The 144,179-nt window shown below is 34.9% G+C and overlaps 1 protein-coding gene across 6 annotated transcripts; it reads left to right on the forward strand.

Moving 5' to 3' along the window:
- Positions 1-34,282: 34,282 nt before the first annotated feature.
- LOC142981199 (neural cell adhesion molecule 1-like) lies at positions 34,283-112,072 on the forward strand. Of its 6 annotated transcripts, XM_076126916.1 has the most exons (19): positions 34,283-34,379; positions 34,570-34,612; positions 52,185-52,503; positions 58,023-58,164; positions 72,254-72,462; positions 82,650-82,760; positions 89,659-89,865; positions 91,355-91,500; positions 92,016-92,166; positions 96,175-96,305; positions 100,675-100,834; positions 103,244-103,405; positions 104,670-104,804; positions 106,372-106,557; positions 106,780-106,941; positions 108,864-109,121; positions 110,111-110,182; positions 110,243-110,331; positions 110,391-112,072. In XM_076126916.1, exons 3-19 carry the CDS (start codon positions 52,413-52,415, stop codon positions 110,724-110,726), a joined length of 2,748 nt encoding a protein of 915 aa, XP_075983031.1. In that variant the 5' UTR covers positions 34,283-34,379; positions 34,570-34,612; positions 52,185-52,412; the 3' UTR covers positions 110,727-112,072. The 6 variants fall into 6 exon arrangements, with proteins under 6 accessions (XP_075983031.1, XP_075983032.1, XP_075983030.1 ...); XM_076126917.1 differs by lacking the exon at positions 34,570-34,612 and having other exon boundaries at positions 34,286-34,379; XM_076126915.1 differs by having other exon boundaries at positions 34,291-34,612.
- Positions 112,073-144,179: the final 32,107 nt, after the last annotated feature.

A 144,179-nucleotide genomic window follows, 5' to 3' on the forward strand; every position in this document is an offset into this window, starting at 1 on the left:
GAAACGTTTTAACTTAACAACAATGCGAGTTTAATACGATCGCGGTTGCAGCTGCATTTTAATAATAGATTAACCTTCGTGCAAACATGGACCGCGCATGTAATCTTCAGTGTACATACAAATTTAATTAATTCTGATATGACATGAACACATAAAGTGAAGCTTCGATACACCGTGTTGCGATTAGCTAGCTATTTAAAATCGTTTGTGATATCCGTTGATAGGTTTAGCGGTTTAATGGGTCGATGGTTTTATATAGTTGTAGAGATAGCGTGGGTTTAGTGTGTCATTTTTATTTTAGTGGGGTTTAAACTTTTGGTTAACGGTTTTCGTCGCATAATTATTAATCACACATTTCTTGAGTACCTATGTAAAGTCTCCGACCCAATAGATTATTACTTGCAGCATAATTATTTATCACATTTCTTGAGTAGGTATCTGAAGTCCCCGACCCGCATTAGGTCAGCGTGTTGGACTCAAGGTCTACCCCTCTCTTGTTCGGGAGAAGACCCTTAACCAGCAGTGGGACAGTAGCGGATTAAATAAATGTGGTACAGTGGTCAAGGTGTTTTCCACCCCTCTATTATTTTTCCGGAAGGCTGTGGGTCAGTGACATCGACAAATTGTCGTTTTGGGTTTGGTTATGGATACTTAGATCCTTAGGAAAAAGGAAATGACAAATAAACTTAATCAAGCTTATCGTGATTCATGTCCAAAAACATATAGGAAATTACTTTATTACAGTAAAATTTTGTTACCACCTATTTATTCCAAACTAAATAGGTATTTAGGAATTTTACTGGCTCATCTCGAAATTCCAAATAACAACACTCAAACAGGCCACGAAACAACACAACTAGTTTACTTAATAGAAACTTTACCGTACCGATAGTTCAGACTTTATTTTTGCTTTTCAAATCTATATTTTCAAGTGTTATGCAAAAATATGCAAATATATTCCGCGGCTCAATGTTTCGTAAGCGGTCGTTTAAAAAATGTATAGGAAACTCTTGGCTAGACCTATTCAATGGTACTTGATCGCGGACGGGGATTTTATATCCGTGCCTACGTGTTATACTTGAAAGATAGTTTTTAATATAGATTGAACTATGAAAGAGTAGTAAAATTTAAGTTTGATGAATGTTTAAATGAATGGTCTTTTTTTAAGTTATCACCGTATGTTACTTTTGATTTGCATAGACTTTTACAAAGATATAAACAACAGACACACATCAAAAAACTGGGACAGCTATTTTATCATACAAATATTCGCTCTACAGAAATCAAATCCAATAACTCCGCATTCTGGGTGACGCCATAGCGGCTTAACAGAATAGACAACGGACAATGATGACTAGTTACATACTTATGAAAATGAGAGAATTCACGAAAAACTTTGACTCGCATTGACAAAAATATCTTTAGAAGTTGAAGTAAATGGAAAAGCCAGTAGCGGACGCCCTAGAAAGATATACACAGATCTTATCTGTGATGTTCTTCAAAATGGACATATGCGTAGTACAGCTACTGGCAGCCAGGGGGCATTAGACGGGGTGTATGGATGTAAGTCTTTCAGCCTACTCATACAAGATAAGTAATAATATAATGCACTACGCAGCGACCTCTATTCCCGTAGCTAAGTCATCGTGACCATAGATTAGGCCTTCAACTTTTTATTACTTTGAAATTAAAAATTTATTTATTCACGGCGATAAACCCGTAATTAAAACTAATGTAGAAAGCTATTTGTCCTAGCTATTACATAGATAAGAGCACAAATATTTCAGACCTCTATTATCACTAAGGCAAACACGCTTTTGTGTAAAGATTAATTTAATATTTACTTATATTAAAATTAATAGGACTAATGACTGAAAATATAACCTAAAAATAATACGGTTTATGTTAATTATTATCTTGCAAACGTCACGCATGATGAACGAGGTTAAATAAAATTAATTTTCTTCTCTCCTTTGACTGTACCAACAAAAATTAAAGTTCATTTAGTTTTATAATTAAGTTAATTGTAATTTAAACTAGCAATTATACGTATGTCGCGCCTTGCTTCGCTCGTATTCCGCCCGTAAATTATGGTGGCCTAAATAAACAAAAATATTAATTGTGTATTATACAGTGTTATCTTTGTACATAGATATAAATCAGATGGAAGAGTGTAAAGTTTGGTCTGATATTGAACTTGCTCCATGAACTTTAATCATAAACCTTAGTTTATTAGGTTTATTACCACGAGATTACTTTAGTCTTAAGGTTGTATATTTAAACAAACGCTGGGGGCCTAATGAATAGCTCGCTCGCCTAAACTTCAACTCAAACATATTTTTATAACTCCGAGTAAAATATTGAAACTTGCGCTTTAAAAATTTATGTAGATTACTCAAAAGTCGGTTTAACAAGCCAATTACTATTTTCAGACCTAGTTTGATGAGTGAGCTAATTAATTTCATATTTTATTTTTATTGCAGCATCAAATATTTACACTACCTTATTTAACACTTTTAAAATGAATGAAATATAAAACGAAATAGTAAGGTAGCTCTTCGATGCACAATTACATTGCCGGCTGGCAATTAGCTCATTACGAAGTCTAGAAATATTCTAACATATTTCTATGGTACTTTACCTAAGAAAATTTACAACCAAAATATTCACAACTCATCTAGAGTAAACATTACATCTGCGAGGCACCGTCGTCGTTGGTAAAGTGTGGCAAGTGTGGGCAAGCACACAAAAGAGCTAATTGTTTGCGTCGAGACGGGCATCAGCAAACAGATACAGAACAAACCGTGTGTTTGTTTTTTATTAACCGAATTCATCCTTATCCGCAAACACGTCGTGTAAGGTGACACTTTCTACCGACGCCGCCGCACTCTCACGCCTATGGGAAATACATAAATATACCGTTATCGATGGCGAAAATGTCAACGGTCGCTTTTATTTTTCATGGAAAATTGCTTTTATGTTCTGGAAAATTATTTGTAAATTTCGCTTATATTACCAACCTTTTATACGATATTCAGTGATAACAAAAGTATTATAAAGTAGGATTATGTTATATTTCTATGCCCTCACGATTGTTCGGACAATTGAAACTTTTTAAGATATTTTTTTTTTTCATTTCACCCCGCACCTGGACACAAAGGGCCCAGATGAATTCACACGATAAATATCATTTGACACGCCATTGAATACCTAAGCAAATTTTCAAAAAACAATTTCCAACATGAAATTTCTCCCACAGGGCTATTGTTATTTCAAACTTCAAAGCCATGTTTCACAAAACCTGTTCAGAGGTTCGGATAAAAAAGTTTTATGTGTTAAAAATATAAATATTTTCATGTTAGGGGTTTCTTAATTAAAACATCAAACGCACACTGTTTTTATAATACTTTGATTTTACTTTTTCACCTCTTTCCAGTGGGGTTTAATTTATCCTGAGACTTTTTGGTACATATGTACTTTTTGTATCTGAACGTCTTATACGTTGATTGAGTTTGTGCCCATTGAGTGCGAGATATGTCAAAGACAGTGTTTCTATTAATGTTGTCTATTACAAGAGCTATAAATAACATGAAAAGCAGGTGTATTTGTATCCAGTGTTTCATTTAAAGGAACTAAATCATAAATTTGGGGAGTCGCCACGTATACAAGTTCGGTCCAGTGCCTGCAATAAATTTTCATCACATAATTAGGGTAAAGAAAGACAAATGACTCTCTTGGTTGGGATCGTTGTTCTGCGTTGATAGCAGTGTCGAGACGGCGGCGATGAAATCTATAAGTATAAGTAGATAAAGTTTAAGTTATAAGGATGGATGGATAGTGGATACTTACTTTGCATTCTTTTGAGCGAATGGGTACCTACAACACATATCATGATGTTTAACCAGTATTAGGTAGTATCCTTTTCTAAGAAAAAGGCAGTACTAAATACTGCATACTTTAGGGTCAATAAAAGCGAGAAAAAATATAATTGTGAAATGAAGTCATAATTTAGTAGTATCATTGGAATTTATTCTAACTTCTTATACCACGCAAAATTAAACCTTATATCCTTTGCTTATAGATTGAAATACCTACTTTAAAACTGTAAACAAGATATTTTTGTCGTTTTTCCGGCTGTATATTTGGAAAGTGCAAGGAGAGTAACACTGGGCCTGATGTAGGTCGTCATTACCTGTAGTAATGTTTGAAGCGTGAAAGTGTTGCCGTTTCACTAGTCCCGTTTATCGTAAATGTTATGGTACAAGTTGAATGAAGTTTGCGCTGGGTGCTTTGTGTGAGTGTAGAAAAGCATAGAAGTTTGTAATAAGTCGTGATTTTTTCGTACTTTGTTAAGATTATTCGATGGGTTTGTAGGAAGAATTTTATTCTACATTTTTTTACCTTGCAGAGTATAAGTATGTTTAGGGATAAAAGTCGTGATAACTCATGATTCCTTTTAAGCATTTTGTTAACATTTTCAACTGGTTTTCGCTCGGAACTATGCTCTTCAGGTTTAAAATACATATTGATTATTAAAAATAACCTGCTGTAATTCTTATTGATTTCAAAATTTGAACCAGTTTATTGATGTCCAACTATTTACAATAGACATCACCTTATGATATAAACTAAGACAAAAATTCATCGTTCGAAATAATACTTCATGAACCTTAATGTGAGAAATGTATGAGTCCCAGAGGAATATAATAGATATTTCTAGTATTTAACAATGGTCAATACTTAGAAGGTTTTTTCCAAATGATCTATAGATAATATATTATAATGTAGTATTAAACAAACATATTAACAAAACCACAAGTGTACCCTTACCTGATTAAAATCCGATTGATGTATTATTTGATTATCGAAAACCGCACACATGTTTGAAACAATTAAAATATGCATTAATCATTGAGCCAATAAGCTTGCTATTAATTTTACTATCAGTGATTTTATCAAAATATTTTGATTTTATTTTTGTTATATTGTATTGAACTAGTTTATGTATCATAGGTACATACTCGTATATGCTCGTCTTGGAGATTATAATCTATCCCACTGCAAAATTGAATAGAAATTGGTTCAATTGTTTTAATGTCAAAGTGTGGCAAACCTACACACTTTAAATATATTACTCCTAGATTTAAAATAACAATTTTTTTTTTATCCATTTAACATTAATTTATATTTTGAGATCAATATTTATAAATTATTAATATTAAAGAAAATATTTACAATTACATTTTAAATTAACAACAATAAACTTACTATATATACAAATAGATAAAAAATAAATAAAAGAAAAAAGAAAAAAAAAAAAAACATGGGAAGCGCACTACGCGTCGTAGTACTCTTCCACATCGCTGTCAATCGGGAACGAATAAAATAACAATGATTCTAATAATAGAATTTGAAGCTGCACGCATGCAAAAATTTAAATTGTGACTATTTTCGTGAAATGATATTTACTAGAAAAAGTAATAAAATATTGTAAATAGGTACACTTTGAAAAGTTTCCTGTGAATTTTCGTCGATACTATTGCCATCTAGTTACAAAGATAGAACTTTTTTTTTTTTTTTTTTTAAAGACAACTCCCGCACTAAGAATTGCTCTTGTGTCGCGGGGACTTTTACAAACATACAAACAACGGACACAAAGCACAACCAGACCCGAAACAATTATTACTTAAATTGTTATATCAAAAAAAATTAACGTTCAGCCTTAGTTTCACTTTTGCATAATGATAATGAAATTTGTAGTGTTATTTTTGAACGTTTCTTAATTTCACTATAACTATTGAAAAAGTACCGTATTTTAATACTTATTTATATGCAGTGAAACTGATGATTAACGTCATATAACCAAATTTGTTCGAAATTAAACACGTGGTTAGTCAATCAGATAGTATGAAATCAATTGATAGTCACCAAATCAGTGAACAATCTTAATAAATCTTATTAATTATAATTTGTAGTAGTAAGCCAGGATCAATAGGAATATCTGTAATTAGGTATTAGACGATATCTGCATAATCTTAGATAATTAATTTCTCGGTACAGTTTGTAATTGATATTGCTTATTCCTAGATTATGTTATAGTTAATGAAACCTGATAACATTTATGTTATAATTAGTTGCGGTGGAATGCAAGGAAATATGCTTCTCTCTTAAACATAATAAGTATGTATTAAATGTTTTATACTTTGTTTATTTTAGTTACAGGGTAGACTTAAAATCAGAATAAAAGAAATCAAATTCTCAGTAGACTTATTGATTTACAAAGACGACTTTCTTTATCATCTTTTTTTAAGGGACGTAATATATGACGAATTACGTCACAGTAAAAAATGAATGGGAAAATCAAGCAATTTGAATCAGATGCTCGAAATTTTATTTTCTATCAATCTTTCACCGTAGCTAATATTTACTACATAGTTTTAGTAAAATACTTAATACAAAATCGTAGCGAATCCGTGCAAAAAAAAATAAGCATCCATTAAACTGCACATGTCGTAGCATCTAGTTATGCAGTCACAACGATACTCCAACCTATATAGTCAATAACTGGAATAATTCCTATTATGCCAGTAATTGAGTACTTAACTGAATAGACAAGAGCCATTTGACGTATATAGAGTTGTTGTCAATCGAGGCAGACAAGTAGACAGTATTGCAGCTGTGCAGTACATTGCTGTTTAGAGTACATTTCAGACATTATGCAGTAATCTAGAGGTCGCAGTGTATATGCAATACCTGTGTCTATTCGACCGAGTAAGCTTTGTTGACAAGTACAGTGGAGCGCGACCGACTAAAACGTGATTGATTAAAATTATTTACACCGTTATTGTGCAAAATAAATACGAATATTCATACGTACAAAAATGTACAATATAATACCAGGAATGTGTGGTAGTGATAGAATAAAAACTTTATATAAATAAAGCTTTACCTATTGCCGGCTATGAAGAGATATGATACGTACTGTACACGAGTAACAAATACTAACTTTTCAACTTAGTGTACTTTGGGTCCCTTGTTTGTATGTTTGTAGTCATAGCGACACAAAAGCAATTCTAGTGTGGGGTTTAAATTGAAAAAATAAAAATACTAATTTCTTAAATAATTAGGCGTAGGTACACTAACAGGAATTCAATACTAAATCTAGAAATAAACATTCGTAGCCACTAACAATATGAGTAATGCAACTGGCATCTCCACTTACGAAAAAGACTACGTCTGCAATTCTAGCACTTTATAGCACGCCTACATCTTAGTATTTTAACTCTTCATATTTCATAACGTACTTCATAATCCTACACACTCCATCGTACTTTTGCTCTCCTAGTACTTTTATCATCTTGCATTCGTAGATTTTCAATTTATATTTCGTTAATTATTTTTTTTACTAAATTAAATATTGAGATTTTTATAACATATTGCAGTAGTTCATTACCTTATTTTTTACTGCATTCATAAATGAAGCATGCACTGTAAATAGTAAAACTTCCTTTGGTTATTTTTGTTAGTGTATTTGTAGATATTTCAACAAATTGTTCAAATATTTTGTCATCGAATTAAGTATAGGACAAAATGATAAACGACACTTGGTACGATCCTTAGACATTTATCTTCCTTCATTCATATGCATACAATTATCTTCAAACAAATATTAATCGCCTTCAGAAAAAAAAATCGTGGCCATACTTGGTGCCAGTTTCAGTGTTAAAAAAATCGAGGAAATCTTCCAAAACAAATATAAACAAAAGTGATTTTCCAAAAATCCGCATACGGTTTTTTTAAGGAACTTATACGGCTTTCAGTCAAAGCCACATCGTTGCAACAAACCGCTTTCTTTGTGTGAGAATCGTAAAAGCCGCCTGAAGAATAGTGTTACGGTTATCCAACATAATACCAAGGTTTCCTTCGATCGATATCAGACTTTTACATCATCACTGTGGAATTTGTAAACCTAGAGTCTGACAAAAAATATATAAAATTAAACATAGCTCATCTACGCTAAGTGTCAAATTTATAGTAAGATGTAAGCACTTCATTGATCAGTAATTATTAATTCAATAAAATGAAATATCTTAAATCATCATATTACTCAATGTTATGCTACAATACCATCCCTATTTTTTTAACAAAACCCTTTCTTTTTGTAAACACGTTCTTCTTTACTCATAGTTCTAAAACTCCATCAATAACAATGCGGTTTCGTTCAAAATAAATCCAATATTGATCGAACACACAATTTCCGCGACAGTACCGTTTAATACACGAACATAAACGCTCCAATAGTTCGGAACACCTTCGTTCTAGAACTACGTCCATTCTGAGCGTGTAACAAAAACTTGCTCCTTTTGTATTCATAGCACAACGTTACGTGGCTTCGGCTAAACCGATCTCAGCTATAACCTAACAGCTCAGCTATATAAATTAAGTATATTGCTTTGGCAAACCTTTATGACAGAAGAATTTTCTAGAAGGTAAAAACATAAGGTCTTGGTAACAAGTTTGGCGTGTATGGCGAAATCTCACCGCTCTTTGTATTCATAGCACATCGCGCCGAACAAGCGGGATCGGGATAAGCCGATCTAAATGGTAACGTGGTGTACACTGCTAATGTTTTCTAGCCAATGTACTTTTTTTGTTAATTAACGGATCACTGATTAGTTTTGCAAGTTGATCGAGTGACATGTAATGTTTTGAAAATAGATGTTTCTGTTTTTACTTTGGTACTGTTACGTCTGTAGCAATTGTATACAAACAAAATGTTTTACTTCTTAAAATATTAATTAAAATGCACTAATATTTAATAATTATTCAGTAGTACTTAGGAGTTGACTTAATTTTCTGCCCTGTCTAAATTGCAAGTACCTACAATAGAAAAATTTTATAGATATCCAAATCTAATTTCCAGAAAATCTTCAAAAAGGGTCATAACCAATTTTTTTCAAGTTCCAAAACCTTGTAAAATGTTCGTCATCGATGCCGTGGCATTCATAAATATTCCATGTGTACGTGAACGCAATATCAGTGCGGGCAGGAGATTCCCAGTGGGACCCTGGGATGCCGTGAGTAGCGTGACATGTTGTACGCAACCCGAGATTCCAGCGATCGAACCCATCCAAGTCCGGCCCTGTCTTTATCGACAGGGTCGGAGTTAACCCGATGTCTTCATTTGTTAAAAGCTTCGACGGTAGTGAGTTTATTTGCGTTGTTCTAGTTTATGTTTACGAAGGGTTAACTGTGATTTCTAGTGTGCTGGGGTGAAAAATTGTTGTGAAGTACCCAAATAAAACGTAAGGTTAATAGTTTTATGGGTTTTCTTATAGCGCCCATGCTGATATTATACTTACACTATTAAAATGTTCGTATTTTGATTATTATCTGGGGGCACGGAAGTGCCCCCGCAAGTCGAGCAAAAAAAAGCGGCACGGCCGTACCATCCTTTTCTCGAAGCAATTCGGGCTATTTTCGACCCCCTATAATGTCGTTGTGGATAAAACAAGAAGCCTGAATTTTCAGCTACTAATTATTAATTGTATAAACACGGTATATTTAAAATTTCAGTCAATTTGAACCAGTAGTTTAAAAATTACAACTTGTTAAAATTTTGAATTTTGTCACTCACTGATTCACTGACTCACTGACTCACCGATCATCAAAAGTATAAGGTACTTCTAGCAGACTTAGAAGCTTAAAATTTAGAATACAAATAGGGTTAAGTGTCTTAATCATGGGAAAAATTCAATATTTTCTAATTTCGGTCCAGTTTTCTAAATACACTAACTGCAACATTAACTTTGTAATCCCATATAAATGTATAAGATTACAAGATTACATTTGCAGTTAAGAATCATTATTACTGTAGAAAATAATAAATAATAGGTGTAGATAGGTACATACTATATGAGGCATAACGGGAGGGGATATAAGGTGGGTAAGGGTGCTTAGCCCATGAAACTGAAAAACATTCTCATAGGAAAATATGTTGAATTATAAGAAAAAACGTCTTTCCATACAAATTGGACTTATGTTCGTTCTACAAAAAGAAGTGAGATGCCACCAAAAACATTCTGTAAAAACCTCAAGTCTCGCAGCTCAGTCTTTCTGGCGTAAAAAGTGGTGAGATCTATATAATACCAAGTCGATTAATCTATTTCGTCTTTACTTAAAGGACCTTCTGTCTTAAGTTATTACATAAGTTATTATCATGCCAATATTAAAAATATTTTACGTTTAATACAAATAGATCGACTTGGTCATCGCATGAAAACACAAATTCGCCATTAAAATTTCAGGAGCATTAACTTCTCGTCGTGCTGTGTAGTGTAATACATACAAATCATGCGATGGCCAGGTCGGTCTATTTGTTTTAAACGTAAAATATTTTTAATATTGGCATGATAATAACTTAAGACAGAAGGTCCTTTAAGTAAAGACGAAATAGATTAATCGACTTGGTATTATATAGATCTCACCACTTTTTACGCCAGAAAGACTGAGCTGCGAGACTTGAGGTTTTTACAGAATGTTTTTGGTGGCATAAAACCCTTTACATGTTTAAACTATTTAGAACTTCCTAACTACTATTTATTTTCCTAAACCTAATTATAAGTACCTATATAATTGTAATTATTTGTCCATACAATATCTACAATAAATACCAACAAACGAAGTTTCGCTAACAATTTAAAATATTCAAATGACACAATTGGATCGAGCTTACATTTTTGACGTTTCACTTATTAAAACTTCAACAACAAACAACGGTAACTCCACAAAGTGTACAGCGACACCCCTAAAAGTTTTAATTCTTCTAAAAGTATGAAAAACGTAATCCTATAGGGTTGTCAGCGGGTCGTTTCTTTCAACTCTGTGTAACAGGTAACATGATGCCGTAAGAACATAAACTCGTTAACTCATACATTAACTTTGACAAACTTCTCTCAGATAAGTCTTTATACGGATTATGCACAGATTGCTCTTGCTTGTCATGTTACCTTAATAGATGTTAAGTTTACTTGCGTCCAAAATTGACAGGGTTAATGACCTCGCTATTTGCCTTATGGTATATTGTCTAAAGGTTTGGTATCTAGCGTTACATTTAATCAGTATACTGTACGGATATTTTCTACCACTATCGATTATTGACCAATTTTGCAGAACTGTTTAAATGTCAAACTCTCGACACTCAACAATCTCATGAAATACTCACACGGTGAGTAGTTTTTTTTTTGTAAACAGTAAATACGCGTTAAGTACCTATGTTTTAAGACTAGTACTTCATTATTATTTATAATATTGTTACAAAAAGAACTAATCCGTAATGTACGGAACATTTAAAACAAGCAATCATCTGAACCTCAAGATTTAAAGATCAAGGATTTTAGATTTATAGTAAAGCTTTACTCCGAAACCTTGTCATGCCGGGAGCCTCCTCCCAAGGGCAATTATTACAAGTTTATTATGATACCTGATACCTCTAATTAGAGTATAATCGCGCCCAAAGGTTAAAATATCCAATATCACAACAAATTCAGTAAATTAAATAATTGATATTACCAAGAAATATTAAAATAATTGACTTGTTTGATAAACTACGGGATTTCCATTTAACGCGATTCCGATTTGGTTTTAACACCAGCGAGCTTATAACGTATATCAGTTGGTCACTATTCAGCACATTGCTGCTTGGACGTAACGTGTTAATCACTATCATTTTAGGGAGAAAGCAATGTACAGTACAGTGGCTTTCAAATAGTTAAAAACTAAGATACGTGATAGCATCCCCGAAGGTACAATAATATAAACAAGAGTTTTATGTCATTCACTGACACTCGCTTGTAATATTTTACTTTTCCGTTTGAATGATGAGCATGAAAAGGTCCTTAGATAACACCATTAAAACACAGCGCTAAACAATACGAAAAATAAAAAGTAACTAATGATCATTCACATGTTTGTAACAGAACACAATAACACTATAACAACTATAAAAACAACAAAATGAAATAATGAGTGCAATATGTGTGTGGACTCAATAGCGAACAGAGTGGTGACTGCAATAAAACTAACCTTATAGGTCCCAACTATTTTCTATCATCAGACGCAGCTATTGGAAAACTTTTTCGATCTACTGAATAGTGCGCGGTACGTGGGGCATAAGCGGTACAGATGAGCTCCCTTTTATTATTCCGCACACAATGCTTAGACAAGCTCGACTGTTTTATTGTATCGCTTTGATACATTTAAATTGATTACTATTGTTCCTGATACCGTTAATGCCACTTTTTATAGCTCCCGGATCGAGTAACACATAAAGTAGACGTAAACCTCTAAAATATACTAGTTTTACCAACTTAGATTCACGAATAACAACTTTTTACGTTCAGCTAATATATTCCAAGCGATGTTGTGCAAAAATAATGTATTCCATACAATATGGAAGCGTTTTGTGTGCTATTTATAGACGCTGAAGCTGAATGACTTAACCTTTATGAAAGCCGACACTGTGAGTAATATAGTAAGGTTTCATGTCAATCACATAAGCTGTTTTGGTTAAAATATTATTGCAAACAACCAACACTTGGTATAAGTGTACACATAATGTAGGGATAAGCTGAGGACGTTGTCATGTAGACGGTCGTTGTCAGCGTGTTGCGTAAGCGTACTCGGCCGCAGCACGTCAGGTGGCTCGTCACGTGCATGTCATTAGCCCCCGCTTCATTTGTGTCGATGCGCCTTCAATTGCATGCGGACATCGGTGTAATGACTCATTTACATTATGCGCTTAAACGGTCGTTACGTCGCTCGCGATTACACCTCCGAATTCTACGAAATCACTCATGTAAACGACCAATTATTTCAACGATCCGAACGGCTTCCCTCTGTCTCCATTCCCTGTATCGTTTCAATAGTCGTCCCTCAATACACGATACCGAGAATTTTAGTTTATAGTTGCTTTGCGGTAAACCTATAACACTAAAATATCGCTGCAGTTGTCCGAATATAGCAAGCAATTCCCCGCTCGTGAAAGTCGTTAACGAAATCTAACACATGCGGGACGACGGGACGACGTGTAATGTAAATGAGCCATTATGTAACTCGCCTTGGGATACTAAGCGATGCTATCAGAACTTACGTACGTGGATTAGTCGAATCGATCCGTAACTACTCTTAATATTATGGTCGCAAGGCGTTTCAGGACGTTTGAAAAGTAGCAAATCTTTTCACAATATGGTATAGTATTACGGGTCGTAAAGTAAGATGTTTCATTCTGAAACCTTACCTTTAGGGAGCCCTGTGTTCTTGGGAATGCCAAGTTAGTGGATGCCGTCGTTTTCAAACCCACTGGCGCAAATAACATTAGCATAGTTATCGAACGCGCCGGGATGAGACCTCCGTAAAGGTCCCGTTGGGGCTGGGACGGCTCTTAAACCCGCTTTTCCGATAATGACTATCGATGATTCTACCCCGAATGCGGGCCCGAGCACAATATTATTACGTAGTTTGGCCGTTGTGGGGAATTGCGAAATATAACATGCCCCCGGTATTCAGTTATTTGAGCTGAGGAATTCCTCCCGTGTGTCACACGAACGAGTGCCCTGACATGTTTATGTCATAGTGTGCGCTTTTTATTCGATGTCCCATATTGGGAATCCATTTCATATTGACCACTCAATTAGAGTAAAAATTTTTAAAACACTGTTACGTTTAAAAACCGATTGTTTTAAATGATATATTTTGTATTTATCACTCAAAAGTACAGATCGACCATGACATAAGTGATTACTTTTTAGAAAAATCTAAAAGATATTGAGTAAAATAAAGTCAACCGTTTTAAAAAATAATTATAATCAAAACAACACGATTGCGTTATAAAATTTAAACTATAATTTGATAAAGTTGTGGGGAGTAATCTCTCAGGATTGGGATGTCAACATCAGTGGATCCAAATGTTCATAACTCTTTGGAAAATAGGGCCGCTGTCAAAATAACTCGTTAATCTAAATTATCGTGTTTGATTTTATGTGTTTGTAACTGAATAGGGCCCTTGGGCAGTCCGCTTTGTTTACCAATTTATATCACTCGTGACGCCATATTGGTCCACAATAATATACGTGGAGTGACTTCAATGAGTCTGGAGTTCAGTATATTGTTAGATCATTTTAGTTTAATATAACTAATGGTATTGGTTTGATAAGCTTTTAAGCCAGCAATGTTGGTTATATTTTTATTTTCTTTTCGATGAAATTATTATGACATGTGTTGTACAACCTACCTAATTGTGCATTGCTAAGCTGTTGTTAAATGACAATTAAACATTCTCGTTGTAAATGGTCACTTTTCAATAAAAAATGACGGTTTTTTATGACCTCTTATCGTATTAGATATTAGATATCAGGATTTTTCAAGATTTATTATGATCTAAGATACTCCAATCTATGCGAATAATGTGTTGTTGTGTAAATGAAACATTGGTAGAAGGTAAACAATCACATAAATTCCATCAAGCGGCTTTAGTCTCGCACGTCAATCACGAGGTGAAATTATTAAACAAAACAAACGATTTAGATTTCAGCAAAGCCTTGCCTTTGACAAATCTAAACAGATGCTCCTAAACACTTCTACTAAGATGGAAAATTTTCGATTAATAACCTTTTCTTCGCATTAAAGGGAGGCGATGAAATAAAGGATTGAGCCGGCGTGAGATTCAATTTGTTACAATCTTCAGGAAACGCTTTCAAATGAAACATTTTGTGTTCAGGAGGAAGTTAAATTGTATTTCTTACAAGAAGCTCGTTGGTTGGACTTGTTTGTATCGGCGGAACTTAACGTAAGCCCCTTTAATACTGAATAAATACTTTGAATATTTTTCGTAGTCGATTTAGAAAATTTTGTTTGATGTTTTTTACACAGATTTTTGTGTTATCTACCTAAGGTATTCTATTTATTTTGTGTACAGAATGTTGTACGTGTGTTATGTTTGTGTATTTAACTTATAAATTCTATCAATAATATAAAATCAGGATTAATAAAAAAAATCAAAGATAATATCGCAATACTCACGTCTAGGCAATAATAATAAAATCTTAAAATATCCGTTCCTTCAAAGAACAACGCCTTACACAAACCAAACAATGAAATATTGTAAAATATTTAAATATAATAAGACAAAATCTCGGAGCATTGGTTGTTTGATTAAAATGCGAACACATTTGCCATTCAAATCGCTCTTTTTACTGATCATAAAGTATTCAAATGCTCAAGTTAATATTTCCGACACGTCGACGATGTGGCGCGGTGGCGTTTTTTTTATATTTTTTTGTTCTTACAACGTCCCACCAGGCGCGTGATTTATTCTCGTGTACGCTTCATTCTGTACTACATAGTGACATTGATATTAACGCTTGTTTAATTGGAGATAATGTATGGGTTTGTTTCGGGAGAAAAATGGCTTTATTGCTTGATGTAGTATCTTTGTCGATAGAAATTGTGGTGATTCTTCTCTTATTATAAGATTGTTGGAGTTTTCCAATGTTGGGTGAAGGTTAACAAGCTTTACGAAATTTTAATCGTTTATTTCTGTTTGTTAGCTATGGAGCAATCTGTTGGGTTCATCCTACTCTCCCTCTCTCTCTCTGCTAGCTCATCTTCTGATGTTAAATAGCTATTGTAGGGTTACATAAGTTTTAATGACTAGTTAACAGTATCATAGCTACATTGCCACCACGCCTATTAAGCAGTAATTACCTTTGGTTATTAGCGTATGTAGTACCTACATATGTTAAAATCAATGTAATGAAGACAAGATGCAACCGCAGTAGCAATAAAAAGTGTACGTAATAAGTAAACATTAATTAGCCATCTATTAGTAAAGTCGATTACATTCAGAATCAAATTTACTTTTAAATACTTTTTAAATGACCAGCCACAAAGCCGTAAACATTCGCAAATAGTCCCTCGGAGTGTAATTGTTACTACTGATTTCTGAAATCCAATTCTGAAAATAAATATGAACCTTTTGAATAAGAAACGAGTGTTTTAATCTTATTTATAGTATACGGATGCTGTCGTATAACCCTTGTATAGGAGCAACAAATGCAATACCTCTCAAGTAAGCACGCACTCAAGGGTTATTGCCGCCCCCTCCCCGCCGTCCGTGGCCCCGCCCCCTTCCCTCGCCTTGTTCTATCGGATGAATATGGCCCGAAGGAAATGATGAGAGTGCCGGCCTGCTATCAGCGAGCCTGTCGCGAGGTAATGCCATCCAAACATCAATGTAACTGTCGGGCAAGGGAATACGCGAAAATATCTGGAAAAAGTCCTACTAATGTGAAAGCTTGTCAATGTATGTATGAATCACGTAAAAACTACTGAACAGATTCGAATAAAAATCAGTACACAGGCCAATAACCTGGATTCATATCTACGATACTCATTTCTCCAGAATGTATTTTCAAGCTGATAAAGTTGTAGACAGAAGCTAGAACTTCGCAAGTTAGAACAATAAAACTATAATTTGATTGCAGGTATAATAACGTTACTAATAAATGATGGTCTCGAATATAGTTTATGCTAATATCTAATTGGAAACAGACAGCAGATGTTGAAATTATCAGACACAGAATGATTGCTTTAGTTAAACCAATAATGTCCTTAACTAAGTATCGTCGAAGACTTAACATGATAGTTAAAGAAGTGATATACTGAAAAGAACTGCAAAAATGTTTGCAGCTTCATAGATTTTAAAATAAGCATCTAAGATGATGTCTGTTATTTATTTAGCTAGAAGTCTTTACCTACCTTTATATATTTAGTTGCTGCTATAATAGGGCTACCTGTCAAACATGACATACGATAAAAAAAGGTTGTAAAACTATATGACTGATCATTTAACCGTCAAATCATTTAGTTTCAGCTAAATACTATTACCAGTAAAACCAACCTAGAAAACATAATTTTACAAAAGCATGCATTTTTAAGCGTACATCCTAGAATACAACGAAACGAAATTATTATAATGCATTTTAATTGTAGTTTTTCTTCGCGTTTTCTATGGCCTCATCATTCACAACGCTGTCACGGTGTTTTTGTATGAACGTGCGTTATTTATAAGCGTTCACTCGTTCATTCGTTCACTCGTTCACTCGTTATTTGTACCATTCTCTTGTTCATGGATAGTTTGCATGTCATATAATTGTCTTAAGAGTTGCTTTACGAGGTTTACATTGAATATGTCACAATCATGTGGGACTTGTTACTTGTTTTACGACTTTAAGTGTACCCTCATTATGAAGACTTTGTTTACAATTAGACAGCTACATTGAAACCTTGACGACCGCTAGATGGGTGACGATGAACGGTTTTTATTAATGACTTAATTTCTTAATGTTCTATGTTTCTTATCAATACCCGTTACGTAGTCATTCTTAATGCAGAACAACATTTATATTGAATTTTAGGTTTAAAAGAAATAAAATTTCACATTTGTAACCTTATTTCCCGGTATAAAATAAACTATTAGAAAACATCAAAAGTTATTTAGACTAAAAACAATATTAAAAATATTTCATATCCATTTCCACTCAGCTTTTATTACAGTACATTTCTCCAGAGATATGATCAATACATCAAAATATATTATTATAGTTATTCGGTTCAGAAATGCGAAACCGAAGTGCAACAGCAATATTGAAATTCATCAAGTAATACCGGCTAGAGTATAACTGCTACGAACCCGCTACGATAGTGCTACAAATTCCGTAGCTCTTGCTACGACGGATTCTATTACAGTTTTGCATTAGCAAAACCACATAGCATGTACTCCCAAGATTAAGAAATTCTATATGTCTTAAACTTACACATTTTGGAAATATTTTCATACAATATTTATATACCTCTTGGAGATATCGTATGTAGCTCCAAGTGCATGCATACACCATTTATGCATCAATGATTATTTTAGTGCAATCAAAATCTAATATTTTTTCAATCCAAATTTTAAAAGCATATTTCAAAGTTTTCCTTTATTTCTAAACAACACATACGCATATTATTATTTGGTATTTATGTCCTACATCCCACGAAATTAATCATGTGATAAAACATAAACATTTCTCCACAAAATACTGCAAACTCATCTCAATAACCATCTCCCTAAACGCTAACACGTCAAACCGGCTTTAATACGAACACAAGTCAACTTGAACGTTAATCTCCACTCTAGCAAGCACAATATAGAGATGCCTCTTAGTATCAAATTAGCAAAGTCTTGCAGCAATAATTAAACGTTGCCAGCTGAAGGAAACTGCGTTTGACTAGTTCAAGTTAAACTAAGTTATAGGGAACGAATTAACTTGTACAAATTATCTGGCTTACCTTTGACAAGTATTAAACCTCCTTGGTGCCTACTCAACGTACTACTAATTGACTTAGGCATTAAGTTTTGACACTTAAGACTTTCGCGGGTAAAATTTTAGCTTGTCGCGTTTTGAGTTTGAAAGTGTAGTTGTTATATGAGATGACAGAATGAAGAACAATTACGAGTATGTGACTGTAATTGACTTTACAATGTTTTGAATAAAAACTTCAGCTGTTGTACGGCTTTATAGAAGCTATAAGTTCTTTCATAGCTTCTTCTTTCTTTATTAATATTGAGTCTATAAAAAAAAACACACACACACAGTGCCTGAAAAGAACGTCATCAGAGCAAGCATAATAAACGCTTACCGGTTTAATGACCCATAAATAAACAGCATGATTTATATGAATTGTATGTATGAGACAAGTGAAAATAACGGGTAAGGGTACACCTACTAATTTTCTTACACCGTTCCTAAAAATATCAAAACAAAATCCTATTATTTGTTCTCCATCCTAACATAAAGCTACAAAGGTCCACAAAACAAACTAGAAATCCATAATAACGTATCTACGAGTAAAGTAAAAGGTCACGATGTAACTATTTACTTTGGCTTACCAGTAAATACCTTCTATATATAGTAGCAAACATTCAGATCTCGTTTTCTTCTATTAACCGAGTATTTTTCCGGCCCTATCTGCTCACCCATCATACCCACATTATCAGAATTGGATCTAATTTCGGACCAACTCTTTTGTATAATTTTTACATTTATTTTTCCGAAAATAATGTAGTTTTGCTAGTTATTTAAATTGAGGAAATTAGCTTCATAATACTATATGTAATACTGTTTTCACAAACTTATTTTACTGTAACCATATTGCGTGGGCAATAGAAAAATTATCCTTTATCACCTAAGCTTTGGCTACTCTGTCATTCCCTGATTTTTAATAGGCAGTATTCATCAGCATGGTTACCACAATACAAGCAGCTTATTTTTAAATTTGTTATTTTATTAATGATAGTACAAGAACGAAATTTAATTTTTTGAGAAGTGTAAATGTTAGCTATACACTTCTCAAAAAATTAAATTTCATTATTACAGTAAACTAACAGACATCAAAAGCACAACAATTTTATTAATCTTAAATATTCACGTGAAGTATTCATTTACGCATTTCCTAATATTTGGAAGAGTAAATAACAAAAACCTCTATAATTTAATTCCGCAAGTTTCGCTGATTCAATTCGATTATACAATTTTATAAGTTACTAATTACACTCGACACCATCTCGAATCTAAATTGGGAGATTATGTTCTCTCAAATTTTGGTGTAACGGCAAAATAATGGAGATCGTCTTCCCGAATTGATTTTAATTTTAATGTTTATTATAAAGTATTTGTTTAATCTCATAAATACACGCTACAGACAGTTTTGGAGCTATCTAAATATATGTTACAATAAAATTAAAGAATGCGATACAATGACAAAGTAATACATTATTTCTTATAGAATAATAATCTTAAAATAATTATCTTTTTCCAGTTATTTCGCACAAATAACAATTTTTTGAGTTGCAAAAGTACATTAATTATTTATATACCATAAATAATTCAACAAAACTAAGAACCTGTTTTATCAACGGTAATGAGATTAAAAATGAAAAAGACGTGAGTATGCTGCTACAGTGAATACCGTAGGGCGACAGGCAGGCGAAGACTTTTAACCAGAGTTCAGTCACAGCCCGCGGGCAAGAACCTACGCTGAAACAAAGGCTCTTTGTACTTCATTCATGTCTAAGTAGCTATCCACAGGACATACTACAATGTGATAAGTAATTTCTAAACTAAAGTACCTACTCTCTCAAGATAATGGAAGCAGAAATATATCATCACAAAGAATTATAAATGTAATATTCTTTGTTGAAATATATTATTAAATTAATCTTTTACAAGTACTAAAATATTTTTTTAAAAACAATATTTAAATACAATAATATGTGGCTTATTCGGTTGTTGCGCATGTTTAAATAATTACAAAATGGTGCGATAGTGAGATTAAACATGAATAAATAAATATTTTGCAATTTTAATATCTGATATTTTTCGATGTTTCTGTTCCCTATTTTTAGTAAAAAGTATAACACGCACTGAAATGCACTCCAAGTCCATTACATGAATACAATAGCATCGAATACCTAACATATTATCTTTTCCAAACATAATTAGATATATCTAAAATCGTACGCAACCGAATAATTCCTCACATTTTCTATGAACCCTTTGTCATATGAACTCCGGTGTACGACTGTTCGATTATGACGAACAATAGTTATTATTTGATACAAATTGGCCTAATGAACCCGTATCGATAGGAATCATTGCCCTTACTTCGGGCTTTGTTAAGTGATATACAGAACCACAATTGCTCACTAATGGAATGTTCAAAGTCGTCATTGACTGATGAACTTTGATACGGTATCAATCAATTTAATTATTTGTCAACTGAAATACAAGTAATACTTTGTAAACCGATCAGTTTGCTTTGAATAAATTGTCTGTGTTAAAGGTTAATGACAAAATAGGCTCGTCTATTAATATCTCTTCTTTTCGACCTATAAATAGATATAAGTATTGATGAACGATGAATGAGAAAACGTTTCGTTTGGCACAATCTTATAGCAGGTTAACGACAATAAAACCATTTATGTTACGGAAAATCTAGTGAATACTTAAGGTAAACGAGTACCTAACTGACCTTATAATAAATAACAATTGATCATAAATTTATTCTTAAACCATTTTGTTGGTTTTGCGATTAGTGCGATTTAATGAGTTCGAAGACATGAATCTCGAATTAGTTTCACTCATCACCATAGAACAAGTGGTAGGGGCAATGATCATTGAGCCTACATCGTACAAATAACAAGGTCACTGTAAAAGTCAACGGAGTGGAACAGTTTAGGAAGTTCTCATCAAATCTCGGGCGGAGCCAGGCGGTTGACCTAGTCAAAGAGACGCTTTGATAACATTTGCTGTCGACGAACCGTGAGCTTAATTTGAATAAATCAAATTTGGTGTAATTTAAACTATATCCAGAGAATGTACACCTAGAGGGCGGTTATATTGAAGTTTACATCTACCTGGTAACTAAAAAGCGAGCTTAAATGAACAGAGTTACTTGAGTTTAATATTGCGTCGCATAGTCCTCATATCTGTATATTAATAACGTATTTTAGATTGACGTCAAAGTTGGAATCTGTTCGGCTTTAATAAAGCCAACAACGTGTGCTTTTTGTGTACCTGCCTACAATTCAGTTTGTGAGCGGAGAATTTCATTTGATGTTGCACACACGCGTGAATTAATAATATGTAACGAGGTATATTAACTTAAACTGCCTTATTCTTGACAGCCTTTTAATTATTCATATCAAATATGAATTTTGATTGTGTAAAGCATTCGGTACGTTTGTAATTTCGAACACGGGATAGTTTTGTTCTCATAAGCAAACTTACGCCGTTTTCAAGAAATTTATATGCATATCCTTAGATTACGGTGAAACCACTTTCAGTAAATGACTACTGGTTATATTCGACCGACCCAAAATACATAATTGTAAGTTCCTTCATTTCAGTAACTATCATATATTATGCACCCTTTTTCGTGGGCCGATTTTGTTCATTTCCGAATCTATATATATATTTTTTATATGAAATACCGGAAAAGATTAATTCAAACGGAAAAGCAAATACTTTTTTCCTAGTATGTACCCCACATTTTGTTACTTGACAATTGTATCTGAACTGAAACACTACTATCTATATTATTCAAAAGAACGTTGTTAATTGTAAGTTGAATGCAAGAAATAATTGAAACCGTTTTATACAGCAAGTCGTCATAATTGTCTCAGCAATGTCCTCAAAAAACGCTGCAAGATAGCAGTGTTACGTTACAGTAAAATGGAATCACGTAAAATATGATTTTGTCGAACGTGTTCCAGCGCGGAATACACTGAACACCTGCAGGTGAGGCGCCAGCCACAAACCACGTCTGTACAATCGACATCGCGATAACGATTACACCCAAATGTAAGAAACTCTCGTATAGAAATGATCTTGGCATTTAATCAGTTCGTTAACTGGCTTATTGAAACTTGTTATGAAATAATGGTCTATTCAGTTGAATTTGATTAAAAGTATCGATTATGAGTAAAGGATGTCAGGATGAAGATCACTTGCGATTTTATTGTCAAATTGATGTTAAAAAGCAGAACTCGGATTGTGTATTTTTTAAGAATCAAGAAATTAACTAATTTTATCTTTCAAATAACCCGATACTACTGAATCATAAATCCGTGAGTACGCCGCAGTACAAAAACTAAAAGAAGAATCTTAAAAATAGTGTCTAATCGGATCCACATTGTAACGTCTTGGCCTCTTCAAAACTACAAATTCTGAGAAGAATAGTAGACACAATAAAGCTACAATAAAAGCCCTGTTTAGCGCTAATTTCAAAGAACCTAGCATAGCGATATCAGACATCTAGCGAATCGGCTTACCCCGCATAGTTGTAGAACCAGCACAGCATGCAGATCGCGACAGGACGCCCTGCTCATGAATAAGGGCTCTCTTGGGCCCGAAACTAGCCGGGCCATCCCGAAATATGTACATGCGCCACTACAGTCGTATAATTAATTAAATAATATGAATACCCGCAATAACTCCATATGTATATTCGAAATCATATTTCTGTTATATGATTTTGAATGTGATATAATATTAATATTTGTGCGTTATAATGCCGCTGTTACAATCTGAATACATTCATAAATTATTTGGAATGTTCCAATCGTGTACATCTCATTATAGTCTGACTTCTACTTATTTTAGCACGATTTCTCACACTGCCTACTTTCGTATCGACAGCATTATTTTACGCAAAAAAACATTCAGAATAAAAGACGCTGATCACTTTTTCAGTAAAAAAATCGATATCACCTCGATGATCGAAAACCCTTAGACGGAAAAAGACTTTAAATTGATATCCGTATGTCAAATTACCGAGATTGTGCCATAGGAAAATCATACAACCATTTTATGCAATAGTTAAGCTTTTGTTTTTTAATACAAGTAATAAAGCAGCCGTCTTTCACATGAGCTAAACAAGCTTGTTTACAATTACCTTTTCTCAACTAATTAATTATATTATTCATTAAAAATATAATAACGGGAGCCTAGATTTTCCCTACTTTATTCTACCTTTGACTTCTTAGATACAATTTATTTTACAGTTAATGAAAAATTGCTGTTCTATTATTGCCACAATCGACAGCGCTACTGCGAATAGTAACTGCATATAAAATCAATAATATGGCCGTGAGCGATAGCTTCGCCTTCCCTTTGTCTTGTTAAGTAACAATTCCTCACATATTGAAACCACTGCTTTATAAAGGCACTGATATCGAATACCTATGAAATTTCATAGAAACCCATCTCATAACAGACTGGGATAATTAAATACTTACAGTGTACAGAAAACATAATTAATTGCAATAGAATCTAATTGCTTTGATGTGAGGTTAAGATAAATGCAGCACCTTTATGCAAAGAGCTTGCTACTTCTCATTGAACAACTATCATAAATTTTTATATGATTGTATCTTCATTCTTAAAAAGAATAACGTATTACGATGGCATCTTTATATTTGTTTTTAAAGGGAAAATTAAAATATCTGATTGCTAATGACAATTTAATAAGCAAATGATATGACTTAGCTATCGCCATCATATAGGTAGCTCAATATCTTGTACAAGATTAGTATTGATTTGAAAAACAATGAAAAAGACATCTCGGTAAAGGCTTTTCGCCTTTACTGAAATGTCCTTTTCATTGTTTAAAATTGGTCGCCAAATTACACCGATAAAATCTACATAAAACCATACAAACTCGTGGAAAGCAATTCGATATTCACAAAAATACACATTAAGCACGAAAACTAAATTTTCGCCACGGCCTTAATGGCTTCGGTTGGAGTCAACAAGTGTTAAGGCTATTGACAACATTAACTAACTTAGGACTCGCAAAGAAAAATACTTGGAAGATAAAAAAACAGAAGACTCCACACTGATTGAATTGTACAGCTGTTGGAAGTCCTTGACGAAATTATTTCTATTGGAACATTTTGTTCGGCGACAAAGTTAAATTGGATTTCTTATGGTGGAAGTGTCTCGTGAAAGTGGCAACCGAGCGGTTGGTTTTATTCAGCTCGAGCTGTTTTACGTGTATTATGACAATAGGCACTTTTTACCGCCGGCCCGACACTCAAACTTTGACTTATATTATTTTGTAAGGTATTCTCGGCCAAATTCTTATAACATTTAATTTTTTTTCGTATAAAATCTTTGATTTATTAATAAAATTAGCTAAAAGTTAATAGGGTTTCTTCTGAATTTTTCTCCTTTGTTGGACAATTTATGCTTTTTACTTTACTTGAAAAACTAGTTTAGATTCTTGTGATATTAGTTTTGCGGTGCAATTAGATTTAATTAAATATCTTTGTCTAAAATGCTTTTAAAATCAATATAAAAATCAAAAGCTTTTTTTGTCATGACGTAGAAACTTTATTCTTTAAACTCGTTCTACTAAAATCGTACGAAATGATATAAATCGGATTCCTTAACACAGTTTTCAAAACATACAATATATTTATCACTAGAATGACACTTAAACTGTAACGAAATAAAGTAACAACAATAACGTCAACATATAATTCAGTTTGAAATAACACGAGAATTTATTTGAAACTGGTAACAGAGAGCAAGAAAACATTACCAAGCGTCCACAAATTTCACAAATGACAGTGCAGTTTCTTTGTCGGAACTTAATAAGGACATAGCCGGACATAACGCTGCAGTACCTCTTTTCATTTAACAGACGCGTGGCTATGTAATTGTATAATGGCGGGACGTTCTTAGGTCTTGTTCTCATTGGATTCTTGATTGTCTTAGCCTTAGTGAGTGGTTTTGTTGGCTTAGGAATATACTGGCTTCTGATGTGTCAAGTGTCGCTGTTAATGGTCGACTCATAGTATTACTTTCGTAATCGTAAAACGTTTCTATTTCAGACGATAAACTTAGACAGACGAACTTTTTATTTCAAGTCATATAGTGAACTTCAGTCATTTTGGATTTCATTTGTATTTTTGGCTATCCACGTTGTGTTTTACATGGCACATAACATAAGATGCATTATTGTCAATATTTTTCAAGAACTAGATTGTTATTGGCAAAAAAAAAATTTATTTGTTAAAAAATTTGTTAAAAAAAAAAAAAAAAAAAAAAAATAAGCATTTACCACTTAGAAATAAGCATTCGATAACTTATCTGAAAGATGTGAAAAGAAACGAATATTAAAAAACCACTACCAAGTTACATTGTTTATACACAAACGTGCATCTGTGTGGACGATGCTCAGCGAGTAATTTTTCTTGTGCTGCGGGGCTCTTAGCTCAGGAATCACGTAAAGTATGAATTCACTGAGGCACGCGCCGACTCCTGGACTATTCACTATTTTTACGACTTCGCTTCACGTGCACGACGCTTATTCTATCGTCCGTTATACATTTAGATACTTCTCAACAATATAGCGAAACTTTCTTTTTATTTTGCAGCGACTTTGGTATTCAAGGTCTGTATTAGGTTTTTTGTTTCGTCTGTCTACGAGTCTTTTGTATTAAGAAATTGCGCAGTATAATGTGTAAATTGTAGATTCAAGGTTCTGGAAAATACAGATTCCACAATAACTTCAATAATTCATAGCAACATACATTTTATAATTAAAACTATTCACGCAACTCGACATCGTCTGTCGTTCAACATCAAGGGTAATGAAACAATGTGACATAAATGAAATTTAAAATGAGAAGGTACGACCAAATTTAATCAAAAATTTTAAAATTAAGCCCCAGTAAAACGACCCGAAATAGACGGAGAAGTAATTAAAAGTTGAAGCATTTCGCTGACGTTTATTTAATTCTCCTCAATAGTCGAACAAATAATAAAGTACAGGGTCAGCGCATATGTAAAGCGAACACAGCGAACCGTTCGATAAATTGTTTTAGACAAACTTCCCATAAAGCAGCTAAATTCAGACATTTCGTTGCTTGCTTTACATAACAAGTAAATACATCAGAAACAAAAGTCATTCGTGAAATTCCATTTGAGAAATTCTAATTAAATTACGAGCTCACAGGGCTGATACAGCTAACTACAGCCGCCCTTTATCTAAAGTTGCAGAGTTATTTCGACAAATCTGAAGTATTTGTTGGAAAGTCAACCGGATTGTATTAATGCCGGGACATGCGCCCAATTTATACGGATTATATTGTACATATTTTGGTCTAAAGCTGCGACAAAGGTTTGCGTGATATTTTGTAATTTACATACCGGGTATTAAATTAAACCAATAAGCCGAATAAATTGTGAAATAAATATGAATGTAAAATTCTGCGTTATTATATCGGAGGCCACACACGCGTATCATCGCGTCGACACGCGGCACTTAACCCTAGCAATAACCACGGACAATACAAATTCCTTATAGACACTCGGCGTTCGCTAAGCACATATTGGCACATCACAACAATCGTTAACACGCCCCATTGTAGTTGATTCCGCACAATCGTGGCGGGCCCTTAGTCACTCGTCCAGACTGGATGTGGTAGGCACTCGAACCGGGTCAGATGGCGGAGCGATACGGCACGACTCTGGCCGCGCCTGCACTATGACACTCCGTTAAGGAAGATGGATGTTTCTGACGAATATCACTGCACTTACTATTATATTCTATACGTGGCTTGCAATTAAAATGAACGCGACCTTTATTACAGGTAATTATAAAATAATGTTGACTTTAAGGTGTTTCAAAGTTAAGAATCTATTTTGTGTAAATTCGACTCGTCACAAGCGAAAGCGTTGATTAATATAACAAAGAGACATTGTTACGCACTAGGCAACAGCCAACTCGTTTTACATAAACATTGCGAACCCCTGATCAAATTGCGTTTCAAAGTGAGGTACAAGTTTCACTTGGAGGTAATTTTCCTCTTATTACCTGCCTTGTTCTTTAATTATCCGTAGGACATCCGTATTAAAAATTCAAAATGAAAAGTCCCTCCAGTTTCTTGTCTGTATTTAGTCCATTCTGAAGTCAAACTCGTGAAACTTTCACTAATTGGCAACATAACAAATTGGCAGTATAAGTTAAACATTGCTCTGCATCTTAGCTGAGTTTCCTTGATACGGCACAGGATTATAATTTATCGTTCTTAAAGATGTTTTTCCGAATATTTGAGTTTAGCTCTCGAGTCAGTGGCGACAAAGCGACGCCGCTAAAGGGTTAAATCTCGGAGACCGAAATCTGTTAACAATTATACATTTTATGACGAGATTTTGCGAATGCCTCTGCAAATTGTGTCAAATAATTACATAATCGTTTTAGATTGTATTGAATAATATAAGAGATTGCAATCCGCGCTGGTGAAATAGCTGAAATATTTAAACATATTTGTTATCTGTCGACACGTTGAACATTGGAATTTCAGTTCAGAGATAAATGCTTGTGAAATTATTTTCTGAGACAGTGCTTAGGAAAATGGGGAATGTTTGTTTATATTTATATCAATAAAGGCTTGACTTGACGTTTCAATTATATAGTCAAACTGAAAAATCCGTAAAAATTCTGAAATTACCAAATAAATACAAAAAACATTTAAGGTATGTAATACAGGAAAATTATTAGTGGTAAGCGTGTTCTCAAAAAAAAACAGAAATATGTACTACCGGCCATTACAGATGACCTTTTAAGAAAGAAATCTGAAATGTAAAACCTTTTTTGAGCACAATTCAGAAAAGAGATTAAAAATACATAGTCGAGCAAGCACTAAAATAGAATCTAACATTCGATTCGAAAGATAATTCATTCCCCTTTCGACAATTAAAAGGAACGGACGTCTCTTTAAAACCGTTGTAAAATTAAAAATTCGCGCTGTGTCCAGACTTGCTTAACCAGCAGGAATGCAACCTCCGGCGGCTAGCACCGAACAAAAATGGTCAAGTGTGAAAACGCCGTATAATTACCAGTCTAATGAACTAGACGGAAGAATTCCATTATAAGATTTTTTTCAAGTGAAGTCTACGAGATACGAAGCTAATAAAATTTATACCGAGTAATTAAATGTTGAGTGGAAGAAGGAAATACTTGATCTTTGACATTCTCATTTAAGTCGCGGACTTAATTATAAATTATGAGTTTTTATACGACACAAACACACGTCGAAACATATTGTAAACCACGAAAAATCATTGATTTATTGCTTTGCATGGGATACATTCCATTTTAAAGTATGTAAACTACACATAAACAAATGTATGAATCAATCTATACATTTGGCTCAACAACTTTGAAATTAATCATAGATTAAATATGTCCCAAATCTTATTCTGTGATCAAAAAAGCCAATGAAAATGTTTATCTACTTAAGTAGGTCTTCAATTGTCAAGTATAAGATAAACTCGCTCATTTCTTCGTTGATCAACATGTCACAATATTATAATCAAACTAATATTATCATCGTATTATCTTTATAACTTTAATTTAGAGAGCTTTATTTTGGAGTCAACCAATTTAATAAAATGTCTTCACAAAAAATATTTTAAAATAAATCTTGAATATTACTGAAAGCTTTTTTTGATAATTTAATCGTCTAAGACATCGGACGGGAGATAAAAGAATTTTAGTGTCCCTTTAAAATATTGAATGGAGCAAGTTTTATTATTCACAATAGTCGTCGATGTAAATTGATGCTTTGTCTGTCCACAATAAAATAGCGTCGAGGCATAATAGCCGTCGGACTAGTTGATCTTTCCGGCGATGGCTAACGATGTGCATATTGACGAGTTTCTTTATAACTTCGCGCTAGTTTAATTACTTGTGGTTATGGGCTGAAGGCGTGATTTTATGTATGTATCTATGAATGTATTTACTGTCTTTAGGATCATACCTCTCGCAATATTTCAACCAGCTTTATTTTGCAAACACTATTGATTGGAAACTAGTTATTTATAAAACTTATGTCAGAGGGTCGCCAAAATTATCCTCTTTGTCACCAAATAGTGATCCCAATAACACCGTGCAGTTTGGAGTACAGCTAAACGACTGTAATATAAGTAATTTATTGATATAATATAAAAATAAACATACAAGTCATGAATTAAGGAAATATAGTACATCACTTAATCAAGGTTCGTAAGATATCGTATCTGATCACAATTCTGAATAAAAATCACTTGCCCTCATTTACTCGTCCTTGAGGGCTCAGTCTACAAAAAATGGAACCGTGAAAATACTAAAGCTTTTATTTAATAAAGACACGAACAGTTTTGCCTAAAAAATATCCACATTTCACTTAAATGAAACACCTCTCTAAACCACACTGTTATCCTTACGATCACTGACGTTCATTACCCATAAATCATTTCAATTGACTTAAACTCGCGATAACAAACTCATTTTACGAGACTGAACGACAAAATCCCCCAAAAAACCCAACCTTTGATCCATCAACACAATACATAACGTAATTACGTGCATAGGACAGTGTTATCTATACCTAACAGCTGTCTCGGTCCCCTTATCTCGAACTGTAAGATATACGTGCCTATCCCGGGAGAAAAATCGCTGGCCCTGTCACACGGGCGCGGGGGGACCATTTCTCAACGCGACTCCACTGCCACAGAGGGAATATTAGACATGTGTAGACGCGGCTTAACTTGCGATCTTCATTATACTCGTTAACTATAATTCTGTTCATCTATTTCGGGTAATTAGGTTTCTGGACGTAACTGGAACTTGCTAATGTTTATAGGCTTGTTAGTATGAAAATACATTATAAATATCTACAGAAATTTCGTTGCGTAATCTCTTTTTGACAACGTGAATTGTTCATATATTTTACTTTTATTTTATTCTGTTGGATTATAGAATAATCCGTGGATTGTTAGAGGTTTAAAAGAGTTGACAACACGTACGAGTTTTTCCAAACTAGAAGCAATTAGCTGAGTTTTTCAACAATTGGTTTTATGCAGTAAAACATTTTAGTAACGAAATTGCTGAAAAACAATTTCTCATAAAGGATTTAACGCAGATAAAGCTAACAATATGTAGCATTACATTTACATTCGTAGTATTTGTTTCAAGGTACATGTCATATTGTGAAATAGCTGCTAATAAAGAACCTTAATATTCTTTATCTTACTTAAGAGGCTTTAAAATAGGTAATATCCAGAATCGTAAGTTTATGAATTTACCAATCTTGGTACAAATAAGCGTTTGGACAATCCTACTTCAATACAATAGCAGTTTACTGTACAAATAAAGTTCCAATAAAGTGACAACAGGGACTAGTTGTGTTGCCCTAAACAACCCACCGCCCAATACGAGTTGACAACTAAATTTTAATACAAGCACTAGGCATACAAGCCAAATGAGAAGGGCCTTAAATTACCAGACGACGTACGAGTTATATCATAAGTTACGACATATTACATTCCTTGAGAACTGTTGAATAATACGACGGTAGTTTCTCCACACACTAGATTAACTTATAATTTCACTGAAGGTTGTAGTTCGAAGGTTGAATATCTCGCGAACAACGCCCGCGATCGTGCCTTATCTTACCGACAAAACTGCTATTTCGCTTACTATTATATCTACTAGGTAATTTATTACAGCTATTATGATTTTGTTAAATATTCTACTATAAAACATCCAGGTACAAATTCACGTAACCAACGAAAGGTATAATGAAGGACTTGAAAAGCTTTGATTGTGTTGTTTTGCTAAAGAAAATTACAGATATGGTTGGATAAATCTAAGTGCTGATAAATTGTAAACAGTTTATAGTCCTGTAAGTTAATTATTAGAGACTCGTTTTATGAACTTAAGCGATATAGAGACAAAAAGAAATTGCATATGATAAACCTTAGTCACTATTACTACAAACTTTTTATAAAAACGTATTCACTTTAACTTTATACGAGCGTAAAGTTTTAATTAGAAACATTTTAATTATTGAGTAGGTAAGATTGCAATTCTTACTCATTAATAGGCAGAAATAAACACATTGCTGTGAAAATATTATTCATATCTTTTACTTTTTATAAAATGAGAATTCTCGTTACTTGCAATTGTTTCTAAACTATGTAGTTATATGCCTAGTTGTTTCTCATAGCATACCACGGACGAAACGTGAGGCAACAGTTGAATATAACTAGCGCTGTTAAATACAGGAACTGAATATTTAATTATCCTTGCCAGCGCCCACCCGTTCATTTCTAATCTAAACAAAACTCCACAGGTATTTCAAAAACGAATTCGTACAAACAAATTGGGTAAATAATATTTTGTTTAATTTAGTTAGTCGTATTTTGTCTAACGAACATGTTTACATAAAATTAAACAAGCAAACCAAAAATACACATAAGTCAAAAAGGTTTTTTCTGTGTAGCCAAGCGGGTTTGAACACATTTTGATTAAAATTTCATCAAACTTCGTCCTGTAATATTTTCTGTATACAGGGCGTGCAAAAATCACAAACCCGTCGGTAAGCCGGTAGCGGCGCGGGCGGCGGGCGGTGGCGGCGTGTGCGCGCAAACAAACAAATTTAATTACACGTGACGTAACTCCCTTGTATTGAAATTCGTATCAAACAATATTGTGACCCGCATCACGGTAATAACGTTTCAATTTGCAATTATGTGCCGTACATTACCTGTCCAACTACCATGAATTTGGATGACAGCGTTGCTAATTGTTACGCGAAAAACTACCAGTTCAACACGTACAATATACGTGTACGTGTATTAACTCCAGAGTAACAAAAACTAGTTATAACTTGATTTAGTAGTAAATACTAATTCAATTAGTGTCTCAGATTAATTTAACTTAATATTACTCACGTCAAAAAAATGTTTGTAAAGCAAACAAATACAAAACGAAACTAAAATATTATGATATGCATGTTAATGTGATTAAAATTTAATGAGGGGAGCATTGATATTATAATCCGTAGTATGCCATGTACGGCCTGATAGAAATTCTAGGAATTACGAAGCCGTACTTTGAACTATTCAAAATATTAATTTTAATGCAATTTTATGAATATTATAGGGATACAGTCATATTAAATATAGGTACTATTTGTTTGAAATATATTTAGATACGATTTATTTACGTATCGTCTTACGACGCGGGATTTTTTACAAATAACATACAAAGAACTGGACATTGTGATTAGCATTTGTTTATATAATAATTAAAATTAAAAAAAAAATAAACAAATGTTAATCAGGAATAAGTTACGAACAAAAATATGTAAATACTGTCACATTTTTAATCGCTCTTTTTTGTATGAATATATGCACAATCATCCTTAAACTATTTTTAGGTGAAAATCAGAAGTCATTTTAGAATTTTCATTTATTCAGACTATTGAGGACGTTGCAGCCAGGGGATATTTTTGCTTTTGACCGTACAGCCGATGTGATAGACTACTGTAGCCAATTTTATCATGAACAACAACTGTCTATACGTCTATAGACGCGACACGAGCCTGCAGCGTCAAAAATAGACATCATTATTAATCGCAATAGAAAGGGAATTTTAGATATAATCCATGCTTTGACAAATTGCTCATTAAATTATTTAGCGAAGTTGTCTGATGCCTTAGTGAAGCAGATTGCCGATTCCTTGTTCAGGCTCTGATAGAATATCAAATGAGTGACGCCTAATAGCAAAGGATTGTCGTCATTATTTCAAATGCCTTTTCAACATTTATGATCAGTGTCTGATCTTAATAATTTATTTAACTTTTCAATATCTGTGAAGTGGTTCAGAATGAAAAACTAAGGAATTAATACGTGGGATCGTGACTGCTACTGTCAACATGCGAACTTGATGAAAAAAAAGTCGTCGACTCAAAATTACGAAATAAGAGCGTCAATATCTGATTTCTTACTATTATTTATATTATTCTAAAATTCAATAAAATAACGATTGTAATTTTTAATCAATCAACGTAATCCATTAGCACAATGTTCTCAAATCTTATAAACTGGATGATTTTGCATCGCATCTTATTTTGAACAAAATAACATAAAATAAAAACGGGCTTTATTTCATTATATTAAGTCACTATTTGAATATAAATCAGTTCTATATTGCCTTTAAACTCATTTACTACTTAATTATTAACAACGTATATTGTAGCTAAAAACCACGTGAATAACAATACAAAGTAACATTTTTTTCAAAATAGTAACTTGTAATATAAAAAAGTAAACCTGTCCCCGGTTCATTTGTTCAAACAACAGGACGTGATCCCATAGACATGAAAGTTTTCCCACTAGATTGTCATGCAGGCTGAAACATGCAGCAACTAAGTTGCGCGGTATAACAGTTAGTTATAAACAGGAAAGTTTCCTTATTTGTTAAACAAACCTCGCAACTTGTAGTTTTTCAGTACACTATCACAACTTATATATTGCATTACTACGTGGAATATTAACATAATACATATTTAGAATAAACAATAGAATATCGCGATATAATCAATATATATATCCAATATTCAGTTACGAATTAAAAAAAAGAAGTTTAAAAATGCTTTGTCATCGAGTACAACACAATAAAAACTTTTTAACATACGGAACGCATCAATTCCAAATATGAAAATTCTTTTCACAATCGAATCGAGATTAGTTACCCGAAAGCAGCCGAGAGTGGCCGAGAGCGCACGATATCCTCACCTTTGGAAAACATCGTCCAATGCCGAATCAGTGCTCGTTCGTAGTTCGTCGCGAATGGCTGTGGGCTCAGTGGCCCGCTCCCACCTGCACGCGCTCCTACACTCAATAAAATAATCGACTATTTAAATTGTGCTCTGTGACGTAAATATTCTTCACCTGTTGATCTAGTCAATCATTTTCTTTTTAATTGTTTTTTTAAAGCAAAAAGTGTGTTCCCTGTTATTTACTAAAGTTTACGTACTGTCGTTTATTTATTTTTTGAATTATTGAATTTATTTGACAGATTTCAATGAAAATTAGTAAACTAACGGGATTGCAAGAATATTTATAGTTTATTTATTAACCATACGGATGAAACAAGCGAATAGTAATGGGTATGTAACATTATTTCTTAAGAAATATTACGACAAATTATTTTTTTTAGTTTACGACGATGGCTTCATTTTATTCTTGTTCTAATACGCTAATTACAAAGGAAATATTTTCTCTTATTTATCTAGTAAGTAAAAAAATAGAGCAGTGCTTAAATATTGCGAAATTACGAATGACTGACTGAGCAGTAGTCTTTTAAAAATTAATCGTATAAACTTATTCTTATGAGATCATTGAGGCAATCCATTAAACAATTAGACGATAAAAATTCTTTAAATTTAAATTTAGAACAAAGCACAACAGAATGAACTTCCTTGTAAGGGCCATTATTATCGCAGAAAAAGTATTTATTTCCTGAGAATCACTGGCCGCTTGTACTTTTTTTTGTCCAAGAGTTTTCCGCTCGCCGGTTTATTATTAATATTTTTTCTCTCAAGGGACAGCACGGTAAAGAAAGAATTCAGCTTCTACGAGTAAGAAATATATTCTAGCTTTAATTAGACCGGACATAGTATTCTAATAAGAAATAGTATATACTAACAGAATCTTTTCTGAGATAAACTACATTTGGTACGGTCATTCTGAATTATGTTCTGTCTAGTTTCTTTAGGATTAAATGAAATGAAAATAATAGATATTTCGTGTCGTTTTGAGAGCTAACCCTGGTTGGTACAAATAAGTAATTATTTTTTCTTGATTTTGAATTAGGAATAGATTTTTGTTATTTCTTACATAGATATAGCTGAAACTGATGAAAAAGTAGTGGATAAACGCTACACAGCTGATTGTCACGTATTAGCTAATAGAGTTGCCAAAAATGTACAAACTACAATGAAGTTTATTTATTTAAGACGCTCATAGCCGGTTGCACTTTCTAAACGATAAGAGGTTAAGCAATTTCCTGTGCAGTCAGTCTATTTATAACTGAACGATTAGTGGCTTAACTTGAACATCACCGCGCTTTGAATGCCATTTTGTTTGGCGCGATTGTTTTGCCAAAACGCCGGTACTAGTGAAGTATAATTTGAGATAAAGAATATTTTAGATCTTGTTGTCAATTAAGATATAACCAATAAAAGGTTTCAAATACTTTAAAACACTCAATTAGGAAAACTTTTTTGAAGATAAAGATAAACTATGATTTTAGATTAGAGATTTAGAGATACTATGTCTATATTAATCCATTAGGTAATTACTCTGCTATAACAAAATTAAAATCACAAAAATTATACAAATGATCCGCTGAAATCCTAATAATTCTAACAGTAACATAAATTCTATATAAAGAAAAAAAGCTTTCATAAAACTAACAAAATATAGCTGTTTCATTTTGCTATAAAATGTACATTAACCGAGTGAACATCTGTACAAAGAGCCCTTTAATTTCATAAAAGAACGAGTAAATATCTAATTACGTTTATTTCTTGTCTATATTAGATCTCGCTTTACATCGTACCTCGCTCATAATTATCAGGCCAAAAACGTATCAGACACATTTTGATAATAATCGTATTATAGCTACTAAATTATAACAATTAAGGCCAGGTATCGCTGGAAAAAGTAGGCTCATTAATGAGAACTTCTAAAAAGTAATATTAATTAATATTACTTTTTCCCTGGCTGCCAAAATTTTGCGAACTTTAAAAGGCGGTTTCTACTAAGCGAAGTATATCATAACAACGGTTGTCTGTGAGAAAGGATCGCGATTGAGGGGGGGATTACCCAATACAATTTTGTTCTTCCACATTTGGTAAGTACAAGACATAATAGGATCTCTTGACAGTGTTCATCCAATATCGCCGAGGGTAGTTTCTTGGACGCTTAAAAGAAAACTTATTAGTTATTGTCTCCGTTCTCCAGTAATTCTGTTGAGCTGCTATCGGGAAAGTATTAAAAATAAACCAATAGACTTCGTCGAACACCATCAGCTTGAACGTTTTTATTGAAATATTTCGCTTTAAGTGACGGCACTATTCATAAAATATTGTAAGCGTTATATTAACTTGCAAGTAGCTTGGGACTCGATTCAAATCGATTGATATTTTTTTCAAGACAAGATGAGAAGTGACAAAGAAATCTGTGTATAATATTATTATAACGTTTAAAATTGATGCTTAAACATAATTTCTGTATCTCATATAGTTTAACACTTCTGTACACCATCTCTATTAAAGTTCTCAATATGCTTTACAGGATTTTTCATAAATGAATGAAGAAAGAACATATTAATGTTTCTACATATTTATAGTTTAGTTTTATTCCGGTTTGATAAAATATTATATTTTTCAAATAATGTTTGTATTAGAATAACAGTAAACAAAAAATAACTCGCTGCTAAAACCAACAGTCAGTGTTTTTGGGCTTGTAATTTCCTAGTATTTTGGTCACATGGAACTGGAACTTTTTCACATATTCGAAATATTTTTAGTTTTAAATAAATTTTGTCGAAGCTTAAATCAAAATGAACGGAATTTAGGTTTGGGATATCAAATATGAAAGAGTTTTATAGTTGTTTTTGCCAGACACCGGAGTAGAAAAGGATTAAAAAGATTTTAACGAACAACATGAGAAAAAACTAAGTAATTAAGTGCCATAGTGTTTTCCTAGTCTGAGAATCCCTAAATTTACTGTATATATATTTTCTACAAAGCCCGCTAGAGATGCTGATCAGATTTTCTTAAAAACATTACTCAATAACTAGACGATTGTTGATAGTCGATAGATAGTTTGATAGTAGGTACAAATAACTTTTTCAGAAGAATGACTTGAAAGTAACTTCTTAAATAAACTAATCTGGCTGGAGACCGATCTGTTCCTAAGCATCATGGGATAAACTTTAAAATTTATTAATATTTAACTTTTCTAATGTAAGGATTTGACGTTTTACCGCATAAGGTTCCATGTTCCCGATTTTTACTCAGGATTTCTAAGGTTTCTGTGCGTAACGACAGCCAGAGATTTTGGGACCGACGGCGTACGTGTTTTTCAAGCACGAAGGAGTTTCAATATGTAAACAAGGAGCACCTATTGAATATCTGATCCCGACAACTTTGCTTAACCGATGGGGTTAATGGCCTATACTTTTCGTATGCATATTTCTTCAAGACATTTTTATATTCTATACACTTTCTACGACGAAATTTGTCTTTAAGTTTATACACGAGTGTTTTATACCGATCTTTTCAGAAGTTATGTCAAACTATGACTGATGTAGATATCAACTGTCGAGAGTTCAACTCCCATACGCAACAAATATTAGTTTGATTCACAGGTTCTCGTTTCGTTTTCTATAAATTGCATCACTGCATCCCCTTACAAACATATCTTTTATGGAATTCAAATTGTATATAAAAAAATCAATATACTAGAAGTACATATTAGTATCTATATTGTTATAACGCACATACATACTCATGTTAAAGTTTATCATTACAATAAATACCAATGGAAATGTATTTTTATAGTTAAAAAACAATAATGTTGTTTGATCGCGTGTGGAAGTCCGACACAAACCAATTAATCATTATAAACGAACAAATATTTTGTAGTGTCAAGATAATCGTTCCGTTTATCTGATCGCCTTAAAGTTTGTAGACAGGCTAAGTATTCAAAAAAAATTTAATCCAACGACATTCTTATATGACAAGGAAGGTTAAAAGGAAGAAAAGAACATTTGAAAATCATGATTACATTTTTTTTTCAAAGCTACCAGGAAAGCCATTAAGAAGAAAAAAAGAACTTTCATTTTTATTTTTATTTTTCGTTTGTTTATTAGATAGTTTTAAAATGCAGTCCATCAATCTAAGAATACAGGTGATAAAAGGAGCACAAAATTAAGACATTCTCAGATTATTAGTTATTAACTATAATTAAAACATTGTTAAACATACATTACGTTGACATCTTGTTACAATATCACAAATATGTTTACTGTAATTTTATAAAAAGGTAACCGTAACCTAAATGTAACTTTTCACTTTTGAAATCAAATTCACTTTAGTTCTTTATCCCTTTTAAAACATTGAAAACATCCCTCAATCTACTAAACTTACTTCACACAAAGTGTATTTTCCTAAAATCGACACATTTCCGATGTTGAAAGCCGATTCATCCCATTTTACCCGAATCAATACACGAGATTTACCTATTAGGGGCTTAATAATTGTATCCCAAAATTTACCCCAATATAACTTATCTTCCATTAAATATTATGTTTCATTCGGGCTCTTAAAATTTGTCTTTATTATACGATCATAACACTATGTTATCATCAGTGTAATTACTTTGTAAAATAAGGTTTTTAGTAAAGTAAAATGTTTGAGCGGAAACAATATTTAAAAATAAATCGTGAAGTTAGGATGATTAGCCTATCTTCTTGCTTATGATAAAAGATTTTCTTGAACAAACAGTATTTTTTATAAGTTCAGATATAAATGAACTAACACTTCTGGTAGCTAATTATTTACATGACAGTCAAATCTTTACTTCCGGCCCTACGATTGAAAAAGGAGGGCCCATCGACTTAGAGGGCCCAGCGTGTTTAGTATTTCTTATCAAAGAGTAACGAATTCCACACATTTATTCATAAACACATAAAATCAGGCCTCGTACACATCCAAGTAGTTAGAGCCCGAAGAACAAACCCATACAGTCGTTTTCACAAATATTCACATTCTAACCATATTACTGATTTAGTTATAGTTCTAATTTTGGTGGTAAAAATATAGAGTCATAGGTAGTATGGGGCAAAGTATTCTACCACTTCACTGTACTTAGAATTCAATTTAATTACAATGCAAAGGTTGTCTTAGAAGGCTCTAGTTGCGCAATATATCTCAGTCAATACTGTAACAGTGAGCAGACATTTTACACTTTGAAGTCCTACAAATCACATTCAGGAGAGCACGGGAACTTCTCAGTATTTCATACCGGTTTATATGAACCTGTATTATTTCTTGTTACTAATATGACGGTTTGCCTCGTTTAAATAGAACAATCGCTATACATTTATAATATAGTATGATTGTTCATGTTTTATAAGACGTTTAGTATTTTACGCAGTTGTATCATTGTTTTATACATGATAACTTAAAAATGTAATACAAGATTATTCAAAAATCATTTCACAAAAAAATCTCTCTTTTTTATTCCCAAAAATGAGATATAAAGTTCACATTTTGATTTAAACGTCAGTTCGTTCCTGGAACAGCTACCGAGAATTACTTTACAAAGGAATGTTTTCGTATAGCTAGTTTAAGGTTCCTGTATAAACGAAAGGGAAGAATAAAACTACTAAATTGACAAACGGTTGCGTTCTTATGACACAGTTTCCATAAAATAGTACAACCATTTTCTTTGAAGCAATTAAAAACTAGGCAATGACTATTTCATTCTCGCCAGTACTCGTTAGCAGTTTGCGCAGTTACATACATACATACATACATACATACATACATACATACATACATACATACATAATATCACGCCTGTTATACCCGTAGGTGTAGACTGAGGTGTAAAAATACACCCGCGTTGAGCCTTTAAGAAAGTTGGTCAAATATTTGTACCAAATGTGACTGCTAATTAAAAAGCAATAACCCCCGGTTTCTGAGTACATTTAGCGGGAGTTTATCTATTCATTAGCGTTTTTTTTGTATGAGTTTTAACGCTATTAAATAGATAAACTACCGCTAAATATACCTCAAAAACCGCGGGTAAGTAATGTAGTATGCTCTCTAAAAAATACGATTCCATCGTCGATATTATAAGCTTACATTGTTTAAAATTGATTACTGCCCTGATTGATTCATGTCCTTCTCATAAGCTTCAGTTGCGAGTAGGATAGCGATAGCTGATATTCATAGTAGATTAGTAGCCGCTTCTTCAATGAACGTCAATAACATTGTGCGCTTGATGAAACAACTAATTACTATCGTTAAATAAAACCAGCAGTGTATTTAAATTGAGCATATTTACGTTTGTATGTCGTTGTAGGAATACAAATCGATTACGTGTTGATTATAACGATTTAAAATAAATGATAATTAAATATATCGGCACGTGCATATACGGGTTATCAGGATTACCTACAGAAAATCATTGTAATTAACCTATTTACGTTTGACTATTCATAAATTCCACGTAATCCGTAAATATTAATTTTATCATACAGTTATTTACTTCGAACTAAAACTACATTCATTCCAATTCACTTGTTGCGTGAAAATGATAATTGTGCCAAATGATTGTTCCTGGCCTCTGTTGAATAAAATCTTTTTGGAATTTGTATGTTAATCTACATTGTAAGCTAGGCTACATGAAAATTCATTCAGCCATTTAGAGAGGCCAACAAAAACCAGACACGATTTTGCATTTATTATATTAACACGAATAAATATTGGTGCTCCGCTACGAACAGGCTACGAATATGCTACGATATTTCGTAGATATTTGGCTACGAAGTGCTACGGCAGATTACGTAATTATACAGACATTTGGTGCGCTAAATACTGATACAGCTAATGTGTTTGTTGAAACTCGCGGCAAATAACTATTTTAGTAGTGATGTAGTTTCAAACCCGGGATTTTGGTTTACAATTACGTTAATTAGGCTCTACTATGTAATGCTAACACGCAAATAAAACATGTAACAGTTACATTTGCCACTAAATTCCTTAAGGATTTGTTAAACACTGTTAATAGTTTTTACTTCTTACTTAAAACCCGAGTTCCTTCAATAGGTAATGAGTACATTGGTATCGTCCCGATATTTAGTATCAGAAAATCTCCTGCCAATTAATTGCCCGGGACACTAAAGTATTGTAAACATCATTATGAGTTCTGTTTTCCCCCTGACTTTCAACGGTAGTATTATATAATTATAAAAATAATTAGCATATCTAAACTGAATCCCATCTAACACAGCAACTAATCGATTTGCGCATATTAGTGTCACGAGCGATTACCAAACGGTTGATAATTATTAAAGGCACCATCAAACTAAATGGCTTACCACGCAGATACATGTAGGTATTTCATATTAATAATTATTACAGATAATGGTATCGAGGCCGCACTACGTGAATATTATATTATTACTTGAGTATATGCTGTTACAGTTTTATAAGAGCATAATCTTATCTATATTTAGTAAATAATTTACGCAAAAGATGAAGTAAATATTTTATTGTAAATTATGTTAATCATCCCGTAAACTTTGAGAATATTGGTTTGAAACACTTAATTTCGATAATGTCGAACTCTTTGTCTAAATGTCGAACATTTATTTGATTCTTCCATATTAAGTCTTGGTGTAAACATATTTATGAGGAAGTGTGTACCTAATTTCGATAAAATCGAACTTATTTTATTTAAATGTCAACTATTTGCTTGTTGGACATTTAAAGTCATTTATTAAGTGGCGATTAAAACTACCAATTGCGTAACAAACTAGTTTTATTTGGAAAGTATATCGCTCATAGTATTCAAATAAACTACTTTTGCATAGACATTACATACAAAAACCATACGATAATGTCAAGAGTAATCGCTACTATCGATTTGTCATATAAGTAGTAGGAACAGACGTAAAGATGAGGAAGAAGTTCTATCCATAGATCAGAGTACCAAGTATTTTTAGATCGATCCCTTGGCGCGTATTAGTTAAACAAACATACAAATCACGAGCACAAACACCATGACCCCTTGTACAAATGTTTGCTCACTTAAGATCTCTTGGTCCCAAAAGCGCAGTGGCTTAAGTAACTCACTATGATGGTGTCACAGCGCTAGGATATTTGGAAATGCATATTATTACGTAAAATTTAACAGTTCTTTCTCTATAATAACGTTGCGTCAACTGAATTGACATTCAATTATTTCTTCCCATAAAAATAAATATCATTTATGGATTCTTCTTGGAAGTAATTAAAAGTATCACTATTATATTCCCACATGGGTGCATTGCACGCAGACGACATTTTACTTTTATAACAGACTAACCTGCGTTCATACTTGACCTTTAGATAAACTACTGAGCTAGCAAAAGTCTCAAGACACTTTTTTTTTAATTATTCTTGGTAGGTATCGAACTCACCATCACCACCATCCCCACTCAACCACATCCAGGTGGTAGAGTGATGACCATCTTAAGTGCTATAGGTCCCTTACACACGCCGCACATTAGCAAAACGATACGCTCATTAGGCGTTGCCGTGCCTAGCTCTTCGGCGCTCACGTCGCTTACTCGCTAGAAGAACGCGCTATGAAGTAAGTCAGGCCAAAACTCCTACAACCGTAACCGAAAGCAATAATTGAATCAATGATTTAATTTGACAATAATAGTCCTTCCTTCCCCCACTCATCTTTATGAAGGAAAATAGAAAATAAAAGGTATAAGGTACTTTCCTTCCCACGCACGTTCTAAGGGTCATTTACTTCCTATCTACGTCATCTGAAGGCAATAAAGTGTTTTTATATAATATATTGACCTTCACTGACCTTAGTTTGTTACTATGTACCTTTAACCCTATTAGTTGTTATTGTACTCGTTAAAACAAAAACATATAAGTAGGACGTTCGTGTATCTATTTTTTTAAACAATATATTTTTTGTACTCTATAGATATACCCGTTTGTTACAGTCATCTAATAACGTTGCCATAAAAAAGTAATTTCTACGTATTAAAAATACAGTATGTTTAACCTGTACAGATACTATGTACCACTATTCGAAGATAGGTTATTGAGACCCACAGATTGACATTTCAGCTAAAATGTCATTAGATGTTAACGACCTCCTTTCAATTTAGATCAATTCAATATTATAGAATTCTTGAATAATTATAAATAGAAGCTAAAAATAAAGTTGTCTTGTGACTTTAATGATATTCCAACAAGGGACATTAACCAGATATCGAGATACATTAACGATATCGGAGGGAAAGTTTTCTTAATTTTAATAATTAATCTTTAAGCCGGAATTATTAAGCCATTAGATTAGAACCATCTGACACTGTCTCTGTAAAGTTTTTAAACTTATTTATTATGAATTGACTAAATTAAGGTTTAGGTATATTGTTAAAGGTCGATTTTTCTTTTTACAGATAACTTTATCTCAGGAATATTTTTTATATATTTGGCATTATATGTATAATGCATGGCATATCCATCAAACTCATAGTAAATGTTTCTTACATAATATTATTTGTAGCACAATTCACTATCCATATCAAGCATCCACAACCGGCAAGCTTTTGAGAAATTCTGTATGAAAATAATTGTCGGAACTATTTTTGCAGCACATTTGAAACGTCAAATTCTTGATACTCTATAGTACCGACGTTAGAGAAATTCGCTCTAGTTATTACTGCTTTTGTAGGTATGAATATTATTGCTCTTATTTTTTCCTATATTCAATATAAACATTTGTAATAGTTTTCTTCGTAACAGAATATAAAACTTTATTTTATTTAACTTAGATACATTTTTTATACTACTCCAGTATTTACACTTACATTTTTCATGTAAGAGATTACTTACAGTTAACACGTAATGTTAAGAAGCTCGAACTAAAATACCAACATGAAAGATATTGTAAATACTCATAAATATTATTTAAGTATATCAAAGACGAAAGGAAAACCAAAGCTAAAATATTTGGGCTCTTTTCATTACAGTCCTTTGAAGCTTTTCTCAAGTAAATGGACTATACATTAAGTATCTTACAGTAAAATTGTTTTACACTTTGTTTGATAAAGTGTACACAAATATAACTGTTTATTTCCAAGTTTAGTCGAATATATATCTACATACTCAGTATGATTTAGACAGGCTTAGAATATGACGTAGCAGTTCATAATCTTTTTGTACCTCTATATTGCTTCTATTTTGTTTTTGGAATTGTTAGTAGTATAGTATATTACATTATTATCATACATGAAATAGTTATGCTAGTATAATACTAGCATAACTATTTAATACCAAGTAAATCTTTCTTCACTTCAGCTTAACCGGTTTTTGTTAGAAGTGTTACGGGTATGAATGAGATTCGAATCTGTGACATATTAGTAAGTTTGATATATTAACCATTCTCAAACCTATTGTCATATGTACTCTTCAATCATTTGTTTTGAAAAAAGGATATTTAGTGACTTTTATATCCAAGTTTATGAAGGCAATCACTTTCATTATAAAATTCCTCAATAATTACTCAATAACTCGTTAGTAGCAGGAAATCATTCATGAGTAGTTTGAGTAAATTTGACATTTAGCATGTACTGCCAAAATAATTCCTACGACACCCGTAAGGGGCACTGATAAAAATTTCATACAAAATTTCTCGATGACAAGCCGATTGTCAATAGTCGATAGTAGTAGAGAATCGGGCTACTGTATATTGTACAGAGCGTGTACATAATATTATACTATTACATTGTTTGTCACCGATGTCGATGACAGGAGTATCGCGAAGCCTATCATCACGGTAACTACCTATTTGCAAAGCACCCTATAGGGAAATTATAAGGAACGAGGGGAGAGGAGACACACCTGGCAATCAGCCTGTCACCTGAACAACGATCCGTGACACTGTAGTTTGCATTTTAACTATGTTTACTTAACATCGATACTTATCAAGGAACGGCTTTTGTACTCATTCATAGATAAAACGCATTGGAAACTAAAATTAGGTAAACCTTTGGTATTTCAGCAAAAATATCGGAAAGAACATGTTTTTAACATAACTCGGGATAGCTACTGTGTTGTCTACAGCCATTTAAAACAAAAATAACTAATTGAACGATTTCAAATTTTATCAGAGAAGGACGGAACATTGTATTGGAATCAATTTAACCAGAATATAATAACTTCGTAAATAAAAAACGACACAGAAAATTGGCTATATTTTTTTACGACGTGGACAATTTTGTTACTCCAATTATATCCGTGTCGCATATAAATAAATTTCATAAACTGCATTTGGTCTCGCGAATAAGCTGGCTTTGAACATTTTTGTTAGCTAAACGAATTTTGTCGACAAAAAGCTTTCATTGAAACTGTATGAGTTTTAGCCAGAAATGAAATACATGCAAGCTGTTAAAAACTCTTTGCTTGCTATAAAACGTTGTTTCGTCCGGTGAAAAAGCTTACCTTTTTTGCTTTCCAGCCTCGTGTTTTGGGTTCGATCCCGATTGGAACATTTTTTTATTTTATTTTTATAAGTAAAAAAATTCTATGTTGTTAAAACGTTAGCTCCTGAACGTAAACCCAACGGCATTGATATGAATTCCCTAATTTCCCATTTATTTCTCAGCCTAATAGTTACTTCTTCATATTATTACTAAACATCAATTAATAAAATATTTTTAAAAAATCTCATATTATAAAGTCAAACAGCTAATAACAATCAGTACATTAACTTGATAGAAACAAGTCTTTGTAAACAACGTTTAGCAAGCAAATAAATAAAATTATCCCGTACCACCGGATCTCGCTGGCATCTCACATAAAACTCACTCGATACAAAAGTTTGAGTGAACGGTATAGTTTTATGACGGCGGAAGCACAGAATGATTCTCGTCATGCGACGTGCCCATGGTATTTTCAACAATTTGTATGCATGCGTATGTTAAAATTGTATGAATGAAATTCGTGAAATGTTCAGTCAAGTGAACTTTGAGTCCAACACGCTAACTATAAAAACTTTTGCCGTGAATCACATCAGAATTTTTGATACAGAACGGAATGTTTTTGAGAGTTTGAATCTATTTATGAATGGATATATTTTGTCATAAATAAAAAATCATTATAGGAATTATGTATTCTATCGGCTTGCGACAGTGGGCTACAAAACACTATGTGTACTGGCAAGTATACTTCCAAGTAATAATTATAAAATTAACACAAACTGACTCATTTATATTTACATTCACATGCCGATGTTTGGTACTGAAATACCAAAGGTTAATAAATAAGTATGACTGAGATTTTAAATGAGGAAAACCAAAAATAGAATTGTGGTAAAATTAAAACGTCTCGAGTAAATGCACTTAGCTATATAAACTTCGTTTTTTGAAGAAAAACTTTTTGAAATTATAAATTCTCAAACGGCTTACAGTCGCTTCTTTGGTTCGCCTTTAGCGGTATTATCCGTAAGCTTAACAAACTCGACGCCTCTAAAAATAGCCTAATATTGTTATAAAAACTTTCGCCCATACTGTTTCTCACCTTTCAATTAAAAATAAATTGTAATACACTTCGAAATATCGCCTAAAATTATGACGTAATATACATAGTATGGCTTAAAAATAATAATTATCCGCGAATGTTGGTTCAAAAGCATCCCAGTCTTACATAATTTTACAAGTTGATCTTCTTACTAAGACACAAATATGAAGATTGATATTTTAAAAACCGTAGACTAAAACGTCACGTGAATAACCGTTTTATTCGCTTGACCTGTTTAATTGTTAAACCTCTTTACTTTTTCATTTTCTAAAACCTTTCGCTATAAAAAAGTAATGTCTGCTGAAAGAAATTTTTACCAGACATTTCCCACAAAAAAAATGAAACTTTAAGAATGACGTACCTCTTCAAAACCCTTTTGTAATGTTTTCAAGAAACAAGCGAATCGTTGAGATGTCGTGCTAGTCAAACATAACATCTGTCATTCACGTTTGAAGTTGTTCGAGTTGTAAACAAATGTTCGTGGTAGAAGATGAAGACAATTACACGTCGGTCTGGGGACGGCACGCCACTGTTTGTTCGTGCCGGAGCGCTACACGCGCGCTCCTACACCGAATTTCTTTCAATCCCAATTTCCCGATACAGGGTTCGTGACTCCCTCGGCGACCGTGTTGACTTATTACAGCTTTGTACCACTCTAACGATAATGCCCACCTAACTGCCCCTCTAAGATTCAATTTAAAATCCGAATGATAAAAGATCTCTGGACTTAATGACTCGTTGGCCCCAATATACAAAGATAAGGAAAATTAGTTGTCTCAAGCTTAATTAAACCGATAATTCAAATTTTATTAAAGTAAAATCGTCACCAAAACCATCTTAATAAGCCAAGGTTTAAAACAAATCCAGGGAGTTTTTCGTAAAATGAAATTAGCCGAAAAAGGCGGCGCCATTAAAATTACATTAGCATAAATAAGAGGAATGCTAATCTAAGGAAAATAAATCTTGGGCAAGAAATAAAAATAATCCTCGTGGCCAGCCGTTTAATGACGTCATGACAGATTTGCTTAGCGGCTTATTTTACGACTGTCGAATTTCCCTTCAGCAGAAAATAAAATTGTCCATTTCGGAACGTCGTGTCGAACAATCTCTCCACTGGAATATTTTATCGGACCTCTGCAAACTATAAGCCTGCAGTTTCCAAGTTATTTTCAACATAATTGGTTAAATTTAGTAAGTGACGTTTTGAGTTTTATTTAGGTTATAAAAACTTTCAATGGCAGTTGAAATTAGTTATTTCGTGAGTTATTTTAGAAATAGCCAACTTACTTGTTTCATGTATAATTTAATACTTTACGATTCAACACTAGTAGAATAAACTTGCAATGCCGTGAGAACTTATAATAATGACGACATGAGTTCAAAGGTTTCCAGAGATACTTCAAACTGCTTTGTTAACTAGGCACTAATTAATTCGTGGGCATTTAATTAAAAGGATAGCGGGTGTCGATAAGTTCATGTTGACATTAGTGCAGTGAATCACATTACAAAGAATAAAATATTCATGTCACCACAGTGGTACCCGGAAAGGCACTCTCTAGGGAACTGAGTGTAGCAAAAGCGTTGCCCAAAAGCGTCCATCAGTTAGAGCAAGTTTAACACTCTTTTATTCTAATTAGTCCTTAGGGGAAAATCTCAGAGGGTCTCAACGAGGCACGGGATAGGAAACGTTAGCTTTGTACCCCGTCGAGACAGTTGTTTAATTTTAAATGTTATAATATCTCCGTTAGCCTTCCGGTCACTTTAAGCACAGCTCAGATAATGCCATATCAACTACTACGCTCAGGTCAACAAAAACAAAACATTTGCAGCCAGTTTTAAAACTCACTATTTTATTTTCCACTGCGCTATCACACTTTTTTCGATGAATAAAACTTAGTTTTGCCCTGTCAAAGTGAACAAACTAATAAAACCGTGCACCGCATCACACGATACAATAAAAACCTGGTCATAAAGTGTTATTCAATCGAGCCATCTATTATAAATAAAGCGATGACAGTGTGTGTGTAGGTACGTATATTTGCCGATTCTAGCAATTTTCCTATACGGTGCCTACACGTATTCAGCCGAATTCAATTCTGGCCTCTCAGATATTCCACGTGCACAAAAATAGTCGATTCGGCTCCCGGCCGGGATCGATGGAACTACGCCCTGGAAAAGATGGCGTAATATCACAACAGATGTCGACGACGGTTATGTCAACTGGCCGTCCATTCACGAAACTAATAAAAGATTCAGCATTGTCGTTTGCCCGAAAGAGGGTCCTTCCAAAGCATTGACGCCCATTCCGAGCGGTGTGCGTACGGCTCATACCGGACCTTAGCCGCCATTATCGCTGGATATGGTTTAGAATGAACACCGCCTGTAATCTCTCGCGTTATTCCCTTTTTTTAGAGCGCCCCTTTTGTATTGGTGGTTTTTGTCATATTGGGTGGGAATGAGAATTGCTCTGTATATTGCCTTGTATCTACAACCTGCGAACAGGTATCCGAAGTTGTTTTGCGACGCAGTTAACATATTCTTACCTTTGTAATGTAATTAAAGCGGAGATTACGCGCATGTTTCCACTGAATTTGTACAAAGATACGGGTTATTGTTGTAATTGTTGCCTTTTACAATGGTTTTTACACAAACACCGTTACGGAAATACACATTTGAAATAATACAATCTTCTTTCGATTTTGCTCTCAAAAGAACATTTTTAATTTTTAAACATTTTTTGTTTTATTTTTAATTTTGTTTTCTACTGTATAGACTGGCTTTCAAATATTGTTATCAATAACAGATAAAACTGTCAAAACCGTTTGAAAAAGCACAAACGAATTTTTAATAAAACTGTATGAATAATTTTTCGAATTCCCTCGCACTTTGCTATGGAACAATTCAATAAATCTATTGTAAAACAAAATGCAATCATGTAAACACAGCGAAAAAATAGCAAGAAATATGAGATCGAAAAGTTACAGCATAAAGTATATATCAAATAGCAATTGGCAATTCGGGATAGGAAAGGTTCGCCCTATAAAGTACGTGAGGCGGTCAAAAACAAACTTGTGCAATAAATAACCCGATCGGATAAGAGAGGTACGCACTCAGCCATTTTATATTCAATAAAAAATGAGATAAACTAAATTGTCTTGCGATACAGTCGGTTACAAGATTTATGACGCAACAACAATATTCATGTTTATTAAAAAGTTATCAAAGTAGGGATGTCCCTTTTTAGTAGCCGCGGTATGATCGCCGAAACACTTGTGGAACATACTTTGAGGGCTCGCTATCATGTTTTTATATCGAATGATAATTTCGTTAAAAACTTCCAACATTTTTGGTTTATATTAAGAAGTTTAAGAGTGTTATATTTCAGCGTTTATACCCATATTAAAAATAAAGATGACCTTTAAAGAACCTAGAAAAATCTCTTTAGAAACTAGTGATCTAAAAGGTTTTACCAGAATAATAGTAAAGAACAGCTGTCACGCGTGCTTAAGAAACATTTTATCAAAATAAAACTTAATAAAATATACTCGAAACACGCTTACAAACGACGAGATAGAAACGCTATTGTAAATGTACCTGACTGTTATAATAATTCATACTCCACCTTATCATTCACGAGCCGCCCTTTAGCCCTTTCCATTTGACCGAGTATTATACAACATAATCGAAAAATAAATTTTACGTTCCTGTTTCTAACCTCTCTGGAAAGTTTTTATTCCCCAGGACAAGGGTCAGACGCTTCTGTAGAGATTAAAAGACATTATTTACCCGTGTATATGCGTAACCAAGCGTCAAAGTTTTATATTTCTGACAGGGGACTGAAAGCCGACCCTTTGTACATGTGTTCTACTAGACGTTTCAATGTGTTTATGACCGAAACGATTTCCTTTGAGGCTAGCCGATGTACTCTAATTAATTAAAGACACGCACATTTCCCAAAACATTAATTTACTCCATCATTCAAGTCTATGTAGGCCAGTTGAATCACAGTCTCAATTGTTTAATATTCATAACACAGACATTACATTTACTATTTATTAATTAGCATGTCTACAGAACATGTTAATGAATGGGTCAATATTATAAAAGTAATAAATATTTTCATATTATAGCACTTTTATGGTTTATAAATAATTAAAATGTAAGACAAATTTTATTCACAATATAAGCTAACATCACACAGGTTGTACTACTCTGTAATCATGCGAATTCAAATAACAGATTAAATAAGTAATAACAGTTAAAAAGAGAAAAATAGGTTTGTTTTACCTAGTATCGTAAATAAAACTAAAATAAAACGAAATATTTAAACTCTGTCAAAACAAACAACACAACTGCGCAAACTGCATGAAGAATTGTTTTCAAAGTTACGACTGTCCTACAATATTACGATCTCATTTCCCATTGTTTCCGAGAATAATATTCTATATAATGTTTCGAAACAACAGTCAATATTTAAACAATCTGTTTTGCTGTTTATTCTATGATCTGACGACATATTTTAGGAAATTCCAGTAACTGTCCGAGTGTATTTATTTAGTACGGAAAAGTCATGAAAACATTAAACGATTTTCTTTGAACTTGAGTATTAAATCACAAGTAATTCGTACCTGTATGAAATAAGATATCTTCGTACAATTTCCGTGAACATCGCTATTCAAACTTTTCAAAATAAAAGATTTACAAACTCGGCGTGTACGAGAAAGTTTTGAGAACACCAAAAATCCAATGAAAGTCAATTTCCTGTTGGGAATGATGTCCGACGTCTTGTTCCGCGCCTTATTAGAGCACGAATGACAGCTGAATTGGGCTGAGACAGGCCGCCAGCTCCTCACCGCCGCCGAGCGAACGTGCAAGGGCTGCAATGTGGTTTTGCCAAAGATTTACTTCCCAAAATACCCGGTTAAAATCAATAGTAGTTACTGCATTTAGTAGTCGGAGCATGCTCTACAGAATCGTAATAAATAATTCAAGAATACAGTTATCAACTGTATGTTTACTATACGTGAGGCCAGTCTATTACTTTTATATTAGCACGCCACAATATAACACTGAGGTTATATTAGCTAATAAATTATTATGAATGAACTTTAACATTTTAAAATTTCACCGAATCCATATTCGATATCCATTAAAGAATAACATAAATGTCAATTTTGCAATCAATTCCAGTATATTCGTGTCTACGTCAGTAGCTCTAACTGCCTCGCAGGGCCTACGGGAGAGCTCATAATCTATTAACGATACAATTTCCTCGCATTACTGTCGTTCGCGATTGATTTTTAATGGACATCTTCATAATTACGATCATTACAACTGTCGAATTTTACAGGATATATTGACACGATGACAGGATTGAAATAATAAATACAGAGTGAAATCATAAAACTGTATTGCTGATTGTGTTCTCGAAAATGGTGACTCATAAAATGACGATATTAAAATTAATAAAAGACAGAAAGCTGGCCGTAAGCCAGAGGTTGTGTGTGAGTGTGAAAAAATAACAGTTTTATGTGGTGTAGTGCCGTGTATGATGCAATGTGAAGGAGTTTGGTGAACGATGTGCTCAGTCATGTGGTTGCGGCTCCTGGTGATGCTGGCCGCCTGCTGGGCCCAGGAGGGGGAGTGGAGTGAAGACGCCGAAGACTTGGGTAAGAATTCATGCAATTTTTTTTTGGACGTTCTTCAAATATTTCGATATTTTTAAAACTTTTGTTTGATACTGGATTTGACAGTGTGGTCTCGATCCCTATATTAGACAGATACTTGCAATCTCTCACGAACAAGACAAATGTATGTTTTAAATCGTAAATAATCGTGTAAACGTTTCACTTTTACAAAATTGTTCCAGCTATTTTTGTTGAAAAGACTGTAGGTATCTGGATACAAGGGAAAATTCCCGGTATAGTGGTACGCTTGCAAAAACTCCGCGCCACTTGCCTCGATACACATGTTAGCTTGTTTACCTAAGGCCACTGGAACATTTCCACTACATGTATGCTTTTTACTCTAGCGTTCAAAAACCGGAGCTGGCCCAAGTCTTGTAATATTTTTATATAAGTTTCTTTGCGTTATTCATATGTCAGTCGATCATTTTTCGTATAAATTCTATGTAATGCTATTTTCTTGGAAACAATTGTTTTTTCTTGGCAATCTTTGCGAGGCAAGGGGCGTATACTGCCGTCAATCGGAACATACACGATACACAATAATACAGTTACAATTCAAACAACAACAAAAGCTTTATCAAAACAGCCATAACTCTACAAAGGTACCTTGAGTCACGGAAAAGTTCTGTTCATGTAAATTAACGAATAATAAAATGACTATTTTTATCGCCACTCGCTGCCACACCTCACAGTGAATCGCTGAAGCGATCAAATGAAACAAAATCGAACAAACTCAAGTGGGAATCGCGCTCAACCCATTAAACGCGATTGCTTGTCGAAAATGAAAATGGGGAAATATATTTTCGTTTGTTCGACGGATCGTTGTTCCATGTTTTTTGTCTGATTTTTATGCAATCCGTCGGGAGCTGCGTTTACACGCAACAAATTGCTCACTTTGATTGAGAGCGCCAAACGCACCGGCACAGTGTTTCAAGCGTAGCCAACCCTTCAAAAAGTTACTTCTCAATAACTTTGTTCAAGCGATCATTCCTTAATGAAAAACAAAGTAAACTTTTCAAATACATAGTTTTGAAACCACAACTTCGACTTTGCTGATTCTTCGATAACGACGGGGGCAGATCTTAAACAAGTTTTTGTGAGTCGGTTGTTGGGTGTATCGAGTATAATAATAATGATATCTTAGTGGTGATAAGATAGGTTTAAATGTATACCGGAGTCTTACTCAAGTTCGATTTCTCGTTTGGATGCCTGCGAAAGGAGCAAAAAGAGCGACCCAATTAAAAAGTGTTCATGCATGGGTGGCTCTATTCGGCTCCAATTTTATTGGAACGATTAATTTTATTGCGAAAATTTCTGGACAGCGGAACGAATGGAAAACGAGAGTCGGCCGAGGTGGCTTCACCGACCTTTTTGTGGTTGCGCGATGGATGGGTTTGTTCAGTACTGAATCTAATCAAAGGGCACACAGCCAAAAAAAGTGCTCGCCGCCCGCTCATTGTGAACGTGATGAATGAATTGAAATTTTAATGTAATTGGATATCGGCGATGATCGAGCGCCGCCACCGCCGCCGGTGGCTCCACGTACGCCAACAATAAATATCCACCGCTGGATATATTGCCTAGCCTCAGGCTGTTTATTACATTTTCGTTTTAGTTTTATTATGGACCCGAATGTATGAAACCTTAATTATGATTACATTCGGTAAATAACTGAATCGTTAGTAAGCAAAACAGATTTGTTACATTCGCATTCGTTATAGGTAGATAGATTAGCGCGGTTACACGACTACCAACCATAACTTGTAAACTGAGGTAATTTGTACGGGTACAAAACCTTATTAGGTAATAAATCATTACTACACTCGAGTTGAAGTACAAGAAAACACAGCACATGCTCGTTAATGAAAGTGCAAATTATTTGTTCGCGTCATGCTCCGAGCTCACACAGTACAGTCGCGTACAGATTTACTACTGTCATTATTTCAGATGCGCCTGTTACTTACCGCGCAACGACTGCCACACACTGCCACTAAACTTTTAAAAGCCACTAACGAGTGATTCCATGAACCTATAATGTTCGCACTGGCCTTTATTTACCCCTTGACTAATGTTAAACAGAGGTCGGTTTCCACGAACATGTGGTGATTCAGAATTGAAATTTGACACATTTGCTACTAAAATGTATTATGTGAATAGCTAATTTCGTAACACATTGTGCAAGAATTTGGTACGAATTTTAACGATATTCAACTAAAGGTCACAATCAGTATAAATTGTTTATTCATGTGTCGGGACAGTGCTACTGACAAATAGGACACAAAAACTAAATTAATGCTTTCAATTACTAAGCGAAAAGCATTAAAATTTACTACGAAGAACTTTGAAACTGTAATCAACTTTTATAACAATAAATTTTACTAAATAATACGCTGTAAAATAGTACTTAGTTCTCGAATTGAACGGGCAGTGAATGTAAACAATGAGTGTCGTAGCCGCAGTAGTTACACGAGTAGAGTAGCAGAGTGGGTCCGCAATATAGTGCACATGTGAGCGCGGTACACTTCGGTACAGTCGACAACAGCGAGTAGTTGCGAGTCGAGTAGGTCAGGCCCGAGGCTCGCGACGTGTCTCCACAATAATTTTATTAATATTACCCCCGGAAGCCTGTCACGCGCGAAACCGCCGCTCGTATATCTTCAGAGTCTGCGAAAAAATATGATATATTGAGAGAACGAGAGACGTAAGAGCTTTTCTTAGCTTCCTTTTACGGAGTTTAGCGTCGTTTTAGTGTACTCGAGAACGCTGTAAGGTTTTACTACACCTCAAAACTGAGAAGTTAGTATCCCGATATAAAATTAATAGGTTTTCTATCTCCGTAGCCGCGATTTTGTTGAACAAATCTCTTAAATAATGTAGCCTGAAGCAGAGTATCTGTGTAATCTGTTTTATTTACAAATACAAAAGTACAAAAGAAACCATTGTCACAAATACTAAAACAAGTTTCCGAAGAAGTCTCGCATATTTCGACGTCAGTTGTTTCTTTATGTGTACGGGCACGACAAAAATTGATCAAAGGCCCAATATCGCTATATATGAAACGTACTCGCAGGAAGCTTATAGCCGACACGGACGACTCCATGGCATATTTCAGTTCCTTGACACGTGATATGAGCGAACATCGACAGCAATACATTCTTCTAGGTATAATATGAACCAATTTTGTCAGAATTGGGAATATGCAAGTTTGTATATGTGCCGTGTTTCGGATTTTATTAATAAGAAATCATTGTCAATTGTTGGTAAGATATTATAATATGATATAATTTAAGTAAGTATGATGTATGTAGACGGCGCGGAGGCACACGTGCGCGTCGCGTGCCGTGACATGCCGCCACCACTCATCTGGCCACATTCGGCACCGCAATAATGAGTGGCGCAATTCTTTAGTGCCCTCCAACACGACACAATCTTTGCGGGCGCGTTATAGCCGACCATTACACGAGCAAACCCCCAATCTAATATAATTTATATTTCCGATACATTATGCGTGACATTCAACGTCGAAACTTGAGGCTTTGTCAGAACAGCTTTATTGTGAAATTATTCTAACTCAAACGCGGCGGTGACATCGAAATAAAGGGGCGGGACCGATTTGGAATTTCATTTCTCCGCTCTTATCTTAATGCGGGTAGGCGTCGTGTCTCCTCCTGCTACGTACGGCTTTTTGTTTTCTTTCGTTTTGTTTCGAACAAAACTTTTGACATGTTTCTTTAGCACATTTAGATAAAAAGTTTAGATTCATATCTCACTCACACTACCTTCTATGTTCCGACGTCCGCTACGATCGTGACAATATGTCTCACTTTTTTCTTTAAACGCTTTTGTTTATATCATGCGTAGCGGCACTTGAAACTTGGTTAGCAACAGTAAAATTAATAGGAAACTACGAAAATTCTCGTTTTATAGACCATTTTACCAAGAAATTCACTTAGTCGACGATAAACTAAAATATAGCGAGCATGCTGTAAAGATTATTTGATAAGGGGCATATTACGGTTTTGGCACAGACGGTTTTATAAATAGCGACCAGAGTCTAAGGTTGGTTTCTTGAACGATGCTATCGTACAAATGATTTATCTAGAACGAAAAAGTGACACAAAATAATATCAAACGCGCAATACCTCTAGGGTCTTCAAGCAAATTGATACCCAACTGGTACCGCGAGACCAAGTAATCCGTCTTTATTAGGGCAGTCTTCACACTGGGTAAATTGAAAATTCCTCCTAAGTATGACTGATGGTGTACATTACTTGCCCCCAACACGGTGACAGTTTTTCCTTAAAGAAAAGAAGATTATTTCATGCGGTGTGGAAACGGAGCGTTTTAATATTGCGTCTATTTATATTCATGGCCTCTTTATCGCCTCGAGAAAGGGAAGCTAGGAATCGTAACGATGTAAGTACAGAATAACAGTGATATTCACTTAGGAATTCTTTCTGTTCGGGTTGTGCGAAGCGACGCTTGTTACCCGACACTCAGAGCAGAGCATGAATGTTTTGTGTCGACGATTTGGGGTACTGAAATTAGCTTTCATCTGCTGTGCTCTACAGAAGTATGCATGCATTTTAATCTAACGAGTAACGTGGTTGGATAGCGGCGAACATGCATGAGCACAATTTCGTGGATATTACCCAACAAACGATGTGTATTCCCCCTCCCTTCTTGTCACGATGAACAAAACAAAAATGTGAATAAAATTATGTTTTTCATAAAAAGGATTTTCGTTGTAAGTTCCCGTCAACGTGCACGATATAGGAGGGAGCGTAAATTGTATGAAATTAACCAAACGGAAGACGAACTATGTACTATGAGAAAATTCCTGTTGTAATTTACAACGCTTATAGTATAATTATGGCAGAGAAAGGCCGACTAGTGAGGGGTGTGGAGAGGCTTAAGACTGTATTATATAGTGTAATAACGTGCGCACTATGTGCGACGGTGTGGCTAACGGTACAGAGGGTATGAAGGGCGCCGGGATAATGAAAGAAATAATGAGGAGCAGAACCTAAAAGGAGTAATATGCGTCCCTCTATAATAGGCAGACTTAAATTAATTAAAGTTTAAGTGAGAACACTACGGCGCGGACGAAGCCAATGAGCTGTGATTGGTCGTTGCGAAGCGTCCTTGAGACAATAAAGATATTCTCCCGACTCGGAACAGAAGGAACTTAGTGGCGTGAGCATCCTTTAATTACTCAGTTTTGTAATAACAATAAAAGTCAATCAACGAAATGAACTAATACAGTGAAAAAATAAAATAAAACCAAACGTACAGATCTCAACATAGCAAAAAGGGTACAAGAGATAATGACAGATGTCAGCTGAACAAACGGACTGGAAAGTTTATAACAGTCACTAACAATTTGTCTGCAGAACTCTAAAATCCAGCATTTTATTTCGTAGATAGGTCAGTTGGGTGTTGTAGCCAGAATCGAGCAATTTTAGAACGAATGAATGGAGTCTTTTTTCCTATTGTTACAGTGTCGACGGTGGACGTGGACGCGGTGCTGGGGCGCACGGCGTCGCTGCCCTGTGACGTCACACCTGACACCAACGAGGACAGGGTCTATATGGTGCTCTGGTTCCGAGCGGGAAAAGCGACCGGCGGCAAACCTATATACAGGTACTATTTGAGATTATTTTATTTGGTTGGACTACAACCGTACCTTGCTTGCCATGCACTTGTATGACATAGTTCGAGTTATTATTTCTCCATATTTATAACCGCATTTTTTCTCCATTCTGTAAAACTGCACAATACGATAAATCAATGATTGACATTGCACAATCAATGATTAGACGCATAGTATCAAATTTACCATTGATCCTAATTTCCATAATCAAATTCATCCATGTGTTACATCAATCCCCATCAAGGAAATAAAACAAATAAGTCCTTTATTTGTTTAGATAATAAATATAATATCGGAGTCACAAAAGGGTTTTTATATTAATATTGAGATATAAAAACTGCTTTGAATATATTTTAATGTACGAATAACGGTGCCACAGTTTTAGCTCAAATTAAAGTCTACGTTTTGCATAATCAAATCTTTTTGTGCTATCTGACTAATTTCGTAGAGCCGCGTAGAGCAAGCTATGCCGTAGATGTTCGTAGCTTCGTGCTACGGGAGTATCCTGTTTGATATTGATTAATTATAATTGTTGAACTAATCACATTATGCAAATACGATATTTGCTATGGTATTAGCAATTAATATAACATTGTGATTATGTGGTTGGAAATAAAACAAAGGAATTATTGAAGCGGTTAAGTAAATGTTATGTTGCTACAAGAAGTAATTAATTAACTTTGCAGGCAACTCTCACGCTAACAACGGTTCTAGCGTTCCAGATCCACATATTAAACAATATTTACTGGCACAAATATAATATATTTTGTTCGTATGATATACCAAACCAGCCACTTTGACAGGAGTAGCGTACGGCCGCTGGAACGATATACCTATGTCTTTATTTTTAACACAAAGTTCAAAAGTCGAAAAAGAACTCAGCTGATCAAGAAATGGGTTGACAGACTACTCAGACCATAGGGAATTAAATACGAACAAGTTTCACGTCCGCAGGTTGCCTAACGGACTCTCTATTACAGATTTATAGGACTTATATGTAATATGAAACTTTTAGGAATATTGAGTCGGGACAAATATTTATTGAAGACAAAACAAATATTGCTTTTCATCAATACGTTCTAAAATGGCATTTAGTACTAAAAACCTAATTCACAAACGATATCAAGTTATTACGTAGCTTTTTTTCCTTGTTATATACCAAGTCTTAGCTTATTAAAACCAGATCAGCGCCCCGAGCAAGTACCGCACGAACTAATTGTTTAGTACATTTTAAGTGTAAATTCTCAATTGTCTTTAGTAGACAATCGCGCTACGAATTGCGCGTTGTATACGTCGTTTATATAATAAAAATCACTCCGAAACAATACTACTCCTTATGAGAATTAACAATTTATATCAACGAAACCAAAATAGTTTGTAACAGAATATGTATATCATTCTTCTACAGTTAGTATAGGGTCAATTAATAGGTGGCCAGTGTACATCCGGACGTAGCCTGCGGCAGGAGATAAGGCTCAGCGGCCGAAGACATCAATCACGCGATGACAAATTTATGTGATTCCGACACCAGATCTTGTACATGAACAGGAATGTCACTACATTTATACGCTGGACTGGCTGACAAAGGAATTATTGTACTAAATTATTGTAAATGTATACGTAAATTAAATGCAAATGTATCGAGTAGCAATCGAGAAATTTCGTATGAAAAAACTGGAGCACCCCAGAGTATTCTCCTGTTTTTTTTAACATATCAACATTGTGATCGATAGCGTCTTTAGCAAGAATAAAATATGCAATAAGGAATTGGTATACAGTCTGAAATATGATTTGAGTTTACTTTTAAAAGACCGACACAATATTTCAATTAGAAATGAGTATATAAGGAAAAAAAAGCATTTATATTTAAAATGGTTTTAAAATGTTAAATGGGTTACGTACAAATAAAAATCACGTTCTGCTAATTTTCTAATTGTAGAAGTTACTAGTTACATCGAATTTTAACAAAGAGCTACCATGAAAACTAGTTTTCCTTGTAACCACTTTGTCACGAAATCAGAATGTACACGGAATTTAATATTTTTATTTTTCAAAAAACCCTAGCTTTATAAAATTCCCTTCAAAAGAAAACCTATTAACCATTAAGCTAATGAAAAGAATCAGTATTGTAGAACAAACACATTTCAATACATCTTTAAATACACAAAAAAACTGTTATTTAAAAACAAGACCAGGTTTTCCTTACATGGTTTTGAAACTCCATTATCGTGATACACAACAACCTACAACTGAACAAAATCTAACCTCGGGCAAACAACAAAAATAATGAAAATAATGAAACAAAGAGCAGCACTACAATAATTCAAACCATCTAGTAACGACGGCAAAAAAAACAATCCACCGCAAACGATTCACTCATGAATAAATAAAGGAAAAGAATACCATGCACGAGAAACAAAGGGTTTGATGGAGAAGATATTTCTCCAGATTGCGTTACATTCTCCCTTACAAATATACATTTACACTAATGTCGAGGTAAATATGAAATATGAGATGGTAGACAAAAATTGTGGATTGATTTACCGAGCCGTCGGTAGCCGGATCTCCGGGAGATAGGGACTTCCGTACTATGGATATGTTACACGCCAGGGCTGCTGCGTGCTTCTTTATTCATGGGCATTTTAATAGAGTTTTTGATAGAAGGTTTTGTTGCAATAGTAGTTGGTATTATGTTTTTATTTGACATATTATTTTGTATTAGGAACTATTAGTATTTTTATTCTTGACAATATTACTTAAATATGTACCTATTGACACACGATTACTTAAACAAAGTTTTGACAAATGATTGTAATTTTTTATCGTTTTATTTTGTTTTTAAGAAATTGTAGCCCTACGCAGATAGAATATACGGAAACCAAGATGTTTAATAAATGATCTTAATAATAAGAAATCATAAACTAAGTCTCACGTATTTTTTTCTTCACGTATCTATTATAGTTATTCACTATCCAAACATTATTATTTACTAACAGAACACAAAGTTTATATAAATCTAAAAGCCATATTTGTCAAAACAACAAATAAACTAACTTTCCTCTCACAATATCAAACATGAAACCTTCTCTAAACAACATAAAACAATTTATTCACGAACGAATTGATTTTGTTTGCAACTTTAAAGGGACATCCCTACTACTTACACGAATGACCGACTGATACGATTGGTATTTGAATCAATCCAATTCCGTCCATATTTTATTTGGACTTGAGTTCATTATCCTACGTGCACTGTCCAAGTGGATTGAAATATCGGATACGGATCACATCGTAAACGGACCAGGTAGTTTTTCATATTTTATGAACTTATATTTCATGTACCTACTACAGAAATGTCAACTTTTATTATTCTGTAAGACTTTCAGACGGTACTCATTATTCTGAAAGGTATTCCTACTGTAATAAGTAAGTTATGTAATATATGAGTGTATATTATATAAAAAGGCAACACGGTAATGATTAGATACATATTTTGGGGACTCGGAAATGGATTCGGTAAATTATGTTTATTTTTAGACGTTGTTTTAAGTAATGGACTATGCTTTTTATTCCTTTTGTTTGTCCGTTTCCTCTCGTTTTGAATACTGTATTTAGACCATTGTACTTATTTGGTTTATCTTTCAATGCGACAGCGTAATTAAAAAGCATTTTCCTTACTTATATCTTTTTTGAGTTGTATTTTTCTTTTCTAAGCAACTTAATAAATAAACATACGAAACTATGCTTTTCGTGTTTATGAAACAGTTTCAAACGTATACTATGTAATTACGTTTTGAGTGAGTGCATTGTAAATATTATATCCAATTAGTACAAACTCCGTATCAAAGCTCAATTTCAAATCGTTTAGTTGTACTCGTCGAGTATGGTTACAATGGAATTCGCAAATTTATTTAGTTAAATTCATATATTACAAACTATGCGCCGTATTTTATAAAGCCACTAAAATCCTTTGTAACCCGCTTGTGTGGGATTTAAATGAAAATCTGGGAGCGGTGCAATAAGCAGAAAATAAAATATTGTTGCAAATCGAATAAAATGTTATAACATTTTTAATTGGATGTAAGCCAGGCAAAGGCAGTGCTTACAGTCATTTGCCACGAGGGCCTGAATGTAAATAAATAGGCATGTTGCGACGTTGGTGCGGCTTCCGAATCACGCACGGTGTTAACCGAGTTGCCGAGATCTGATAGTACACAGGTAAAACCGTGATTAAATATTAATAGAAATACCTAAAGGGCTTACCACACTCATCTATCATTCAACAAAATAACCGCTGGTTTAATTTTCCTGATTTGTTAGCTGACAGTAACGAGCCAATGCATTTGAACAAATAAAAGTATATCGTATTCATTGTGTAGTATTTGTATTGTGTGTGCAGATATTTGTTGTCATGTAATCAGTGTTTATACAGTTGATTCGATTAATTCTCGTAATTTGATTTAACCTTTTCTGACTTGTTATTTTTATTTTATCGGATTATTCTTAGCTTTTACAATACGAAGTAGGTGAAACTCACTTGTGAAATGTTGTAGTGAAAGGACTACGCTAATAAATAAGTAAAAATGTTTGGTTTTGTTGATCTTCTTTTGTTTAATTGTAACTAAAAATATGAACTTTTATGATATAAATGTTGTGTCCCTGAACTCTAACCCAAAGACCAGAGTCATGTTGTTCTCATGTCTACTCGTGTCAGTTTGTATTCCTATATTAATTTAATAATAATATACAAATAGTGGAAGGTTGCTGTCATGTTTTCTTCAAACGAATAGCCGCCGGCGTATCATCCATTTCCGAGAATGGTACCCTTTGAGAGCTTACAAGAAAACCTACACGTATATTATGAGTTAGCTGCAAACAATTATTTACTAATTTCTACTTCGAAAACATACTCGTATATCAGTTTTTAAAGATTCCTACCATCTTAAATAAGTGTTATTTAAACTATTTTAAAGCTACTTTAAGGCTCGTATTGTGGTTGGCATGCATACCTATTTATTTTCATAAGTAGTCCCTCCACTTAAATTTTAATTCAAAGTTTAAAGCTAATATTAATCTATACTAATATTATAAAGCTCAAGAGTTTGTTTGTTTGTTTGTTTGTTTGTTTGTTTGAACGCGCTAATCTCAGGAACTACGGGTCCGATTTGAAAAATTCTTTCGGTGTTAGATAGTCCATTTATCGAGGAAGGTTATAGGCTATATATCATCACGCTACGACCAATAGGAGTAGAGTAGCAATAAAAAATGTTACAAAAACGGGGAAAAATTTGACCCATTCTCTCTTATGTGACGCAAGCGAAGTTGCGCGGGTCAGCTAGTTCAACATAAACTTGACAATACATTACCCCATTCTATACCATAAAAATGCCAACAAAAGATATATTTTCGAACACAAACACGTTAAACTTACGTCCTTTCATCACGGGCAGAAGTTTGTCCTCTACATAAATACACAACAATAGCGTAGCTACACAAACTGAGTCCCATCATACACAGTAGTTCAGAGTTAGCAATTACCGCCCAGTAGTTTCGTAAGCATTCAGCGCGCTACACACGAGACGAACTAAAGTTACCCGCACACTTATACCCAATGCATAACACAGTGTGTGCTTACATTAGGTGTAAAACACTTATTAGTATCGCTATGAGACGTTTATATCTCTGGAGGTAATTGTATTGTGACCTGTTTGTTTACTGTTTCATGTTACATAGGAAGCTTTTGTTGTGCGAATTTATTTGTTATCGGCGCTGTTATTTTCACTATTCAGTTGTCTTTATGTGATGTATGGAGCTTATTCAATGGTCGTTACTATTAATGATTTGATGGCTTTTAAGATACATTTTATATACTTCTGTAAAGTAAAACACTTAGCAAATATTAGACTTTTATTCTATTGAAGCAAATAAAAAGATAAATCGAAATGGTAACAAACAAGATTTTCAACAGCCTCCAAAAATACTAAAATTGGCTTATTTAATAATATATGAGCTGTAACTTTACAATCTATTGGCCTTTTTTGCACTAATATGAGGCTTTGTTCTGACAATTTATAAAACATCGTTACACGGCCAACCGCAATCTAACCCTTCGTGCACGCGCCTCTAACTTAGCTTCAAGCCCATCTCGCCCATTAATCACTTGGCCTATTATTAACAACCGTTGAAGGCTTTTAAATATCCACCCCTTAAACCATCGGTGTCAAGGCGATAACTAGTCGTTGATTGAAACGTTCGTAGTAGTCTATCAAATTGGATGAACTAATTCTTTATTGTTTGACCAAAAGATACCTACTGCGGTAATTTTGTATTGATTTGATTCAACGATAAGTTGGCCTGTGTCGTGTTTAGTTTTAGTGCTTTACTCGTAGGTTAAGTAGCTCCAAATTTATGTATACTGGTATAAAATTGTTCATGTTTATTTAATGAAAGCAGATAGATAAATTAGATAATATGTCTGCTTCTTTCATGTTTATGATTTTATGTTCTACTTTCGCTTGACTTTGTTTATACAAGGCCAAACCTTGAATAAATAAAAACACACGAACGATTAAATAAAAACACAAAGATTCTCAAACGTAGTACAAGCTGTAAGATAGTTAGCTTATCTTTAACCTGTTACCTGTAGGTCTCCAACAAAAAGTGAACATTGTAAGTTTTCAAACTTTAAGGGCATAGCTCATCATACTCATATTCATAGCAGCAGAAGCTTGACTATTAGTTATCAGGAAAAAAATATTGGGATTGGATGGCATGCACTGTTTCTAACCACTACAAATGATCATGCGTGATAGAAGTCCGGCAGTATAGGTAGAACTCAATATTTTTGTTGCTAACGATACTCTCGAACAGTAGCGCGGTTCTTTACATTCGATACAATCGAGTATAGAAAATTATATATTTAAAATGTACTGCCACAATAGTTCCTACGACGCGCGTTAGAGACGCTGATTAGATTTTCACATAAAATTTCTCGATAGCTAGCCGGTTGTCCGTAGTCGATAGTGGTAGAGAATCGAGCTACAGAAGATACAGATTTGGAATGTCGAAATTTGTCTGTTTGCAGCGAGATACAATCGCAACATGTGTTATCACCGAGCCTCGAAAGCAAACAAGGTTCGCACGCCGAGTCATTATTCGAGTTTCCGATATCAACCGACATTCCCGGCGTGGCAAATTCACCTCGTACCGTGGACAACCCTATCTGTTACGGGAACATTGGGTCCCGGGCTTTCCTCGTCAGATCTAACTTTGATGTTAATTAATGTGAACGCAAACTTGCCTATTGCCATTCTGTTGTAAGTTATTAATTACATTCCACTTATAATTGACCTACTATTGCCAATGAGCCTGCCGCCAGGAAGTTGAAAACTTATCCTCAATTTCACTTGCTCATAACGCATAATATTGTTAGAACCGAAACTAAAAAGTCTTTAAAATTTAGTTTTAACCAAATGTCGCTGTCAACAAAACAACGGTTGCCTAGCTACCAAATGACCCCTTAGGTGAAACAGAAACTGTTACCAATTTTAGCCCTGCTTATGTCGTAAAATTGGTTTAGGCCAAAGTTATAACGAGAAGTTATTTGAAACCTAGTGTTGTTCAAAAAAATATTTTGAAATTATGGTTAGTTACCACATTTATAAAGTCCCAAGCACTGGAATCAGAATTGAAGTACCTAGATGTTTTAATGGTTTTACCACTATCTTACAAATGATTCAAATCATGTTCTATATCAATTATTTTGATCACTTTAGATGTAAATAGATAATCATTATCTTTGAACAGACTATTAGCACAACGACCCTACAGTTTCAAGAAGCGAAATTGTTCTCGAAAATTCTAAGTAAAATCTATTGATTATGGAATTTGTTCAATGTGATGAACAGTCGAATTTATATTATGTTGGTTTAGCTAACAAGAACAGAGGGATATTAAATTATTTTATACAATATTTTACTAAATATACGGAATTATTTCGAAAGGTCAAGGAATAAATAGAACTAAATGGAGTTCATTGAACTTACTTTATTACATGGAAAGATGAATCACACGTCAGGGGCGGTATCTACAAAGGAACTAAATAAATCGTAGACACGTTTCGGTGGTTTCCGCGACAAGCTTGCGATGCCATAAAATGCAAGTTAACATCATTGTTGAAAATACCGACTACGTTAAAAGCCGTATTAGTAACATAGTTGAACAGTTACGACATACATTTTGTTATAAATGGTCAATTACTGTCTTATATTCTACACTAGCTGACCCGCGCAACTTCGCTTGCGTAACATAAGAGAGAATAATTTTCCCGGTTTTTGTAACATTTCTCGTTGCTACTCTGCTCTTATTGGTCGTAGCGTGATGATATATAGCCTATAACCTTCCTCGATAAATGGGCTATCTAACACTGAAATAATTTTTCAAATCGGACCAGAAGTTCCTGAGATTAGCGCGTTCAAACAAACAAACTCTTCAGCTTTATAATATTAGTATAGATATATTTTTTTTGTTAATTCAGATACTAACTTACAGAAAGCTTTAGCCGTTGAAATTATTTGAAGATTCTATCTACTGACAACAATTCAGTGATACAAGCTTAAATCTAAAACAGATGTTATTACTTTAAAATCATTTAAGTATCCATAAATTAAACCTTCACTTTTACTTGTTTAATCTTTTATGCCCGATTTCTGTATACGTTTAGCAGTAATTAATCTATTCAATAGCGTTCTTTTATTCAAAAATTTTCAATTTATTAAAAATCTACAGCTTCATCAACGCGGAATAAGACCATTTAATACTATTGATCAGTGTCAGTTCGACGAAAATTCGTAAAAAAGACCATTTAAAGCTATTGATATTTGGTCAGAGTCAATTTGACGGAGCATAAAAAATTCGTAAAACATCCTAGCAGTTGAAATTTTAAAATAAGGCTGTATCGATTAGACTCAGTCATTGATGTTAACGTGTAAATATTAGTAGGGCCCGTCCGTTTTGCCTCAAAGGACTGTTAACCTTGAAGCCGCTATGGCGGGTCAAGGAGGCCGAGGCCTTTCAACAAGATGCCACGATCGAAGTGTTAAGCAACATTTCAGCTTTGTATATTATTTTGCTTCAAAATATCTTGATAAACGTTTATCTTTATAATTCATTTTAATTGTTGTTTTTATACATTTGACTGCCTCCATGGCGCAGTGGTTTAGGTTGCCACGCCGCTACCATCCGCAAATAATTGTTTCGGGTCTGGTTGTACTTTGTGTCCGTTGTTTGTATGGATGTAAAAGTCCCCGCGACATAAGAGCAATTCTTAGTGCGGGAATTGTCTTTTAGTAACTAAAACATACCTACAATAATGATCATAATTACATACAGGTAGGTATAAAAAAACAATGTGCTATGATCTTTACAAACTTCTTTTTCTGCAGCCACATTCAAACATCTTGCCAAACAGAAACGCTGGTAATGAGTATCTTGTTATTTAATTTAGTTATCTTTATTCGTAATTAGCTTTCTTAATTGATTGTAAAAATAACACTTTCGGAATGAACTACCATTATTACTAATTACCTTTGAATAATACATACATATAGTAAAAGGTATTTAGTCATACAGTATACAAGTAACAAACGGTACAAACTCACTGTATATTACAGTAGATAGTTTATAAAACAATGCAAATAAAACGCCAACTAGTTTACACGTGGACGCGAGATAAGCTCGCGTGTTACCACCGTTTACTTATAGATACCCAACACATAGCATTTACTTTACTAGTTTCTTAGACAAATAATAGGTTTTTATGTGATTAAGAAGATGATGATAATCTTATTTATGTGGGCAGAGAGTAAAATAGAATTTTTTTGACAATAATTTGAATCTATTAGGATATATTTGCATACGTTTGATTGGAGCGTTTATCGTTATATTCACGCATTGAATGCCATAATCTGTTTTTGACTATATTGACTTTGTATTTGATAAAACACATGTCAATAATAATACTACAATGATATCAGTCATTCATGTACACATACATATATAGGTTAACATTTTAACTAAAACGTTCACAAACGGCACACAAGTTTAACCAAATATTTCGGGCGCATAATAAAGCACACGCGCCATTACGCCTAAGAACAACCAACCACATGAAATCAAGACAGCGTTTACTTATTTACAACCGCGGCTACTCCCAGTAAGGGCTGTAGCCCTACCATGAGTTGGCGTAGTTAAAAACTAGAGTAGTTAACGTGAGAACGCAACTACAACAGTGGGCTCAAATAGGGAAAGAATGAACGACAAAGCCAATCTACATTCACTGTTGTTTAATTTAACTACACGTTATTAAATATGGCGACCCATGGTAGCAATTTTGGTACCTTAACTATCCGCTAGAGGCGCTGTTCGAGTTTTACGAGAACTACAGTGTCTCCGGGAGACTATAGTTGCCAACTCATGGTAGCGCTACTGATCCTAACCTTTCAACTTAACGACGGTAGTGGTATGCGGATAAATCGCGACTATTGTGGAGTTAAGTAACATCCTTATGCCCGTTTACGAGAAACTCCACTGTAGTTATCTGCATAACGACAGGTGATTGGCATAATCACCCGGACCATTTGGGCAAAGCTTCCGTGCCAGCGAGCCAGATTCCAATCGATATATTTTCATTATTGCGTCACAAGTAGTTTGGAAGGACTCGAGAATTAAAAAGTTTTTAAACTGCTAAAAATAAAGCAACGAGAAGCATTATTGCGAAAAATCGGACACTTATATGGTAGGTTTTGGGAAACAGATCTATGTGAATGGAAAGTAAAAACTTGATTTAAAAAAGTACGCATTACATTTTACATTACCATATTTTCATTACTTCATTGCTTGCAAGTAAAATAAATCATATTTTTTAAACAATTTTTTATTGCACCAAAGTTAAAAATTTAGAGTCTCGTAAAACAAGCTATAGGATCTTTTTTATAAAACATAGTCCAACCAAAACTCCATATTACTTATAGCGTAAAAAAAACAGAAGGCAATCGCATGCACTGAAGCTCGTTAATTTTTAGTATCAATTTAGAATTGAGTACACTTTTCGAAAGCAAAATCACTTACAGAATGATAACTAAAAACGTTTAATTATTAAATTCTAGGTATATGTTGATTATAATTATTTGTAATTTCGTGATCTTAATTAATACAAAGGTCGGCGAACAAGCTCGATATCTTTGACATATTAATTCAATGACATACGAAAGTTAGCGCGCTAACTTACTTACACGTAACAAGTTTAGAAACAGAGTAACTTGCTTAAGTGTATGTTCAAATCAACTACATTATTACTAAGTATAGATTATATATTTCTATAAAAGTGATTTATTAAAGAAGAAAGTTTGCTCGATACAAATAGTTGAACAACTTAAAGTTTTGATGTATGAGATTATGATTGCCCATTGCCCAGTTTATCGAGAACGTCTGGCGAGTTTTTATTCGGGCTATTGCCCTCACGACATTAAGTATCCCATCCCCTACCCTCCAAATCTGTTTATTATTCCGGGATAAAAGTCACAACACAATTCTTTAAGGGTCATTGACGCAATTATTGTCAATTCGATATCGATGAAGCAATTGACGATCGTTATTATGTTTCTTAGAAACGCACGTAATAATATTGATATTACGTTTTTAACAGCGTCTGATCGTTATTCTCTTTGAGATTAACATTGCTACAGAAACAGCTTCTTTCATCACATTTTTAAATTAATGTTGTACATTTGAGTAACAAGATAAAATACAGATTAATGTATAATGAAGATTAATTACAACAGAGTAATACACATAAATAGATTAAACAGCGCTGCGTTTATTTTGAAATAGTTCTGCTGCTGATAAATAGCGTTGCTAGATAAACTAGCTGTAAATTCGTTTAGTCAAATCCAAAGGCAAGCGTAACACAGCACGACTTGAAGACACTGAGCTCTGTCTGTGCACAGATACAGCAGTAATTAATTTTGTGAGGGTAGTTCGCAACTTGGACTATGACTTTGGACGTTACCAGTTTACCACTCCTGGCTACCACTTTGACCCGACTATTTGAAATGTTGCACGTGAAGAGCGGTCTGCATGTTTTTAATTAAACTGTTTGAATGTTGTTACTTATAAGAGTGATAGTTTGTTAGGTAATTAGACGTTTAAAAACCATCTCAAAATCGTCATTTTAGGCGATTAGTTTGACTAAAGAAACATGTTGTGCCTTTAGAACATAGGAGTATATCGATTCAGTATAAAGGTATAATTGTACGAATTATGCCGCATATTTAACTTATACTGCTAAAAAGACTCCTATAACAACAGTGCTTGCAAGCAATCAAGCATAAAGCGATTAAAACCTCTAAAGTGTTGATACTTTATGAGACTGCATATTGCTCTTTAATGATACCTAAGCGTACACAAGGAAATAAAAACAGAAAAAAAAACAATTATTTTAATAAGTGGAGCCATTATGGTGTATAATCCATCTTCCGGCAGGTAATGAGAAACTATAAAATAGCAATTAGCAGAGCAATTTCATAGAGTATATGGTGCGGCATGTAATTCCACGTGGAATATTATTTACCTGTGGGAAATATCGCCTCTGGCAACACAGATGATGACGTTCGGAAGATGTGAAAACTCCGCATGTTTTTCTTTTATCCAAAAGCTTATACTTAGCTTAGTTTATACATACAGATAATGAAAGATTACTTAGTTGTTTTTGTTTTGAATAATACTGGCTCTACAAAATTTAATTTAGCTGTTTCACGGCTTATTTTATTTCGGAACAACACCGATTCCTACTCAGTAATTGTTTCTTGTGCTAATATTTTTATTTGTCGTGATTACTCCATTGTTGTAAACAATTCTGTTCATTTGCTTTAACGCCAATATAATTTAACAAAACAATTTCAATTAGAGACAGTCTAAATTGTTTTGTATTCCAATGAACTTTACTAAGAAGTGCTCGTCTTCTAACCTAATATCAGCCAGCAACGTCTCACTATTGATCGGGAAACTTTTCAATCTCAAGTACATATTATATCGAGAAGTTCTGCATTCCACGAAATTTCCGAAACAAAGCACGGTTACCGGGAAAATGCGTAATCAGGTATTCAAATATTGAGCAATATTGGGTCCCGTATCTATACAATAACAATACTCCTTGATCGGATAAACGTATACACTACTCACTGGGTAAATAAAGAATAATCTCGAGGCCACGTGTACAAACTCCAAATAGATAAAATGTTTTTCTAAGAACAGGAAAACTAAATAACAACTTAGTTCAATTTATTTAGATAAACCAATTCCGTTTTATATTTTTCGTCCATTTTTTGTTTGTTTTTTATCAAAAGATGTTTGAGATTAATTTGATATACTTAATTTCGTAATTAATTTACATTAAACCATAATGAGTACGACGTATCCTTGTGGATAAAAGTCCCTAAATTTTACAAAAATGTTTGCTTAGGAACGTTGAAACGCCGCTCTTGGTTAGACGACTCTGAGGTTTTTCATAATAGACGTAAAATTCTCTAAAATTCAACCACGACGTATCATTAAGAATATTACCTGTGTTAGAAGGTTAAGAAAAAAATACATAAAATTGTATTTTTTAGAAGATATATTGCACAATCGTGTCATGTAGCTTCTGGCTTAACCAGATTATAAAAACTACTAAACTGCAGGTGAGGCCTAGTGGTTAACGTGGTCACCTCGCTGCAATAACGGTAGCGCCCTGTTTAGTGGATTCGAATCCCACCCGGGACAAATATTTGTGTGATGTCCACAATAATTTGTTCTGAGTCTGGTTGTTAATATACCTATATGCGTATGTATTATAAAGTATAATATATAAGTATGTTTATAAGTCATTTGGTTACCATAATATAAGCTCTGCTTAGTTTGGAATCACATAGTATGAGTTGTCCAATGATATAAATATAGACATGTTACCAGTTACCCACGTAGCTATCCAAATCATACAAAAAACACAAGAAACAAGTTTTACTACTAGTACTTCCATTACAGTTTCGACGTCCGGGGCCGTTCGTTCAACAAAGCACTGCAGTGGTCGGACCCTAATGCCTTCGGACCCCGTGCCTACTTCGCCACTGTGGCTCGACCAGCAGCATTGACCCTCGACACCGTTCAACTGGATGATGAGGGCATCTACAGATGTCGGGTGGACTTTAAGAATTCTCCGACACGAAACTTTCAAATACGACTTTCTGTTATAGGTGAGTGTATATGTTTTGTCTCTTTCATGCTAGTCATACTGTAGCCGTAGTTTTATGCACAACTAGCTTTTGCCGTCCGCGTGATTTGTGACTTGGGACAGATTTTTTATACAAATTTTATCGCCTATTTTATCGCCTTGGAGGTATAATTGATCAAAATCTTAACTGCGGCTGCCTACGTCAGAACATCTACCTGCATGCTAAATTTCAACCCGATCCGTCCAGTGCAGCAGTGGTTTGTAGACAGATGCGTTGCGCGTGTGCGTTAATAGATCCCTATGTCAGTCAGTGAGCTATGGCCGCAAATATAAAGCTGTGGATTTTGTTTCTTCAGAGAAAGGAATTCAGACTCAAAAACTTCAATACTCACCATTGACAACAAGTTTAGTGCTTTTTATAACTTACCAAACGGAAAATCCTTACATTCGTTCCGCATTTCAACTTCACGTTTGATGGTATAAAATCTTTCACGTGCACGTTGAGCTCACGGAATTCCGCATTTTGCCGATCAGTAAACCTTACGTATGCAGCCATCTTGAACTTTTTCTGTAATCAATTATTTAAAAAAATACATTAATATGATTACGTCTTTATTTTTATGAATGCCGTACTGCCCATTATTCATGCCACGAAAGATCACTGCGGAAGAGGAGTAAATAACACAGATTATATTACATAACAGCATGATACTGACTGGACTTGGCAGACTCAACATACCCAATTACCTAAAAAGCGAAATAAAAACTCTTCTGCAATATCATTTTAATTTTAGTATTACAAAGATGGATCATTTTATTTGACTTTTCATATGTAGGTTCATTTGTCATCAAGAGTTGTTTATTAGGATTAATTTTATCTTGTAATTAATTTGCTCTGAACCGCAATGAAGCCAATATATGTATGAATAAATATTTTTGGTTTATTTTAGGCTTTGTTTCTGTATATTGTAAAGCTATATTTCATTATGCTACCGATAACTAAAACAAAGATAAACTATAACTAATATATAATTATCCAGTCACTGATATTATTTAAAAACTGTAATCTGAACCGTGAAACACTAATATAGAAATATTTGTTTTCTGCCACCACCCGAACACTGAACAGTCATAGTTATGTTAATTTTAGTTTAACAAAATATTGCCATAGTTGTTAGTACATAAAAGTTCTCATTGCTCTCGTTGACTCCTTATTAAATTACGACTATTTCAAACAGCTCTCAAAAGACGTGGCTTTTAAAATTAAAGTCTTTTATGAGCTGTCTGCAACTGACGAAAAATAAATTAAGTACTTATGAATATAAATAAAGTTCTCAGAAACAGACGTTTTTGAAATAACTGCACCAAACATTTCACTAAAAGTACTTGAAGCATTCAACAAATTTAGTTTAAAATTAAATCTAAAACTTGTTGAGTACTGCGAGCAAAACTAAAATTTCCTGTGTTAAAAACTACTTAAGCTGGCAAGGTACAACTAACGTTTTCAATTACCGTCAGAATATAATTGCCCCCTAACGAGTGGAACGGTTTCACAAATAACTGGGCCGCAAAACGTCGACCCTCCAAACTAGAATGGGAATCGCAGCAGATGTTCGCATTCCCACACTGAAAAACTTTAGCGCAAAATGTCTGCTCTATGCTGAAAATTTATAAGAGAACCTTATCTAAAAAGCCAGCCTTTCAGCGGCTTTCGTCGAGCGAGCGATGCAAAACAAAGCTTTGTTAGAGCTCCTTTGAATTTCGGTAAGGAAAATGAGAGGTTACACACGACCCCTCCTCCGTCAAAGAAGCCTCCGAGTGCTGTTATTACAATAATGTACTGCGATATCACGTTCCAAGTGGTGCCGCTTTCATCCGACCCCCGTCGACAACTCACTGCCCGCTTCACGGCTGACTACTGCAATAAACATGTGCGATACCTGCTGTAACCTCCTTGACATAAACCTTACGACTAGATACCACTAGATTAAATCACCACGCTAACCAAGTGCTAGTTGACAGGCAATTAGAATAATTCTTGTTCTTTCTTTAACTGCGCTACAGTAAAGTTCTACGGTATATTATTATTTGACAAATCTTAAATTCAGAGTCTTTGCTGTGGCTTGGCATAATAGTTTATTTTATTGTTGAAAATGAATTTTCTCTTCGCAATATAAGCATTATATTTTACTATAAATCAATCTTGATTTTCCATTTTTGAGCGCTTTTATTCAATATACGTTGTTATTTCACACATTGTTAAATCCGTGCAAAAAGTAAAGTGATTAACTGGTTGTGTGTATGAGTGTATGGGTGTATCGTCCATAGGCGCGCAAAACGCGGAATTGACTAACAAAGTGATTTTATTAACTCCAGTACCCTAGTACGTCGACCGGCGCTGCCCGACCCGAGAATTTATTATACCTCCCTTATCTACATATGTTTATCGCAGAATTTTAAATTGTAAACGAGCTCCACTTGAAAATACCAGTTCAGTTTCCGCATGAATTTACGCTACATTTTGTTTGGCGCACCGTATATTTTGCATCAAATTATAACGGTCACGATTCATTCGATTATACCATTAAAATATCAAGGGTCCAATAGCCACAAATTATTACACACTTATTGGATGTTGTAAATTTTGGTCAATCAAATAACGTACATAATAAAATTTGTCATGAAGCGCTCGTTGATCTATGCGTGCTGTGTCGGGGATACGCCCGGTCATAATCTGTTCGTGTTCGTACCGTGTAGGTCATGAGAGCAATTCATTGGTATGCAGGTCCACTTTATTAGTGGGCGTTTAGCAAGTAGCGCAATTTATAAGGTGGACGTTGTAATGTGTCTGTGTAGCGTACGTCCGCGGCCCGCGGTTCACTTCCGAACGTAATTCTTTCCCAGACCGGGTTTTGAGTTAAGTGAAGCAATATGTAACAGTTAAGTGGGGGTTGCAGCGGTGCTGTAATCGTAAGTCATCGCCTCTACGACCGCCGTGCCACGCCAACCTATTGCACAGCAAACCAATATTTCACACTGTTTAAACAAAGGCTCTTTACAAGTTCAGCTAGTTACGAGAGAGCACATGCATATCTACGTGATTATACACTGAGGGTGAACGTTTTGTTCTCGCGCCAACCTTGCTGAAACCTCACCATACAAAATTCTATTTTGCTTTTGGGAATTCAGTTTGATATATTATGACAATTTTATCATCTTACCGAGGAGTTTTACTGACTTGATTGCAGTATCCTCGGGTTAAAAATGAGCAAAGTTAGCTACAGTAACGCGTTTTATAATACCGAAAAGAGAGGAGACAGAAAAGTTACTAACATTCTTACGGGAACTGAAAATAAATTCGTTCACAGAACACGGCCTAATGGAAGTAGAAATGTGCCTAATATTGTTCCAAACTTTCGGCTTCTAGATCAAAGTTCTCAGCTAAAGGACTTTTGAAGGTTATTTGAATGCGTGCAAAGAAAAGCGACGACGTTTTGAAGATGATTTCTATGCAATGTAAATGTGAAAACTGGGTATAAGTCGGCATATCACAAAATATTGTTGTTGCTTACTTTTGCAATGAGAAAATGTTGTTCGAAAGACTTTCACTTTGAAGTAATAAACATAGGTCAGTTCAGAACAAACCATATTCATCCACAAACGATACAAGAGGTTAGTTACAAATAGATCATGTATATCAAATATTCAGTGGTATAGAATTGTATTTACCAATATGCTTCCCGGAGTCGAGTAATGGTTAAGCTCTATTTTCTGCTGTATAATAAGCAATGTATACTCAAACACCGAACACATTTGTTATTTTGGTATTTATCTTGTCAATAGACTCGTTGGAACTCATTAGGAGTCGAGTGAAACGCTTTATTGTTACGTAGGCATTATTACGAGAACGCTAATGAGCATCCACTTAAAAGGAATCTCCCAAAAATTTGTTTGCGACTGAAGTATCTGTATCCATCATATTTTGTGAGAGTTCCTCGGCGCTCCTACAGAAACACGCCCAACTTTCAACTTCGAGAAATGTGATTATGTAGCGAACTTTAAGTGAATTGCTTTACATGAACTCGTGAAACTTAATTGTTCTAATATAAACGGCTTAGCTGTTAACTTTGCTCTCATACAATCTGACTGTGATACTGACAACCCGCTTGTTTAATATTACATTTGAAAGAAAAGCACTCTACAAGCCATTAATATGAGCTGCAGTAACACTCTCTTTGTCAACAATAGACGGTAATGAAGTCTGATATTGTAATACAATTAAAGCCACATTGTACAAAAGTTTGGCTTAACGAAAGCGAAATAGAACAGAACTTGGCAATTATCGCGATACGGTATAACGGAACCCTTTCGGAGAGCCTTCGAATTTCTCTAAAACTTCCTCCGGTCGATGTGGAGACGACAAGAATATAAAAAGCAGCCGCCTAGTCGCGTCTCGACGTGCGCGGAAAACGCTCGCCTGAATTAATAAGTACAACACGAAATTTGAATTTAATGAAACAAGTTAGCAGCAAGCAGCTGAGCGTGTATCGATCTCGCCTATAAGAAATACATCGACGAATAATTCGCACGCCGTCTACCGAGTACGAGGTGTCGTTCAAAATTATGCTAATGTGAAAATGGATACCTTTAGAAATATTCATCTTTTTTACTGCCAATCATTTTTAACTGTGTTACCGTCGATATGCCTCATCTACATATTATTATATAGTGTATCGGCAATCAATCAAACACGTTATACGCGTAATGTATCTGTGGTACACGTCGCCGGGCCAGACATTCTCTGTAATATAATATAATCAACGTCGAATACAAATTCTTTATGGGTTGTATTCACTTGCGGCGTACGTCGTTTATGTGCCACTAAATATACATCAGCACTTATGTTAAACAATGTAAATGTACGCCGGATGAATTAACGTAGGACTCACATTACTAATTTAAATTACCTAGATTTTATTTTACCCTTCTATGTACTAGCACTTAATGTCCCGCAGTGCCAAGCGATAAAAGAACTGCTTTAAAATGGAATAATAGTTAGTTACTGTGCGGTGTTAAGCTAGTGGTTAATGGAACGACTAAGAAATCGATTTTCCTCATCTATTATCAGAATTGGTACTATGAACTGCTACTGCTACTTGTACCAAAATTATGTAGATCTGCTTACTGAAAAAGAAAAAAACTTCCTCGATAAAAAATTCAAAGTATATTTTGCGAAAGTTAAAACTAGCTGGACTAAAACAAACATCTAAACCAGCTAAATTGGATTAATTCGTTTAAAAAATATTACTCATAAACTTTAAAAAATACTAATAATTTTGTGAAAACTTCACGAAACGGATATTTACTGAACAGTCAACTAAAATAAGTGTATAAAATTGTGAAAATCGTCTGTCGTAAAACTAGTCTCGGTTTTGAGTTATGGCTCGTAGCGTATGGACAAATTCTCCACTCATATTAGGAGTGTCGAAAACTCGTAAACTTATAGTGTGCCGTATAATGTGAGCCGTCATAAAACAGCTGCGATACTTACCATGGATTTGTCATAGGCAAGTGAATTGCATGTTTTCTTTAACAGTTCATATTGAACTTAAATACAGCGTTTCGTTTACGTTTTTATACCTAGCTTTCAAAATGTATGACCAATTAAGTAATGTTTAATTAGCATTTTAGGTTTTTCTGATTGATGCCTTTTTTCATAAAAATACAATTTAGAATTGACTAGACGCTTTGTTTTGCGAATTTAGTCAATTATAGTTGAATTATAAAAACTCTATAATGTGAGTGTGACTTTCATTGATAAGCAAAACTGTTATTGATGTCTTCTTAAATAGAACTTTATTGCAAAAATGCACCATTTATCATTGTCACTCTGACCCAAAGCCAACTATTTTCTCTTAAAATATTTTCTAAATAAAATTCAAACGTAAACTCCAAAATCTATGACGTAAGAGCTTATCGTTTAGTCTGAGTGATATTAAGTAAGGTAACCCTCTATAAACTAGAGCTATTTGTGTACAAAATAGTGTGGGGTCTGCGGGCCTGTTCGACCCATCGACAGGCACTTTTACAACCTCTAGCGTGTTGCGGCTAATGCATAATTCAACAGCTATAATTTCAGTGTAGTCTCCGCGATGCGATTTATCTTCGCATCAAACGTTATCGCACGGGAGACCATGCGAATTGATCGTATCCAATGCTCCTTTATGATATATGAATGGATGGACCGGATACGCGCTATTGTAGAACACGTTTATAGCTTGCAGTTATAAGTCATTATTTATTGTTTGATGTGATTGCAACGGTTTTCGGTTAAAGTTACATCCAACTTTTAAAATAACATAGCTTGAAATAAACTGAAAATAAGTTTTGTATTCTCCGAGGAATTAAAAGAGTAGCAGTGATTTTCATTTATGCAAATTTATCTTTTTCTAGACTAGTAATAAATCAAATTTAACCTCCACTAAGCAGTACCATTTAACAATAACCTTGAAATTATAGTTGCTAATAATAATATTCAAAGCTATAAAGCCTTGTAGCCCCAACATGATGTCTATCTGTTATGATCTGTTGATTAAGTAATATTGTCATATTAACCAACAAACATCCATCGCCTGAAATATTCCAGCAAATAAAAAGTAATTACCTAATTGGGAGTACAACTGAATCAAACACAAATTGGCTAGTCGTAGTTAGCGGTTCAAAACAAACGTCATATCGACGCGGAGAGTTGTGTTTAATTGACGTTGTCGACTATGAAATTCCATTTAAATTGGATGTTGTTCCGATGGCCAGCGATTCCGCTATCGGCGACCAACTTGCCGAATGGCTGCCTCTGTAATGACTACTAACAAGCCTGGACAGTAGCGTCCCCTTTTCGGCACTATTCGGTAGCATCGGAGGCATTCGGTGGCAAAGGCATCGGAGGGTTTACTTTCGTTACCAATAGTGGAAAGGGCCGAAACGAGTAATTCGGTTTTGTGGTCGCCCCTCTTAGTACGTGCTCCCGAACTATTGTTTTGTTTATACAACCGTAATTAGTGCCGTTTGTCATGTTGCGTTAGCGGTTTTTGAAGTGTTTATTTAGACACTGTCCAAGTGTCCGCTATTAATGTTGTTTTAGTCGTGATAAAACGGGGACGTATTTTATTGGGTTTATTTAGACATGTATAAGTTATAAGCGTTTAACGCCCTCAATGTTTAAATAGGACGCCATGTAATATTCATCACTCTAACTTATGGTCAGTTTATAAACCTTTAACGCAACAAATGAAAGTTACGATAAGGGGAGTTATTGTTTAAGCATCAGTGTGTTTTTCCGAACAATTATTCAACATTTTATTATGATATTGTATGTGTCCTTGGTTGCAATAACATTTTTTTATATAGTTTACTTTTTCTGGGTCAAAGTTTTTCATTTATGATTTCGCTTATTCAAAGTTTTGCATTTCACTTTCAAATCTTATAGCACATCTTACACCTATGACAGAAACACTCCAAATATCACGATAATCATCTTAATAATCGAAGAACAAGCACATCCACTTGTATCCTCGTCAATAGTCCGTAGTCTGGCGGCCATGTTTTTCACAATGCTGTGAACCCTGCTCAAAGGCTGTAATACCCGAGCCTTTGTATTGTGTTGACAACTAACGCTGCATTATTCAATTGCTTTACGATACGATATATTACGAGGGTACCGTGGTATGTGTAATACAAAGCGTTTACAAGTGATATGGGGTGCGGTGTGAACGCGCTCTGTCGCTCTGAGTGGGGAAGGGTATCGGCCTATTAGGCGTTAAGGTTACGAACTGATGTTATGATATCAAAAGACAAATTAAGCATGTGATGGGAGATAAAAATATTGTTTAAATAATCTTTGAAGTAACGTTTCGTATGTTTGTTAATGTCAACACCATGGTGCTATAATTGCTTGAGATAGAGATGGCAAACGAACCAAGAATTTGTATGTTCCACAAAATAATAGTTATTATGGATTGGAACAAATAAATACAAACAAAAGACACAAAGTGTGCTCTTTGTGTCTGTTTGTATTTCCGTATATCCGTAGCACAAGATTAGATTTTCCTTTTGGTAATTTTCCCTATCAAAATCTCTTTTCATTGTTACCTTCACAGTAGTTAAATAGTAGTAACAACATTCGAAAGTATACTTACTAATATAACTTGAAATTAAAGTCCTACTTACGGGCCTTCTTAGTACCATTCTAAGGAGATAAACTTCATTTTAATATCACTAAAACTGCTGCTCGAAACGAATTTAGTTCACAGTCACACCATTTTACAGTAATAAACATACCTAATCACATTATCGTATGTAACTTGCCTTAGAATTTGCAATTTCATCACCATTAACTTGCTTTCAGTCGCAATATTGCAGCTCAGTTTATAGCCATTTAGTTCAAGCAAATTAGTCGAATATCAAAATTATATTTCTGTATCATAAAATGGAGTATGAGACTTGAATCAGAGCAATACCTACAAATAAACTTATAAGTATAATTATCTTTAGTATTTTACAAATGTAAGATTGAGTATTTATTATCAATTTTCTCCATGCAAAGTGGAAATAAAAAAGCCTTTAGGTATTTTTCGTTTAAATCTGTTTCAGTCATCGTTATACCAAAACAAAGTCTGCTAATTTTTGGACCATAAAGTCATTCAAAAAAAGATAGCGTGTATTGAATTCCATAAGTTACGTACCAAAATAAGCAGAATAAACAGTGCAATAAGAGACAGCTTACTGACAAAATTTTATTGATACCGTAAAGAATTACCAATCAAGCCTTTGACCTGTTGAACTAATTCTACAGACATCATAAGGAAAGTTGACTAATAATCATAAAAGAAATAAAGCCACACATTCGATATTATTTTTATCTGTATCGTGGCAGCTGCTCAAGACGACACATAACGTCTCGTCGCCAGTCCATTTCGTCCCCGCCCCTCCGCACTCGCTCCATCGAACCAATGTTCTATTGACATCTGCATAATGAGTATTGTCCTTTATTGTCTATCGGTTCGTTACTTTCAGTGTCTTGTTCACGATCCTACGTTTATGGTACTTGTATTGCTCGCTTTTATATTATTGCAAGTACACTTGACACGCAGTCTTCGCTATATGTGAATAGTTATTATGTTAGATGTGATTTGAATAGATTTGTTTTTTTACTTGAAATGTTAAAGTCGGTACACGATTTTGAAAGTGATATTGTCTTACTAAATAATCTTACTGGTTATCTGGAAGTCCCTTAGATTATCTCAAGTTCGTAAAAATACAAACGATCTAACATCCATATTCTTACGTACCCTTTAATAAAATACAAACTACAAACACACATCGATACTAAAACTGTCTTGTACACAGCCTTTTGCAACTTAGAAGTGAAAGTTGAAAAATAAAACAATAAAAAATGCAATGGCTGTTGTCCCCATGAGAAACATGGGGTTTGAACCACGTCATATGCTGTAGTTCCCAACAAAACACCCTGTTTTCCCGCCCTAAGACTCCCTTGATTATAAAGTAAACATACAAAGTTGATACTAGGAATTAATTCGAGTATTCCCTCTCATAATATTAATGGATTCTTTCAATTTTAAATCAAACTTCAGTCAATTTTCCTCTTTTTTATACTCTCACCATCGATCTTTCTGTTAAATATGGACGCAAATAATTGCCTCTTTGTACTTAAGGAAATCATCAATAAGTTTGTTTTTTACTGCAGATATTTATACATACATGCCTAATATTACTATTACGTCAGTCTTTAGGATTTTGTCGATGACTTTTGATTTAATGCTAGAAGCGTTCATTTGTAAAGTAAAAATACTAGATACCTAATATTTTTGAATACAATATTATTTTTGAAATGTCACATTTGAAAAAAATAAAATGGTGGTTTTAATAAGATACATATTATATTCGTTTTTCTATAGAAATTTTGTGTATTTTTATCAATCTAATAAAAACTTTTGCATTATTTTTTAAGGATTTTTTTTAAAAGTAATACTGGCTGTAAAGTGAAGTTTTCACTTTCTTTTGTTTTTATTATCTAAATTTTGCAAACTCAACTAAATAATGTATTTTTTTAGTAAAATACCAAATCTGCCTGCCTAATTATTAATGCCTAATCGATAGTTGTATAGTATTTTCATATTATGTTTGTTGCAGTGCCCCCTCATCAGCTGATCCTGTACGACAAGTCCGGGAGGGACGTGTCCGGAGTGGTCGGTCCTCTGGAGGAGGGCAACGAACTCGTCCTCGTGTGTGAAGTTAGAGGAGGTAACTAGACAACATATTTAACTAATTGACAGACTCGGCTTACAAAGATACCGGGAAAATAGTATATTTAATAGTATATTTTTGGAAATTAATCTTTAACTGACTTATATTATGACTGGGCTCTATTACTTTTCACATTTCCAATGTTTTTCGAGTATACCTAAAGTAGAGAAAATATTTTTAATAGACATAGTCGCCATTTTTTTGATAATAATATTGTTTTGGATTATCAACCCAGGTTTTTGATTTGATGAATGAACTTAAATAATTGCTATAAAAGTTAACAAAAAATCGATATTTCAAAATAGCCTTTGAACTGAATTTGTATTGGCTGTGGCAACGAACAAATATCAATAGGCCAATCAAATATTTGCTTCGTGCGTGGGATAAACTGGAATAAAAATCTAAGCTCTAACATATTTTATGTATTTTATTTATATTTAAAAATAAAAGTAATATCATAGTCATGGAGGAGCTCGTGGCTTAGTTAACTACAGCCGCGCCGATCGATCTCTGAGGTTAAGCAAAGCTTGCCGAGGTTGATCTGTGGATGGGTGATCATCTTATACATATCGAGTTCCTCCGTGTTTCGGAAGGCACGTTAAAATTGTGGGTCCCGGCTGTCATTTTCGAAGATCTTTGACAGTCGTTAACTAGTCAGAAGCTTGAAAGTCTGACAACCAGTCTTACCGAAGGGTATAGTGAACAAAGGCAAAGCTTATATATAATATCATAGTTTATATTCGTTTATAATGGACTCAAGTTATGAATTAATTAACTACTTTTTACGCTCAATACTTGATAGTTTAATCTGACTAGCATACCTGTGCAAATATTGGATATCATGATAATCACAAGTAACGTTTATGTTGATTTACAACGTTCTCACAACATTGTATATAATTTTCGGCGTTAAAAGGGAAAAGAATCTTTAAAATATATCCTAGAATAGCAAAGAGGCAAAAAAAAGCAATTGCTATGTTCTCAACTGTAAAAAAAATGTTATCATCAGATACTTAACAATTTAAAATGACTAGAAGACTCTGTGTCTCAACAATTCCTTAAATACATCAAAATTCTTACATACATTTAATTTCATACAAAAAACAACACAATCAAAATGATTTCCTTTTATGCTAATATCTAATTTGAAACCAAGTAATCGTATTACGGTCGCATTATATCATGAGCATTCGCAAAAAACAGTAATATATAAAATGGCGTAATTATCCAAATTAATATAAAGTGCTATTATTTTTAAAAGGGAAAGGTAATAAAGATAAATGGGCCAGAGCCAACGCCTTAATGTTTTTCTAATTATGGTGTTAGAATCTTCTTTATGCGAATGACGATATTTTGACTTGAGAGAGTCGAATGCAAATCATATTACTACTACAATAATGAATATTTAAGTCTGTTCGACGTTAACTTGAATTATTTTTTTCATATCACATTAAATGTCTCTATTTAAAAAAAAAAATTCGACTGCCTCTGTGGCGCAGTGGTTTAGGTCGCCACGCCGATACCACTGCAACGGGAGGTCGTGGGTTCGATTCCCACACGGGACAATTATTAGTGCGATCCACAAATAATTGTTTCGGGTCTGGTTGTGCTTTGTGTCCGTTGTTTGTATGTTTGTAAAAGTCCCCGCGACACAAGAGCATTCTTAGTGCGGGAGTTGTCTTTTTAAAAAAAAATAAAAGCTTATAAAGGTAAAAAGGTGCGTTATTCTTCAAAAGAACTCTAACTCTAAAGTTAAATTACGTTATCGAGGTCAACAATCGGATGGGTAATTGCTATTTAACAGTTCACCTCTCTGAGAGCACATTAAGCCATCGATCCCTGTTATCTGCGAACATTTATAACAGTCGTTACGGCAGTCAGGAGCCTGTATCAGTTCGGTAACGGAGGAGGGCAGATGACAATCGCGTGCAAATTCACGTAAACAACCGCATTCGTTTAGGCTTCAAATACAGGTCAAAATACTGTGAACTTGTGTTTCTATATAGTTTACACAACATTTTGTAATTGACTGATCTGCGTCTAAAATTCAACCTAAAACGGTAGGTACAAGTAAAAACCACAGAGTACCACAAAAATATCCAAAATGTTCTTCTTCCATATTTCACGTAAAATCCCTTCAGTTAAAACATCGCGCCAACATAAAACTATCAAAGTAAAGACATGTTCACAAATCACGACAGTATCAGTCAAGAAATAAGCATAAGTTCTACCCCAAGTAGGAGATGAGAAATTAAAGCGATTACTTTGATATATCGCTCTTAAACTTACCGATAAGTCACTCTGTGAGAGATCGGCTCCAAATGGCACCCGCTGTAAAGTTATCCATCGCCTCAAGATACGCCCGAAGGGGGAGGGGGGCAGGCGGGGAATGGCGCCAAAACATTTTGCAAACTTTATATCAATTATCTTTGTACCAATCTATTCGTTTTATTATATTCCGCTTATTGTAACGTTTTAATTAGCGTTTGAATTGATTTAGCCATTTTACGTAATATTATTGTACAATAAAGTAAATATTATTTATTACTCTGTAAGCCAATGAATTTGTAAATGTTAGTTCTGAAACAGTTAGTAACAAATCGAATAGAAATGTAAACTATTTTACAGTTGTCGTGTTCACAGGTATTTCTGAGGTACAACTGTACGTTTCCTAACAAATTGTTAAGTGCTCGTATATTGTTTCAAACTACCCTAGCAATACCTTCGGCTGCCTAGACGCCTGTCACACAGTATAAATAATATCAGGCACGAACCGTACTGACGGTCACTAGCCCACCTGCCAATTTGTAGCGGTCTATGCCAGACTATCAATCAAAACGTTCTGTTTCAGTCCCCGGGCCGACAGCGGCCTCTCATAAGTTACGCAAAAACGCCCAACGACCATTCTACATAAAGTATGTAGCATACAAAATATAATGTGGTACGTATTACACATAAAAGTGAAGCCGAGCAAGCATCACAAAAGTAAAGGACCTCTCTGAAAAGACTAACGCGAGGCCACATCTTAGGTTCATTTTATTATTCGTAAAATAAAGAAGAAAGGAAAGGACAGAATAGTACTTGACTAAATAAATAAAGTCTAAGGCAAACAATGAGAGCTCGAGGCGAATTGAAAGTAGACGCCTTCCCTTTACATTATGTTCAGAGGCTGTGAAGACACATGTCGATCCACACTTATGCGATTGATTGATTACAGCCGGGCTTAGTTATGTATGAGGTTCTCTCGCTTAACGTTGGGCCGGTACTTACATGTGACACAGATAAAATCACCAGTATGATTTGTTACTGTAGACAGCTGCTGATACTATTGTTTACTGTGTTCTCTACCATATTTGCAACCACTCATGCATACATTAGATGAAATTACAAACTATATTGTCACCATTTTGTACAATTAGTTGATATTGCAGCTTGTATGTAAAAAATATTTAATTGAAACATTATCGTTTCCTTCTAAAGAGTTCAATAAGTTCTAAGACTGTATAAAAACTACATATATTTCAAAATAGTTTTCAACTGTCCGGCAAACGTTAACTAAAGAACAAACTAATAGAGATTCTTATATGGACTGCGGTCAATAATCGAAAGGTTTTTTGTATAACTGACAATAAAATAAAATAGTACTGACTTGTAAATTGACTTGTAGTCCTCACAGAGACTCGATCGAGACTGTTTACTGTACGACCAATGCGGGCTGTAATTATTTGTTTCAACAAAATCTTCGTCAGGTATCCAATTCTCTCAATTAAACGCTCAAATAAATTCTCAGAAGCGTTATTAAGTCGAAGCTACGCTTGTTGTCACAAGGCTTTATTATTGACCTCCCACTCATACTGTTGACCTACATACCTAATTTACTACTGCTACTTCGATTTAAAGGGAATTATTTAAAGATATTATTCTAACTAACGTTAACAGATTTGTATTCATATTTATATGAATAATTTTATGATTCGAATCTCTTTCGGCTGGAGAAAAATACGCGGTTTTCATTTGAAAAAGTATAAGCCTGTCATATGTTAACTCAATAAGAATCTACTAATCCATCAGTTACCGTTAGTATATTACTTCAGGTTGAAATACCAAATATTCTTCACTAATACAAGAGTTGTCATATGACTTTAGGCGTACATAGATATTAAATTATAACTTACAATGAACTTCGCTGTAGGTACACAAATATTGTTAATAACTGAAATTTAGTTTACAAAACTTACTCACTTTGATTATGAAAGTTTCAAATATATACGAATAACTAAAGGCAATATTCCAACACAGCTTTGATAATAGTTGTATCAACATTCAGTCGGCAACTTGTAGTACGATTTGGAGTGGAAAACCTTCTTATATAAATCGCGGCTAATCCTCCATAGCGCTTAATGTTTCGAGACGGAATTATGCATAGCCCAAGGGATTAGCGGGTTGTCATCCCTGTCGCCCGAGAACGACTCGGTTAGATCATTTTCATGGTCGAATGTGCGGACAAATAGTTAGATACGTACCCAAAGGAAATAGCTCTTGTCCTAATGGCCTTTTGTTAATATTACTTTGCGCTTTGAGCGCTTCGGCTCGTGTGGGTGTAGTGTTATTTTCGGTTCTTTTGTGAATTTGTTTTTGAGTAAATCGGTAACGTCGTTTTACTAACGCTGGAAAATTTTGCGTATTTTTGGATTGTGTAGTAAACAAAACAAGCGACGTGCATGACTTTACTTTTACCTTGATAGGATAAGGTTTCCAATAATGTATTATATATATCTCAACGTAAACATTGAACTCGGAGAAATAGGGTAAGACACATCTCACAGAACAGAAATAAACAAGGAAATATTTATATTAACTTTGTTATGTCGTATTACTATCGACGTTACATGGAGGTGTTGGTACGCCGCGAACATCTCAATGCGCCTTTGGCGTAGGGCAGAAGTTGGTAGGAACAAGTAAGTTTGTTGGAATAAGTGACGTGGAATGATCAATAGGGCGGGGGCCGAACTCGGCCGCCACGATAACGTAATTACCGGCAAAGCCTCGCCCAACGAGCGACCTGAGCCGCCTTTACATTGTTTCTTGCCCATAATCTATTGGGTTATTTTATGTATCATGATTTTCCATTACGGCGGGAAATTTGAGGGCTACCGAAATGGGATGCGTTACCGCAAGTTATATAGTCGTTCTAAGGATGTATTATGTGACGATTTTTGGTCTGTTGTTTGTTGTTTATGTTATCTTAGATGGTGTAAATTACTTTTGGTTTTAATTTAATTTTCAGCTATTTTTTTTAATTAATATGAAAGCTAATATAATAAAAAAACTGTTCTCTAGACTTCCTAGGATGAATCCAGACATATAACTTTAACACTCAGTGACACCGCACTAAAATTACATCGTACGCGTGTTTTTAGTGATAACAAATCAATCTCTTTCATAAATAAAGTACTCCATTGCCCATTGGGTGAGTAACCAACAAATTGCAAAATTTTAGTACGCTCTTGACTATTTATAGTTACATTTCAAACAAAAAATTTGAGTCATATGCAACAATTCATCCTTAACCCCTAACGAGATATTGTCAGCTCCTATTGACCTAACGAGACTATTCTTACTCGGCTTACATTATCCAGTGCACTCTGCATTTTTCCTTCACTCCCTATACAATATAGTCACATGACATTTATTTACGAGTGAAACTTGCCACAATACGGTCTACTAGTCTTAGTTATACTGTGTGAACTTTAATCCCTGTGAGCCCGATATAATATCATAACATACTGCTGCGACGTCATGATGCTTATGTACTATACTTTGTGACATTAGATATTAGAACTTGGCAGATATAGTCGAAATTACTTGGTTATGGTAATGGTTTTAAATTGAATGCCATATATATCTTCGGAGTACTATAACATATACTTAACATAAGAATATTTTCTGATAATTTTAAAGGTGAGTGTTAGGTAAATTGATTTTTTAAATGTAATTAAGACCAAACTATGTAACTCTTACGGTTTTGGGTGATATTTTCTGATATAAGCTCGGTAAAGTACTGGACAAATATACAAATACCGGTGTTAGTGTCTAAAAAATCGCTATTTGTTCCATATTGATTCTAAACCAATATTACAATAGAGCAACTGACATTTAATTACTAGCAATTGGATATAGATTTATTCACCCTTTCTTCCTTTAGGGAAACAATTTTACTAAACCAGTATAGTGTTTGCACACACACAAATGTTATCTTATTCATAATAGCACAGATCAACATTAAATTCTACATCATTATCCAATATAAGCCATAAACGTTGAAGCTATTTATGTATAAGCATGAAAAGTAATGGGACGATCAAGGAACATGTCACCATGGCCGTCTCGCCTGTGGACTGGCTCTGTTCCAAGGGACTAAATTTACCTCTACATGACTTGTCTTCATATTGTCTGAGAGTACGTAGCACGTTTATAGATGGACCTATTTTCACGCGCCGTTATTTTCTTTAATCCTATAGACCTAGTTATGAAGTTATGTTTTTGAGACTAACTCCTGAAATTTCTTCCCACTCTTTTTATATCTTTGTAGAAAGAAAGTAGACCTTAATAGGTATCAAAATATGATATCGTATGACGTACGTTTATATAAGTTATTTCAATAAAAACTAATACTTTAAAACTTCTTCACAACCCTACTTTAAGCATAGAGCTAATTAAAATAGTAACTGAAATGGGTTTTACTGTGCGTTACTAAAAAACTCCGAAACAACATGAAATTAATGATAAGCGAGTTATATTCCCCACTATAGATCCAGTAAAAAAGTTTGCTGTTACGTTTTCTAATATAATTACTTTCCGTCTGTCTTATACAACTTTTTTCTTCTTCCCTTAGGTCGTCCAGCGCCCACAGTAATGTGGCTGATAGACGGGGTGCCAGCTCCTCAATACATCGGCGAGAAGACCGACACCCACGTGGTGGTGAACCGGTTAGAACTGCCGCACGTGAGGCGCAATCATCTCAACACCACGTTCAAGTGCCGTGCCTCCAACACCAACCTCGTCAGCCCTCAGGAGAAGACCGTAAGACTTGAGATGAACTGTACGTACTATCTCATATTATCTGATTCATAAATAGATTTGCATGCCTGTGAGTCCATTAGAACAGTTCTTAAAGGTGTGTACAGTCCCCAACTCGCAGTTAAACAGCGTGGTTGACTCAAGGCCTAACCCCTTCCTCATTCCGGAAGGAGACTCTTGCCCAGCAGTAGGACATTAAAGGGTTAAATTTATTAAATTATTAGTTTTGCCGTACCACAGGAAACAAGAACTCTGGAGATTATTTAAACATAATGCAAGCTTCTGGACTCTTTACCTGTTTATCTCGTTTTTGTGTGAAAGTCTAAACAGCGCCTTTAGCGGGCGCCATAGGGACTAATTTGTCAGTAAATTTGAAATGACAAACTCACGAAACTCGATAATAATGGCCGTAGAGAATCGCGACAGAACACAATAATAACGCATTATTCTCACTAAATACTTACATGTGGACGGCCGTATGTAAAATATTACCCTCTGCTTCATGAAATAACGTTGGCGTGGAGTTACTTGCAGTCAATTTCAACGGTGACCACAATTCGCAAAGTTATGCCTGCCCGTGGTCCACATATCAACCGCTGAACGTTTTACAATTTATTACCACTATGCATTTGTTATAGTATTGCTTATTATTGATGCTTTAGCATTGAGTTATAATTGTAATTGTTTTGCCTGTGTTTTATCTATCTATACATATATAACTCAAAGGTAACTGACTGATAGACTGATATGGTGATCTATCAGCACACAACCCAAACCACTGGACGGATCGAGCTGAAATTTGACAAAGCTAAGAAAGAATTTTGATCAATTGTACCCCCAAGGAGATGAAATAGGGAATTACATTTTCTTTGAAAATTCTATCCTAAGTTACAAATCACGCGGATGCAGTCGCGGGCAAAAGATAGTATTAATATAAAACGTAGAAATTATTGACCAAGTATGGTCTAATATTAGATTTTTAAGCCTTTACTCTAAATAAACTAAATGTAGTAATAGAAATAATCTGCGTGGGTTTTAAGCCTAGCTAGATTGTGGAAAATGTCTTTTCAATCTATTATTCAAATATTAATGTTATATTCTGTTTGAATGATTTTGTAAGAGGAATAATAAATGATTATTAGCCTAGTTTTAATAAGACTCAGGCGCCCACTCACGTCCTAAATATTAAGTACCTGAAGGTTAGGCGTCAAAATTCTGTCTTAGAAATATTATATTCTTAACAGATTCTTTTAAACTAAACACTCACTTTCTGACGTCAAAACTATTTATGAACTCATCAGGGGGTTATTACGTATCTCAATTGAAAACCACTATGATGTACACTGTTTTTTTCATTTAGATAATAGCGATTAACATCTTACGTCAATGCAGCAATGTACTGAAAAGTGACGAGTGAAGTACAATAGTTGTCAACTGAAATACGTGATAAGTCTGCAGGGCTGTTAAGCTCATCACAAATTAATTTTATTAATGCAGCGTTTATTTCACAGTGAGGCCGAATATGGTGGAGATACTAAACAAGCCGGTAACTCTATCGTCGGAGAGGTTCGTCACTCTGACATGCGTATCGGAAGGCTCTCGGCCCCCGGCCCACCTCACCTGGTACAAAGACAACAGGAAATTCAAGAGAGGAAAAGTAAGTATTTTTCTTCTCATTCTTGGGATCTTTTCATGCCTAATGATGTTGATTTTCCATTATGATAGTGTAATTTGAACTGTTGCTGGGTGCTAAGAATCCAGTAGAAAAATAATTGCTATTTTTCTGAGAACCAATACGAATCAATTACCTGATGGGTCTCATCACGATTTTTGCTAAGGCTTTTGTTCATCAATACGCCTCTTTAATATAATAGAAAAAAGATTTTTGCCATATGAAATATATATTATATGTAACAGAACTCATTTTTAAAATAAAATTAGCAATACACAAACTCTAAGTTTATGCTATCGACATCGAATACTTTTTAAGCTAGCTTTTCTCTTCGTCGTAGCAAATGTTTTCAACATTCAATTAAATTAAATGCAATGCATATATCATTATCTCGCTACGACACGTCGTAACCGTTTGACTAAACCGTAGCACTTGTCGTAGCGGTGTGGGCGTGGTCTAATACAATTTGCACCAACATTGCTTGTCTCCTTTGGTTGTAGATCGATGAGGCTACGAACGAAACTTGGGTGAGCAGTCAAGTGCAGTTTATGCCTTTGCCTGAAGATGACGGTGTTCAGCTCAAGTGTCAAGCGGACAACAACGCGCTTCCTGGACAAAGCTTAGAGGATTCTTTTAAATTAGATGTTGTCTGTAAGTAGTTTCTTAATAACTATAATGTTAAGGATTTTGCTTTACACATAATAATATTACTATTGACCTACTTGTGATATATCAATGTTTGCATACAGCTGATTTTTAATTCATCAAGCGTTTATGGTCTACTCCTTCCCTTTACATAAACAATAATTATCAGAAAGCTAATATTATACTAGATGAGTGCTATAATGGCTTATAATATATTTTAAGCGCAAAAACCGGATAATTGTGTAGTTATTTCTTATGTAAAGCAATATTGTTACACAGAAATACGTTATTCTACAACGTAGTGAATTGAAAAACTCTATATACATATATTTTCTATCTGTCTGACTGTGGCCAGACTTTGTTTGACCTGAGTTTTCTGATAGTACCCTTTTGTTATTCGCGAATGTTGCGCCAAGTTTTTATTTGTTTCTAGATGCTTTTTATTTTACGTCGAACGTAACAAAGAACTTCGCATCACGAACTTTGCAAATTGTACCATGAGGGTACTAGAGAGCGTAGTCTGAGAGAGATAACACATAATGTTAATACACGAACTCATGTTTTGAGATGAAAACGAGCCGTAATTGTTTGTACAAATCAACATTTTCGTCTACATACAAAGGCCTACGATGTCGCAATTAGCGTAACTTCTTAATTCGTTAAGACCTCCCCTAAACGAATATTGCTGCAAAATAAGCAATAAAGGAGCTCGGTTTAACCAGTTTGCACATCTCTGACGTCATAAGACTTAATTATCATTGGCACTTGAGCAGCCGCTCAGCAAGCCGAACGCACGACACGCGATCATCAAAACTCATGTTGAACAAACCCCACCTGAGATAAAGATCCTTCAACTTTGATCAATGTTCATCAGTAATAATAAATCAGTTTTATCAAAGAGAAATCGTAAAAAACTTTTGAGTTATTCTATAAAGTCGATGCTCCGATGAAATTAATGAATATAGATTCTACGAATTTTATATTACTGGACTGATTCTGAATAAAGAATATTTTTAGGGTTACGCGAATCGATATGGCTTATATTAAGTAGAAGCATTTGAATTTTTACATTGTTAGAATAACGTTAAGAAAAGCTTATACTGAGATCAAATAATACACGATGGGAAACCATACCATTCACGATCAAAGTTATGAGAGATGACGCTATATAATTAGTTTCTATTATTAAGGGATTCTACGCTGCGACCCGACCCGCACTCACCAATTATTATAAATCTGTACGTATAGATAAGAACAGAGGGTACAGTCAGGTAAAATCGCTAAGAACACAGAACGCATTGTCCGTAAATTTGACACTGCAAATTATATTTATTCACATATTATATTTTGAACTGCTATTTTCATTATAAAGTTACCAATTTTAGCGCACTGCTAATTTGGAAAGTTTATTTAAATGAATTTTAAAAAATCCATGATTAAAATAGCATTATTCGCGAAGCTTTTGTACGTTGTCTTTAACGTAATGTGCTTATCTAGGTACTTATCTGACGTGTCGGTTACCGTAAGCCCCCGTGACACAACAAAGCCCGCGGCGAGGCGTCCCCCGCCCGGCGCCCTCCCCCGCGGGGCCTGTGTCCCCAGCACGGAACTTTCCTCACTGACAGTTTATCCAGTGCGACCAACTTGTTCTCAACTAATTCCGTCTAATTTAGTCTGCGGCTGGCACGGACTCGCAGACGCATGGCTTACACCGACTCCACGGTGACACCTTCCTGTCTGAAGGATTAATTTGGCTTTGTCCGCCTTCCTGTGCGCACTGTTTGACATGCTATGTTTAGCCGCTACATCGACGGACAACACGCTGCTGTACTTGCGGTGTTGCGACAAGCTCACTGCGGTACACAAAGCGAATACATCACATATACTATTGCTAAATAACTAGATAGGGAAATTACATTTCACTTGCATGCACTTGTAATTATACTATGTCACTAACAATATAGGATACAGAGAATTAATTAAAATCTGGCATAACGACATATGCTAAGCGCATTTTGAAAGCCCAATTCAGAAAGTAATCGACTCGAGTGAAAAATAAGTGTAGCCATTAGAAGAGATCTCGCCGCGTAATTTAGTCAACTCATTTAACACATAACGGGCCTCGTCACCGTCCCGAAACAAACAAGCTATCTAACAATATTAAAAGCTTGTATGCGCCAACATGAGAAACTCAGTAAAACGTAATTAAAACGTTGTTAGCGCGGCCGAGCACACACAACATCAACACTTAACATCCGCCGAGGACTCGCCAAAAACTAATTCGGACTAGTGGCAGCCCCGCCCCCTCCTGGCCCGATCTGGATCGTAAAACGCTCAAGGGATTAAGCTGGCTCAGCCTAGCCGTTGCGTTTACATTCTAATAATAGAGCATAACTCGCCAATTTATTTATGCGGATACAGGTTATCTGCGGTACAACCACGCTCGGTTCGGTTTGAGTGGTGCACTCGTATTGTAACTAATTCCGTGCTCCACAGTCCGACCGCTCAATCAAAACACTAATTCCTCAACGGGCCGGTCATTTTTGAAAAGCACCAGGAAATACGCTGACTCTATTACGACAGAGGAAATTAATTTCCAAATATAAATAAATTCTATTTACTTCTGCTCGGCGAACCGTAACGCATTTAGAGCGGGGAGAATTTCGCCGCTCACGGCGTGAATCGTTTTGGCAACAATTTAAACGGAGGAATCGTAAATGTTTATTTGGAGAACGGGCGTTTCCTCCGGCCGCGGGGCGACGTCGTTATAGGTCTTTAATGGCCAATAAAGTGTCAATGCCCGCTCCTCGCCGCAGATAAGTGTTCACCTGAAGTAAAAATGCTCCACCATTGTGGACGAAAGCTCAACATAGTAACCTCGGATCTCTGCCCTCTGCACTGGGAAAAATATAAAATATTTTACAAAACTCAAATAAATAATACCACAAAGTTGAACGTCTCAAATCTTGAACGTTTATTCTTATTATAAATAAGCTTTGGTTAGACCTTTTCTTGTTTCTGCCTTTGACTGCTTAATTGGTATCGTAAAACAACTCTCTAAGGATTCTTTAAATGAGTTTAAATACTCCACACAAAAGCAAACAGAACAATTTCATGCTTCCCCGTATAGGTAATTTAGTAATATTGATCCGCATGTTTACTTCAAACACATCCTTAAAAGTCTAGGAGTTAAACAGTTTTCAATTAAAAGTGGCAGAGCTAACCTTAATTTAAATTAATTAATTAACCTTAAAACACAATAAAGTAAAGAAAATCCAGATGTATGGGAAGGAAACTTTGTGTTTGATGTTAACTCGGATTCAAGGGCTTTGTTCGATTAAAAGTAGATAACAGATTAAAATTGTATGAAAGCCTTTTCATCTTAAACTGCTGGATATTCGAGCTATTCAACAAAAATTTTCAAGAAATGCCCAAGTTAGAACATGTCTAAAGACTCAAACTACGATATAGTACTAAAAATACATTCTTGAGGAGCTCGTGGCTAATTTATCAACCGATCGATCGATCTCTAAGGTTAAGCTACGCTTGCCGAGGTGGTTCTGTGGATGGGTGACCATATATTACATGCTAAGTTCCGCCGTGTTTCGATTTGACGTTAAAATGTGGATCTCGGCTATCACTTTATGTCACATGCTTGAAAGTCTGACAACCAGTCTTTCCGGAAGATATAGCCTTATAACCCAGGTAACTAGGTTGTAGAGGTCGGATAGGCAGTCACTCCATGTAAAATCTTGATGTCCAGCTGCGTCCGGTAAGATTGAAAGCCGGCTACAGACCCTGAAGAGAGAATAGGCTGATTTATAATTTATGGGCATGAAATATTTTTATAGTTAATTTAATGCATTTGCTACGTTCCTTTCTTCTAGAATCTAGACTAGAGATGAACAACACGATTTAATCGTCTATTTTATAATCGTCAATCATCTCGTGTTTTTTATCTTATAGCCTTTCACCTTGACTCGCCTATGTATTCACTATAATGTTTTGTTGTAGATCCGCCGGTGGTATCGCTATCTCTGGGTAGCACGTTGAACCCTCACGATATCAAGGAAGGCGATGACGTGTATTTCGAGTGCTCAGTGCGAGCCAACCCTAGAGAACACAGGATATCTTGGTATCATAATGTAAGTATACACTCATATTACCTTCCGACTGATTTCGGAGTTTATACATTAACTAGCTTTTTCCCGCGATTTCATTCGCGTAGTTTGTGACTTTAGACAGAATTTTTATAATAAACTAGCTGACCCGCGCACCTTCGCTTGCGTCACATAAGAGAATGGGTCAAAATTTTCCCCGTTTTTGTAACATTTTTTATTGCTACTCTGCTTGGTCGTACCGTGATGATATATAGCCTATAGCCTTCCTCGATAAATGGTCTATCTAACACTGAAAGAATTTTTCAAATCGGACTAGTAGTGCCTGAGATTAGCGCATTCAAACAAACAAACAAACAAACTCTTCAGCTTGATAATATTAAGTATAGATTCATCCCCTTGGGGGTAAAATTGATTAAAATCCTTTCTTAGCAGATGCCTACGTTATAACATCTACCTGTATGCCGATTTTTAGCCCGATCCGTTCAGTGGCTTGAGTTGTGCATTGTTAGATATGTTAGTCTGTCAGCTTTGAGTTATATTTATTTAGATAATTGAAAACAATACACATTAAATTAAACATTTAAGTAGTAAATAAACCTGTTAAAGTATAACCGGTAGCTATGGAATAAAGAGCAAAACAAAAATTATTCAAAATTTCCCTTCCAGATAAAAATCCGTTTGAAATGATTTGGCAAAGCTAATAAGCTCAACTCAATCTGTTATCGGTAAATTTTGACTTCGATTAAAACGATTTGATTTTACGTTTTGCGTTTGATGAATTTTCTTCGTTTGTGACCTTTACCTAAATTGTTTGGCGTCATTTACAAAAGCTATTTTTGTACTATAACAGTCAGATATGTAATAATTTATCTTCGATCAGTTATCGCTTTGGTTTATCCTAAAATAATATTACAAAATCGTCATTATCAGCGTTACCAATTTTGCTAACAACCTCCGTCGGGTGCGAATATCTCACAATAAGGCGGATCATCCTTTAATAAATTTACAAAATCACGACAAAATAGCTGCTCATCATAACGGAAACGAAGTTCCGATTGATAATAAATAAGGATAAGATGAATTAGATTACCTTGGAGAAGACTTGATGAATCGCCGGCCAAAGTTGAACGTACCTGTTCATTATTGGACCCAAATAGATTATGTCGCCGTCTCATCGATATTGATGTGATGTTTCCCCTCTGGACGGATTATGATTAATGATTTATGGATATTGAATTACAATATTCACTCCTTCAAACTAGTATTACACAAACATATGAGGTAGTATTTAATACCTACTCCAATTATTATCAGTATATTACATAATACATGTTTTTTTTTTTCTAACGTAAATAACATTTTTGTAGATACTAACTTACACATTTCTTTTCCACTCATTCCAAAATTGTTCAAGCCACCCGAAGGCCTTTGACATAGCATAACAACTGTTATCTATTTGAAAATAACCAGAACCGACTTATTACGTACTCTCCGAAGCTCATAACTAGTTGCGCTCATCGGTCGGTGAAGCAACTTTGGCGCATCACATGCTATTGATGAGTGATCGCGCAGTGGTATTTGACACATTTCTTGTGGTGTCTGACTAAACTAAACTGTTAAAACACAGATAAATATTTACCCCGATTCTATTTTCAGTTTATCTATCAATAAAATCTTAGGCACAAGTACTAACATTAATTTGACCTATGGAACACACGCAACTGTACAAAAAACATTAAAGCAGAACACTGATTAAGGATACACTAAAACAAAATGTCCACCGTCATCATACAATCTAAATTACATTTGAATAACTCTGTGGCAATCAAAGCTAAGTGCGTGACCTTTTGTAACTGTAAAGGACCTTACTCACTGACTGTTACGACTTAGCATTTCGTCATAAATTAGTCCACACGTTGGTTATAGTTGGGCGATAAATGCAAGTATAGTCTAATTATAAAAAGTTCTTTGAGAAGAAATAAGAAATATAGACGTACTTTTTATCGTGGTGACTCGATTTGACTTTTAGAAGCACATCTAAAACTATGCTCTATTCGTTAATTTTTATACACTCCAATCATATAATTACCTTAATTATTGAAGTAAAATATCATCGTAGTCAGTAGCATTCAATTGAGTGTCATAATATGAGTTCACGTTTAAAATGTTCTCTAAATAATTTTCGTGTTTTTCTGAAATTACATTTAGAGAGGAACGTGTTACACATAATTACAATGACATAGTTATTACACCGTATTAAATTCCAAGCCTAAAAGCCTACGCAACTACTAATCAATATAATGTCCTCTAGCCAGTGGACACGGTACTTTTCATTTAGTTCCAAGTTACGACCCACGCGGACGTCGTTAACCGATGAATATTTCATACTAAATAACTGCCTATATTTGTAACTTTATTTCAACTAAAATTATTGAAAATCTTTCGCCCGAAAATAGAAATCAAGAAACTGATTTCTCAAGAACAGAGCTAAATATAGAACATAAAATATTTAACGACGATAAATCGTAACTGGCCTGGATTTCAGTAATTCATTGGCTATTTATTGATTTTAATAACTATGTATTTATCGTTATGGTTTGAAAAAAGATGTAGTTGACATTTAAAAAGAGCAAGCCGTGAGTTTATTGCCGTTTCTTCTCACGAGCAACAGCTTTTCCAAAACGGTGGTAGATAAAAAATATTTTGACGATTTCAAATACTTGTTAAAGTTTATGAAATAAAGAATATTTGACATTTGACTTTGACTTAGAGACAAGGATTGATATCAGATGGTTCAATCATGTACAGAGAATTAATGAAGGGGCGTCCTAGAAAGACATACACAGATCATATCGGTGATATCTTGCAAAAACCTACCCCTATTGGAAAAGGTAGTGATTTTATGTATGTATGTATTTATGATATCATCGTTATGTCAAAGTTTGTCAGAAATAAGTTTTAATTTCGATTGTTTAATCATAACTTATTCTCCGTTAAGAATTATATTTGACCTTTTAGTAGTTTGTTAACAAATGTAATATTAAACTTCACTTACAAAGTTAACTAAATAATAATACATAAACTGAGGCCAGCTCGACTTCAAATCATTTAATTTTATAACTAGTGTAATTAAATGTAGCACTTAAACAACAATTTATTAAAAGTTATCAATATTTTTATAACTAAGCGCTACTCATGTTTAGTTAAAAGGGCTTGTCACGGCATCCGCTACATTACGGAATATCGAACCACATCCTATTGAAACACTTTGTTTAATAAGCCTCTGTCACGATACTTATTACGGCAACGCATTTTATGTCGAAAGAAATCGATTTTATCTATTTCGAACCTTAAACTAAATCTCTGTTCTATCACGCCTTACTACGAGATGTAGGATCATAATCGCTGCAATAATGGTTTAAAATAATATAGCCATATATGCTTAGCCTTTTTCCAAAGGGACCGGGACCCACAATTTAACATTCCTTCCGAAACATGGAGTAACTCGGTATGTTGATGATGGTCACTCATTTACAGAACAACCTTGGCAAGCGTGGCTTTACCTCAGAGATCGATCCGCGCGGCTGTTGTTAACTAAGCCACGAGCTCCTCGGTTTCAAATAATAATAACAATATTTAATACACTTTTTTATTTCCCAAGGTCAATGAAAATAAATATGTATTTCATCAATAAGGTTAAATCAAAGTAAAGCCCCATAGATTTACGTTTTTAATTTGAGTTCAAAGTACGTCTCAATCCCAACTTCGCCCACATTCGACTCCATTACAAGAAGTTTTTTCTTCGACCATAGTAATACTGCTTATGGCCAAGGCAATGACTTCCACCCACGTTTTTTCTTTGAAATGTTTTCGTTGTAGCTTGTTATTGGAATTTATGGCGATTTCTAACGAAACCACCTTCGACTTTCGCCCTAGTTCGTTTTCATTACAAAAATGTATTTTTAAATAACCGGATTTATTTTTGTTTAACGTGAAGCTTGTACCGATAAATTGAATCAATACATGATTGAATCTGCTTCAAATAACTGAAGAGTATTCCGAGTAATAGGGCCGCATAAAAAATATATTCACCACAATACTGCTTTAATCATCAAATTCATAATAATAGTATTAAGTTCATACATACATAAAATCAAGCCTTCTTTCCATAGGAGTGGGCAGTACGTTACCGCATAGTGGTATTTGAGCTGGGCGTCTTCGTGCTTCGGAGGGCACGTAAAAAGTCAGTCCCGGCTGTTGTCTACTAAGATAATAGTCGTTAAGCAATGTCAAAGGCCTCTCGGGCGGCTTGAACAACTTTGACACTTGGTTGACCACTAACCATACGACAGACAGACAGTCATTTATTGAATGTGTTCTTTGTTTTATACAGGAGAAGCCGGTCCTCCACAATGTAGTATCGGGTATAATCGTGAGCACCAAGTCACTAGTACTACAGAAAGTGACTCGGGACCACGGGGGAGACTACTCGTGCCGTGCCACCAACGCTCTAGGAGAGACAGCCAGCCAATCTACGCACCTTAGTATACAGTGTAAGTATTATTCTACTTGTACTTTTGTTTTCAGAATATCTGTGGCCCTCGGCTCACAAGGCTATGCAACTTTTCGTTACTCAACAATTGTGGTCTTCATGCGACTAGCGTCATACAAATCATGTCGCGGGACGAATGTCGGCGACGCGACTCGTGCACGAATCTCAATAAATTTGTAAGTAGTCGCTTGACGACCAAAATCGTTAAGTATCGGAGATTTTTGTAGCTTAGTATACGAAGGGTCTTACACTAAGGTATCTAAGATATTATGTCGACACCCATCTGGTTTTTCTTATAATATAAGATAAGCAATACTTTGATTTTTAATGAGATAAATTTATCTCAAAGATTTATTAGCTATATTTTTGTTGATTACTAAATAAACGAACATATGTAGTTCCTTAATGTTTTACGTAACATATTTACCATTTTGCATCAGTGTTTATTAATCAAAGCACAATATTTTGATATGTAGGTACCTTTTTATTTTATAGTATTAAAACACATGCCATAAATAATACGTCTCTCCTACATATTGACCGGCATCAGCAAGTAAAGCAAGTCATCAATTTCACTCTAAAAAATACGGCTACAAACGAGAAAAAATGGTCGCGCCTAAAAAATAAAGCACACCAATAAGTAAATTGTTACGTAGATAAGTTCCCGGGACGAATTGACGAGTCTTTTGTTCCCTATTATAAACAGAGTGCTAATAAATTACATTTCATTTCGCTAGAGGCTTTTCGTCGTCTGCTGACTGCAGTATCAATCATTCTCACAAAGATCTTAACAAAGATTTGTTACAGTCGACGAAGTGCCGCGACTGAATGTATTGAATATAGAATAATTCCATTTACTGATAAACATGAGCAATAAATTACAATAAAGACGCTAAGCAACGCTACATCTGTCTTGCGGGCCGGTGTGATGTATGTAATGTACTCGCGTGTCAGAATAATGCCTGGATAATGAGTTCTTATATTCGTACAATATGGGTAATTTTTGTACGAACAAACCAGCGTATCAAGTAAAATAAAATTGTGTAATATTCATGAACAGGCGCTAATTACATTATGAAACCCACGAGCTATATTCACAAGCGCTCATGATCGCAAATTACCGACATTCAGACGACTGTATTTACGCAGACGAGCTTATTTTTATTCATACGCCTATGTAAATAGGGGACGTTTAATTTTGTCATTTACTTTGCTTGTGATGCCACTGACGAACAGTTAACGACAACAAACATGATAACAGCAAAGTGTCTAATTTGCGATCAAAGTGTCTAAAGCACATACGCGCTCAATCGATCAACATCCAAGTGCAAACTATTATTATCCGCGGGGATTAATTTGGCAGTGCCAACAACACTGATCAATGCGTCAACAAACACCACAAGTAGTATTAGTGAACATCGGTGAGTGTATTCGACGCGGTCCTGAGAGTCACCGGGCGAGCATCAATCATCAGAAGCTGCTGGAAGATTGAGGTGGCTCCGACAGTGCGGCGCGCGGCGGCCGATCCGCGACAAATGTACCCAACCCTCCCCTGCTATTTGTTACCGCACCGCTGTTTTACTTTTGTACCGCTCGCTGCCGACACTTTGTTTCCATTTTATTGATCCTTACCGTCACAAATCTAAGGCGAAGAAAATGTACGTTGTTATTCGCACGCGGTACACGATCGCTGGCGCCGGTGTTACATTAATCCACATACATATTTTCATATTCCCGCTACAGTAATCCTCCCGAGGTAGGGCTGCTTAACGCGAGCAAATATTTGAGAGTTTAATGAAAATCTAAGGCAGCTCGGGAGCGCAGTTTTGCAAGTAGATATCTAAATGAATCACAGTCGCCGACTGCGCCTGCTCCAGAGGGGAACAGTTGGGCGATAAAATTTATATATCGTCTAACTTCTGTTATGATTTAACGAACTGTGTTCGGGTCTCTTTTAGCTCTTTGTTAATTATTGCATTCTTGCTTGAAAGCTTAGAGATGAGATCTTTGTTAAAATATAAGGGCTTTTGGTTTGTTCATTTAACTCCGCATACAATATGAAAGAATTTGAGTTACGTTTTCGCATGTAACGTTTGTTCCGCTAATGAGAAAATTCTTACGGAAATACTGCATTGTAAAGTGGGTACGGCACAAACGAATAGCTAATGTAAGCTGTTGTTAGCGTTGATTGCTTCGGGATAAATGTGCTCCGATACACTCAGTATTTATTGCAATGAAATGGAAACCGTTATGTTGCTGATATTTTAATTATATTTACGAAACAACATAATTACCTGTCATTTGAAAACGTCATATTACAATTTGATCTGCTGGAACAATATAATGGGTTTGTATTTATTATTTAGTTGTGTTGATGTCCATACATTATCTTTGCATGTTGTTTGCACAGATGCGCCAGTATGCGCCCACCCATCTCCCCAAGTGCTGGGCGCGCAGTTGGATGAAGCACTGCGCGTGCGCTGCTCGGTGACTGCCAACCCGCCAGACGTCACGTTCTTCTGGCAGTTCAACAACAGTGGCGAGAGTCTCGATGTATCACCGCTGAAATTCGGTAAATATATCAAAACCTAATAAACTGTGCTGTTGTTTGTTTGTTTGTTTGTTTGTTTGTCGTATGGTTAGTGGCCAACCTAGTGTCAAAGTTGTTCAAGCCGCCCGAGAGGCCTTAACTGTGCTAAAGAAACTAGAAACTCTCGTTATAAACCTCTCAATTTATGGTTTGAAAATAATATAACTTATTGTTTAATTATAGTTTTAAACTATAATACTTACTTCCGTTAAAAATTTTGAGGTAAAACGGAACAGTAAATCAAACTAAACACACAATATTTCCAGAATCAGTGATAGACGTTTTGCGTATGTATTGATTGTTACTCGCTGCGTTCCATTTACGTGTTAAAATAGCACGTTAAAGCGATATACCATTGTTGCAGCGAGTTTGTTTCTTGTGCGGGTCGGAGATTCCACGGCATTAAGCTTCCAACCAATTAAATCATAATGCATCTATGATTAAATATATAGAACAGAACTAGCTGACCCGCGCAATTTCGCTTGCGTCACATAAGAGAGAATGGGTCAAAATTTTCCCCATTTTTGTAACATTTTTCACTGGTACTCTGCTCCTACTGGTAGTAACGTGATGATATATAGCCTATAACCTTCCTCGATAAATGGACTATCTAACACTGAAAGAATTTTTCAAATCGGACCAGTAGTTCCTGATATTAGCGCGTTCAAACAAACAAACAAACAAATATTAGTATAGAAGTATAGATATGCAGTAACCCTTACACGGTACTTGCAAAGTGCATTAAAATCGCTGCTAGAAATAATATTCATCAAAGTTTATGCACGTGATTTGCTCTTCACTGAATATGAAATGCGAGAAGCTTCGTTACAAATATGACTAAACTAATAACGCTCCACGTAATAGCTTTCTATTTCTCTTTGACCGAAGCTTATCTACTTTCAGAGCTCTACCGCTACCAAATGAATGCTAACCAAACTATGTTTACTATATAAACTTATTGCAATGAATCGTGCACTAAATAGTTTTAAGTTTATGAATAACTCTACATTGAGTTATCTATATAATGTTTTTCGATGAGCACTATTTTTTTGTATTAAAGCCGGATAAAGTCGTTTTTAAACTTGTTAGTAGTCATATGCTAACGCTTAAGCACATAAAAATACATACAAACAAATTTACAAGAACACAAAATCACGGTCCAATATTTTTCGAAACCCACTTCCCCCTGAGACACAATAGTGCTGCGGCGACAGCATTCCGTCATAACCTTGTCTTTGCTCTGCAGGTACTGCGAATGGTAGCACAAGTGAACTAAGCTACAAGCCTCAGAGTGAGCGGGACTACGGCACCCTCAGCTGTCGTGGGACCAACACGGTGGGACGACAACTAGACCCGTGCGTGTTTCAGATTGTACCCGCTGGTAAGTCTTTTTAAGTATTATCTTTGTAATCTTTCTTTTTTATTCAAAAATCAATACCTGTCTGATGGTAAGACCCACAAGAAGTCACGTCTTCCCTCACTTAACTACAGTTGTTTCGTCGATTGCAGTAACATACAATAATGTGTTCGAAGAATTATTTAAAAAAAGGATTGGTAAAAAAACGTAAAAATAAAATCAACAAACTTAATTTAACTTCGAACACAACACTCAATTAAGTCGATTTTATCACGCGACCCATAGATATTTAAAATGTTTAATATAAAAAAATTCAAACATACAAAATATTCGGACAGAAACAGAACAATGCAATAACTCGAAAATGCAACAACGGAAAATGTCGGCGGTGAAATGAACACTTCAATAAAAGCATTAATAAAACCACGAGCACACAAATTGGACCAACAACGTACCGAAACTTGCTTCACGTTTTATAATTTCGGCTTTCGAAGCTGAAAGCCAGCCCTGTCCGTGTGCCAAATCTCATAACTCCTCATTGATGATGTACGAACTCTAGAAATGCCATCCGAACTGTTTTACGAAAAGTGTTAACATTTATTGTTTAAAAATTAATATTTTACTTTACGCTATTGTTAAGATGCTTGTCTTAGCTCATCATATTTTACTTTTAATAAAATTGCCTTGTAATAACAGTTATATGTCTGTATCAACCATATAGAATTGTTAAAGAGCAATAAATAATTAACGATTTTAACTAAACATAACTAGATAAAGTGGCACAGTTTAAAATGATATAAAAATTCAGCTCGAAACGTAGAGCGTGGCACATCGTGCATTATCTTTTTATTGTGAAATCTCGTTATATCATAGAACGCTTCCAACGTGCTCTTATAATTCTATGACGCGCACGACTGCAGCGGGAAATATGAGTTAGCTGTTGTGGGGTGCAGCGAAATACTCGCAGCCCGCACAGTTTAATATCCTCGCAGTTTGTTATAACATATACGCGTTAAATTGTCACCCGGCTGCCATAAGTCAAGGCGAAATTAGTGAGTTTAGCGCTCTCTGTACTTAATTTTCATTTGTACGCACGCACCGCGACGGTTATACACTTACACGTACATTCCTAGCGAGTTTCTCAGCTCGCTCGGCGCTGACATAACGCAATAATGTCGACACTCGACTACACTATTCCATGTTTTGATTTCTATTAAAGGTGTATTGAACAATATTATACGGCTAGGCTATTGTACACTTCGAAATTCATATACGTCGTTTTTTTTGCTCAACAAAAAATTTGAATATTTTGACTGTCTGTATAAGATGAAACGGTATTTACCACATTTGTTAACTCATTAGGGTTTTATAATTGAGAATGGTCTGGGTCTCATTAAATTGTATAAAACAGACTGCGATATCAAACGACCACTGACCTAATCTTAGGTTATAAAATGATCAGTGTGGTCATTGTCTTTTTTCAATGTGTTAACTATGAAAACAACATTTCAAATCATTGAAATGATTATTCAAATCGCTTAATTTTACAAAATATTACCGATAAGTATTATATAATGTTTTCTTGGTGCAGCTCGTCCCACCGCCCCTCGCAACTGTTCGCTGCAAGCAGGGAACAACTCAGTAGACGGGAGCAGCAGCTGGCTGCGCGTGCGCTGCGTGGCGGGCTACGACGGTGGCCTGCCGCAGTACTTCATGCTGGAGGCTCTTGACCCTGTCACAGGGAAGACCAGGTTCAACGGCAGCGTCAATGAGACTGGTAAATATTTTATTCTTGGTATAAATTTGTTGCTATGTTATGTACCTGAAAAAGGTGGTCTCTGACTTAGGTTTTCTTCAAGATTTTTGTACTTCCAACTGCTTTAAATCTCAGTACATCTTATTTGTTTCAAATACTGGTACCCTAAATGCTATGAGATAAGTAAGGTTCAATAAATTTATTGTTACGGTTACTCACCCAGTTTATGTTTTTCTTTCCTAGATGGTCTAGCTGTTTTCAAGCTGGACTTGTCTCAGTTATCAACAGTAGGAGAAGCAGCGGGCGCCACCTTCAACCTGCTCATCTACGCGAGGAACCTCAAGGGAGAATCTGAAAAAACACTTCTAGAGAATATTGCATTCAACGATGCTGCTAAACGAACAGGTACCGTAATTACTAAGAAACTACGCATTTCTTATTATCTTATACATTTTTTATGTATTTCCCGAATGCAGTCGAGTTAAAATATAACAATTCTGTAAAGTACATCGCTACTGACGATGCGACATATTCTCAAAATTGAGTATTGATCATTCGTTCAAAATTTATTTAAACGTATTTGCCATGCATGCTCTTCGCGATATAAAATTCATAATTTGATTGTAACTCAAATATTTAACATTTGCTGTATCCATATTGAGTTCGTTCACGCTTGGTCAAGCAGATAATTCCTCTCTGGCTCTCACGTGTTCATTGAGACGCCTTCGGTTTATAGGAAGCTTTCTTCGTCGACTTGGTTCACCCTTTCATTGAAGTTAAATCTTTAATTAATAGCGTTGTCTGTTTATAAAATCAGTGTTCATATTGTGGTTTTCTTGATCGAGATTGATGATGCTCTTAGCGTTATAAATTGGTTTGGTTGTAGGTATTTTATCGAACGGTACAAAACCGACAATTAATTAAGAAATAAATATTTAAGGCTTTATGAATGTTCCGTTATGTTTACGAAACTACTATTATTTTTGTTGATCATTTAATTTTATTCACAAATAATGGTATGTTAAGAACGGTCTTAATTTGACTTTAATCCGATATGCCACACTCCTTGTAATAAAGGAAGCCATTAAAATTAAAAGATTTTATCTTTGCGAAACAAAAGTTAGACGTAATGGAAATTGTTGGGACTCCATCATTAAAACAAAGTTAGGAATGGCCACTAGAACACAAAATATAGCCAACTAACTTCACAAAATTGCTAGGAAATAAATATAGATAAGGAGTACAAACAAGTCTAGAAAGTACGTGATGTAACGTTTATAGGTATAGTTAGAAAATTTCGGTCTAATAAATTAATCATATTAAGATTTATTCGTGTTTAAATGAACAGCAACTTGGACTTTGTTATTGTAAGGCCCTGTATAATAATGTACATTCCATAGATCATCGACTGTTATTGTAAGTCTTTTCAGAAAAACATTCTGTAACTTTAGAGATACTGATAAATCTCTGCCTGCCTTTTCAAAGATTTGCCACAATAACGTACAAAACCGGACTTACGTGTAACATTAATATTAATCCACGTCCTTGATACCCAAGGTCATGCTAAACGCCGTAGAAAACTTGTAATCCAGTAAAAGCATAAATATTTACAAGAACGTTTACTCCGTCGACCACCGTTTCATTTTCAATAGGTAAACGAAAGCTTTCACTTCACTATTACTTTCTGAAATTAAAGTGTGTTTTGACTCCAGATCAACACTTTTATCCCTTTCAGTAAAATTCAACTCTGATACACAAACATAAAGGGTGATCTCATAAAGCGCCCCTCTTTGTACGGAACTAAAAAATCATTGAAATGGTATCCTTTACGCTTTGTACACGTCGTACGTTTATTTTTACTTTACTAACGTATCAACTCCAAAAGGTCAGCTCTATTGACTTGCGCTCTCAACAAATTTCCCATTTTCTTCAGAATTGACAATTCGTTTTGAGTCACCTCATTAATAAACAAATATGCTTCAAGGCTTTTTTATTTACTGAATTGATTTGTCTGTGTACTTTGGGAATTTTTGTGCTCCGATTTTGATGGAGTATTATTGATAAATTATGTTTCTTATTGTTTGTTTTTCAAATTATATTATCTATTTCTTTTGCTTCTTTGATACAATTATAGATAAACTTATTCTTTACCAATAACTAAATTGAGATTGAGTATGTATCTCGTTATTTAATACACCTATTCGGCAACATGTTTTTATTCTATATGCTCAGTATTTTCGTGGAATTTGAATGATTGCTCGTATCATTTTTATTTAGTACCCAAAAAGCTTTTAGAGAAATTATAACCTATCGAATTTCTACGCTAGATGGTAAGGGAGCGATGGGTGGTGTGTCAGTCGGGCTAGCGGTGGCGGCGGCACTGGGCGCGACGCTAGCGGCCGGCGGAGTCGCCATCGCCGCGCTGTGTGCCCGGCGACGTCGCGCCGCACCTCCGCACAAGCATCCGCCGGGAGACATGCTGGAGCTCAGCGACGGAGGCCGGAGATACGTCGTCGCTTACACCATCAAACCTTCGCCCGAACTCAAGACACCGGACCCGCAGCCTGATATACTTAATGCCCCAGGTAAGTTTTATAATCACATTCATATATTATACTCCTACTGAAAAATAGCAAACTTTAGTAAAAATACTGTATTTGTGCTACCTGTTTTACTAAAATACAATTAAAACAGTTTAATAATTAAAACGCCGAGTAGGAAATACCCATTACCGATATTAGCATATATATTTGTAGGTGTTTATGTAAATAAGTCGGTACGTCTCCGTCATAAGAGCTCATTTTCACATCAAGCGATAAACTCGGTCGTTAGTCCGCAAGCGGGGAAACGTTGCGACATTTTTTATAATAATTGTTTTCTTTTTCAATCATTCACGAATAGAGATTGTTTCAGGCAACCGCATTATTATTTATACGTATATTTTCTTAGTACTTATAGTAAACATCTACTTGCAGGTTTTGTTATGATTTTCTTGTATCCGTAATATTCCTCAACGTCTTACATTCATCCGTTAAGCCTCCCCAGTAATTGTAATACTATGCAAAACCATAATACCCTCTCTCCATACAAAGTAGTATCTAAACTCAAGAAGACTAATTCACAAACTAATATGTACGCTGGGAATCTTCGGAGGTCAGTTAGGTGCAAATGAGACTTAGCGCTAGTTTAACTATGCAAATCACTTTGTTTGCGTCGTGGTATCCGCTAAGAACGTACCAGCTTACATTGGAGCGTAAGACACAACTAAGTGGCCCGTCCTCTCTTTAAGATGGTTAATGTATACGTAACATTATAAATAGACCCCTTGCATACTTGCCTGTATACAAAATATAACAAAAATAACAATTTTGAAGCTAGAACCATAGCAATTTTCCTTGTTGTATTTTAACAAAATATTTTTAAGGAAAATCGTGGCTTTGGGGTGATAAAATGGTTGATATTTTTAACATATTTCCGTATCCAAGTACAACGATATCAAAAAGTATGTAGATACTGACACTCCAGCATTTTTCTTTTACACATTTGAATATTAACAAGACGCTATTCTTTATAGATTCTGACAATCAACCGTCAGCACCTTCAATAGAAGAGGCTGATGAGTGGCCTAGTATAAAAGAAGTGCGAGGTAAGTTTCTACAGTTGGTTACACAATATATAAACTGTAAATACAATATAAACAGTATAGTTTTGTCCTCAGGAGACTGGAGTAAAGCCGGTGCAGTTTTCTCAGCTGAAGACTTAGCACTGCTGGACTCCACAGGGCGACCACAACAGGTCAGTCACATTCACTTTACCTTTTCAATCTTACTCTACTTAAATTTTATTGTAACAAGGTCTTTTTCTTGCAGCTGACACCAAACAGCGATCTGGTACCCAACAGCAGGCAAGACGACGTTCTCAACCAGAACTTGCAACCAGTTATAGGTAGTAATTTTAGGCCTAACTATGTAGTAACGAACAGCCCCACTTTGGGCAGTCCTAACTTTGTGTGCCCTAACGGCAATTTAGGCTCTCCGTTCGGAAGCCAGACCTTGACTCTCAGTGGGCCAACTCTAAGCTCAGGGAGCCTGGCCACCTCCACGCTTCACAGGACCAAAGGAAAGGGCAATGTTCGGAGAAGGGAACATGTGTTAGCAGAAAATCTCCCGGGACCCGAAAGTTGTGTGTAAAAACTGAGACTATATTTTAATGTGCTTCACAGGATTTGATATTTTTGTTTCGCCAATGAATTGCTAGCCGACGATAAATGTATACTGATTTAAATTTTGTACGTGATTAAATTCAATACTAGTCATTTGAATGAGCTTAGCGAACAAATGAGTTAGCAAACAAACAACGTGACAATATTTCACGTGTAAATAAATTTTCTAGTATAAATATTAGCCAATGTGTCGTACGAGGAGTGTGGAACTCTAATATATCTTGTACATTGCTGTTATATTGTATAATGTTGAGACGTACGCACCACGCTCTCAATAAATTACGGTCTATATTTTGTGTTACTAATTTGCTCAAAAATCGGAAACTTGGAAAGTGCGAAGCGCGAAGTTTTTAATTATATTTCAAGGTCCCTTATAATTATATTAAGTACGATCGGTTCCAAACTTAGGGTTACGTACGCTTTTATTTTGATCGCAATGTTTATATTGTTTACTTCCAACCTAGACTGACGACTTTTATTTTAAGATATCAGTAAGATATTGATTATCACTGCCTGAGGCATATCATACGTTATATTGCCTTTTATTTTCTTCCTTTCGACTCAGCGTTAATAGAGAATGCTTCAATTTTATATGAATAGTTTAAGACGAATAAAAGGCTTATAGGAATTTCTATTTATTTTAATAAAATCGGTTGTGTGACTGTAAATATTGTTAGTTGTATAAACATGAATTGTATGTATAGACACAAATATATTAGTGTAAGAGCTTTCGTTGTCAATTTATTTACGTGAGAGTAATTAGTGAAATTGTAAATATTGCATAGAACAGTGATGATGTAGACGAAAGTGTTGTAGCGTACGGCGCGGGAGGAATGCTTTGATATCGCGTTACTTTGCCTCAAATATTCGATATACGACTGCCAGTACGAACTCACGTCGCTTATTATTATTAGGTCACGGCGCGAGTGCCCTGACAACAAGCTGAATATCTTGTGCTGCATGTAGATCAATATTTTGTACGAGTGCAGACTAAAGAATTTTGGAACTTTAACATTAAAGTAAAGTTAAAGTATCACCTACTATTATTATATTTGTCCATTTTATTGTTAAATTAATGTTGTTTAGCATATAAATCCTTGCGCCGTACGCGTGTAACAACTGTGTAGTGCCATTTTATAATGATAGCAATTGTAAATGTTTCCATTTTGTGTTGATTCTATTATATAGAGTTTAACATTGATACTGTGGGTATAAAATGTAAGTTACGTCGATCGAACTGTTTGTAGATGTCAATCATAATTTTATGTGGTCCTAACAATCTGATATGGCAATTTTATATTTAATAAATAAATAATGGTTTATATAAATGGAGGTTTTATTTGAAGTGTTTGTGTGGAAGTGGTTATTTGATACTTATGTGATGATGATGTTCACCTTTGATATATAAAGTTTAAAGGTGAGGACAGGTAAAGTGGGGGCGGGGGTTGGTGTCCGAACAATCTAATAATACGCCCTCCCCCGGGTCGCGTGTCTTGTGAGCGCTAAGTTCAGTTACTTAGGTCTCTATATCGGATTAGTGGCTTTATGCCGCCAATGGGAACATTGTATGGACGTCTAGACCCAGCTTAAATAATAACCGACACTTGTACTGCAGTGGATGTGGTATTTATAACACCTTTGATTTAGGTAAAGCTTATAAGCTTTATTTATATGTAGTTATAATGTTTAGGCACTAGTATGGTGAGATTTTTCCTAAAAACCAAGACTAAAAATAACAACGTTACATCACGATGTTCTGACTATCCATCCTTATTTTACGATACTATTAACCATAATTTCTATCCATATCTCACTCATCATGAATACACAAATTATATGAAAAAAGATTTAACAAATGCATTCTACGTTATGGAAACACGTGCCTGTAAATCATCCCCGTCTATTTACTTTTGAGTGAAGCAAAATACACGGAGATTGTTCAAGTCGGTTCACTTAAGTTCGTAGGCAGCTACTCTTCGCGGCACAGAACTCAATTCGACGGAATAACAAACGTTGTACAAAAACAACGCTCGCGTTTACCGAACGGCTGAAACTCTTAAACGCTACCCGCAACCTCCTCAAATATTGACACAAGGCTAACAAATCGACTCTCAGGACCTAAACATTGTTTGCCATAAACAACAGCTAATTATAGACGCCTGAATTATTCAACACTAGTTCACTACTTATTGTTTAAAAACAATAAATACAACTAAAGCCCGAAGGCTCTCATTACTAGCTGCTCCACTGCGGATGATACCAGATTGCCTTGTTCAGCTTATATTATAACATTTAAGAGACCATTTTATATTTAATATAAACGAGAAGAAAATTCGTATAATAGTTGGAGGCAACATAAACAAAAAATAATTTAACTGTGTCAGACGGAAATTTCAAAGCCAGGCAGAATACAGGTCCCGACGAAAATAAATATTTTGATACAGTACCGTCAGGCTTTGTTAGCAAGGAGGTCTGCAGTTACTGACGACTGCTACTGCGTCGTACCGCACCGCACCGCATCGCACCGCTCCGCTCCGCACCCTGTAATAGTGGGGAACGCGGCCAACTATCTACTATTCTTACATTTCTATTTTGCTCATGGTTCATAATGATATAATGGGTCTGGTTGCCGTATTTTAAACTTGCCGGGAGAATCAAACAATGTAAGTTGGAAAATAATGTTGACTCATTCGTATTTAGCAGTATTAGTCAAATTTTTATATAATACGTAATACATATATTATATACTTACCTTGGGAGATTTAATTACATTTAAGTCTTATTTATATTAAGGCGTGGGGGCGTGGGATCAGCTTGTGTGAGTATAATAATATGTGTAATAGCGTATGAGGTGGTTAAATGATTCAAAATCATTAAGTAGTGATGGATGTTGCCTATAACATCTGAGCTCATAGATGGCTATGGCACATGTTCCTAATTACTAATCTTGATAAAGCGTCAAGTTTCTAACCTACTTCTTGAAGTACAGTAATTATTACATGGTCACCGAGTTTCACTGGCAGATTGATGACCACACTAAGATGTTTTGAACACTCAAGTAAATGAAGTCTACTAACATTTCGTAATAAACATTTAAATGTAATGAAACATCAAATCATAATTTTATCGCAGAAGTTAGTGCAACTGAAAGCATATGTTATAAGTTCGTACGACGCAGCATGTGCATACGGCAGAGAATGAAATCGAAGAAGGGTATAAACATAAATAGCCAACAATACGGCATACTGGCGTTTATTTATTTAAGCAGAAGTTAAAGTGTGCCGCTCCACGGTAGACGTGTAAACTCTGTAAACTCGAAAGACTCGAATGAAATTAGAGTAAGAAATAGGCTTATTCCTCGTGATTACGCCTCTTGGCTTGCTCTCGAGGGCCGGAATTAAAATGAAGTGACTATGAATGTAACATTATTAATGATTTTAGACGGCTTATTCTCACGACAGAACTTAGCTTTAATGAAGTTATTGACTTTGTTGAGTGTTCTCTATACAGATTTACTGAGGTAACTAGTTTAGGGCCTTCTTTGATAATGTTCGCGGTCGGTACGAAAGTCAATTTGCTGTTAGCAATAAAAGTTATGCCATCAAAAACATTCTGTAAAAACCTCAAGTCTCGCCGTAAAAAGTTGTGAGATCTATATAATACCAAGTCGATTAATCTATTTAGTCTACTTAAAGGACCTTCTGTCTTAAGTTATTACGTATGTTATTATCATGCCAATTTAAAAAAAAATACCTTTAAAACAAATAGATCGACCTGGTCATCGCATGATTTGATTATTAGTTTGTATCACACTACACAGCACGACGAGAAGTTAATGCTCCTGAAATGTTAATGGCGAATTTGTGTTTTCTTGCGATGACCAAGTCGATCTATTTGTTTTAAAGGTATTTTTTTTTAAATTGGCATGATAATAACATACGTAATAACTTAAGACAGAAGGTCCTTTAAGTAGACTAAATAGATTAATCGACTTGGTATTATATAGATCTCACAACTTTTTACGGCGAGACTTGAGGTTTTTACAGAATGTTTTTGATGGCATCTCACTTCTTTTTGTAGAGCGAACATAAGTCCAATTTGTATGGAAAGACGTTTTTTTTTCATATTTCAACATATTTTCCTATGGGAATGTTGTTCAGTTTCATGGGCTAAACACCCTTACCCACCCTATACCCCCTCCCGTTATGCCTCATATAGTAGGTACCTATTTACACCTATTTATTTTTATTTTATTTTCTACAGTAATAATAATTCATTAACTGCAAATGTAACCTTGTAATCTTATACATTTATATGAGATTACAAAGTTATTGTTGCAGTTGGTGTATTTAGAAAACTGGACCGAAATTAGAAAATATTACATTTTTCCCATGATTGAGACACTAAACCCTATTTGTATTCTAAATTTTAAGCTTCTAAGTCTGCTAGAAGTACCTTAGACTTTTGATGATCGGTGAGTCAGTGAGTCAGTGAATCAGTGAGTGACAAAATTCAAAATTTTAACAAGTTGTCATTCTTAAACTACTGGTTCAAATTGACTGAAATTTTAAATATACCGTGTTTATACAATGACTAATTAGTTGCTGAAAATCCAGGCTTCTTGTTTTATCCACAACGAAATTATAGGGGTGTCAAAAATAGCCCGAATTGCTTCGAGAAAAGGATGTTACGGCCGTGCCGCTTTTTTTTTGCTCGACTTGCGGGGGCACTTCCGTGCCCCCAGATCTAGTACGTTTCAAAATTGTTGTTTTTCGCCGTAATCTAATGAGAAAACAAATTATGTAATTTTGTAGGACAATAAGTTAATTTCATAGTTTATAGCAGTACATCATCATATTTAATCTTAAATTCTATAAACGATATACTTTATTATTCGTGAAAAAATAGCATGAAAAATGGTGATACCTACACACCAGTCCTTTGTTCACATTTATTTCTGTTTTTTTTTTTCAACGGTTAAATATACTTTATAAGTATTTTTTCGTAAACTAACAAAAATTGCCCTTCATCTTCAGTTTATTAACCTTCGTAGTAACAATGTGCAATATATTCTCGTACATGACACAAGAACAACAAGTTTGTCGCTAGTGCACAGCTACTGTCGCATTCCTCCAAGAAAAAGTTCGTCTTGCGCACGGAATTAGTTCCCGAGTTGGCCTTCAATTTACACTTCAATGAAGCACGAATAAAGTTTGAATACAAATTTTACTTAAAACCGACCCAATCAAAAGTTTGGAAGGATGCCACCTAACCTGTTGACGACTTGATTTCTAGTTCTCACTGACATCTCAGTCTGCCCAAGTCTTCCAAAATAGTAGTAGCTAGTTTTAACTACATGCCAACTGCATAAAACGAAGGTTTTGGAAGCGGATTTGACAACACTATGTGCGGGAATTGCCATCCCTTTGTTTCGTAAACGCACACTCCAGTCGCGTAGCAAACACACGCGGCGTAGACCCCAAGCGTCATCACGTAGCACTGTTGCGTAGCAATCAAACGTAGCACAATTCTGTGTCACCGCTTCTACCATGTCATTTCTAAATTCTAATCTGGCGACAAAGATGACGACTCCGACTCCATTTATGAATGGAGAGGTTTGAAAATGTTGGAAAAAATGTGAACAAAGAACGGTAAACATTTTATAAATAAACATAACCATTATTTGAAAACCGCAAATTAGAGATAGAGTAAATGAATAAATTAAACATCTACCGCACGCAATGTTTTAAAAATAATTAACGTAGTTTCCTAATTAACGCAACATTACATGAGAGTGAATTTTCAACGTTTCAACATTAAACTGCGCGTTGTGGTCGAATTTTCTAGCGTATGATGTCCGAATGCGGACACACTATTAAATAAATAAATTACAACAATTATAGCAGATATTTTCTAAATTGCTTCACATAAATCGTTTAGTCCACAGCGAATTTCAGCCGCTATTTGGTATGCATTTTGTTTGATTGAAGTTTATCGTTTTACTGAAATTTTATACCTCATACTGAAAGGTTTGAAAGAGTGCTAATTTTCAATAACAAAAAAAAATAGAAAGTTTGATCAAAATAAATATTTTTTTATTTGGCGTAACGGTTCGAAACAAATATTTGTGTAGTGAGAATTGTACTACTATCTGCACATCCTTTATTTCTAACCTCAAAAAAAGTGTTAAAATATTTTATGTAGCATCAAAATACTTATACATTCAATCCTATATCGAGGTTGAAAAACTTCGCTCTACTTGATCAAAACCTGGCGGTTTCTTAGTGGGAGTAAGTTACTCGCTAGCCACTTTAATTTGATTGATTAACATAGGTACCTAATACCTATTAACTTTGAGTAGTGCAGCCATTTAGCAGCGGCCGAATAGTTCAATGAATCTAGGTCAGCTACCTAGAGCCCACTTACATTGACTGTACAATACGATTATGAAGCACCTACTCCGATGTACTACTGATATTTGGAAACTGTTTATTTTGTTTTTAGTTAAAGTTACATTAGAAAGTGTGTATGTGTGTTTCGTTTTTACACTTAAACAGCTGGAAAAATTTGGCAATGTATCCAGTGAAAGGGCATACTAATTTCAGAGCTACTTTTTTTATTTATAAAATTTTAGGCGGAACCACGGGTAATCAAAAGAATAAAATATCACCAAACATAAATTCCAAAATCATTGTATACATACTCTCATTTATTATTTTTATAGTCATTCGAGAAATAACTACACAATATCTGTTATTCAAATTGCTTGTTTTTATCCAATATTTAAAAGGATTAATTTGCACGCCAAACCAATTACTATAGTAATTCATTATACACTATACATCGGGAGAATGTGTATTTGATTTAAAAATGGATAGTTCACGCAAAAGCGCACTTATATTATAATTGCGAGGCACACGCTACCGTGTACTTATCCATTGTTTAGTGCCGATAATTGATACTCGTTATGTTCAACTATTTGTCTTTCATTACCTCTACTATGTTGTGCCTATGTCACTCTATTGTTGTAAATGAACAAACGCAAATTCATACTTTTTCCATATATGTATAATACATACAAAATCTTCAAAGGATTTTATCTTATCATCGTTTCGGAAAAGCTTTTGCTCGTGATAGAAAACCGCAAAGAACTCACGAGTACTCACGACTTGCTTTTTTAACAGTCAATATCTTTGAATCTCTGAGTTTAACAGAATGTAAGACAATATAGGAGACGCAACTGAACAGATACATGTAGCTTTCTCGCTCTAATAACTTATATCCAAAACTAAATCGCAAAGGTTAGAACAAAGTATATACATATATTATTGTTGAACCAGTGTAACCAACTATCTAACCCCCGGTTTCTAAGGTATATTTAGCATTAGATTATCTATTCAATAGCGTTTAAACTCATATAAATAACGTTATTGAAAAGATAAACTACCTCGAAATGTTCTCAGAAATCGGACATAAGTACTACATTCTCTACGTCTTTCATGTACTAGCGACTTCAAAATCCGTCGTCACAAAAAAACAATAACATTTAGCTTAACAAGACGCTAAAACAGCAGTGTTGTATGTACTCAAGAGATCGATGGAACACCAAAGCTGACAAGGAGCATTAGCAAAAGTCGTAGGTCAAGATTGTTTTCTGAGGGCGAGCTTTGAGAGCTTAAGTTGAGTAAACCGCTCCAGTTTGGCGCAGACAAAGGGGCTCCCGGGCCTCATTGTGACGTCCACTTAAAGTAAAGCCTAGAGCAGGTGAACTATGACTCGGCGACGTGCAACTAAGCCCACTGTGCGCCGTGCGCCACTGCACACTGCACCGCATTAGTACCGACGCTCTAATACTTATTTATAGATCCACTTATGTTGCTTTACTACTATCCGTTTTACCGTAGAATTAATTGTCGCTCTTTGTGTGGTGTTGGTGTTACACGTTGATGCTGGCTTTAGAAGTAATATGTATACGTTTATATTTATGTCCATGTTAAGGAGATTATATAGTTGATTTAACAGTCTTCAAACGACTGTACTAACTAAAGTTTCTCGAGGCAAAATAATAATCTTACATATTGAAAACATTATCTAAGGCAAGTAAGAGAAATAATAATATAATTTATAGTAGTGCACGTCTGCACACTCACTCAGAATACAGTAAATTGACAAATACTGCAAAAGTATCCCAAATTTTTCATTTCATAAAGTTCACTTTTATTATTTTTTTACAACTCGCGCAAAATGGTTCACTGATCCGATGTTATGATGCACATCGCAAACAAAAACGAATAAAAACACGCATTTTAAAAATAGAACAATGGAAATAATGAAAGCTTTCACAGGGAATCGTATTAAAGTCGACAAAACCAATGTATAGCAAATATATGAGAAAAACCGATATTATGTCCAGATTACGAGGTCGCGGCGGCGGCGACAAACGGTCGGATGATATTTGTTTCCGTATTCATTGCGGACACTTAGAGGAGCGCAGGTGTGGACCATATTAATGGGTGTTGGACCTTTGCTTCCTGGCCCCGTGTGAATATTCAAGATGTATTACAGGGGTCATTTAATGCGGCGCCCCCGGCACTGGCGACACGATCGTCGCATAAAATCGCTTTTAAGTAGACCTTTTTAATATGTGTTCGCAGTTGTTTTTTCCCCGTAAACTGCCCATGATGCGTCTGTATCCATATTTAATCGAGCAAATGTTTTCCATTAATTATAATTTGTGTATGCTACCGCTGTTTGTTCTGTTATATTTTTAAAATGAATGTTTCTGAGTAATTAAAATCATATCATACTTGGTAGTTTGTGTAAAATTGCTTTATTTAATTGAATGTTGTGTTGTAAGCATTTAGTGCAATTGACTATGAAATTGTAGTTTAGATTTGGTATAAGCCCATATATTTTTTACGTCATATATTATTCCACGAAACCTGGTTTCGATAAGAGCATAATACGATAGTCAAACTCTTCGCTCAACAATATCACATGAACAAGTATGTACATAATATAATGGTACAATATCTCGCACTCCACCCCTCCTATACGCCAGTTACTCCACCAAAAATATTATCTTTTATTATACTATTGCGAGAATCATCTTTCAACTGACACAAAAATATCACGACTAAATATGAAAGCGTATTAACATATTTGAATATTCTTGAGGAAAATCACACTACTAGATAAAATACAATAAGACTAAAACACGCAATCGTGAAATCCACGCTTAGTTGGATTGATAAATATTTATCCTTTTCGCGAATATACATACGTTGGAAATATTTTGACTATACAACGCCATGAGCACGATGCCAAGCAGAAATTCTTTACATTTTTTGGTTACATTGCTAGTCTTAACTGTATAAATAGTCGGCGCTTTGAATATAAATAAACAATTTGTGATGAATACTTCACATAAAACACACAGCTACTTCTGTTTGCTTTAAGATTAACATTTCGGGTATGTTACGATAATATTATGATACACTTTTTAACTAAATATGAATAAGGAATCGATATGCAAACAAAACAAAACAGACTCTGACACACAGGTTTCCAAAGCATTAAAATGACAATCGTATTGAAATCCAAACTAACAAAACAATAGGACGGTCTCAAAATGTTTATATGAGAACTAAAATCGGTACACAGGATGCAATAACTGGACACTTCCCCAATACACAAAACGGGCATTCGAATAGAAACAACAACTAGACACGAATAGGTATCTATACTAATACGGTTAAATAAACAAATTGTCATGTGCAATGATCGTCCGAAATATTCAAAGCCTTATCTCTAATTGGGAACGATCCCATCGCGCGGGGGGATTGGGTCGGATGCGAGAATCACGGAATCAGATAACTGCGGACTGTACGAACACTTGTTTGATTTGAAGGCTTTCCAGCGAGCTAGCGGGGCTTACAAGCGATCACTTACAGGCCAATCGTTGTTGTATTAAACAACCAACGATTTATCGACGATCGCCGACCGAATCGATCAGTATTCATTTAGATTAATTGCACTGATAGCGTTCAAACCTTGGTTTAGTTTTAATATTCAAACCGAGTAAAATAGACGGTGATTTTGTATTAGAAAAGCTTTTTAAATTATTTTTAATGGAATTGACACTTTGCCACATGTATCTCACTAATGACGACATGGAAAGGTATTTAATTAAAATATGACCGCATTTTTATTCCATTAATATATGTATGGTATTACTTTCGATTTCATGTGGGCCATCTATTTACCGATCCGTTATATTCAGCACTTGGTAGTTGAAGGTAATCTTCCTATGTTCTGCACTAAAATCACAGACAGTTCGAACTATGATTCTAGTAAACCTGTGACGGGCGGAGGATTACAACTTACCCTAGTGTTTGTGTAACCAAGTATAAACTTAAGCTAGTATTAAATCTGACTAGGCCACTATAACATTGGGAGTATTCCCTACAGTGTTACTAACTCACTCGCAAAAATTAATCTTAAAAAACAACATGATTTAAAATCTCATTGTATTCGCATTGGATATGTTACGATAATATTATGATAGAATATTAAACTTAATAGAAATTAAGTATAAACTTAAGCTAGTATTAAATCTGACTAGGTCACTATAACATTGGGAGTAACCCCTACAGTGTTAGTAACTCACTCGCAAAAATTCATCTTAAAAAACAACATGATTTAAAATCTCGTTGTGTTCGCATCCATCCAGTTTAATGCGGGTTAAATGCAATATGGGTAATTTTCCATTCATCCCTGTTAGCTGTTATTTCAGTTTTTATTTCCATTCTACCCATCAGAGGTTATCCCTGGCCATTTTCTTTAATCCTCCTCTGTGCATGTTTCCGACGATACTGACTTGCACGTTACATATCAACATTTGAAATAACTTTTTAATGTTATTTATTCAAAGCTCTTTTATGCCCTACAGATGCATTTGCGTTTTTTGTGATTATTCCATTTCAATGGATCTCAGCGTGATTTTAGATTGCTTATGTATTGTGTATAAATGTTTTAATTAATGTTGGAGTCACATACAAAAATATTTAAATGGGACTGGCTGTTTCACTTTTACTTTATGAGTCTACAGAAATATTAGACAACTAAAGTATAAAGTACAATTATTTTTGTAAAATATATTCAATCCGCGATCTACATCATAGAGCAGTGTAAATTAATATTCCAATTCCTATTCGCTGTAATTATGTCGTTTATAGCTAGAGATTAATGTATTCGGATATTAATAAATAATATGGATTCATTATTTCGTTGATTGTTTTCTAACAGAACTTCGCTTAACACGTACTTTCCACATGTTGAAAGTAGCTAAAAGTACATTTAAATAGGAATGTTGCAGCGCCTGTAATAATGAAATGTTAGAATAATATTAAAATTCTAAAACGGCACCTTCAAATAGCGAAGATACAAGATATGTGTTCTTTTCGGAATTTTATATAGTATTAAAATCAACTTTAACACTAAGGTACTAAAGTTTCCAATGAAAATGTGCCAAGTTTTAACAAATTACCTGCTTACTCTCGAACATAACTTTTGCAATAAAAATACAGGCAACAAATAAAATTAATATGTGATTTTTAAAGTAATATAAAAGTAAACAGGATGTGAAGTCACGGGCAGATTTCCTGTTTATCGTCCACGGCTACTGCTCTACTTTCTTGTCTACAATAATAATTGTACACAATAACAATCCCTATAGTTTCATGACACAGTTTCGGGAACTATAATAAAAAAGCTTTTATATTTTGGTCCATACATTATTATGACTTTATTTTTCTTCGTTTCAAAGGATTTTTACTAGTTACGGTTTATTACATTTTGATCTACGCTTCGACACTTTGTTTAACGTATTTGTTGGCTTTACTTTTAATTATAACTCCGCGTCTGCTAAGTTAGTTGGGTTAATAATAATACAAAAATCTTTTACCAAATTTGCCTTATCTTCAAACTGTGGTTTTACTCTCAAAAGGCATCTAAAAAACCCAATACAGACCATTAAAATAGCTCACAACACGAACCGTGGCGCACAAAGGGCGTGATATTCACCAGAGCTGTGCGTTCCGTCCTTCAGCGTGTAATGGACTCGGCGAGATAACAGATATAATAACTGACATAGCGGTCCGATACGGCCCCGGTACACCCGGAGAATTTGTTCAATTGTCCCGCAGGATATTCCGCCACCACGGAACACTGGGCAGGACGCGTTTGTTTAACGTTACCCTGAAGATGGCACGGCACAATCTTATCTGCGGTGCTAAGAATCGGGGTGAAGATTTCACTGCGGATAACGCGTATGGTTGTAACTGTAACACAGGTAAGAAGGTGCATCGTGTACCACCTTCCTTATTATGTTTTGTTTCTCGTAACGGGTCTGCGTCACTGCTTAAGTGTGATTTTTAAATTAAAGCTATAAGGTAAATGCATTTGAAAATATTTTGTTTACCTGAACGTGCACAAATGTATACTCCTCTTGTCTCAATTTTTAAAACCTTCTCATAGAACTATACCATCATTATCAAATCTTTTTATATTTTTATGTATAAGCTTACCCAGAACTGCAATAAAGAAACATACCAAAGATTACACAAAATAAAGAAGACGAAATTTGTGAGACGTTAAATACCTTATATGTTATGAAGAAGCGGATTCAAGACTAACATTTCTGGCTTCAGTGTGACTCCCGCTGAGACCGCGCAAGAACGCGCTCTAATGTCTATAGAGGCCAACAGATGGTCTCGCTGCCGGGAGTCATTACCCTTTTGTCTTATATCCAACCACCTTCGAAATATTTTAAACCTTATCCTCTAGTCTCAAAGTTGAAATTCCTCTATCCCAAACGTAATCAGCGACGAACGAGTATATTATTGAGCTGGAAAATGTTTCAGAACTCAAAACTGCACATTTTCTTTTCATGCAACTTAAATATCTAGGACGTACTACATCTGGTTTGTACACAGCTTTAAGGAAGATTTGCTAATACTGTGAAAATATACACTGCCATGAAGTATGGTTCAAACGTAGAATTCACGGAAATAAGACTATTTTTATTCGCATGAGGTGGATTGAGAAGAAAAGTATTAGGTATAGAAAACAGTTGAAAATGCGAAAAACGTTTTCATTCCACAAAATATTTTTATTAGGTTAGTTAGCCTTTCGATAAACCCTTAATTAACAGCAAAGGCGATAGATGAAATTCTTAATTTCAGCCAAATAATTATATCGGAAAATATTAATATATAAATATAAAGTAATTTCTGTCGATAATGACTTTGCAAGGTGAAAGAATAAGCAGTCAATATTTGATGATCGTTATTAGCTTATTATGATGGTCCCAATAAAAACTCGAGATGGATATAAACCGAAAGATAAGCGAGAGGAAAATTCTCGCAGATGGACAGTTTAAGTTGAATAAAAATAACCGTTTCCTCTTGCGGTTTCTTCAAATCGGGATCTTAAGAATTATTCCGAGAATTAAATATCGCTTTCTTTCGTTAATAATGTTTTATTAGAAAGTTACAAATTTTATCTCAATTTGTTTGAATGAGGAAAGTACTCGATTAAAATATTTATAAACAAAGCTCTTTCACACCGACATTTCGTGATAAAACACTCAACAAAATCTGAAAAAAGAATTTATTTTTTAAAAATTTTAATTTTCAATATAACATAAGTTTCATACATTACCGTCAACACGGCAGGTGACAAAGTCGCGCATTACCAAAAACACATTCTAGCATCCCAAGACACAGGGGTGATGTTCAGAAAACCATTTACCACGTCCCGCCCTTAAGTGGGTCACACACAAGCCGGATATCGCCCGAAATTGGTCTAATCTTTAGTTATGGCCCCTCACAGGAATTCGCATTTCAACACGACCAAGGCTCGCGAAAAGCGTAAACTTTACTCGGTCGGGAGAGTAAAAAGGGCAGGCATATTCCCACGCCGATACAAACGTATTGTCACACTAACTTTGTATAAACAGATACAATAAAATGCGTCTGTTTCACATTTGCCTTCAATTTCTCTCCGGGGAGATGAAAAACGCGGCCTCGTCTAACAAATACAATACTTTTATTTATATTCCAATACAACACGTATAAATAATAAATATTTTTGTATTTGTATTATTAATAACGCGAAAGTGATTAATTACATTAGTATGGTACGTTTAAAACACAAATCAGGATCTAATATTTTTATCCAAAAGAGTGAATGAAACGTGTAATAGCACGTGTAAGTTTCAACGAACAAAAATGGAACAAAACTTTGTTTTAATAGTATGTATTGGGTGTTATTTTGTTTAAAACATAATTTAAAAATACTTCAATTTGGAACAGACAACATTCCGCACAGCTGTACACGGTACAGCACACTCATTATATCAGATTAAAAAAGAACTTTAGCAATAACAGTTCAGTGAATGCACCGCAGTCAGCAGCGGGCACAACACCGCGGCCGCCGCCCCTCCGCCGAGTGCCTCCGACCAAACAAGCCTGCCTGCACCAACCACCCAGATAACGACGATTACACCACAAATATTTGGAAAAACAATAGGTGCCTCGAACGATAACGAATATTACTGCAATTCTCGTATAAATCTGTTTGTTCTTCGTACAGTTTACTGCCTCTAGTTCTGTCTATGCATAAATTTGTGGAATTATCATCACGGCTGGATTTATATTTATTTTTAACTTGAAAATACTTCTGTGCCTTGTCCGGCTGACGTGTACACATAAAATACAAATATAAATTATAAACAAAATCGTTCATCGACACTTTCGATGAGAAAGTAGGTATAGTAGCACCACATAAGAGAGAATGGATCAACATTTTCCCTGTTTTTGTAACATTTTTTACTGGTACTTTGCCCCTATTGGTTGTAGCGTTGATGATATGTAACCTATAACCTTCCTCGATAAATGGGCTATCTAACACTGAAAGATTTTTTCAAATCGGACCAGTAGTTCCTGAAATTAGCGCGGTCAAACAAACAAACGAACAAACTCTTCAGCTTTATAATATTAGTATAGATTAATAATTTTAATCTTTTTAATTACGAACGATAACACACTATTTTTAAAAAATCGAGCGTTAGGCAACGATAGAATATTCCGTGTCGAAAAGCTGGCATTACAAAATTTCTGAACCTTCATGCGCCTGCGCTCACTAAACACGCTTAATAACCGAAGGTGTTTTCTAAACCAAATTATTCGGAATATTATGTGTAGGTACAGATCATGTGGTTTCAGTGAAACAATTTAGATGTACCACATACACCTACGCAATATGGATCATTCATCGTCGTGGGCGTGAGCAAAGGTCACGGTGGATCAGGCTAAGACGTGGGAAAATTGCCTTCCTTAAACAATTCCCAATGTTACGTCTTTAGTGGTTTATACTTGACTACCTTTCAGGAAATAAATGTCCTCTACTCTATTTTACGCACATTGAACTTGCGTCATAAAGAAACGCTTGGTTAAGTTTGTATTGAGTTAAAGCACTGAAGAGCAGTCCCATAATCTTACATGGCCCTTTTGGTGTATTTTCAAAATATTCTACACACTCTTATAAAACTTTTATATCTATAACATGTTAAGTCTGTTTAATGTATGGCGATGGGTTTTGTAATACAGTTAATCAATCCGAAACTTTAAATTTTCCGACTACGGAACAATGTAAAAACAATGAAAGCACTTAAATAAATGTAGAACAGACAGAGAACATGTTTGAACAGCTCCATCACACGCTGACAACATTCAAGCGTCAAGTTATTGAAATGCTGAAGTATTTCTAAGTTTAAAGTGGCGGTAGCAAGGCTGGAGCGAGCAAGGCACATGGGAAATGATTACCATATTCAACGCATTTCCTCGCACGCCGGAGGTAGGCATCGTAGGAAATTATTTGTCATATTAACGTCACTCCGGCTCGAGTTTCGACGCCGAGATGTTAATATATTAAATTATCCTCGGCGGTATTCTGAACGAGTAATTCTATATCGATACTGTGTGACAAATCGATGTTTGTATTTCGAGTGTTTTGTCAACAAACTTCCAAGTTAAGCGATGTTTATGTAAAACACGTTTACAAAATCACAGATCGAGACTCATGATTGTACGGAATATCAATTCATTATAAAACTCTCCGATGTAACTTATTAGGTACTTTGCATTAAAATAATATTTTGGAATGAATTTGATGACACCTGGCGCCATCTATAAATAACAGTATTACGGAAGGGTAAGATTTTTTCGTTTTAATTAAACCACAGTTGCCACACCAAACAAAAACCACGAAGCCAACAAATCAATTTCGCGTCAGGAAATTACTTTGTAAAGTTGAAAAGGGTTGCGCGATACGGTACCAAATTGAAATTCTTTTGTGCGCCGCGCCTTTACATGTCCGAAATGTTACCTGACTCTTTGAATCATAGCGCAACAACATTTTTCGATCAAAGTTTGGAATACACACTTTTGCGGGCAATTCCATACTTAAACTGTTATCAGACACCGAGACTGTCGATAATACTCCACTTGTACGAAGGCAAACATCGTCCGATCAAGTTCATCACTTACAAGTCTTCCTCCGGCTCGTTTCATGCGCAAACATAAAAACTCAGTACACAAAAGCTTCTTCTACATTCTCAAATGAACGGACGTTTAAAACAAACTTTCCACTGTTCATTGCTGATTCGCGTATAATCATTTTATTATATTTTAGAGATAATTTTAAGCTATGAAAGAAAGGAAACGCAAAAAGTTTCCAAGCACCGAAGTTCATTAACAAAATAAGCAATCTGGCTAAAAGCATGCGCCCACCGAGGTAAAAAGCAATTAGAAAGTTATAGAGTGTTCTTGGCGATTATTTACGTGTTATAGAAGAGTCAAAACCTCCGGCTGGCCATTAAGCCGGGGGGAATTTCAGTACTAAATGTATAAGCCCACTCCGCGAGACAATATTACGTCTGTTCGATGAAACTTGAAAGTTGCGCCGGCAGCCAATAACCACACCTAACCAGCGATGCTTCACTCCATATTGGCGCACTAGGGCTCGCCTAAGCGTTCTCTAGCGTGTATTTTAAATTATGGTAAAAGTAGAACATATATTTTATATCGGCTGGTGTTACTACGCCGGCCGCATGAGGGTAAGCGCTATACAGTAATATCGATACCTACACGCTTCGCGAGGTTTGCAAATGGCCAAAAAATATAGAGTACTCACTCTATTCCCTCTTGGTTTTACAAGATATAGGACTCCATTTAGTTCTCCACAGCTAAAACTAATCGATAAAAATGTTCTCCAAGTTTTCGAGGTACCTAGTCTATAACGGAGATGATTTGTTTTCATAATTACAGTGCTTTTAAAAAAATACTATGATAATCTTTTGTGTAATACTTCGCGTTTAGATGTGACCTTAATTGTTTATTTAAATAAGGAAAATAATAGCGCCACTATAACCGTATTATATTTAAACAAAAACCAAACGATAGCCTTAATCGATCATCAATTTCGTTTAACGTTAACGTGCCGCTTAATAGCATCGATAAGCATCAGTTAACCAATAAACATTGATTGAAAAAAGTTCAGCCGGTGTGTTCAACCCTAAACAATTCCATCTCGCACACATATCTAACCAACAAAAAGTGTTAATCGTGCAAACGATCGTGTGGTCTGGCCCTTACAGGTGTATAATAGTGTAAAACGGTGGTACACAATGAAACTTGGTCGATCGACAAGGAACAAAGCCTCACGCGATACGAGGATCCGTTTCAAATGATGTTGTATTGATATCAACCGAATATGGATTACAGATCGATTCCTAAGCTCTGTTGAATAGGCTACCAATTACTGTACTAAGTTGTGAAATTATAAAGGCTTACTGATACAGGAGGATTAGGAAACTGTGACTGAAACAAATGAAGGTATGAAGGTAGGTTAAACAAAACAAGTTTCTGGGAACAGTTTCTATGAGACCATAGTGTTATTTGAATGTACTGACGGAATATCGAATGGTTTGATAATAAAGATCTTAGAGATTGATTACCACGTTAAGCTTAATGATTTCCATTTGAAGCACGTGCATTAATCCTGATTTCTCATATTTATATTCACATACATATGTATATAGGGATATGCTGTACATTTCACATGTGGTTGTTTTCCATCAAGTATGTTGCATATGAGACATCCTCCGCCTATCGATGACCTAATTGTCGCTACGGACCGTCTCCTATTTGCGGTCGCGGCTTCGGTTCCCGCACAACAAATATTTGCATCGTGTGTGGCTCTGAGCGTGGCTGTTTGCGTTTGTAACGGCATGCGGCGGTATTACAAGAACTGTATTGATATAGAAACCTATCTTACAGTTAAAAACAACTGATACACTACAATCCTTAACTCGCATATCAGTACTGCGAGTCTCTACGCAACTATGGGCTAGCTATCTAGAAACTTTGTCCAAAAATCTGATCAGCAGGCACCGCAGGCACTATTTTTGCAGAACATTGTAATGACAAACTCTCGATTCTCGATAATACTGAATGTAGAGAATCGCGCTACTGTTTTTTACGAAATATTTGGCATTAGATTGGAGCTATACTATTGGCGAGATACTACTGTATCGCAGGTCCTTGACTCTCTTTAAGTTCTTTAGTAAGTATTATATACTATTATTACAGCGTAAATAAGATCGTCCTATATAATATAGCAGTATATAACATCAAACAATTTTGTAGCAATCTCTTGAGCAAAGATATACTATAGTGTACATAAAAAGCCAATAATTGGAAAATATTGTTAGTGCGGAGTTTTTACGAGGTCCCTCGCAGCAGGACAGAGTAGGAAACACGTCCAATATCTTAGTTTATTATATAACTAGACGCCCGCGTCTAACCCCAGCTTAGCTCGTCTTGGCTTTTACTTGACGCACACATTCTCACTAAATAACGATACTAAAGCGATGCAATTGTTGTTTTATGTGATTTTTTGCTTTATCTGATCTATTTTGGTAACTTTTCTTTATACGTAGAAATTTCTAGTGACTAATTTCATTATGATTATGATAAATATCTAATTGTCACATTTTTATTTCTTTTTTTCAGTTTTTAAAGACAACTCCCGTATTAAGAATTGCTGCGGACACAAAGACCCGCAACAACTATTGGTGGATCGCACATATAATTGTTTAGAATCGGAATCGAACCCACGACCTCCCGTCGACAGTAATTTATTTGACTTTGTAACTATCTATTTAAACTTAAAGATAAACGAAAGCTAAATACGGTTTAACTTATCTCAGCTCACACATTTTTATCAACAAGGATAGCTATTAAAATAAATTTACATTGCTCAAATATTTTTCTAATGTAAAAAACTGTATCTGTAGAAGACAGTGACGCAATTTAATGGAGCGCCTCGACTACGCCGCCCACGCGTTTTGTATAGAAATACAAAATTTTATCAAGATCACTGTAGCCGTTCCTCGTGACTGAGTGTCCAGAAAGGTTGTATTCGAGAGAAAATGTCCGAATATATTTTTGAAACAACGAAAATATAAGCATTGTAAGTTAACAATTGCAAATGTTGAATTGTAATGCTTACTTTCGTACCTTTTTATAAGGTACCTAGTCGAAATGTGTGTATATTTAAAACTTATATTTTATGTTTATCAATGTAAATATAAGAAGTTCTGATGATGATCGTTTGAATCGATTGTGTGATTGGTTTACCAAACTATGAATAAAATAAGAATATTTTATTTTTTCTTAGGGATAATTCTAGCATGAAATATAACCAACTATATTCCGCAGTTCACTAACATTTTAATTGGCGTCAAAGAAACTTTAAGTTTAGTAAGTTCAGCACTATTGTTTACAACAGTATGTATTTTGTAACATCCGCTAATGCAGCACTAGTTTATAGTTTACACCAACTTTACTTGCCACTTCTGCCGCCCTATTACTTATTTATAACAGTCGGCAACTTTACTCATAAACAAATCGACTAAAACCGAGACTAACTACATCACTTTAGTAACAAACGTTTCTAGGAAAATATTAATTTTTTACATCCTTTTGATAAATAATAAGTACCAAGAATCAAATTTTCCAGCATTTTATATTGTAGGTACAGCAAAGTCTTCTCGGTATTAGGTCGGCTAGTGACGTAACTAGGCGACAGTTACCCTTTAGTTCCAATTAACTTTATATAAAATAGCTTTATGATAGTTAGCGATTTCCCGTAATCCTTGAATTATTTCCCGGTATAAAAAGCAGCTCATAATAATGAACAGAATATTGTAGCTAATATTATTGGAAAAGTTTTAAAATCGCTTCAGCGGTTCACTATGAAATACGTGTATAATATTAGTATGGAAATATATTTCGTGCTGCGTTCTAGTGTTAGTAGTTTTTCGGCTGAATAACTTTGTATTCAAAGACCTCAAATAGTACACAATCCATTGCGCCGCGCCAGAGGCTCGATTTCCACATGGACCAAACATTTGTGTAGCCACAGACAGTTGTTTCGGCTCTTAGTGCACTTTGTGTACCACTGTGTACGTAGTTTGTTTCTACTGCATGGCGATACAAGAATTATTCATGTAGCCATTTGATAAACACTTAGAGCTTGATTGAACCTATTTTATTTGAGTCTAGTGCAGAACACGCTATCGCTATTGAGATACAATTTTCGACTTTAATACAATATCTAAGCGTTGATTTTACCAAGTATTCACTTACTCTCCAATAGCCCCGAACCCCTCACATGATTCAATTCTTAGAAATATATTTATTAAACTTAAATCTCCGAAAGGAAAACTCTTCTACTCAATATTTTCGTAACCAAAAAACCTTACAAAATCCATAAAGCAAACTCTCGAAATTCCCCAAAGTGGGGAATAAAACATAATTATTGGGCGCAGAAGTTATTCATATTCCGTTGGTATAACAAGGAATGCTTGACGGATTATCCCGAGGTACAAAAGGCTTTCGTCGGAACATCACCCTTGATTGTACGCAAATTGTTCCTGTTATATCTTAATCCCGTTTAAAGCTGCTCCAAATTGATAACTTTGTTTGATACCAGCTTATGTATTAAAAGAATGAGTTTATTGCGTATTATTGTAGGTAATTTTGTTTATTTTATTGGTACCTGTTTAAGTAGGCGCCGAGGAGTTGTATTACGTTACTCATGATAACAACTCCGTCCGTTCTATTGTAGAAATAATGGTATAACTGGTATCTACTGATACTTCACATACATTTAAACTCCAGTGATTGAATAAGTGATTCTGCGCTCATATAACAATATGCATATTTTTGGCAGCCTATAACAGACCAATTAGTGTAAAAAACCTATCCAATCCATCCACAAACTATTAATAAAACTCAGTATTTGTAGAAACCAAATATAATGTGAATTCTATTCTCCTATGAGATTATTTAATATAATGTATAAATTTTGCCACATACTCACTTCTCATAAAGGCAAAAGATTGTGAAGCTACAATTACTATTTTTCTACCAGTCTAAACAATAAATAACATAGAGAAGAACATAACTCGTCTCAATTCCACGAAGGCCGCATAGATTTCTTTTAGAGGCCGAGTTATTTTTAATACGTGAGGTCATGTCAAAGCACTGCAAAGGAAAATATAATAAAAGGAAGAGTCCTAAACTAACAAAGGGTCCATATACTCGCATGTAGGTTGCGGTGCACCGCTGGCGGCCACGACAAAACTGCCTTTTGACTTCATGCTAATGACGACAATTTGATGAAATAACACAACCAACCAGACTGTTTAGACGTGTTTGTCTTTGTGAGTACATCGAGAATCAGAAATGATGAACTTATCAATAGATTTGTACGAAATTAGTTTGTCTTCTTCTAAAGAAAAGAGTGGCTGATATTTGAAATCTGTTTTATCGTATGTTTAAGCTAAGGAAAGTCAAAATTGTCCACAGGACTCTGTAACGAACATTTTCTTGTTATTCATTCAGAAAAGCATTACTATTCGGTTCTTTTTTTTGTCGTCCACAATTCGAATCGATGTCTTCGAAATATTTTCTTATCTTTTGCGCGTCTCGGCAGATTGCTCACTATAATGTCTCCATAACTTATGAAAACCAAAATATTTTCAGTTTTGAAACATTGTAAAACATTTTTAAGTATTTTGATACTAACATAATTGTTAGTTCTTTTACAAAACTGCAGACAGACGCATTTTTGTGATAGGCATGTAAGATTAATAGCTAGCTAATGTTCAAAATAAAAAGTAACATTGAAAGCGATTACCAACCATTTTATAAACTTAAGTTATAAGAAGAATAAAAAAATATATATAATTAGTCGCATCAAATGAATTTTAGGTTTTCAATTATAAAGTATTTGTCCGGAACCCAGTAGTTGGTAGTTGTATCTATAATATTAACAGTTTGTGCCAAATTGTTGACGACTCCTGTAAACGCACTAGACGCGGAAGGCCGTTACATAACAGAAAATGGCGACCCATCTGGAGACCAGCCAGGCACTAGCCGCTACAAGAACCAATACGCACATGACGCTACTTAATTTTTCGGCGGCTGAATCTGTCAGTGAGTTGTCTGCGTTATTAGCGACAATCATAGGCAATTTCTTTTGTATAATAATATTATACAACCTATCCCTCATCACATTTTTTGGCCAGTAAATCTCTGTCTACCTCTAGGAAAACAAGGCGTTATTTTATGTATGTGTCTAAATAATATATGTACAAGCTTAGTTCAGAAACTCAAATACCGCTTGAGATTTTCCTATGCAGCAATCGATATTTGTAGTGTGAAAATCGGTAAGCAGCATATAAACTTGTTAATTATTATTAGTTTTGTTTACCAATATCAGTAAATGTAAGTTATAAACAGAATTAATAAACCAAGCCGCAATCGAACCGACTATGGTTTTGTGGGACACTGTCTCTAACACATGTAATAGTACAACTCTTTGATTGCCGGAAATGTGTAAAAAATTACAATAGTAGTCGAGAGTGCGCACTAGATCTAAGCCAACAAACGACTACAAACGTGAACATCTTGAAGCTCTTATGTGCCACACAAGAACTTTCTACGAGTCCATTAAAAATACTTAAGGGAGCTCACACAAGTGAGTAATTAGCGCCACAAAGTGGTGAATTAGCCCTTTGCAACATTAAACGCGTTCAACATAAGCGCTCCCCTCGGTAAACAGAGCAGTTGTCGCGACGTCCTCGCCTCGTCCTCGCCCCGCACTAAGCCTTGTGTGTCTTACAATAGAGCGGTGACAAATTAACGTTGCTGCCAATTTATTTTATGTACGCAGTGTATCGATTCAAGGTCAAAGACGACCTTCTTTCTTCTATTCTTTTTTCATATTTAATTTAAGAAAGCAATCGCAAATGCTGTATCGTTATTGGCCTTCTAAACTTCTAACTTAAGACTTAAAACTCAAACAAAACTCTACCCACGTTAATAAAATACCAAGAGTATCGAAAGTAATAGTCGTTAGTATTCTAGTCGTACTTAATTATTCAACCGAGAAAAATATTAAAATGTATTCTGTAAGGAATGTACGTATCTTCGAAAATAGCTCGGAAATGATTATTTCAATAGATCGAGAGGAAAAAAAGGTTAAAGTTCACATCAAGCAGCTCGGTGAAGCATACAATTACACTTGGATGACTTAGTGGTCGTGGCTTTAGTGGCTCTTTTATCTATTATTTGACGTGGCGCGGATCGACATGCCATCACGCCGAGTGACATCAAACAACTCAACGCATAAGGAAATACCATGTCCCGAGGCACTGTGAGATTGTTTACACTTGACAAATATCCCTTCACGTAAATAAAACCATAGAAATATGTGCCAGGTATGTCTGAGTCAGCTCATAAATAATACGGCGCTAACTAAACAGCCTCCACTCGCACCACGTCGTTGTAATCAAATAGGCTTATAAATAAAATTAATTTACTTGATTCAACGCTCCTACATGTAAGCACACGAATTCAATCTACTTAACATTGTGTTAGCAATTCAGTTAAAATATATGTACACATTACGTATCTATTCAAAAATGCAATCACTATAGAGCAAAAGTCTTTTTTCTCCGGCCATCTTCGGCGTTTGCACTAGCAAATTAATATAGGTAAAGAACTCGCCCGCTCTGACCAATTAAAAATTAAACTTTGCTAAAGTTCCATTTTAAATACGAAGTGCAGCGTATTTTTATCCATGATTCAGTTTTTTATCGACATTTTAAGCACAGTTTAATTAATATTTTATTTTACAACTTTTGCTGTTAACTTTGGTCGATAAAATGGATATCGACTTCAAGCAGATTTTAATACAAAGGCTCAGGAAAAGTTGTAGAGTTTTAACTTTAGTTTAAACTTCGTATCATGCATCCCGCTACTTAACAGATAATAGTGTCTATCTGCTTCGCGAAGTATACTCGTTCATCATGTCATTGTGTATAGTGTTAACCAAAATAATTAAAAGTAGATATTCGTAGTATTGCAAGGTGACGATGCCAATTAGGCTTAGAAAATGTAATAAACATAAGCACATAATAAATATAAGATACTAAAGTAAATTTTACAAATTTCGTCTAAATATACCTTCAAATTAAATTAAACAGAACTTCAATAAAGGTAAGGTTATACATATTTTGCGGGATAACTAAACAAATTAATCTAAATTTCCATCAGGGTCGACATTTTTCACATTTTTATTACATCTTGAGTTAAACGAGCTCACGGAAGATCTTAATTTTACTTAATATCGTAAAATATAATCTTTATCAACTGTACTTAAAGGAGGACTCGCAAAAAATCCTTATAATCGTAAAGTGACTGTCAATAACAGGAGATGTCGGGTACTTACTTTTTGCTACCTGAAACTTCAACACAACGCTTTAATATTATATAACTAGCTTTTACCCTTAATGCGACAATTTAATAGAAAATATAAGCGACATTACTATCTGTTTTTCTAATATAATGTAGATTATAGATGTGCTATATAGCTAAATTACATAAGCAATTAAATAACTACATACATGTATTTGAAAGAAAAAATCCACAAAAAATTATTATTGGTTATCGCTGCGCTCCCACAAAATACCTATTAGATAATTTATAATTAAGTTAACAAAATAAAGTCAGTACGATAAAATGTTGAATAAATACTTTGAGTAAATTCATAGCCCCAGACTGAAAGTGAAAACAATTAGATAGAGTTTGCAGACTGCTATTAAAAGTTATGAGTTGAATGTAATATTAAACCGCACAGTATCTCTGCCATCTTCCATTTCTTCTCTCAAACATAGTTGCGAAAGGTCGCCATAAAACAGTAAACACGAGATACACTGTAACTAAATTTATTTCGTCAACATTTTTTATTTGAGTTCTAAAGCGTATTCGTGAGTTTTGTACAGTCGTAAAGCGAGCGTTTCCGAATTCACGTAACAGTGCCGACGCCGACGCAACGTGTGTATCCATAAAATTTTCAAATCTCGCACTTTATATTAACAGTGTCATCTAGACATCGTTAATGTGCCTGTTTCCGCTGCCATTACTTGTTTTACTATGTCGTCAAATCGCAAAATCAAATCTCAATTACAGTTTTATGATGACGTCTGTTAAAGCGCTTTTTGATGTGACAGCTCTCAAACGCACGCACATATAAATAACAGTACACGTGCCGACTGCAAAACAAAACAATTGTACCTATACTATAAACAAGATTTATGTTTACTTTACGACGACGATTGTAAAAGTATCGTAGGGAATGGCGTTCACAACACTTGTGAGTTTCTGTACTTACCGCTAATGACGTTCCTTTTAACAGTTTTAACTACGCAGATAAAAAGCTAAACAAGGCAACTAAGCAATGGGTTTCTACTCTCGATCATCAATTTATCTGCTACCTATAAAAATAAATACGCTTATCTAAGTAATAAGTCTGCTGGCGTTAAATCTTAAAAACCTTAATATTATCAGCACGCGATAAAAGAAAAGGAATGATGCAGCTTGCAGTACACCAACAACGACAGTTAACAGTGGTTTTGCATTATAACCTTAATAAGTAAAAGTATCACGCGCACAGACTCCAACCACACAGATATATGAAGCTGTCCAGTGGTCATTTATTCAAGGACCCCTCACACATTTTGCGTTTCTTGCGACAAGCCCAGCGTAATTGGTCGGTGTTGAAATCTACTGAATTTTTTGACAACGGGGTTTATAAGGGTGGAAATGCATGGTGGATAAAGTTTCCCTTAAATTTCAATAAAACTACTTATGTCGTCACAATTTACTGCGCAGAGGGACTGTGGTTGAAGCGGCCGTACTCATATCTTCTCTGGTAATGCGACGCATAATACGGGTTGTGATCCCACCCGGAATAGAACCCTCGCTAACTCAATGCTTTTTATTACAAAAACTATGAACAGCGACTAAACAAAAAACAAACGTAAACTAACACCCCTTTGTTGTAATGTGTACCAGAATCCTAGAAATCCAAGTCTCGATTGCTTAAAATGTTTTTGCACTATCATCATTAAAGTGCGATTAAAGTCCAATTTTTCTTAAAATAGAAACATTAATTAACGTGCGCTCGACTGGCAAGCTTCAAACCGACTCGACTAATTACTCACTGTCCAATCAACTACTATAAAGGAGCCTACTATTAATTAAGTACAAATTTGACAACAGTTGGGTGAACTAATTACAAGTTAGTATTCAGTTTTTACTTGACACTGTAAAGCTGGAGCCAAACTTATGCGCGCAGTACACAAAACCGGATCGGGCTCCAACGGTGGATAGTTTAAATCTTTAACACAATGTTATCTAGTCTAAAACCGCAGAAGTCGTGCTAACAAGCTTCCTGGCCCGAATGGAGCAAGTTGGGGCAAGTCAGCCGAACTCACAAATAAGGTCGAACTGTACCACCTAAAGCTGTCCACTTGCACTGAACAGGGCTTGTGCCGCACTTACCTAAATTATACCCTGTGTACAATACAATAGGAATAGGACAATAGCTCAAGGGATCGATGACATGGGATTTAACTACGACAACTAGGTATTGTAAAGGTAAAGGTGTTGATATGAAATCAATATGATAATACAGCAGTGACGTGTACATAATGAGGTTGGGTCTAGAATTCGCAATTATGTGCCATTACTAGAGAGACTTTATGATGTTCCATTTTTTAAGCAAGAACTGACTAAACACTTATTTATAAAAACCGTACAGATATTCAAGTCAATCTATAATAATGCTTTAAGTACAGTCGCGACATCACACAACCATATTTTATAGACTAGAGACATATTTTATAGATTTTATTCTTAGAGACTAGAATTTAAACTGAATTCTAAGCAAAAAAGAAGAAAAGCCTTCTTAAAAACTTATAAATAATAGATAAAAAAAATAAATTCTTAACAATAAAATTATACGATGTATTTTTGTAAATTTCCTAATGTCACCGAAACCGAAAGTCGAATATTTATAGCTTAATCTACAAGCGCTTATAACATCTAGTATACTAGTAATTAGTAGATATCTTACGTTCAGATATCGTGGCACGAACTACAACGTAGTCTACATTTACTCCGTATGTCGGTCAAATGTGTAATGTTGGTTTTCCTGTTAACATTACAACTTTGCTTGATAAATGGCGACGAGCCCCTTCGTTATCAACACCCCCGTAAATAACCGTGAATAATATGTACTACGTAGTTTTACTAACAGTTTTAGTAATCTTATTGCTTTTATGAACGTGTTTATAGCAACGACAAAATTCGAACTCCATGCTCTTTGTCTTGTTAAAAAAAAAAACTTTTTTTCTTCTCACATATTTTTGTAATAACTTGTGTTGAAAATTAATAGGAATGAAACTCAGATTTTATTTCTTACACGCGGAATTCGACTTAAAATATTAATGTAATAGTGTTGTATGTATTTTTACTGTGGAAATATCGCACAAATACGAGCATAATCTTTTCAACGGGCCATGAACATCGTTTTTTTATTGTTAATCTAACATAAAATGTATCCAGAATGATGTTTTGAATAATGTGCAGCTCGGAATATGCGAAAACAAACATAAAAAATACATATGAGTCGAATTGATACCCCTTTCCTGTGACGTCAAAATAACAATAGGGATGTACGAGGCCGTAATATCATTTTTATTATTATTTGTTTTTATCACGTACTTTGATGCGAAATTTCCACGTGGTTTAATTTTATTTTACTCACAAATGTGGGGACAATATGCAGATAAGAAAACGTTATAAGCAAACAATAGCATATTACACACAAGCTAAACAATTTTAACGACGACGTATATTCATAAACAAAAATAATTTGTACAAATTTCAATAAGAAGAATTTTGCATTCACAAAACCACAGAAACGTAGATTTCGGCAGAAAGAACACGTATGAAACGTGCTTTGCAAAACTTAACCTAACTTGTGCCTTTCAGGGCACAGGAACAAAATACTAACGACCACTTCCAAAAATACCTACAAGCTCGAGACATCTCAAGCAAGGAGTTGTAAAGAGCTACTCAACAAACCAGCAAATACAACGATGTCCAACATCAAGCGGTGCCGAGAAAGGTCCTCGCTCAAGCCGCAGACCGCTTGTTTCTTATTCACTAAATAACTTTCCAAAGAACCGCAGGAAACAAAGATTCTCGGATGCATTTTCCTGTTTCAAACTGTCTTTTTATTCGACGGAACGTTATGATTTTTATGAGCTTACTACCAGATTGTTCCGCGTTAAAGTTCCCTCGATATTACAGGCACTTTCGAGAGGTCCTTTCCCGATGTTCTGCCAAAGTTTTTGTATTAAAATCCTGCGAATGTTTACGAAAATATCATAGAGTATAGTTGTGATTGTAACATTTGATTTTATTCACGTAGGCATGTATGATAATTTAACTTGGCGCAATTTCCTCGGCGTATTCATAAATGGAAAATGTTTGAATAAGTAGTGTCAACATGTGGCTCGCCGGTATCGTCGCCGATGCTTAATTAAACTTGTGCTTGGCGAACTCTTCTTTCTACGGGGCCGAATTACTTTTTCTCGTTTCTTAATCGAGTTTCCCTTATCCCACCTGAAGACAGTTGGTAAGTTTGTTGCGGTTGGCGACTTTTCAAGATAACTTTTATCTGGTGGCTCGTAGCTAAACAAGGCTTTCGTTTTACTGCGCGGCGCACTGTTCAGTGTTCACTGTTGTCACAAAACTTCACAAAACTTAAATTAGTTGTATTAAGTATCATCGACGTTAGCCGTCACCGCCAGCTAAAGCTAGCTTGCGTGTATACGTACAACACTCGTGACGTTTATTACATAAATATACGTCGTCGTACGTCGTATTCCTACTTCGTATAATTTATAACACAAAAGTCGGCTTAGCATGAATACATTTGGGCGCAAATTATCATATCTGAACGAAGTAAATGGGTTGAAAGAACGAATATACATATAAGGAATTTTAATCAGAACACGCGTACCGAGATTATCTCGTCGAAGCTTAACTACGAGGGAATATCGTTGGAGCTAAAAAGTTTTATAAAATTGAAACGGACCAAATCGAATAAATAAGCAACACGGGGGTTTGTGAAATGGGTTTTTCAAATCGCGTAGCTTTTTACAAATTTATGAATATCGCCATTCATACGTTTTTTCCTTAGAAGCTGATCCGAGCGGGTGGCGGGAGCTCGTCGACCTTTATGTTCGATCGAGCGCACACAATGTCTGTAATGGGTGCCATTACCAACATCAATTTGTTCGACCGTGACGCTACACTTGTCCCAATGCTTTCTTCCTCATGTCCCTTCATTGCCGCGTTACTCACAATGCACTCTTCGTGTTCATGCACAACACAAGTAAGCACATCTACAAATTACGGTATTCAATAAGCGCTAATTAGATACAGCCAATATCGTTATAGTATGATCAAAAGACTTAATTAATTCTCTTCTATATCTTATTCAAACAAAGATAACGAAACGCTAACATGTAAAAATGAACATTCTGTTTGAGAATGCCGCTGTATGTGTATTCAATTATGAGTGATTCTAATAAGATCGTCGCCCTCCCCGCGCCCCGGCCCACCTGCCCCTCCCGCGCCTCCAATTACACGTAACAGTGAGCAACCTTTGAATAAACTGAATTTTCTTCTTGTTATTTACAGATTGTGAATCACAATTCAGCGACCAAATGTGGGCTCGTATTTACCCACCCGCAGGTAAACTTCGCTTGCAGTTAAAAAGGAATTCGGGGGAATTTTATCGCTCGTTAGAGACCTTAAACGCTGAGAGCGTCCGGAGCCCGGGCCGGGACGGAACACACCGGGAAATGTTCTTCACCGCCGACCTCCACGCTTTATACTTCCTAAGGAAATCAATGGTTAATTCCTAACGCCCGAATGTAATGCCACTCAACCGGCTAATTTATTTAAAGCTCCAAAATAAAGTTCTGTTCGTGCCTCGAGCGAAATGAGATAAGTACCGCCAAGTCGTCTTAGCGCATTCAAAGCAATTGTACTCGACCGTAACGTTTTTATGAAGAATCATTTCATATTTTACGATAGGAAAATCTTGTTTGTAAAATAAAGTGAATATTAATATACTAGGAACAACACTTACAACAGTTTGAATGTTTATATCGAGTTATTATTAAAACATAATTGTCTATTGAACGCTTACCAACCCAATTGATCTACGGGGAGTAGTTGACAACACTATAGATGTAAATAATCTTAGCAAACAAAATAAGAACAAAAGAACAGGAGCAACATATACGTATTTAGAATAAACAATGGTGTATTCGTCACAGTATTCATTTCAATAAAGCGGTATCTTCTCTCCATAAGTCGAGTAAGCTCATTACGGGAAGTGAATGGGCTGGTATCTGGGACATTAGACGTATGTAATTGGGTGAAGTTGTAGACAAACTCGGGGTATGATAGATACCGGCTCGATAACACTGATAGATCGTTCCGTCGACACGCAATACCAACATTTGTTACCGTAACATTGTTCTTATTTCGTCCGCTGTTATTTTAGTCTCCGTTGTAAATAAACTTTGAAAACGGGTTGAACAGTTGATTTTCTTCAGTCGTATCGTGATTATAATTTGTTTATCTTCTTGTTGAGAATGCTCTGCTTGCTTTCCATTTATTGATAAAGATTGTTTCTGTATTATTAGCTTACCATTTATGTTTGTGTAAGCATGATTGTAACGAGTATTTGATTACCGTATATTATATTCTGTAGAACATAATGATGGACTGCATACTAATTTATTATTTGTTATGATATTCGACGCCTATACAACTTACTTTCTGTCGTAAATGAGAGGTGTTATGTTAAATTTAGATTTATTTAAAACAGTTATCTTAATAAATTAAACCATAAATTGTTGGTATTAGGGTGTTTGATTATAACCTTGTAAAACAAGTTACAAAACGTAAAATGTATTAATGATCACTTATTATTCAGAGCACTGACATGTGTGACACACTTGTTCCCTATGAGGAAAACTGAAAGAAAACGCTTCCGAGAGCGGCGAGAACTCGTCGCGTTACTAAACGATGTTGATCGTGATAAAGTCAAAACGACCCAAATCACGTCAACGGCCACACTTTAAACACGACAAAACCGCAAGTTGAGCGAACCGTGGAGCAGCACTTAGTACGTGTTAGTGCGACCGCCGAACGCCGGCCCGCCCGTCGCTCGCCTGCCCATAATATCAATTAGTTTTAGACTAATCATCCGAGAGGATGGGTCACTCCCGTCGCAGGTCATCGGATGAATAATTTGCCGAAGGGCGACTTCGAGGGGCGAAGTTGAGACTGCGCCGCGCCGCCCGTTCCCACTTATTTATTGCACGGTAGCACTAAGTCTATAAAATATTAATTTACGAGCTTTGATAGGGATCTTTCAGAACTTGTTTCGTGCTTTTATGAAGTTTTAATGATTTTAAACTTGATTTTATTTACTTTGTATATTGATCGAGACTTATAGTTAAATTATTTAGTACCTATATAGTTATGGCTGTTATGTTAATCCTTCATTCACGCGAATAGTTGGTGTGTATTCAACTAGTGTGTAATTCGGCACGTAATGCTGCCTAATTGATAGGCGATAATCTTTCGTGCGGTGAAACAAAAGCTGATAGCGCTAATAACGTGGGTTAATCGAGTAACAACAGTGGAGTGATGTTGAAGGGCCGCGGGAGGGCGGTGCGAGCTCGTGAGGGCCCTCGACGCCGGAGTGTGGCTAAAACACTCGAGGACGCGCACTCCGGTCACAAAGTCCGCCCGACCGACCACTCTCCATTTTCACCAACTATTTGACTTCACACGAATACCTTAGCAATTTGAAAGTTCTCGCCCACCTTGTGTTACGTTTCAATAGGTAGATTTTTTAATAAGGTAAGTTCAAGTGGTCTGCGGTGACGTGCTTGTGGTCAGTTACAAGTCTATTTATATACTGAGATAGATATATAAGATGAGAATGTCGGTGATTCAAGACATGAGATGTTCTCACACAATAACGTGAGAATAACTTTTCTTTACCATTACTCAAATAATATAACTCGACCACGCTTAAATTTCAGCAGTCGTCAGTCTAGAGAGCTAAACAAATAAAACATACTTAACGTAAAGACAGATAATATCTGCCACTAATTAGCGGCACAAAGAGAAAGTTGATTGTAAGCACATGTTTGTAAAGTTTTTCAAAGTTGCTCGTTACCCGGCTCGCAAAACTTTTAATTGTTTTACCATTTCATAAGATGGAAGCTAGCCAAACCATTCTCGGTTTTCACAACTAGCTATATCAGTTGCAAGTACTGAAATTTATATGAATAATAAAGGCAAATGAAAATGATTTAAATAGTTTAAGTTACACCGAATATAATATGATTATTACAAGACTATGTCCTGTACTTAAACTACATAATATTTAATGAACGTTTTTATCTAATAACCATCGTATAAATTAAAAGACTTTTGTCGAAAATGTAAATGAGAATGTAATGTATAAGCGCAATACTAGAAATGAATAGTCTACTTATATGGCAAGTCTATAAGTACATAAAATCTTACAGAAGAATCACAATCGCGTAAATGCGCAAAATATGTCCACAATATATTATATTCTCGCACGTATAAGACGTTTCCCCTCGTAACCGAACGTAAAAGCAAGCATCGGTAGTCCAGCACAAGAGATGATCTAATTTTATTTCATGTACTTACATCCGAGCAAACGAACCTTGGGCTTGCCCAGGGTCCGTGATAAATGCCCGGCCATTTTTTTCGCCCACCGGTCTATTTGTAGTTCGAACATATGTACA

This window comes from Anticarsia gemmatalis, chromosome 19, assembly GCF_050436995.1.
Source record: "Anticarsia gemmatalis isolate Benzon Research Colony breed Stoneville strain chromosome 19, ilAntGemm2 primary, whole genome shotgun sequence".
Taxonomy (NCBI): domain Eukaryota; kingdom Metazoa; phylum Arthropoda; class Insecta; order Lepidoptera; family Erebidae; genus Anticarsia; species Anticarsia gemmatalis.

Coding starts and splice junctions, on each gene's coding strand:
- LOC142981199 (XM_076126916.1), top strand. CDS start 52,413: ATGTGCTCAGTCATGTGGTTGCGGCTCCTGGTGATGCTGGCCGCCTGC. Junction 52,504..58,022: donor TGAAGACGCCGAAGACTTGG/GTAAGAATTCAT, acceptor CTATTGTTACAG/TGTCGACGGTGGACGTGGAC. Junction 82,761..89,658: donor CGTGTGTGAAGTTAGAGGAG/GTAACTAGACAA, acceptor TTCTTCCCTTAG/GTCGTCCAGCGCCCACAGTA.